Here is a 144,179-nt window from a genome sequence, read left to right as displayed (position 1 = left end):
AGGTGTGAACTGGTAGGAACCCACCTCTGACGTATACTATATCTAGAAATATCCATCAATTGGCATTATTTTACTTTTAGCAGAAAGAGTTGATAAAAGCAGCTGCCCATGCCAGTCTAACCAAGGGATAATGTGGATGTTGCTGAATCTTTCTATCTCAAATGATCTTGTTGGTCATTTTCATTTTTTCGCATGGTTTGGACTTTCAGGAAAGTCACAACACTAAATACAGTATAATGAACAAGAGATACTAGATACTAAAATCAATAAAGATTTTTCTACAAAATATATAAAAGCAATGGAAAACTATTTAGGAGACATTATATTTACTCCTGGCAAGGAAAGAATAAGTAAACTTTAAGTAGAAAAAATGGAAAATCTTTACTCCAAAAACATGTCTGTGGTGAAATGTCCAGAAGAAGCCAGGACAGCTAATAAATAATGCTGGTTGTGTTAGTGCAAAATACTTAGCTTGGTTACTAAATAAATCCATTATTTGAATTGCATACCCACAGCGGCTGTGTATGCATAACAAACACACTCATTACAAATCACAAAAAAAATCTTGAGCATTGAATGAAAATATTGAATTAATGTTAAACAGTGAAAAAGCCATCAATTGGTGTGTGTGTGTGTGTTTTAAAAAACTAGTGTTTTATATATTGTGCAAAATATCTGTTTCATTTTCAACTAAAAGAATTGAACCTATACTTCAGGAGAAAAGAAAATATAAAATACTATACGTTAATAAATAGAGCAGGACTGAGCAAGATGTTTTCTCTGTGGCTCATAGAGAGAAAGAGATCAAGATGGATAGGTGGGTGGGTGGATGCTTCCAAGAACTGGAGGTGGGACAGCTGATATTACATTGAATTATTGCAGTGTTTCTCAACCTTAGCTACTTTAAGATGTATGGACTTCAGTTCCTCAAATTCCCCAACCCCCATGCTATCTAGGGAATCCTAGGAGTTGAAGACCACGCATCTTAAAATGACCAAAGTTGAGAAACAGTGAACTAGTGGGATGTGTGTGTTTTTTCAAACAGTTCAGAGGAGGGAAATGCTTCATACTGAATGGACACTGCTGAATAGTGCCAAAGTAATTTGCCTCAGCCTTCTTCCAAAATGGTTTTTGTTTACTTCTTAGTTTAGCCAGTAATGCTGATACTCCCTGGTGCTTACCACTCAAGTACTAAACAAATCCAAGAGTGTTTGGCTTCCAAGCCCAGAAGTCAGCCAGCTGCTACACTTTAGCTTCCTTCTGTTTTGTCTGTAATCAAAATGTACAATGGCACGTAAATCAAATATCCAAATGATTGATATGTAAGAGGATTTTAAAACCAAATATAACCAAATGCCTATTATATCGCTATATATGTAGGAAAAGAAATATTGGTATGCAAAGTGAATTAAGAGAAAAGATAATGTAATAGAGTTGAAGTGGTGAAGAATCTAAACTTTTTGGATTAACATTGTCCTAACAGGCATTTATCTTTGATTCTGTATACTAGATGAGCAGTAAAATAATTTATTTTGGTGTTCTTTCACTCACTTTATATAATAGTGCCACCTAGTGGCTTTTCTCTCATTTTTAACTTTCAGCAAAGGTTTTATTTATAGACGTTTAAAGAAACCTTTATCCACATAAAAGCTTTGGGATCCTTGAATTCAAATGTAGAGTTTGATGAAAGGCTTTCAGGAAAGTCAATTTCATTTCATTTTTATACTTCTAAATGTCCTTGATGTTTAGCTGTGATACCTGTAAAACCCCATAGTTTCCTTTTGTATGCCACTTTAAATGATGTGATAATTCACATAACCATGCCATCTTTTAATGTATTATTATTATCTCTTTCATTCATTAAACATGAAACTCAGTCAACCAACTATTATTATGGTTGTTGTTGTTTGTTAGTTGTTGCTGTTTGTTAGTTGTTGTTGCTGTTTTGTTGTTTTTGTTGTTTGAAATCATGGTTTTTGGAAGTAAAATAAATGTATTAAGTATCTGATAGACTTACTGTAATTCACCTATAATATAGATGATCAATTTTAAAAGATCTGCAAAAGTTAAAAACCTGACAAAAAGCCTTCTTATGGAGACACTGAGATTTTTTTATCTCTTAAAATTAAATAAATGTCTAAATTGAAGAGCTCAAAACCACGCCAATTAAACATTACAGATCTGCTCTGAATAGAACTTCTAATAAGTTTAATACTTTACAGTACCTGTATCTTTTCTCATTTGGTCTTTATCAGCATAACCTCTCATCGTAACAAATGTCCATTAGAACTTCTGCTCAGGAAGAAACACAGTGTTTAATACATGTGGCCCTCACTACTCTTTTCATACAGTGGTGGGATTAAAAAAAATTACTACCGGTTCTGTGGGCGTGGCTTGGTGGGTCGTGGTGCAGCTTGGTGGACATGGCTTGGTGGGCGTGGCAGGGGAAGGATATTGCAAAACCTCATTCCCTCCCCACCCCACTAACCTGATTTCCAGCTCCCTTCTCCTATGCAGGGTAACAAAAGAAGACCCAGCTGACCAGCTGGGACTCAGGAGGCAGCAAATAGATCAGGGGCAGGGGCAGCCAGAGATGGTATTGGCCGGTTCTTTGAACTACTCAAAATTTGCCAAGCCACCGGATCTAGTCAGAACCGGCTGACTACCACCTCTGATTTCATAGCCCCACACACCTGTTAACTAACATTTGGTTTATTTAGCTGGACAGCTCAGTTGCTTAAGTTACCAGGAAAAAGAGTCAATGGTCTCTATCTTCTTGCCCTACAGTGAAAGATACATGGATGCTCACTTCATATTTAACTTCACTCTCTATCACATATATTGTGATATTTTCTCAAATAGGACTTACTGTGTTTAGAGTAAATATGGAAAAAGCAGATGTGGCAGAGAGGAAGGCAGCATGATGGATGTTGCAGTTTGCATGTGGTTCAGACTTTCCTTATTTTAACTTTACCTTTATTTACTTAGTATATTCAGAGGACAAGGTTGACTCAGCCTTCCATTCTTGGAGGTGGGTAAAATGAGGACCCAGATTATTGGGGGCAATATGCTGACTCTGTAAACCACTTAGAGAGGGCTATAAAGCACTGTAAAGCGATATATGAATCTAAATGCTATTGCTATTGGTATTACGATAAATTATAATACATAAAATAATAACTCCAGAATGCATGGATAAAGATTCAGGTCTACACCTAAATTTACATCTAAATTAAATAATATGAGTGCCAGGCAAGCCTTCAGTCAAGGATGTCCATGAGATAAAGGGAAAGTCAAAAAGTTAAGATAGCAAAAGCTTTGACACAGCCAAATATGTCCATGTGTGCAACCATGTTAATAAGTATGTTAACAACCATGTTGCTTATTATGATTCGTTAAAACCACCCCATAATCTTTGTGGACTTGGGTGCCATAGAAATAAATAGATGAATAAATAATAACTAACATGTCCCACTTCCATCACATACATATCACATTGTCCAACTACAATAGCTAAGCTTGGTGCTTCATTAACATGGAACTTTGGAATTTGCTTTAATTATTGAATTTTCTCTCTATTCCATAGACAGCAAAGTCTGGGAAATACTGGGTTTAAAAAAACGTTTCCTACTTAAATAACAAAACTGTGTGCATATATAGAGACATAGACACACATCAGCTCTTCAAAACAGTAGTGATATCCCAGAGAAGGAAGTGATAAATAATGGGGATTTTCTTGGTGTCATTTAAACAAGAACTTCTCTGACTATCCTCTTAACAAGTTTCAGGTGCAGTTGATTTTGGGCATCTGCCAGAGGAAGTGAAAGCTTTTAAGAGGCTTGAAGATGAAACATGTCAGAGCAGGGCAACAGATGTGTTCCTTTCTTGTGGCTACACTGGAAGAATCTATGCACATAAAGTGCAAAGATGAAGTAATGTTCACTGATTGGGTGGGATTTCCTAGTGTCTCACTCTTTGTACAATCCTGTTGCCCCACTTGAAAACATGATGAAACCAGAAGTTATACAACAGATAAAGTATGCAGGTTTGATCTTCAGCTCCACTGTTCTCCCAAGACACTCTTGGATTCCTAGGGTGACTTTCAAGGTTAGAACAGAACCATACACAGAAATGAAAGTGTGAGAATTGATTGATAATAAGCACTAGCACTGATGAAGGAAAGTGCAGGAAAGTCCAGGTCAGCATTGTTTCTTTCAGTGTGGAAGAGCATCTGTCATACTGCAGCCATTGATTTATGTAGACCATTAATCCTCAAACTACAACTCGCGGACCAGATACAGCCCACCAATGCAAGGTATCCAGCCCACAGAGTGGTGGGATTCAGCCCCACCCCTCACCCCGCCCCTCACCGTCAGCCTTATCTTCCAGCGAGCATCCACTCCAGCTCCACTTCTGGTTAGTTATTTCACCGGTTGAGCTGCACTTCTGATCACACCGCTACTGCCGAAGGTAAGGCCGAAGGGTGCAGGGGAGGATCAGCTGACTGAGGGGTAATCTCGCCAGTGCAGCCATGCGATCAAGGGCTGGTGGGTAAGTGGGGGAGGGGCTGCCACTGGCTTGAAAAGCAGCTCTGCTGCCAGCTTGCAAAGTAGTGCTTTAAAAGTCTTTAAAAACGCTTTAAAAGCAGCCTTTCAGGATGTTTTTCACTGCCATGTGATCCAGGGCCAGTGGGTGAGTAGGGGAGGGGCAAGTACAGCAAGGACAAAGGCAAAAGGGATTGCTAAATTGGCCATGCCCACCCAGTCACATGACCACCTAGCCACACCCAGCCAGCTGGTCTGGCCCCCACAACAGCGTAAGGGACTGTGACTTCCGGGGGGGGCGGAGCCTGTCGCCGAGGAGGGCTCAACCAAGCTCCTCTCAGAGATCTGGTCTGTATATCTAAATAAGATCATAGATATCACCCCTTTTTGGCTATAAAGGGGCAGGGAGTAGCTCTGTGTGCTAGGGTCTATTCGTAATTCACAGCCTTTCTCTTTTTTTTGGCTGTGGACAGAGATTAGATCCAGCGTGAGCGGAGCTTTTATCTCCAGCCAGTTCTTCTCAGCTGCTTTTTTTTGCAGCCCCAGACAGGCGATTCCCCCCCCCAGGACAAAGCAAAGTTGTTTGAAGCTAGGATTAATACGGGCGGGTCCCACTCCTGTGAGATTTATGCTTTTATTACTATCTTAAATACCAGCACCATTTGTCTTAGAGGCTTCTTTGTTTAAACGGACTTCAAAATGGTGATTTCTCTCCGTTGGTGACTGATAGGGGATGTACGTAGCCGGTTTTACCTTCCTGCAGACCGCTCCTTAACAAAATAATTTTTTTTTTTTTTTTGGAAACAGAGGGGAGCGAAAGCGCTGTTTATTTGTTTATTTATAATGGCACCCAGGTCAAAATCGAAGCGTCTCTCTACAAATGTGCCTAAAGAATCTATGAATGAACTTAAAGAATTTACACTGGAATCGCAGCCCTTGTCTCCTACGCCCTCTACTGGAGAATTCTTAACACAGGAATTTTTTTTTCAAATGTTTAATGATTTTAAACAAGAAATTAAGGAATTTGTATTGGAGCTATATGGTGATTTAAAGTCTAAAATTGACCAAATGAAGGCGAATACGTTTGCAGCCGTGTCTGCCCTGTCAGATTATACCGCTGAAATAGAGAATAAATTGGAAAGCTTGGAGGAGGCTAATTCTAATTTGACTACTAATATTCAAATATTACAACAAAAAATTAGAGACACTCAAGAACAGCTCGTTATGATAAACTTTAATAAGAAGGCATTCGCAATAAGAGTCAGAGGATTCCGCGAAAAGGAGCGAGAGAATCTGAAACAGACCTTTGTTGAAGCCCTCAGCCATGCGGTGGGAAGCCCGGGACTTAACTTTGATTGGCAGATTCGGAAAATCTATCGCCAGAATTCGTTGGTAGCAGAACAGCGACAGCTCCCGAGGGACATAATTATATATTTCTCCACAAAAGAATCCAGAAATGCGATCATGCAAAAATTTTACAATAATAGTTTGAGAGTTGATGGCCAGGACTTGATTGTCTTCAAAGAAATACCATTTCAGATGTTGAGAGCAAGAAGAGACTATGCTTTTTTAACTAAAGAGCTTAGAAATCATCAGATTCAATATAAATGGGAGGCCCCAGCCGGCATTACGGTCACATTTGAGAATCAAAGACTTCGTCTCAATTCTGTTTCGGAGGCTCGAGATTTCTATTACAAGACTTTGAAGGCGGGACTTCCTGATTCACTTGGAAAAGAGGAGAGACAAGCCGAAGGAGAAGGCAAGCAACAGACCACATGGCTGCAAGATGGAGGGGGTAGCTCCCCCTCCCTCGGAGAAGCAGAAAAGCGGAGTTTGAGGATTTAGACATTCTAAAATATTCGCCAAAGTTGTGGATTGAATGGGGGTTTGCGACCTCTCTCCGGTAGAAAAAGCGGAATTTATTGGTGGGGTGATACTGAATGTATATATGTAAAATGCATGCAGAATGATTTACGCTGTTTAAATCTTGTTAGAAGGGAAAGTTTGAAGAGATTATTTTAAAATAGAAGGTAAACTGATTCTTGTTGAAACTATTATTTGAATATGTGGAATGATCTATGCTATTTAATTTTTATTAGAAGGGAAAGCTTGGTGAAATTATTTTGAGCTATATTTTAAACTAATGTCTGCATAAATTTGATAGTGGCAAATATCAGAGAAGCAAGGGATGAGGGTAAAATGCATGCGGAATGATTTACGTATATTGGTGGGGTGATACTGAATGTATATATGTAAAATGAATGCAGAATGATTTATGTTGTTTAAATTCTGTTAGAAGGGAAACTGGATGAGATTACTTTAAAACAGAAGGTAAACTGATTCTTGTTGAAAGTATTATTTGAATATGTGGAATGATCTATGCTATTTAATTTTTATTAGAAGGGAAAGCTTGGTGAAATTATCTTGAGCTAAATTTTAAACTAATGTCTGCATAAATTTGATAGTGGTAAATATCAGAGAAGCAAGGGATGAGGGCAAAATGCATGCGGAATGATTTACGTTGTTTAAATCCTATTAGAAGGGAAAGTTGGTCGGGATCATCTTAAGATAGAATGCAAACTGATTTTTGTGTAAAGTAATACTTGATCCACGCTGCTTAAATTTTACTAAGAAGGGAAAGTTTGGTCAGATTATTTTGAATTACTGTTTGAAATTAAGGTTAAGAAAGATTATTTACGCTGTTTAAATCCTATTAGAAGGGAAAGTTTGATTATTCTTCTGTAAAGTAATATTTGAATATGTGGAATGATCCACGCTGCTTAAATTTTACTAGAAGGGATTATTTTTGAGCTAGATTGTATATTGATGTCTATACAAATTTGGATAAATGTTTATCTGAATACAAGGTTAAGGAAGAGGAATGGGAGAGTCTACAGGAGGCCGGGGTAAATAACAAAGAAGCAAGAGATGAGAATAAAATATAGATAGAATGACTTATACTATTTAAGCATAGATAAAGATGGGGGGCTGAGCTTAACACAAAGAGTTTCTTTTTTTTTTCTTTTTTCTGTGTTCTTTTCTCTTTTTTTGTTTTTTTTTCCCTTAATATATTACTTTTATTTTTAATCCATACGAACATAAGATACTTTAGATAGAAGGCAGTGCCAGGTGTGGGCCCTGGGAAGTCGGGAGGAGTAGGGATGGGGATTTATGGGGGGTGGGTGGGTGGGTGTTAACATAGTCTCAATAAGAACAAGAATGCACTTATATACGGTTGTTGTTGTTTTTTTCCTTTTTTTTTCTCTTTTCTTTCCTTATTTTTTTTCCCTTGGTTTATTTTACTTTTTATCAGATTATAATAAACAACACTTGAATAAAGGAATACACCAAGGAGGGAGGTAGAGGGAAAGAGGAGGGAGGAGTAAGGAAGGAGTAAGGGGAATGTAAGGAGGGCGTGTTGGGAGTAAGGGGAGAAGGAAGGTTTGAGGGGAAAGGGAAGTAGGAGGGGAGCGTTAGAGGGAGGAAAGGAAAGTTGGAGGGGGTAGATGGGCTGTATGGAGGATGGAAGTGTCAGGTGGGGTTGTGAATGATGAGTTGTGTTTTCTTTTTTAATTTTTTTTTTAATTTTTTTATTATTATTTTTTTCTTATAGCAAATACCCTGTATATAAGTGATTGTAAAATGGAATGTGAAAATGAATAAAATATATTAAAAAAAAAAAAAAAACAGCGTAAGGGACTGTGAATCGGCCCCCTGTTTAAAAAGTTTGAGGATCCCTGATGTAGACCATTGAAGGTACTAATTGCATCAGTTGCAGGAGCCACATGCTTCTGAATACCAAGAGGTAAAAAAGACAGAAATCTCACATTTGTTCAATTACCTCTGAACTAGCAAAGTAATCAAGAGGAATCTGATAGCACCTTTTCTAACTAACACGTTTTATTAAAACATATAAGCTGCAGCTCATGAAAGCATAAAGCCTTTAAATAAAATGTGTTAGTCAAAGAAGGTGCAACCAGACTCCTGAGCATGCACTAATATGACTTTTCTCCTACAATCTCTGAAACTGCAATATCCTACAACCACGAAATAAGGCAAAAATGTTAGGTTAAATCTAGGCCAAGAGAAACAAGAATCTGCTCCTGTTCCAAAACCAGATCAGCAATTTCTTAAAAAATGTCTTCCCCTTTGAAAGAAACTTTTTCCCACGCTTTATTTGATGTTCCTTGAGATTATTTTTCAATTTCTCTTTGCAACTTATTTCCCTGTTGGATATGCTTCACATATTACTGTTCTTGGTTAGACCTATTTATACATATTAAATAAATGGACACCTTTCTATCACTCTGTAGCGCTGATACTTTCAGGTCTGAAATATCCCCACAGAAGAAACCTGGAAGATTGCTGACGACCAGAGAAATGATTGTGCAATGAAAACAGTGCATCCAGATGGATCCTTTGACCTCCTCTTCCAAGTAACCAAATAAATACATCAATATCACATTCTGTTCAAGAGAATCTCATCAACATTTCTATCCACACATCAGTGGTGGGTTTCTGCCTGTTCACATTGGCTCGGGAGAAACGGATGGTGAAATTTACCAATCCGGTGAGAGGAGGTTCGACTGGTGGACCCGGAAGTAACTTCTGGAATGCCTGACCCAGCCCTGTCGCTCGCTGACTCATCCCCGCCCACCCGGAAGCCGCTCCATCGCTCACTCCCCCCCCGCCCATCCACACTATCCTAGCCCAATTTGGTGTCAAGTCCCTTACCTGGGAGTGGAAGTGGTGAACGGAGAAGCATGGAGAGGTCCAGCGGCACAATCCACCAGATAGCAGCAGCAAGTTCAGGAGTTTTCTCCTGGATTCCCATCTGTCCTGCCTCCTCCGATCTCCCAAAGTTCTTTCCCCAGCATGTAATAGCTTTCTACTGGATTCCCCTCTGCCCTGCCTCTCCAATTTCCCAAAGTCCTTTCTCCAGCATGTGATAGCTTTCTACTGGATTCCTCTCTATCCTGCCTTCTCCAATCTCCTTAATTTCGGCCCTTAATCCTCCAGTTGTCTATTTTGGGGAGGTTTTCCCCTCTCTTCCCTCCCCCCCCTTTCATAGGAGTCCCAAAAAAATTGCCACATGGCTTGGGGGTGGTGGTCATGTGACTGAGTATGCATGAGTGATGTCAAGTTGGCCATACCCGCCCGGTCACATGATTGCCAAGCCACGCCCACAAAATAGGCCACACCCACAGAATAGGTTCTAAAAAAAATTGAAGCCCACCACTGCAGCACATGAATGAGTTTTGAAGTTTCAACATATTGAATGATGAAAAAAATAATGTAGGATAGCTTTTTTTTCTGCAATACGCTACAAAATATACAACTGAAATGTAATGGGCTGTGAAAATAACTCTAAGGAATAGAAGGAAAAGACACAGCCAAGAAAATGAAGGATAAAAGAAATCTGAATCCAAAGTAGGAATGTAATTTGAGAAAACATCTTTAACTTGACCCTCTTTAGTTCTTTTTGGGATAAATGCAGGAAGGGAGAGATGCATTCAGAGTTGCAAAATTCAATTACTGTGACCCTATAATAACAATACTTTTAGTATTCATAACTTTGATACCCAGGTCCAGTATACAACAACATATATGGGAGATATCCTGATCCACTGCGATACCTTCCAATAACACAAAGTGCAGACCCTTGTAGATCCTTCTAGCACCATGATGGCACATGTGCCAGAGGTGGTGTCAGTCCTCAGGCTGCCATCCAGGGGGAAGCTGTCCATCACCATGCCTGCTCAGCCATGCTTCCATGCCACTGACGCTGCCAGGTTGATGTTGCCTCTCTGATGTCGATTGAGCCTGTTGCATGTGGCTCTTCTACTTGGGTGCAACTGCCTACTCTGATGTAACTCTTTTGCTCGGGTGCAACTATACCTACTCTGATGTAACTCTTTTGCTCGGATGCGGCTAACCAGGAAAGAGGTTATGATGACACTGAGTAGGGGTGTGGCTGAGGGTGTGGGTCATGGTGATTGGTGATGGTGGGTGGGTGTCATCTGGGTGGAGTTGTGGGTGGAGCTGGGTGGGGTAATGGTATATATATATATATATAGGTGTTGGTGTTACCTTGGTTAGAACTTTCTTGGATTTGATTACCTTTGTATCATTGTCTTTTAGTGCTGGTTATCACATAGTTTCTTAGCTAGAGATAAAAGTTTTTCACCAAACAAACTGAATCTCTGTTTGTATGCAATGTGAACACCGGAACATGACAGGTGGCACGTGTGCCAGAAGTGGCACGTAGAGCCCTCTCTGCTGGCACGCGGAGGTCAGATCTCCATGGCGTTTCTTTTGTGAGCTTCTGTTTCCCTGCTAACGATGAAACATAAGCTCACGAAAGAAAAAGACCTTGCTGCGCTGTCAGTGTTGGGATGCCCTGCCTCCTGCCAGCCAGCTGATCTTCGGGTCTCTGTTGCACATGCACACATGTCTGAGCATGCACACACATGTTCTTACATGCATTCATTCACTCATGCTTGTGCACCTTTCGGTTTGGGCATGCACACATGAGCAGTTTGGGCACTCAGTGTCCAAAAGGTTTGCCATCACTAGCATCTAGCATCAGCAAAAGTTTGAGCATCAGGTTCCATAATTATATATGTGCTTCCTATAATTATCCATTGCCAATGATTTAAACTGTGTTGGTTTATGGATGGATGGATGGATGGATGGATGGATGGATGGATGGATGGATGGATGGATGGATGGATGGTAGGTACTTCAGGATGCCCTCCAGCTAGTCAATCATTCTTTCTTTCAAAACAAGATTTTTTTTATTTTTTTAATTATGTCTCAACATGCGATTTGATCTGATATTATCCATCTTTATTGATTATTTGGGATGAGAACTTGATCCCTTAATTTTTTATTTTTTATATAGTATCTTCATGGCTATGTCTGCGTGTCTTATCTATCTTGCACATTCACTCTCACGTAAGCATAAATAAACAGACATCTACAAAACATGGTATTTGGTTCAAACAATCTACCTACCTACCAAATTAACATCCCGTTTTGGCTCTAGATCTAAACTCACTATTATAAAGACTTATTTTACTTTGGTTCAAAGAAAGCATTCATTTATTTTTATTTCTATCTGGTCTTTATGTTCAGAAGTCAATAGTGAAAGATATAATATGACCAATTTAAATAGAATAAAAAATTAAGTAAAATCAAATATTAAGTAATCCAAACTGTTGCAGGAAAACTGGCTAAAGAGGAGGGAACTCCTTTTCTATAATGAGAAAATTAAGAACTGAGTTTACCTAAAATTGATGAATGGCTGCAACATGGTAAAAGCCAAACTTGGTTAATGCAACACAAATCTTATGTTGAGTGAGCATGCTATATCTTAATGTTCTCACGTTAATTCACATAGGATTCTAACAAAAAGATTTCTTTTTATATCGCCTACTTTACAGTATTGTGTGAACTCAGCCAGTCAGATTTTACCCCGGCAACATTTTAAATGGAGCATCCTGATTCTTATGCTGCTCTTGATATTTTTTAAATCAGTGTTTGTTCATGCTTTTTTTAAATAAACAATGCATTGAATGCACAGGCATTCAATACTGAGTGTTCCATAAGTTTATGTAAACAAATCTTTTTTGTCCAGAATTTTTTTTGTTCTCTTACATATCATTTAAAGTATACATTCATATAACTGTTATTCTTCCTTACATTTATCATTCTTATACATTTATTATTTCATTTAATAGGTTATAATATACAGTTTGGTTGTTTTATTTATCATCTCTTCTGTCTGTTATCACACCACCTTGTTTTCCCTTTCTTTTCACCCACCCTCCCTTCTGTACTTTGTTCCTTCCTCCTCTCCTTCCTCTTCCTTCTTCCCTTACCTTTCTCCTACTCTTCCCCTTCCTACCCTCTCTCCTTCTCTTCCCCTCCCTTCCATCCTCCTCTCCTCACCTGTTTCTTCTTTCCCCCACCTTCCTTTCATTCTCTCCTCTTCTCTCTCTTTCTTTTCTATTATTGTAGGTGTCTCAGTTTATGTTTCCTTGGGATGGTATTTCCACAAACCCAAATATAATTTGATATCATTACTTATTTCCTTACCTTCGCTAATCTATCCTAACTATATTTTCCTCCCCTTTATCTCTCTAGCTTTTGGATATATACTTATATATTTAATATTTTCTTTTCTGTTTTCCCCTTTTTCCCCCCACCCTTTTCCATTTAACAGTGCATCGTCTGGATTCTATATCTTCTCCCTACTTTCTTTTCTAGGTAAAGAAGAAATCTTGCTGCTCAGAGATTTGCAAGGAGTCAAACACAAATGTAAAGATAGTAAAGAAAAAATGATTTCCAGCAATTGGTCGGCATTTGTCAGTTCAAGATACAGCCACTAGATAGCAGAAGATCTTCAACTTCATCTACATCTGATACTTTAAAAGTATGAAAATAACTCAAAGCAAATGAAAACAACTTTCAAACATTCCAGTGTGACAGGCATGCCAGCTTGTTCATTTTGTTGTTTGGAAATGCAATGGTGGGAAAATTCTTGCTTTAATCTTTTTAAATTCTTGAATTTTCTATTCAGTAATGTTAACACTAAAGTAACTTTTCTCAGTAAGGTAATATGTATAAACCATAGATTCAATTCTGTTCACGTCTAACGTAACACAAACTGCAAGATAAAAATGTCATATGAACAATTCTTGCACATTCCTCCTTTTTGTCATGGTTGCTAAAAGAGTCAGCCGTCTTTAAGTGACGCATGTGACCATAAAGCAAATCCTGCTTCTCCCATGGACGTTGTTCATTGGAAATTAGCTGGGAAAGTTTTAAATGTTGATCACATGACCCCGGAACACATCAACCCTCATAAATCCATGTCTGGTCCAAATTTTGATCCTGTGACTGCAGGGATGCTGCAAAGGTCATAAGAGTGAGGACTGGTCATAAGTCACTTGTTTTAGTGTTGTTGTAACTTTGAATGGCCACTAAATGAATTGTTGTAAGTCGAGGACTACTTGTACTAAGGAAAATACAGCAATTAATGCTTGCTTCCATCTCATGGCAGAATAAAAAAAACAAAGGAATCCAACAATTAGGAACCTTCATAGGTATAAACTGAGCAAAAAATCAGAGCATTGTCCTGATCAAAGTGGAGAAAAAGTTAAAATCTAGAAAAAGATCTTTTTAAACCAGCTTCATTTCTAGCTGGTTTATACACAAGAGAAACAGTTGGAAGCTAAAACATATAAAGCAAGGTTGCTGGAATTGGGTATGTCTAGTTTGATGAAAAGAAGGACTAGGGGTGAGATGATAGCAGTGTTCCAATATCTAGAGACTGCCACAAAGAAAAGGAAGTCAAGCTATTCTGCAAAGCACCTGAGGGTAGGACAAGTGGAAACAAATCAAGGAGAGAAACAACCTAGAACTAAGGAGAAATTTCCTGACAGTTAGAGCAATTAGTCAGTGGAACAACTTTCTTCCAGAAATTGTAAATGCTCCAACACTGTACGTTTTAAGAAGAGTTTGGATAACCATTTGTCTGAAATGATATAGGGTTTCCTGCCTGAGCAGGGGATTGGACTAAAGGACCTCCAAGGTCCTTTCTGTTATTCTATTCTAAGTCTACCACATGGAGGAGCCCAGTTGGAGAAAAGGGTTAATCCAGTTGCTTAATCATGTGATTTGATGGGGAAAGTTAACTTTATCTGACTCAATACTGTATACCAAAGAAAGGAAGCAAAGGAAACTGATGAAATCAAATGCACAACTTTGTTATCTCATTTAGAAACAGAACTGGCTCAGTTTCATGGGAAGGATGAAAATGATTTCGTGTTTCCTGCTTCACCAAATTCGTTGACAGCAGACAATGACTATCTATTCCTAGAAAATGGAATGAAGCTGCAAACTGTGCATTGATTATCAAACTACAGACTAAACAGAAGAGAATGTACAGTACATTCAGTGAATTCAACAGATTGTGCCAAATTCTAAAGACAAGCAGCTTCTTTTCATGTATTTTAAATTATTACTAAATCTGCATGTGACTATTTGCCCCTTTGCAAGTGAGACGTTAAAATACTCGGAATTTGCATAACACTTTAAGCTACATTAAAATAAATCTAGTGTATCTTCCTGAACCAGTCTGTGGGCCAAATTTTGATTAAAGCAGCATGACCAATCTATTTACTTTAAGCTGAGCGAGTAACTTCTGTCATCTGGACCCAAAAGGAAGGATTGACCTGAAATGACAATATTATTGTCATCATCCAGGATGACCACAAAATACAGTTGTTATTGTTTTATTATCTCCCATTGTCAATGGGTTGGGGGAAAGCCCTATGGAATAAGTAATTGGTTTTCTACCAAGAATCTTTGAAGAAAAAAAAACTAGAAGAAAGGTTATAGGAGAAAAAAGTATTTTCAAAAATCTGCAAAATTAAAAGCAAATTTTGTTTATACAGATTAACATTTCCAGATTAACAGTAATAATTGTTTATTTGTAAATACACAACCAGCACTCAGACTTTTGGCTCTTTCTTATTAGAAACCTCACACCTCCTAACCTAAATTTTATTCTGTTTGAGTATTTATTCCTCATTATAAACAACTGGTTCTTTCCTGGACTTCTGGCTGCTATTGCAGTGGGATCAGATGTGAAAAGTGAATCTCCATGCTCCCATGTTGAGTTCTCCCCATTAGAAGGCTCTGAAAGGAGCTAAAGCAACCCAGGAAGGGTAGTGAAGAGGGGTGCCTGGTAGGTCGTGGAAAGTCACAATCTCTCCTGCTTGATTCAGGGCTTTCTTCCCTCTCCCTCACGATGAGGAGGAGAAGAGACAGCCAAAAATGGCTGCCGTGAAGCTGGTAGAGCCGAGGCAACAAAGAAAACGCAGGCGCAATGTAAATGAACAGTGAATGTAACTGGATGAGATGATTCCTTTTTTACTTAAAACCTAATCCTAAAAAGAAAAAAAAGGTGGGTGGCAGAACTGGTTCTATCTTCCCTTTCTTATTCAGTAAGAGGGATCACATCACACCAGCTCCCTTTATTTGGGTATATCAAAAATCTAGAAATAGTAACATTCAGGGTTTCACAAATTTTAACTCTGAAGTGATAAGTAGAATGTTGGTCACCTCTGTCAGTATCTGGGGATTATTTAGCTCAATCATATTTTTTTACCCAAAGTAATTTCTATAATGTGAAAGCTTTTAGAACAACATGCTTATAGAATAGGGGTGTCAAACTCGATTTCATTGAGGGCCACATCAGGATTGTGTTTGGGTGCAGCCAGCTCAATGTCACTTGTGTCTGGGCACCTTTAGTGGGCCAGGTGGTTCTCCCCAGTGTCCATTTTTGGCTGGGACAGCCTGTTGCAGGGTTCTGCCAGCAAAAATAGGTGTGCAGCCCCGAGCTCCACTTTCACTGGCAGAGGGCTGCAGGAAGCTGTCACAGCCAAAAATAGAGTCCAGGAGAGCGCATGGAGCCTGCCCCCCGAGCTCCATTTTCACTGGCAGAGGCACCATGGGCCAGTCTTCCACTGCTTCCAGGGCAGCCCCGTGGGCCACATCAAAACACCCCATGGGCCTTGAGTTTGACACCACTGTTGTAGAAGTCACAGATTTCACAGCTGTAATATGAGGATAATTAAGGTAATTCTTAGTAGTATAACTTAGAATTTTGATTTCTTTGTACATTTACTCTTTCTGAATTGCTTGCTAGAAGATCATATAAATCTGGGAAACACTGCTGCTTTCTTTTATTCCTGCGTCAATCCTGACAATATGGAATTAAGAAGCATGTTACTGCTTCTGAACAAATGATTCTGAAATGAAACAAATAAAAAATAAAAACTTTATGGTATTTATGTGGTTATTTACCAAGCATATCTAAATTGTATTAAAGTAACCAAAATATGTCTACAATCCCTAAGGCATCCCCGTTTGGAAATTGAAAGTTGAAAAATTACCATACTCTAAATTTCACTATCCCTTTTGATCACCTAATTAAATGCTTACTTAGAATTCAAGGATATAATCCATGGAAGCATGCATTATGGAATTGTTTGCTTTTACTTTTATATTTTATGCACCAATATGCTGCAAATTAGGACTGGCTGTAAGTTTTATGCCAAGGTTAGAACTGTGGTCTATACCTGCCAACCTATGATTAGTTGTTCTAAGCTATACTTTGTGGAATGAATGGAAGGTGCTCTATTTAATAAAACTGAAGAAACATCTTCCTCTGGTAGAATTCAGTTCTCTTTGCTTTTTTCATTGGCTTATGGATAACAGGAAGTGGTTATATTGCAAGTGAAGTGATAAGTTTCTGCAAACACTACAAATATTTTTCTTGTGACTATAGTATAGTTAGCTGCTATGGTTCCCCAAGAATCACCTCATGATTATATTATTTAAGGAATGAATGCCAATAACTCTTGTAAAAATAGTCGTGTATGTAGTCTCTAGGTATATAGGAAATAATGTATAATACATAAATTGTCTATATTCATAAATGTAAGCCTCAGGTCTTTGTCTTTATAACTTTTCTGAAGTTTTGGAAAAAATATTGTTTTCTTATTTAGAGTAATGGTGTAACTCAATTAATTGCCTATAGCTGGGTTTTCCAGTAATTTTCCTGTCCAGTAAAACTCCAGCTTCTATTCGTTCTGGATTCTTCCTTGCCAGGTAAACAATCAGTTCCAATTCCATTAGTCACTGGTTAGGTTTACATTTCCTTGGAAAGAGAAAGGCTTAGAGTTAGCTGGTAAGGAATAATAACTAGCAATGTTGCCTTTATGGCCACGATGTGCATAACAAATTGACGCAACAGAAATCTTGCTGTCCCTGAAATGTGTTACAGAGACTGAGAGGGCTATAACTTCACTTCCATATATGGAGAATGCTAAGGGCAGAGCCGAGGATGATCAGTTCTTGGACTTTGACACAAAGAGCGGGACAGTAAATTCTGATAATTTCATTAAATTATTTCAGATTCTCTTGGGAAAGCAAGAGTAGAACGTTACTATTGGTTTAAGTTTATTTCACTCTCTCAACTTCCATCTCTTTTTTTTCTTTTAATATGGAAGGTTGCAGGTCTTAGCTTCATTTTCTTTTTTGCCTGCTATTAGAATGTTGCATTTCTCTGCTGGTTTTGCTAGTTTCACTGACAGCAGCTTCACTGATTGCTCGGAACTTTGAATACGGGCTCACAATTAGCCATTCTGATCCTGGATGAAACTTTACTTTTAAATTTGGCATGATTAGGAAGATTTATGATTTGACAAGAACCGAGAACAAGGCTAACTGAGAGAGGGACCGCCCAAATATTATTATTATTATTATTATTATTATTATTATTATTATTATTATTATTATTATTATTAAGTTTAAGGAATGGCAAAATTACAAAGGCTCTTGTCCTATTTCCTACCCTTTCTCTGTGGCCTGCTGTCTCTGGAACACTTTGTCCCACAAAGCCAGCCTCCTTCTACTGCTTTTGCTAACTAGGGTCAGCTAAGAAAAAGTAGTAGGAAATGCAGAATCCAAAATACTGATATAATCAAAATGGTGAAAAGATTATATTGTTTTAACAAGTTATTTCTGGCTCAGTTCAATATCAGTAATATTTATTTGGTCAATGGTCAGCAGAACTTAAATGAACAAAATAAATAAAAACACAATGAAGTAAATAAATATAATAATATACTAACAGCTAGCAAAATAAATTACACAATATAATCCTAAACATAACTCTGGCTCAGATCCAATTCTCCTGTTCAGCTGTAATATGGGTTGCAATAAAAGCCTGAAGGCAAGGTGTGGATCCTGAGCTCCATTTTTCTAATTCCCCCTGAAATATCTGTGACTCATTACTAACAATTCAAATGTTTTATGGCAGATGTAGTGAGGGAACTACATGAAAACAAGTGCAGGTACTGAACTTCAATGTTCTATCAAAGGAAGGAAAAAGAAATATGGAGCAACTCAGCCAAATGCCAAACATGGATTATTTAGATAATGTGGGGTCCAATTCTCAGAGACTGCATGGACAAGTCCCTGCATTTTTCCTGATGAGGATTTTCAGAAATGGTTTGCCATTACCTCCTTCCTAGGGCTGAGAGAAAATGACTGATCCAAATTCACTGGTAAGAAGGTCTAATGGCTGAATGGAGTTTCTCTACTTTGGAACCAAGAGCAAAATTTGAAATCCCTTAAAAGCGGTGGGTAGTGAGAGAAGGATGAGGGAGTGACTAGAATACCTGCTGGAGAGGTAGGGCTGGCTGGCTGGAAGTGTGTTGACAAATGAGCCTCTTTCTCCCTGGAGGGATGGGTAAAGTGACCAGACGTCCCGCTTTTGGCGGGACACCCCCGCTTTTTAATGCATTTTCCCGCGTCCCGCACGCTTTTTTAAAAAGCACACTTTTTTGGCGCTCGCAGCTCCCGCCCATCAGCTGCTAGCTTGCTGGGCTGGCTCATCGTTCTGTTCTATCTGCTACCTACAAATTTAAGCCAGCCCAGCCTGCCGCTCACTGATTTAATTGGCCAGGACTCCAGCCAATCAGTGAGCTGGCTGGGATGGAAAATTTTCCATCCCAACCAGCTCACTGATTGGCTGGACTCCTTAGCCTGAGGACGCCTGCGTGAGTCTCCATTTTCCTTTCGTCTTTTGGGGTTGCAGCTGCGCTTGTTGGTGAGTAATCTAATCTAATTCTAATCAGAGAATTTTCCGCTCGCCGCGGCAGGAGGAGAGGGTGGGGGCAGTGGCAGCCGCCCGCAGAGAACTTCCTCTCGCTTCCGGGGCTCCCGCCACCGGCAGAAGCCCCTGAAGCGCGTGGAAGTTCTGTGCGGGCGGCTGCCGCTGGCCCCACCTCTCCTCCTGCCTCTTCATGAATGGGATCGCCACCTCCGAGAGTGTGGGGGCAGCGGCAGCCGCCTGCAGAGAACTTCCTCTCGCTTCTGGGGCTCCCGCCGCCCGGCAGAAGCCCCTGAAGCACGTGGAAGTTCTGTGCGGCCGGCTGCCGCTACCCCCACACTCTCGTTCGTGCAGAGAATTAGCCTCGACTGCTGAAGGGATCGGGCCGCCACTTTAACTTTCTCCTCTTCCTCCTCCCGCCCTCAGCAAGAGAAACGGCAGCCCGCCCGGGGAACAGACACTTTGGCAGGGCTTGCACAGCGCTGTGGAAGCCCTGTCAAAACGCACGTTTCCCGCCTCGGCTGCTGAAGGGATCGGGTCACCACTTTAACTTTCTCCTACTCCTCCTCCCACCCTCAGCAAGAGAAACGGCAGCCCGCCCAGGAAACGGACACTTTGGCAGGGCTTGCACAGCGCTGTGGAAGCCCTGTCAAAACGCATGTTTCCCGCCTCGGCTGCTGAAGGGATCAGGTCGCCACTTTAACTTTCTCCTCCTCCTCCTCCCCTTCCGCCCTCAGCAAGAGAAACGGCAGCCGGGCTTCCGCCACGCCCCCGCGCCGCCGCTTTTTCTTCTTCCCCGGCCTTCCCAGTTAGCTTGCTTGAAGCTCCGAGGAGGCGGGAGGAGGGTCGCAGGAGTGGAAGTGGGGGGAGGTCTCCCCGGCGCGGGAACAGCTGAGAGGATGGAAGATGGAAAGAAGAAAGAGGGAAGGAGAGGAGGATGGAAAGGAGAGAAAGAGGGGGAGAGAGGGTAGAAAGGGGAAGAGGAAGAGCAGGAGTAGGAGAAAGGTAAGGGAAGAAGGAAGGGAAAGGAGAGCAGGAAGGAAGAAAGTAGAGAAGGGAGGAAGGGAGAAAAGAAAGGGAAAATAAGGTGGTGTTATAACAGGAGGAAGGGATGGTAAACAAAGCAACCCAAACTGTATATTATAACCTATTAAATGAAATAATAAATGTATAAGAATGATAAATGTTAAAACACTTGTAACCAAATGACATGCTATATGTGATGATGGGTTTTTTTCTTTTTGTTTTGTTTTGTTTTTATTGTTGTGGGTATGTGTCGTCTATGTAACAAAAAAAATATAAAAAGTTGATAGGCAAGAGGAAGGAGGAAGGAAGGAAAAAAGAAAAAGAGGGAGAGAGGAAAGAAGAAAAGATGGAACTAGAAAGGAAAGAAGGGAGGGAGGGAGGAAAGGGGAAGACAGGGAAAGAGCAGAAAGACAGAGAAGGTGAAGGTAGATAGGCAGAAGGAAGGAAGAAGGAAGAAATAGGAAAGGAGGGAAGGAGGAAGGAACAGAAGCGAAGAAATGGAAAGAGCAGAAAGACAGAGAAGGTAGATAGGCAAAAGAAATGAAGCTGAAAGAATGGAAGGAGGAAGGAAGAGAAAAAAGGAGGAAGGGAGTGAGTGAGGAAAGAAGAGAGGATGGAAGGAGAAAGGAAGGAAGAGAGGGAAAGAGCAGAAGACAGATAAGGTGAAGGTAGATAAGCAAGAGGAATGAAGGAAGGAGTGAGGAGTCTCGAGGAGGGGGAAAACATTTAGTGACCAAAGTTACAATGGCATTGAAAAAAGTGACTGATGACCATTTTTCACACTTAGCGACCGTTGCAACATCCTCATGGTCACGTGATCAAAATTTTGTTTGGCAACAGATTCGTATTTATGCTGGTTTCAGTGTCCTGGGGTGACCTTTTGACAAAAAAAAATTTTTTTAATCAAGCCCCCCCCCCCCCCGGTCAAGGGCGTCCCTCTTTTCCAATCTGAAAATCTGGTCACCTTAGGGATGGGGCCTTTGGGGACATACTTGGATGGAAAGCATGGGTGCAGTTTTCCTTGTGTTCCATGGCCCCCTTAGTTTCTTCTCCCCCTAGCAATGTAGGAGGAGGAGGAAAAGGAGGAGGAGGAGGAGGAGGAGAAGGAGGAGGAGGAGGAGGAGGAGGAGGAAGAAGAAAAAGAGGCTTCACCAAGGCTGTGTTGAAGTTTATGAAGTTAGTGCAAGTCTATATTATATGTGGAAAGACGGATGACCCAATGGTCACTGGTTGTCTAGTGTATTCCAAATGGAAAACAGTTCACTTGTTGGAATTATTGCAATGCAATCAATTTTGTAAAAGAGAACTCTGTAAAAAAATATGTTTGGAGAAGAATCATTTTCAGTTTAGACAGACAAAAAACTTTAATAAAAATTGGGAGAAAATAATCCTCCCACTGTATAAACTTCCCTTATATGTTCTCCAGTCACATAGCACATTAGAGAGTACAGGAAGTTTCCAGTTAAGAACCATAACCTTGACAACTTTAAGATGTGTGGACTTCAACTCCCAAAAACTTTCCCAGCCAGTTTTGCTGTCAACTATAGGATTGAATTCTAGGCTTCGTTTTGTGGCTGTTTTCTGACTGAACCACTGAATGCTGTTTTCCTGACGTTGCTGGACAGAAAGCACAGAGAAACTGTAGTGTATGCATAAACAGTCATGATACGGCTATACAAAGAAAATCTTCCATGCCCTTCCATACCAAAAGAGTATTTCCAGAATATTATACAATACGTTATTGTCATGAGCATGTGAACATTATGGTCCTGCATACATGCATCACACAGCCCAGCTTCTTTTGTATCATCATCACCCTGCTTAACACAATCCTCATCTCCTCCACAAATAAATCCAAATTAAGTATTCTTCCCAGCTCCAAAAGACTCCCCACCCCTGTTCCATGTTGATTGGAATCAGCTCACTACACAATAACTTTCTCAGAAAATCCTTGGGAAAAGATTATCATTTTCTAAGAGTTATTTCTCACTTCAAACGAATGTTAACTGTCCTTTAATATGCTTAACAGTCCCTGGGTAATTTTATTACATTAAAACCAACCCTGATCCAAAATCAACATATGGCTGGAACATACACACAATTCCAGTATCTGAGCTGATGATACAAGAAACAATATATTCTGACATTTTCTGACATTTCCCGTACTATTTTGGCACAATGCTACTTCCAAATTTCATACTTTCAAAACTCTTTGTGAACTGAGAAGGGGATATGTGTTTTTTTTTTTAAAGGATGCCGCTTTTCATAAACTGTTTGTTAAGCATAACCAAAAAACTGCATGTAGGAAATGTCCATGGAAAATGATACTTTTTCTTGCAGGACCATCTTGTATAGTTTATTATGTATAAATCTGGCCCAGTCAAAGAATGTAAAGGAATTCTTAGAAAACTCGTCTGGATTTATTCTATCTTTAATATAGTGAAAAGTAATTAAAGAGAATTTGATGACTGTCTAGCTTCCATCTGCTCCAATACAAGAACTGATTGTAACCAGGCGTGTTGATTCCCTCCAAATATTTCCCAGCCAAAGTCCTTCAGCTCCCACAGCATTTATTCTCATCAAATCAGCCAAGATTTCCACCCACGGTAGGACCTCTAAGGAGTAGATTCCTTCCCTTCTGTGGCAACCAGAAACAAAAAGAATTCCCACCTCAAATTGTAACTCTATTTTTTGCAGCTGTTACTTGTTAGGAAACACATACAGGATATGAACAGTTAGCCACAGGTACAATACAACTGTCAACAATACAAAGCTATTGAATGGAGTACATTTCCAAAACCCAGTACTTACTACACAAAGCCACATATCCTCCCTGCCCCCTCATTTCCCACTTTCACAACTGTGCTCACTGCATTTTATTCTGCCTTAGGGTCATGTGTAGTCTTTTTCTCCCCACCTCCATCTCTAAATGTAAGTTAGCTAACCATTATTACAAATACTGTAACAACAGATTCCAGCACTGGCCAGAGGATTAAACCATATGATCTCCAAAATTCCTTCTAATCTTTACATGTCATGAGTCTATGATAGTCATAGAAGTTTTTGCTTCTTCTGTGCTGGCTTGGCACTAAGAAAACTAAAATTCAATAGCCTCGTTATCACCTTATTGCCCTAGGAAAAAAAACATCCATCTTTTCTTCTTTTTTAAAAAAGGAAGTCCTTTGCATACTTGCTCTGTTTACATTGGCACTGAAATTATATCCACCTCCCGCTGCTTGTCACCAAGAATTAGCATTCAGAAATACTTCTCATGGTTTCCTCAACAAATGACAAAGCAATTGAGGTTCTGGATTATTTCACACAAGATGAGGTTTTAAAACTCATTTTAAAACTCAGTGGATAAGATGCTGAGCTTGTTGATCAGAAAGGTAAGCAGTTCAGCAGTTCAAATCCCTAGCGCCATGCAATGGAGTGAGCTCTTATTATTTGTCCCAGCTTCTGCCAACCTAGCAGTTCAAAAGCATGTCAAAATGCAAGTAGAAAAATAGGGACCACTTTTGATGGGAAGGTAACAGCGTTCTGCGCACCTTGAGCATTTAGTCATGCCAGCCATATGACCATGGAGATGTCTTTGGACAGCGTTGGCTCTTTGGCTTTGAAAGGAGATGAGCACTGCCCCCTAGAGTTAGGAATGATTAGCATATATATGCAAGGGGAATCTTTTTAGGGCTACAGTTTGATGAGTTGCTATTAACAAGAGGAAAATAAGACAGTTCATTTGCCTGTGCACCACCCATAAATAATCACTTCTGGTACTCTGTGGGCTTTTTAAGAAATCTCTCCTAAATTGCTTAACAAAACCAACATTTTAGAACTTACAACTATAAATAATAATAATAAAAAATTGTTCCTGGATCCTTCTTTTTCATGGTTATAGCCACCTAAGTGACTGTTTTCACACTAGAACTACGTAGAATTTATGGTTGAAGCAAAAAAGGTATTTATTTATTTATCTTTCAAATGAATTTTGTTTTTTATTATTCTGCCTTTATTCTCCTCTTCCTATCAAGCTCTCCTTGAACTAAATCTTTCTTTTATTACCAAGAGGAAGTGTGTTCTATGGTGGCCTATCTGTTTTAGTATCAAAACAAATCTCTTGTTATTTCTCTTTGTTTTGAGAACCCATTCATCATAATGGAGCATGAGTACCCATGTTCCTTAACTAATCCTTCATACACCTATGATTGCAGTCATTAAGTCCACTCTTCAAGCCTTAAAAGGCCAGTTTGAATGCACTTCAATGCTTTGCTGTAATCATTTTACAGGGCTTGCAGTGGGTATCAGAATAGCTATCAGGGGAATGAAGTCTGCTGATACAATGCTCCCATAAAACTGACATTTAGTTTCTATGAACTAAAAGCTTTTGGGAAATTCAGACAGCAGAAATGCTATATAACTAAGAGAAATGTGTATTGTATTCTTCAGCAGGAGTCTAATGCTATTTATTCCTTCACTTAAGTCCATTATCAAACTGTGACAGCAAGAATTCTCATCAAAGTTTTTTGCATGTGTTATAAAGCATCATTTATAGGGAGAGGAATTGAAGAATGTCAGAAGCCCATTGTTCTGTTCTGAGCTGAGATCATATTAGGGGGTCTTTCAAAGAATGGAAAGTCTGGCTCCTTGATGTGTCTTTGCCAGGAAAAAGAATAAATATTTCAGTATGTCCAGTTGAGAGACCATGCACTGGAGGGTGCAGATAGGCTGGCTTGCTCCATAGAAGCTGCTGGTGTAACTTGGCTCTAACAGTTGACTAGTGCAAAATTACATCACTAGCTGCTAAAACTGGCTTATGATTTTATGAAGGTTAACAGTGCTCAGAGAGAAAGGTACAATTAACCATAAAGTCTTCATAGGGCATGCCAGCACGTACAAACCCAGAGGTGGTATTCAGCAGGTTCTGACCAGTTCTGGAGGACCGGTAGCGGAAATTTTGAGTAGTTCAGAGAACCGGTAAATACCACCTCTGGCTGGCGCAGCCCCCATCTATTCTCTGCCTCCTGAGTCCCAGCTGATCAGGAGGGTATGGGGATTTTGCAGTAACCTTCCCCTGGAGTGGGAAAGGAATGGAGATTTTACAGTATCCTTCTCCTGGAGTGGGATGGGAATGGGAATTTTGCAGTAACCTTCCCCTGGAGTGGGGAAGGAATGGAGATTTTACAGTATCCTTCTCCTGGAGTGGGATGGGAATGGGGATTTTGCAGTAACCTTCCCCTGGAGTGGGAAAGGAATGGAGATTTTACAGTATCCTTCTCCTGGAGTGGGATGGGAATGGGGATTTTGCAGTAACCTTCCCCTGGAGTGGGAAAGGAATGGAGATTTTACAGTATCCTTCTCCTGGAGTGGGATGGGAATGGAGATTTTACAGTAACCTTCCCCTGGAGTGGGATGGGAATGGGGATTTTGCAGTAACCTTCCCCTGCCATGCCCACCAAGCCATGCCCACAGAACTGGTAGTAAAAAAATTTGAATCCCACCACTGCCCAAACCTCAGCAGCACTGCTAACAGCCACTTTTTGTATTATTGTTAAATTGTATGGAGGAGAAGGAAAAGATAAATGGCAACAGTTTCTTGACTCCTCCTACCAGTCTGGCCTACTAGCACTGAAAAGACTGAACAGGAGGAATAAAGTCTAATGCCGACCATCAACATCTATCAACTCCCAGAACACAGTGGAGAACACAGTGCAATGGTATCATAGTCTTGGTTCAGAGGTGGGTTGCTAATTTTTTTACTACCAATTCGGGCACTCTCCATGTATCTGGGCACGTGGGTGGAGCCTTCCGCCGCCACTGCTATCAGTTCGGCAGATCACCTCTGTCTTGGTTACAGAATCAGAATTGAGAACACAAAAATATAGAATATGCCCCAGACTGCATGGTACATGGGGAAAAAAGAAAAGAAAAAGTATCATGTAAAATAATAAACTGTGCCTTTTATATGAAAATGTGCATTAGTTCACAGTACATAGAAACCTCTTAGATAAATCTAACATTACAGAAAGTGTTTGAGATTCTACTAGGAATCTCAAGGTGGAATGTCTGCATTCTTTGCAATGGCAGAGTAGTACATTTTTCCAAATAAATTCAGTACCGATATGTCCTATAATGAAAAAGTATGAGCTGCAGTGGCACAGTGGTTAGAGTGCAGTACTGCAGTACAGCAGGCTACTTCTGCTGACTGCTGGCTGTCTGTAATTTGGCAGTTCGAGTCTCACCAAGCTCAAGGTTGACTCAGCCTTCCATCCTTCTGAGGTGGGTAAAATGAGGATCCAGATTGTTGGGGCCAATATGGTGACTCTGTAAACCACTTAGAGAGGACTGTAAAGGACTGTAAATCTGTATTTAAGTCTAAGTGTTATTGTTATAGAACGACCACGAAAGATAGGTTCTCTGTGGAAATTTTAGTTGCTGTTTGGAGTATCACTCTTTTGGGTTTTTTTAAAGAATCACAATAAATATTTTAAAAAATCTGAGAATTTTCTTTAACTTTCTGGAAGACAGTTTGCTCGGTTGAATTGGATACATTGCCATAATCTGCATAATCTGATTAAATTCTTATAATCATAAAATGTCCAAGCTAATCAAAATAAACATGAAGGTAAATTAAATAGAATTAAAACATAGATTCAGCAATGCAATTGCTAAAAATGCATAACATGAGCCTATTCTCCAAATGCTTTCTCTAAGACCTCCATTTTACTAAACCCCAGAAAGCTGTCAAAGAGGAGCTAATCTATCTTCTAGGACAGTTTTTCAGTAGTGGCATCTGTCCCAGTGGACAGATGCCACTACTGAAAAACAGCATCTCCAGGCATTATCTGTCTCTCACAAAAGGTGAAATCATCTTTCCTGCAAAAAATAACCAAAAAACAAATTGGATGGGTTGGTTTCTTTTGGAAAATGCAGCTGTGTAAGTATTATACTCACTATGATCTTCATGGACTTCCAAAGATTTATGAAAGAAACACTATAACTGGAGACATAAACATAATTATTTTACGGGGATTTTCCAGTCTTCTGGAGGTGATGTTGGATTATCTTGTATGGGACAGAGATATCAACTACCCAATTGTTCTGCCTTTTCAAAAGTTGGCCAGCTATGTTAGAATTTTGTTTTGCTGTTAAGATCTATTATATATTCAATGGCTTGACATGCCTGTTTTGTATCCTTTCTTGGCAGGCGAAAATCCAAAAGTAAAACAAAAACAAAATGGAGGAAACAGGAAAGGTCAGCTGAATTCTGGATATTTTTAAATACCAGAGTTCTACATTATAATTCATATGTCTTTCAGGGCATGTGGAACAATTTTTAAAAGTTGAATTTTATTTTGTGTTACATTATGAATAGTTTTTATGATGAAGTAAAATGGAAAGTAGCATAGCACTTCATTTTACAGCATATGAAACAAAATAATGAAATGTTGTGAAAGATGTCAGATAACCAGGGGTGGGTTTCAACTGGTTCGCGGCGGTCCCCGCGAACCAGTTGGTCGGCGAACCCAGAAGTAAGTAACTTCCAGGAACGGCGAAGGGCCCACCCGTCCGCCCGCGCTCCTTACCGGTCTTTGAAGGCTTCTGCGCTTCCACGCAGGTGCATGGCACATACAGCGCCTGCACAATTCTCTGAGAGCAGCTGGATGGCACATACAGCGCCTGCGTGAGTCTCTGCGAGCAGCTGGAGCATCGCGCAGGCGCTAAGACACATGCGTGAACTGTGCGCGTGCACGAGGACGCCGCCGGCCCCGTTCCAACCAAACCGGTTGGAACGGGATTAGCAACCCACCCCTGCAGATAACATAATCCAAAAATGGAGGAAGGAGTCTTTGCCATCTTGCAAATTTTTACTCCCATATCCCTGAATGCTCCTGCCCATAAGCTCCTGAATTTAAGAAAGCAACCTCCCATTAAAAAAATGAATTATCAGATAGTTCTCACCGTAGTTCAGCAAATTTATTGGTACATTACTTTCAGGTAAATATAATAATGTTGTTGCCTCTAATGGAGGTGAATCCCAATAAAGAAAGTGAGACATCAGGGAAAGGGCAGCCAAACTAATACCTCTAACTTCACCAGCCTGTGAAGCTAAGAGAAGCTTAGAAGCTTGGGGTGATACAGACACACCTAGCCAAATCAGTCCAGAAGCATAGTGACTAACAATTGGAGAAAAAGGAGACCAAGTGACCTGTAGGAGCAGGGCAGCTCTCAACTGCTGATTGTATCATTACTGAGGAAGTAAATGGCAAATACTGCATTAGGAAACAACTCTTGTCAACTAAAAATGAATTTAAATGGCCTTTGTTTTGAGATAAAGGCACAAGACAAAGAGCTCAGTTAGCTGGAGTTTATTTTGAAGTTTCATTTTATTTATGTATTCATTTTATATAGCTAAAAGTGACCCAGGTTGCATTCAACGAAGCTAAAACAATTTTAAAATACTACCCTGTTTTTCTGAAAATAAAACCTCCCCAAATAATAAGCTGAATCGCCCCCTCCTGCACCTCAAAAATAATAAGACCTCCCCGAAAATAAGGCCAAGTGCCTTATTTTCAAAAGAAAATAAGACCCTGTCTTATTTTTGGGGAAACATAGTAAAACAGTTATCAATGTTTTTTAAAACTATAAAAACTGCATTTAAGTGCCCCAATAAATCAGCCTAAAACAGCCTTTCTCATGCTTTTCAGACCCACAGTTGAGTAGTGCAATCCAACCTGTAGATATTCCCACCAGAGAGACATGTAGCTTAGTCTGCTGAGGTAGACCATCAGTCCCACCAAAAACAGCCCTTCCACCTTTCCTAAGACCTGCCTCGCCAACTCAGCTATGACCAGCTCAAACAAGTCCTCTCTGGTACAAAAAGGCCACAATCCTCTAATTATTTTGGCCAGAGTGGCTTTTCCCCATCTATTACCAAGGCCACCTGTTAAGCCACCTTTCCCCTCAGCCATAGTGCACTAGCCTAATCGGACTAGACCAGCGTGTCTTGCCTGGGTCTACACAAGCTGTTACCTATAGCTGTTTGGACAAAGGGGATGAAACCATGTCCCCACATCAACTCTGCTTGGATTCATGTCCTCCCACCAAAGTCCTTGGGATAAAAGGAAGGACTAGCTGGCAGGAAAGGAATGACTGAACAGGAGAAGCAAAGAGACGAATTCAGTGTGGATAAAGGAACTAGAACAAGAGAACTCACTGCTATTACACCAATGGGGCATGATTTAACTTAAAAAAATGTTTTTATTAAATATTGTATATGTAAAAAACCCTAAATCTAATAAAAAAGGGAGGAGGGAGGGAGGGAAGGAAGGAAAGGGCTAAGTTCTAAAGCAAAGGCCAAGAGAAATAGCTAATTGGCTAAGAGAATGGTGTGAATGACATTAAATTACAAGGGATCAGGGCCCTATATTTGAAAGATATATTAATCTAATAAATACCTGAAAAAGCAGCCATAAAAGTCTATTTGTGCTTGATTTCTTATTCCAAAACAACCATCACAGAAGACAATGTCATAAGGACATGTCAAGACATATTAATGAAAAGGGATTGCAGGCATCTTCATGGTAGGTTAGAGGACATGAAGATAGGTCTGAAGTCATCTAGCCAAAATTGAGGTACATCCAGGTGGATTGGCTTCACTTTTGTTGGAAGGCAGAATGAGATGCACTTCCAACTGGACTACCGAGGAATATAACTGCATTTTCTGCCCTCTCTGCTAAATAAATTGAAATGACAATAAAAATAAATAAATCTGAAGTTGAAGAAGTGGAACATTTTTACAAAACTAATCCAACCACTGTAACCAACCAGAGGCACACAGAAAACAACAATTTCGAAGAAACTGTATTTTTTTTTTAAGAAAAAGAACTTTTGACTCACTACTAAATGGATAGTTCTACTGTCACAAAATACATGCAATCATAAAACAAGAACAACTTTATTTGCTTGGAATTCTTTTATGCTTTTAATTTTTTTCTTGAAGGCTGTTTACCATCCATAGCCTGAAGGAAAGGAGAGGCATAGACATTCTAATCAATTAACTTATTTTTTTCCAGATGAAAACAACTGTATTTGGTAAAGAGAGCTTGGTCTTAACAACAAATATGAGTAACAAATTATTAGTAACTAAATATTACTGAAATGATTTATTATTAATTATACTAAGAATGGCTCTGGCATTCTTAAATGCAGAGTTTGTCAGAATTAAAGATGCATCTACCCTTATTAGATAGAATGTTTTTTCTCTACTCCAGGATTCATCTGCTTGTGGTTTTTTTTTACTATTGTGTATGAATTTGTACAAATTCAGGCTTTTAGTCGTGAAACAAGCAGTCAGAAAACTGGAGAGAAGAGGAGGAGACAATAATGCTATATTATCCATGTTATTTTAAACTATTCTTATTATTCTTAGTTTAATAACATTCTGTTGTTTTCTTTGGTTTTTCTGCAACCAATTGCTTGCTCATATTGGATTAATGCCAAGTAAATCCTGAATGATTTTGATAGTTGAGAATACGTTTCAATGTTTTTAGCTTGCCTTGATTAAGGAAGCATAGTGTAAAACTTTAAACAGGTTCAGAGTTTCAAAAAAGTATTAGTCTCATGTGTCTCCTACCATTACAGGGATGACAGAAAAATCTAGAGAACCTTCCTGGAATTCTTGGGATACAGAATCAAAAACAGCCACCCAAAAGCTAATATAGACAATTACAACTATAACTGGTGTTATTTACTGAGAAAAAGAAACTATAAGTAATTTATTTAGGAAAAAACACATACAAAAAAAAGACAATCTCTCTTTTATCACAAGATGAATTATAAACAAATCTAAATAGCCTTATTGAAAATGCAATATAATTATCACCACAGATGCTACTGATTGACTTGTAGGAGAAAGTATGTAAATCTTCTTTACTACCAGTCTGGATGGTACAGGTAGTTATATAATAACTGACTATAATATACTATGATGAACTAAATTAATGTTTACTTCAAAGGACTGTTTTTATTACCATTTCAATTAAGATTTAAAAACCCAGCCAGGGTGTTGGGGGGAATCACTCTCAACCAAATATTTTCATACAGTTCCTTTCAAGATCTGCTTCTACAATATTTTCCTCAAGTTCACAACATTTTGCAGTGCAATTGAAAAACAATACTTTTTATTTGACAAGACAAATAAAAATCTATGTCACAATATGTATAGGTTTTTCACTCTTTTTTCATTTTTCTTCTACAAGCTTTGCTGATTAGTGGGATGTCCATGTATCTTACTTTAAATGATAGGTAAAAAAAATCTAATCAAGCCTTCGCATTCTCAATTGATTTTTTTTCTATGAGTGTTGGAAAGAGAATATGCTTTTGTGGATGAAATGTGGTGTTCTCACACTTACAGTCACCATGGGATGCTTATGAATACTCTTCCTCAATATAAAATCATTTCTCTAGTACTTTGTACATTTCTTAAGTTTCAACACGAGAAGGGGGGGATCTTGCCATAGGGCTTTTTCAAATTGCAAAATATGGATGACAAGTATTCAGTGATGGAAAAATATGTGACAGATAACTCAATGCTTCATAGGGAAAAGGAGACCAAAGGAACACCTGCAGTTTACTATCAACAATGGATGTACAACCTGATGGATAAACTTGCTTGCATCTCTTTGGTTGGTATCACTTCTCCTTAAGGAGACAGTGCTTTGCCCTCTCCTCAAGAAACTATCACTAACAACACTGGCCAATTTCCAACTTTTGAAAATGTAGTTGTGCTGTAGATTCAGAGGGCTGTGAAGGAAGTTCTGGGAACTTTGGTCAAGGTTCAGTGCTAGATATTGTGTTGAGACAGAATTGAATATACTTGCTGATGATCTCTTGAAGGTCAAAATAGTAATACATCCATCCTAGCCCTTCTTGATTTGTCAGTGGTTTTTTATTCATAGTGTCTTCCAGAACCAACTCAGGGGATTGGGAGTCAGTAAAACTGTGCTACAGTGGTTCTTAAAACCACTGTTGGTTAAAACCAATTTTGTTGTATTTAAGTACAATGACAATAAAGATTATACTTATACTTTTCTTTCTCTCACAGTCAGTTTTAGTTAGCATTGATGGGGGTGGGATCTAGCTTTAAGCACCTATTTTGTGGGATTCCATTCTCTCTCTATCTTTGGGTATCATCTACATGAGCCTTCTGGGAAAAATCATCCAATGGTATGGGGTTAGATATTATCAGTATGCTGATAATATCCTAGGTCAAGCAAATATGGATGTCAAAGTTCTTAGAACAGACTTACAGTAGGTCTAGTCCTAGCAAGACTAAGTACATGTGGGTCAGTCCTAGCAAGACTTAATGGCTGTGGGTCCTGGAACCACTGGATCTAGTGATTTTTCATCTTGCTTCAGATGAAGTGAAAACAGATTTTAACACAGTATTGTCCAAGTTTAGTCCAAATCTCTTTAGTCTCTTGAGATTAAAAAGAAACTCTATGGAGTTTTCAAAATTGTTTATACCTGAATAACTTATTAAATAGTCACCTAATTCATCTTATCACAATCTTCCATTTTATAGTGAGACAGTTTGCTATGTATTACAATTATATTAAAATCATTACACTCCATATATCTGATGAAATAGATTTGTGGTTCGCAATGCTTATGCTTTTTAATAAAATATTTTTGTTTGCGAAAGTGCTACAGACTCATCCTGATTTCCCCCTAAATGTGTCAAGAGATATAATTGGCATATAAACATTTCATACATAGGACATATTCAAAATGGTGTTTTCAAGAAATATAGAACCCAGGAAAATTAAAGATAACTGTAATGATAGAATTTTATGAAAATCACTAAAACAAGCTGAAACCATCTATGTTAATCACGTCTCATTGCAACAATTAATGACAAATAGGAGAAGAGATGGATGGATGGATGGATGGATGGATGGATGGATGGATGGATGGATGGATGGATGGAGGATGGATGGATGGACTGATGGATGGACAGAGGATAAATTGATAATCTTAAGATAAAAATGTATAGTTTTTAAATACTGTGTTACATTTTCCTGTATTATATATGTCCAAAGGGTATTCTTTTGGTACATTATAATTTCCGGTTCCATCTGGCTTTAATATATAATATAGCAGATCATTAAATTTCAGGTAAGCAATTTAGAAATTCATTGTCAAAAGGAGCATTTGAAAAAATATCTAAACAGAAGTGTATTTTTTCAAAATACACTTTTATAAATCTGATCCAGAAGGAGAGGCTTGGAAAATTAAATAAAACAAAAGAAACTCTTCTTTTAGTATTGGTCAACCAGGCAATAAAATATGCCCCAATTGTTGGCCATCCATTATTTACCAGGTTTATATGCTGCTCCCATCACTAATGATAAACTGAACAGAAAGGCACTCAGTCTGAGAAAAACTGCTTTATATCACTCTGCTCTTCAGCTAAAAAGAATCTGAGAATGGTTAGCAAAATACCAGTACTAAGATAGCCTTGACTTTCAAACTTGCAATGTAAAAGTTGTGACATGCAAGGAAAATGGAATGGAAAGGGAAATTGAGAGTTCAATCAGTGATCCTTAAAAGTTTTGTTTTGTTTTTCATCACAACCAGCTGGAATGAAAGCAATTTTGATGTATCATTATAACAGCTTCCTGAGCTCCAAATGAAGAAAACAAGATGTGGCTGATAGAAATAGGGATTACACACGAGCTCTACTAGAACCTATGACTAGTTTGTTCCCATAATCCTGAACTAAAAGGGGCTTGGATGGTCTAAAAGGGATCAAGATTAGGCAGCAAGAATATAGAGTCCGCGCTTTTGCGGATGATTTGGTTATAATATTGGAACAACCGCAGGAATCCAGTATGGTTTTAATGAATATGATTAATCAATATGGTCAAGTGTCGGGCTTTAAAATAAACTTAGGAAAAACCAAAATATTAGCTATAAATATGAATATTAAACAAAAGGAAGAATTAGGAGTGATGCTAGGATGTGAGGTAGTTAAAAAAGTCAAATATCTTGGAGTTAACATTTTAACTTCAAATGGGAAATTATATAAGCATAATTATGAACCACTTTGGCATAGCATACAGACAGAGATGAAAAAATGGGAGAAATTGCACCTATCTTTGCTGGGTAGGATAGCGGCAGTGAAAATGAACATTCTACCAAAATTTTTATTTCTCTTCCAAATGTTACCTATACTAAAAAAAGATGCGAACCTTTTAGAATGGCAGAAGGGTATTAACAAATTTGTGTGGGCAGGAAAGAAGCCGAGGGTAAAGATGAAAATAATGCAAGATGCACGTGAGAGAGGAGGATTGAAACTACCTAATTTAAAACTATATTATGATGCAGTGGCATTATCTGTAATTAGTGATTGGATTCACTTAACCAATGATAGAATATTGAACATTGAGGGACACGATCTGCTATTTGGTTGGCATGCTTACCTGTTATTCAACAAAAAATTGGATAAGAACTTTAAAAGTCATATTTTAAGAAATGCTTTATTGCGGGTCTGGAAGAAATACCAATATAAATTAAATGACAAGATACCCATGTGGGCAATTCCTAGACACGCAATTGAAAATATGAATACAGCACAAAAACAGGACAGAATTACTTACAGACAGCTTCTTACCTCGGAAAGGGGGGTATTACAATTAAAATCTTTAGAGGTATTAAAAGAGGAGAAGGTAGTTCAAACATGGTTCCAGTATGGGCAATTACAGGCTAGGTGGAAAATAGATCAAAAAATTGGTTTTATTCAAGTTGAGGATAATCTGTTTAAACAAATAAGAGATCAAAGCTTAATGCATATAAAGAGGATATATAATGTATTAATACAGATGGATTCAGAAACAGAATTAGTTAAAGATTGTATGATAAAATGGGCTCAAAATATTGAGGAACCAATAATGTTGGATACATGGGAAAGAATCTGGGTAAGAAATGTGAAATTTACACAAGCTCAAAATCTGAGAGAAATTTTTACAAGATGTTCTATAGATGGCATTTAGATCCTAAAAAGTTGGCTTCTATGTATCCGAATGTACAGCCTAAATGTTGGAGGTGTGGTTCTCTCGATGCTACATATTATCATATATGGTGGACTTGCCAAAAGGTTAAGGCATTTTGGATAAAAATATGGTGGGTCATGCAAAATGTTTTTAAAAGAAGGATAAAGTTTAGTCCTCAGTTATTTTTACTAGGTATATGTACTGACTTTACAGTGGTAGAGACCAATTTGACTTTGCACCTGATAACTGCAGCAAGACTGTTGGTGGCGCAATATTGGAAGAAGGAAGACTTGCCTACAATCCAAGAATGGACATTGAAAGTAACAAACTTAGCTGAAATGGCTAAAATATCGGCATATCTCAAAGATCATTCAAATGAGAGATATAAACGAGACTGGAAAAAATGGATTGACTATATACAAAATAAATACGGGACTAAGAAATTCCAGTTAGCCTATGCTTAAGATCAGAAATGATTTAAACTGTTAAAAGTTAGTTCAGTAAGAAGAAGCTAAGGTCAATCTAGAATGTCATTAATTTCTTTATTTCCTTTTTCTCAATAGATTTTAGACTGTGTTAGTTAAAAATCCATACCGGGTACGGGTTCTGGGAAGTCGGGGGGGGGGGGAAGGAGGAGGGGGGGTGGGGGGGTGGAGGGAGGGAGGGGTACACACAACAAAAAAAAATTGTACTTCAATGTTTTAATGATTGACAAATGACATATTTGTGTTTTTTTTAAAGAAAAATAAAAAAGTTCTGTTAGAGTCAATCCTGAACTAAAATTTGTGTTGGGGAGGACTTCATTTTCTTTTCTATAAATAAAAGTTATTCTTCCATTCAGCCATTTGTCGGAAACCAAGGGTGGAAAACTGAGTCAGATTGGGAAAATTCAATAAATCCCTTCATTTAATATTCTGCATGTAGCATCCAGAATGCTAGTTTGTCATCTCTGGATTATAGGATCCTTCAGGCAATGTGAGAAAAAAAATCCCCCCAATCACTTCAAATTCAGTTTCCAGAAAATCTTTTTCTAACATGCTATCATAGAGGACGCAGTGGCTCAGTGGCTAAGACGCTGAGTTTGTCAATCAAAAAGATAAGCAGTTCGAATCCCTAGTGCCGCATAACTGAGTGAACTCCTGTTACTCGTCCCAGCTTCTGCCAACCTAGCAGTTTGAAAGCAAATAAAAAATTCAAGTAGAAAAACCTTTGGTGGGAAGGTAACGGCGTTCTGTGCACCCTCAGCATTTAGTCATGCCGGCCACATGATCATGGAAATGTCTTTGGACAGTGCTGGCTCTTTGGCTTTGAAAGGAGATGAGCACTGCCCCCTAGAGTTGGGAATGACTAGTACATATATGCAAGGGGAACCTTTTTAGAGCTACAGTTTGATGAGTTGCTATTAACAAGAGGAAAATAGATAACAGTGTTCCGTGAGCCTTTGGCATTTAGTCATGTCAGCCATATGAGCATGGAGACATCTTCGGACAGCGCTGGCTCTTCAGCTTTGAAACGGAGATGTTCACCGCCCCCTAGAGCTGAAAACAACTATCACACATGTGAGGGGGAAACTTTAACTTTACTTATCATTGGAAAAGGTGGGTTAGATGACTGCCTGTTTTCCCAAACTAAAACCCAGAGACCATAACTAGCCTTCCTCATGAAATCAGATGTCTGTCTTCTTTGGCTGCCAGATCCCAATTTTAACAAGTATACATTGCATTGCAATAACTGCCTGGAGTAGTTAGTAAGCTATGTCCTACACTTCTTGTTATCCCAGGATCATAAATATATTCATGCAAACTTTATATATCAAATACAATTTTATAGAAGTCCCATCCATTTTCTGTGCCCATTTCAATAAAAATGACATCCTGAATCTCAGGAAAAGGAAATGGCTGTTTTTCATGCTAAAACTTCCCCAAAGTTCACTAAAACTTATTTTGATTCAAAAGTAATACTGGAATGTTTTGACTTCCTTCACTAATCTTGTGTGTGAACAGTATCTGCTAGGAAATATTGTATATTTCCTGCTGCCTTATACATGAACTTTGTTGAAGAGTATCTCTGGCATGAGAATTCTCACCATAACACTCTTGTGGTAAATCTAAAACTAAAGGAAAATAGCATTCAATTTTTATTAAAGTAGTCTGCTTGCTCTATCAAAACGATGCATGACTTAATGACAGTAACAGACATAGTTCTAATAATAATTAGATAAAGGAAAGGGTATGTTACAATCACTGTACAGTCTTCCCCAATAGCTTTATTGAAGTTAACGATGGGCAGATTTCGCTGCGGAATGCCTTCCAGGTGTGTGGACTTCTGTTTATGCATTTATTTATGCAGTCCTTTGTATGTCACCTACTTGCAAGACTACAGATGGCTTGCAATTATAAAAAACATTGTAACAACAATCAGTTAAAACCACAATAGAAATCCTACCACTGTTTAATCAAACCTCTCCACATCAATGTTCCTGTGGAAGAAAACTGGTTTTACAACCTTTTTAAATATTAACAGTGTTGTGTGGGGCATCCTGACCTAAATGAGTAATCTGTTCTAGAATTGAGGAAGCTAATTCTAAGGAACCATTTTGCAGTGCTGCCTCCTGGTTAACATACATTTGGTAGGTAGATTCCACCTGAATTGCAAAGGTAGTGAGGACCTAAAGTGTAGAAAACTTGATAAGCAATTACCATTCCTTAAATTGGGCCCAGAAGCCTATGGGCAATCAATATTCCGGTAGCTTAAACTATGCATTATACTAGGGCTTATTCATTAGTACTGATGGTAGAGAGCTGCATACTGTGCCATCTGTAGTTTACAATCATTTTCAATGGCAGTCCCATGTAGACCAAATTATAGTAGTTTAATGAGGACATGAGTCACTGTCTTCAATTCAGGAAGGATCACAACTAGCAGACCTGCCCAAACCATCATAAGGCTTGGGTGGACATGACTTCCACCTTCAGGGCAAGCCATTACCGGGGAAGGAGGGCTCCCTATGTCAGAGGGATCCCTCTTTCCGGCCCTGTGAGTTCCACTCCAAGGCCAGATGGCGCGAGTAGTCAGGACCCTGGTCTCAGGTTGCTGTTGCTAAATGCCAGGTCTGTGGTTCACAAGGCTCCCCTCATCCAGGACCTAATTAAAGACGAGGGGGCAGACCTGGCATGTATTACTGAAACCTGGCTGGGCCCGGAGGGAGGAGTCCCCCTCACCGAAATGTGCCCAGAGGATTTTCAGGTGCTTCATCAACCACGGCCCCAGGGAAGGGGCGGAGGAGTGGCCATTGTTATCCGACTGTCCTTAGCTCCTCGTAGGATCCCTGCTCCGGAGCTTGTCGGGTGTGAGTCCTTGCTGGTGAAGATGGGCCTTGCGGGTCAAGTGGGCTTGTTGTTAACGTACCTGCCTCCCAACAGCATGACAACAGCCCTCCCCTTGCTCCTCGAGTCAGTAGCTGAGCTGGCAGTTGAGTTCCCTAGACTTATGATACTGGGGGACTTCAACCTGCCTTCGCTCGGTGAACACTCTGATGGAGCACAGGAGTTCATGGCTTCCATGACAGCCATGGGCTTGACCCAAGTAATCCAGTGTCCGACTCACTCGGCGGGTCACACACTCGACCTCGTATTTCTCTCGGAGCAGTGGAGTTGTGATCTTGGTCTGAGGAGTAGTGAGATCTTGCCCCTGTCACGGTCGGACCACTTCCTACTGAGGCTCGACTTTCGGAGACCAATCCCCCACTGTAGGGAGGAGGAACCGATTAGGTGGTTCCACCCCAGCCGTCTTATGGATCCCCAGGGTTTTCAGACGGCGCTTGGAGTTATGCCTGATACTCTCGCCCGCAGCTCAGTGGAGACCTTAGTCACTACTTGGAACTCGGTGGCGGCTGAGGCTCTCCACCGGATTGCGCCTTTACGGCCGATCCATGGCAGTGGATCCAGGAGGGCTCCTTGGTTTACCGAGGACCTCCGGGAGATGAAACGCCAAAAGAGATGCCTAGAGCGCCGCTGGAGGTCCAGCAAATCCGAGTCAGACCGAGCACTATGAAAAGCTTGCATCGGAGCATACCTCTCGGCAATACGGACAACCAAGAACAACTATATTGCCGCTCTGATAGCGTCCGCTGAGTCCCGCCCTGCTGCCCTGTTTAGGGTGACCCGCTCCCTCCTAAACACAAGGGTTGCGGATAACCCTTTACAGGGTAGAGCAGAGGAATATGTCCAGTTCCTGGCGGACAAAGTTGCTCAGCTTCAGATGGACCTGGACTCCAATTGCGCAGAGCCAGCCGGGGTACCGGGGGAAGGTCTTGAACGACATCTCTGGACTGACTTTCAACCTGTTGCCCCTGATGAAGTGGACAAGGCCATGGGAGCGGTGAGTGCTGCCACATGTATACTGGACCCGTGCCCCTCCTGGCTGGTCGCGAACAGCAAGGAGGTGACACGGAGCTGGATCCATGAGATGGTGAATGCCTCTCTTCGGGAGGGCTTCTTCCCACCGGCATTGAAGACTGTGGTGGTGAGACCCCTTCTGAAGAAGCCATCGCTGGATCCAGCCATTTTGAACAACTATCGTCCAGTCTCCAACCTTCCCTTTATTGGGAAGGTTGTTGAGAAAGTGGTGGCCTCTCAACTCCGATGGTCCTTGGATGAAGCCGATTATCTAGACTCCTTTCAGTTTGGATTCAGGCCTGGCTACAGCACGGAGACTGCTTTGGTCGCACTGACCGATGATCTCTGGAGAGCCAGGGATGGAGGTCATCCCTCTATCCTAGTGCTCCTTGACCTCTCAGCGGCCTTCGATACCATCGACCATGGTATCTTTCTGTGACGGTTGCGAGAGGTGGAGGTGGGAGGCACCGTTTTTTGGTGGTTCTCCTCCTACCTCTCGGACAGGTCGCAGTCGGTGTTGGTCGGGGGGCAGAGATCGACCCCTAGGCCCCTGAAATATGGGGTTCCTCAGGGTTCGGTCCTGTCCCCCCTCCTGTTTAACATCTACATGAAGCCACTGGGTGAGATCATTCGACGGCACGGGATAAAATACCATCAACATGCGGACGACACTCTGTTGTATCTGTCCGCCCCGTGCCAACTCAGTGAAGCAGTCAACGTGATGTGCCAGTGCCTGGAGGCTGTCAGGGTCTGGATGGGGGTTAACAAGGTTGTGCTCAATCCAGACAAGACCGAGTGGCTGTTGTGTTTCCCTCCCAAAAATTTGGTTAGTATTCCATCACTCAGGCTGGGGGGTGAAATTTTACGGCCCTCAGACAGGGCTCGCAACTTGGGAGTCCTCCTGGACCCACAGCTGACTTTAGAACATCATTTGTTGGCTGTGACCAGGGGGGCATTTGCCCAGGTTCGCCTGGTGCACCAGTTGCGTCCCTATCTGAACCAGGAGGCACTCGCAACACATCACTCACGCCCTCGTGACCTCAAGACTGGACTACTGCAATGCACTCTACATGGGGCAGCCCTTGAAGAGCATTCGGAGACTTCAACTGGTCCAGAACGTGGCCACGCGAGCAATTGTGGGTGTACCTCGATACACCCACGTTACACCTATCCTCCGCGAGCTGCACTGGCTTCCAATCGGTCTCCGGATATGCTTCAAGGTGCTAGTTATTACTTATAAAGCCCTTCATGGTATTGGATCTGGGTACTTGAGAGACCACCTGCTGCCAATTACCTCCCAAAGACCCATTAGATCGCACAGGGCCGGCCTCCTCCGGGTTCCATCCACCAGCCAATGCCATCTGGCTACGACCCGGGGGAGGGCCTTCTCTGTTGCAGCTCCGGCCCTTTGGAACGAACTCCCCGTGGAGATTTGGACCCTCACCTCTCTCCCTGCTTTCCGAAAAGCCGTTAAAACCTGGCTGTGTCGGCAGGCCTGGGGTTGATGAGCTCCCCTCCCCTCTCGACAGGTGTGGTTGTTGGTCATTCTAATATGTTTATTTTGTACTTGTATGTTTCCCCTTCCCATTTAAGTTGTTCGCGCCCTGAGTCCCTTTTAGGGAATAGGGCGGCATATAAATAAAATAAAACTTAAACTTAAACTGTTGTATTAAAAGGGGTTGTAAGATCCTGAGAATTCCCCAAATTCTACATTTCTCTTTCAAGAGAAACTCAATCCATAAGGAGCAGGTAGAACTCCTGTACAATGATTGTCTCCCCTCCCTCCCCATTCAGTTCCACACAGCTTCCAGGTCCTGAGTCAAGATTTCCAGTACATTTATGCTTCAGCCTGGGATGAAAATATATACATGTATCATTAGCATCCTGGTGATAATTTACCCAAAGTATGATTTCTCCCTGCATTTTCATGTAGATGATATCCAGGCAAAAGAGTTGACTCCTGAAGTACTACACAAGGGCATGAACTCTCCATCCTCCACCAACACCAGTTGGAACCACTCACCCACAATGGAAGAGAACCAATTGTCAGAATTCTTAGAACTGGCCATGTTTTGAGATTTGGGAGAATTGAAGATAACATACCTGGAAAGATCCAAGACAAGAAGAGGTGACAAGAAAGGAAGATGGGGGAAAGACGAAAGGGGTAAGGAGAGGAGGAAGGGAGAAAAGAGAAGGGAGGGAGGAAGAAAGGGAGAGAGGGTAGGAGGGGGAAGAGGAAGCAGTAGGAGAAAGGTAAGTGAAGAAAGGAGAAGGATAGGAAGAAGGAAGAGAGGGAAGAAGGGAGGGAAGAAGAAAAGGGCAAAAAGGAGGTGTTACAAAAGGAGGGAGGGATGGCAAATAAAGCGACCCAAACTGTACATTATAATCTATTAAATGGAATAATAAATGTGTAAGAATGATAAATGTAAAGAAGAAGAACAATTATGTGAATGTATACTTAAAGTGGTATGTAAGAGAATAAAAAAAACTTTGGAAAAAAAGAAGAGGCAACAAAAATAAATAATGTATTTATTTGAAATGAAGAAAATGGAGATAATGTTCTTCATACACTGGAAAGAATGGTGCACAGAAGAAGGTTATTCCAAAGCATAGGACATAAAATAATGGGTTTAAGTTACAGGAAGGAAGATTTTCGTTGAATGTTTAAAACCTTCCAAACAATGAGAATTATTTTACAGTGGAACTAATTGTGATATGGTGGATTCTCTTTTGCATTCTCTCACTCATCTCCCCATTCAATCAGATCGAATAGAGTCACCTTCCTTCAGGTCTTGTTTTTAGAAGACAGATGTCTGATGGGGCCTCAGAAACAGACTTTTCTTATTGCCACTCCCACACTTTGTAATTCCTTCCCTGTAGAGATTTTGACAGCAGTGTCCTCTTAAAGAGTTTTAGGAAAGTAGTCAAGACATACCTGTTCCATTTGACACTGGCGCAGAAGAGATTATGGCTGAAAGTGGAGGTTGTACATGACTTCCATATTTTAAGAGCCACGATGGCGCAATAGTTAGAGTGCAGTACTGCAGGCTACTTCTGTTGATTGACTGCTGACTGCAATTGGCAGGTCAAATCTTACCAGGCTCAAAGTTGACTCAGCCTTACATCCTTATGAGGTCCGTAAAATGAAGGCCTAGATTGTTGGGGCAATATGCTGATTCTGTAAACCACTTAGGGAGGGCTGTAAAGCACTGTGAAGCTATATATAAGTCTAAGTGGTATTGCTATTACACATATTTTAGTGTCATTTTTAATTGCAGGTGTTACTTCATATTCAGTGATAAGATTGTCAATTGCCCAGAGCCTTTGGAATCCATTGCATGGAAATAAAATAAAATGAACAAATAGTGGATCCTTCTGCTGAGCAGAGTTTGATCAGTGATCTCTCAGTGCTCCATTCCAACTCTCTAATCCTGTAGTTATTTCTCTGAAAGACAAGAATACCCTGAACAACAGTTTACACTGAAGAGAAGTGAATTATGTATTTCCTTCTTATTCCTTACACAGAAATAAACTTTGTGGATGTGAATAGTGAAATAGGCTGCCAATTTTAATTACGAAAATGTACGTCTCAACTATCAGAACACAGGAAAACAAAAGGTTATTATCTGTGATAACATGCGGAGTGAGACAACATCCCCACTTAACAATGCCACTTTTGAACTTATTTATTTCTTCATTACAAAAAGGCACAGCAGTCATACAGCCAAGCCTGCTTTAACTGCTAGTTCTTGGCTGTTATTTATTTTATTAGTCTTCCCCCTTGAAGTTCTTTTGTGCTATCCCAGCAGAATCAAGATCAAATAACCATACAGGCTTTCAGAAAATGGATAGAGGAAATTTCTGCAGAAGGATTTTTTTTTAAAAAAAATCAAAATTAATGCTTGACACCAGTTTTTGCTTTTTAGATAGATTGTAAATAGAGTACCCATGATCAATTTTCCTTGCCTTGGACTGATCTGACAATCATACATAAACATGTAGAAATATAGCATTTGTTCAATTTGTATTGCTTTGTTCATAAGATATTTTCTTTCCTTTCCTTTTTGGGAGGGGGGGGAATAAATTTCTTAAATTGTTACCTCTGCTATGTATGTATTTTCTCTCTATTAGTTTGATTAACTAAATAGATATGTTTTTATTACATTTTACAGATGTAGGGTATGAATTCTTGCATGCTGTTTGACACAGTGTTAAATATTATAATTTGCTGAAAATGGCCCCTTCTGAAATATAGAAAAAGTAGCTCAAATGTTCTCATAAAATCCAAGACAGAAATAGTAACCACAGTTAATTTGTGTTAGTGATCCTTAACAGATGCATTTTATTATCCTCAAAGGAACAAGAGGAAAATTCCATAAACTTTAAATTATTTGCCAAATTTCTAGCTCCAGAGCAGAAGGGTGTGGGCAAAGTTTATTCAAGCACTTGAGCTCCATCTGCTTTGCACTACATTTGTATGTACCATTATAGCAAGAAGTCATCTTAGCTCCCACTGTTTCACAAACAATAACATAACATACTAGTAAGATCAAAGGCACAACTGTAAGATCTAAGCTTTGGAAAGAAAGAGACTACAAAAAAATGGGAAGCAAAAAGTTCATCAAGAAACACAAAAAAATTGCAACCCAGGCACCTTACTTGCCAAAGCAAGCATGTCAATCATTCAGAATGTAAAACCTGCTAATGAGTCTAATTTAGATGAGGGGTCTCCAACCTTGGCAACTTTAAGACTTTTGGACGTCAACCCCCAGAGCTTTGCTGGGTGAGGAACTCTGGGAGTTGAAGTCCACAAGTCTTAAAATTGCCAAGGTTGGAGACTCCTGATCTAGATTATCCCAAAATTTGTTTACTAGTTGATTGGCATATTTTTCAAAGGAAGAAAACTGAAAGAACTCTTAAAGACATATATGAGATTTTGATTGGTGTTTTGCTGATGATTTAAAGCAAGAGGCCCACAACCTTTTGGGCATCAGGGACCAATTCTGTGGAGAGAGGTTTTTCCGCAGACCAGAGGGGGCGTGGTTTTGCATACTGCTTTCATCTCACGATGGGGCTTCACTTGTTTGCGCAACCGAGTTTCTGGCATGCCGCGACCCACTGCCAGTCCACATACCCCTGGGGACCCTGATTTAAAACACTTTAACAGTAACTGGGATGTGATAAATGGTGCAGAAGCTAGATTTCAAACATTTTGCCTAATGCTTTTCCAAATAGCTTTGGGACAGATTTTGTCATATTGTATAGTTGTCTCTTCAGGTGAAAGGCCAACAATTGTCTCTATTTCTAAAATGTCCAGATTATTTAAAGCTTCCTATTATTGTTTCATTTTGGCTCATACAGAAAGAGCATCTCTCCAAGAAAATAATATTCCATCTTAAATTTCTTTTCCATAATCCATACTTTCCTCAAAGATGAATATAACGGTAATTCTAGACTTTCCTCATACGTTAGCTCATTTGAATGAGGTAACATTGCAAATTTAGTGTATCATCTGTCTTCAAAGATTATGCATTACTTGTAAATATTTGCACACATAGGAAACAATTCCTACAATAGTCTGAAAATTGGTAGCTGGAGATAAAATCTGCAGATAACAACAGGCAATTCAGTTGCATAAAGGCAGCTGGGCCAGTCACTTTCTCTCAGCCCCACGATGGAGGCAATTGAAACAACCACTTCTGAAAAACCTTGTCAAGAAACCTGCATTGAGTTGTTAAGTTAGTCTCTGAAAATTGTACATGATTGAATGGAAGAGAAAAAATTCAGGTGAAGCTAGTTTACAGCTCTCTATCCTTTCTACTTTCCCACAGTAAGTAGAGACTTCTCTACACAGCATTCCAATTTACACAGGGATTCCAAGCTACCAAAAACATTAGTTCTCCAGCTATCATCAAAAACAGTAGAAGAAAAACTCTAATCATTTTAACATAACAGGCCAACTAATACCAGCTTCTAGTTCTGCAATGACAAAAAATGTTTATAAGCAGAATAAGTCTTTAGCAGCCCAATACAGTCAATCATTTCTTTGTTTCCCCAACAAATAAGGCACACTTAGAATTTACCACACAAGCAGTGGTAAATGGCCCCTGCTTCTTGTAACACAACACTAGGACTTTAGTTGTCCACAAATTTCATACAACATTTGCATCTGGGAAGCCTTTGCATGTATAGCTCTGTATGCAGGTGTTTAGCAACCTAACCCCTAATCTATCAGAGCTTGAATTCAGAAGATAATTCTGAATTGTGTGTACTAGAGCTTGACTTCTGTAAAAGTTCTGCACTGCAGATGGTTGAATTATACTTGTGAATGAGCTACTCACCAGTGCATGTGCAGAAGTAGGATGTGGCCATCCTACTTTTAAGTGGAATAATACAGATACTTCTTGACTTACAACTGGTTGCAAAAGTTGTAAGGGCTGCACGGATCTGGTGCAGGAAAACTAAGTGTCGGGCCTGTGGGGTCCCCTGAGGTATGGGAAACAGCATGGGGTGCTTTTGGGGAACAGGCCTTGGGAGGTCCAGGGCAGGTAAACTTGGGCCTGTACTAGACCTCCCAGGACCAACCCAAACCCTGAGGGACCCTATGCTCCTCTTAATGACATGGGGGAGAGCAAGGGTGGGGGTCATTAAATGAGATGATCACATGGACATCTGATGTAACAACCTTCCCAACTTGTAATTGTAATGGGTGAATTCCATTATGTTCATGTGTCACGGACTTTCTGTATGTTCATCAAAATATGTGATTTCACTATACTAGTTTATAAACAAATAACTCTTTCAACAAGCATGCCCTTCTTGTAAGTCTGACTTGATTGATATAAAATTTAGAAAACTGAGTGAAAAATTGGAGGGAAATAATCTCTTTGGATACTCACAAAATTCTTGCTGAATAAGTTCAGAATAGGAAAAAAATAAAAATCTAGAATATCTTCATTATTTAGTGTGTCATTTTATCTTGCCACCATTTTTTCCAACTATTGATTGATTAATTCAGAGTGAAAGGTAGTGACTGGATTGAGGACTGGATGAGAAGAGAAAATGAAGCAATTTATACTAGCCTGAAAATAAACTGTGGCAGCGTTTGTCAACCTTAGCAACTCGAAAATGTCCAGACTTCAACTCCCAGAATTGCCCAGCCAGCCTAGACTAAGGTCTACTCATCCTAACTACAAAGCACACCAAAACTGCAGTTATCACTCTGCAAAATTAGAGTCTTGAGAAAATATTCATGAAGTCAACCCCACCCACAACTCTTGCACAAAGACTTGCTTTAGGTTGAACAGGCATATTTTTAAAGTATGATGTAAGTGGAATAAAATTCAACCAACGAAGGGCAGTCTGACATTTGAATGCATCTTGAAGTTTTAACACACTTTATTCATATAATACAGCTTTGTTTTTTTGAGAAAAAGAACATTTAGAAATGCAATTAAAAAAATAATAATCTGGAGCCCAAAAAGGCAGGTCCCCAAAGTTCCTTTTAACTGTATTTGCAGAGGTTGCCTAGTAGCTAAAGATGCCCATTAATTATAAGCACGCAGATATCCCTTTAAGGTTTGCTTTGCTAGCCTGCAGAGTTTAGCCTAAACATTGGCTGTTAAATATCTGACTTTATTTGTACATGTCTCCTGACTTTGAGCTCTTGCTGCATGGGGGTTTCAAAGGCTCAGAGCTTACTTGGGACAACGGAAGGAGGGGGGCTTACTAGAGGAGGGAACCATTCATCTTCATGTGTTGGGGGGGTGCGACTTGGACAACAAACAGGAAATGCCTGCTTCAATTGCAGCGGCTGCTGATACAGAAGGGGACCAGAAGCAGCAGCAAAGTCTTGTGAGCAACAGGATTTCTATTCCAGTTTCGGCTTGTATTTCCCCATAAGGTTTCCCGTTATACTTTAACCATGGGATTTGGCTCCCTCACTGCCATCTGCAGCATCACACATGTCTTCTTCCCTTGTGTGGGAATAACAGGTATGTTCACCTTTTTCTAATTTATGAAGCTTTCACTGAAGCCAAGTTGTGAACAACCCTTTTTAAAGATTTTCCCAGAATTATGCAATTCAAGCTCTTACTTCTTTCTGCCTGTCTCTTTTGGAGTCAGTTTTTGCTCTGAGTTAAGCTGCCTTGCAACCTATATGCTTTTAATGCCACCACTTGTGATATCACACCAAAAAAAGTAATGGGGGGGGGGAGTTAAAAGAGAGAAGACTGATCTGCAAGTGAATGTTCTCTAGGCAGGTGAGATTACAGTGTGCATCAAGGTAAACTTGTTGATTTCAACTTTGGCTATTATTAAAGGGCCAAGCTAAAGGGAGGGATGAACTTATGCCTAGTTAAGTGCCCAGAAGTAAAATAGTGCATTGTCACTGGGTAAATTGCCAAGAAAACATGTGGTCTTCCCATTTACGGATGTTATGTTCTTGAGGATTTCTTAAAGCAAGCAGTGTGGTGAAATTCAAGTTGTAGCTGGAAGAGAGGAAATTAAAATAGTCCTAATTACTTAGAATGTTGTGGTCTAGAGTAGTTTTACTTAAATGCATGGGCAAAGCAGGCAAGGGGGTTTGGAGGGGTAGATGTTTCCAAAGGCAGAGAGTAACTTTCAAATTTCTTCCTAAAGTGTAAAGAACTTTTTGTTTTTTTTTCTCATATCCTTTATGATTTTTTTTCATAAACTTCTATATATTTTATTGATTTTACTGAGCTCATTATATAGTAAGCAGACTCTTTCAATTGTGTTCACTTGTGGAAGGTCTTTATTTCTGAATGAATATACAGCAGTTATGTTAATGCTTAATTACAGTAATTCAGCTTTCCCAAGTAATTATGATACTCTCCATGCATATATCGCACTATTCTAACTTTCAAAATTATACAGTGATGGTCCACCCTTGTTGGTATGGTAATTGTGGTAAAGTTGGTTTTATGTTATTATGGTTTTCCATTTCTGAACCCTTGGAAAATGTGATTTTGTACCACCCACGCTTAGTTGAATAAATTACTGTTAAACTTTAACTTGGAGAAAATAAGTACATACAAAAGCTGAAAGGATTGAATCTGCAAGAGTTCTTAATAAGTTCATTGTTCATTATCAGATACATCACCAAGTTCCTGAAAGAAAGATAGCAATAAGCAAAGCATGGAATATTCCACTTTTTCTGGATAGTTGCAATCCTCTCCTGTGTAGAATTCATGTAAGCTATTGCTATATATATATATAGTAGAGTGTAGACAGTGTATTAACAAGGAAGCTGCCTGATTTTATTGATCTCCAGTTGACTTACTGCATAGACCCCCATCTTCGTTCCCAGTGTGCTTGCAAATGCTGTCTTGGATGCCTCAATTCTCTCTCCCCCCCCCCTCTCTCTCTATCTATCTCTATCTATGTCTATCTATATACTGTATCTTTATCTAACTATTTACCATTATGTAGCATATTTATTTACAACAGGTTTCTGGACAACAAATGTTGTATAACTTATAAGAAAACTAGATATGGGTGGCTGCAGTTGAATGCTCTGCCTGGAAGAGTACCCACCCACCCAGACAGAAAACAAAAGTAAATTGGGGTGATTAGAGGATCACAAGGGACTTCAATTGAAGGGAATAACTTCAATGTTTGTCTCCTTAAAATGTTAGTTTTGTCAGTGAAGTGTGCCTACTGATCCCAAAGAGATTATGTATTCCTAATCCAAACTAACTTTTCAAGAAGCTGCATTTGACATGAGATGACATTATAAACATTTTAACTGGTGTATGATCTGGAATATTTCAGTCATTCCTAAAAAAAAACCTCACTATTTGAAGCTACAAGCATCAATTATGAATAAAATTGTGAATTATGAAGATTTGTTTTTATGTTTTCTCTTCCACTTACCCAGCCACTGTTTTGCCAAGGTTCATATATGGGCTTGACATGTATTACTTGGATTGTATTTAATACAATCTCTCTCTGCTTATTTCTACTAGAGTCATCCTGTAGTAAACCTTTTTTCTACATATCCTATATTAACTATGAGTCTGTTAGTCATAGTTAATGGTTAATAGTCTACTACATAGTAATACTAAATAGACATAATTAGTCAACTTTGTAGTCTGGAAATATTTTTTCCAGATTTAACTATTTTGTCAGTGGTTACATTCTGGGGTCACCTCTTTGGGTTACCCACCTTTACCAATGACATCCATCAGTAGACAATACTGTGATTGTCCCTTTGGACTACCAACCAACATTTAGCAGCTGGACTTGTCTTCAACTTTAGATACACCTCCTCCCAGATATTCTGCATTTATTTCTTTTTTTCCTTCTCACTCATCCATTGCACTTTCTCAAAATGAGCACTATGGTCAATAAACCTTGTTCTTTCTACACTGCTTTGCATAAACTGTGAACATAAAGATTAAGAATCAACCCAATTAAAGTTTCTTTTTTATTTGGATAAATGAGACACTGCCATTAAATACTGCAAAAAGCAAATTGTGGGTAGATAAGAGTGAAAGGAATCCAAGGTGGGCTGGACTTAGATCTCTTGTGGGTGGAAAGAACTCATGAGGGATGGTGCATTTGACTCCTCCCTTAGGCTCAGCCAGTCACCTTCTACTATAATGTCTTATTTCCATATTGTTCCAAATTATTCCATACTGTCATTTTTATATCCACTTTCAGAACAGTCTCGGGCATATCTGGAAAGCTTGTTCCTTTTCCATACCATCTTTTAAATCTATATTGACAGACACTTCTAACTCCTGGATTCATTGTTCACAAATATCCTTCACTATGCCCAAAGGTATTTTGCCCCATTCTTATTAGTAATGCAAGTGTTTTTTTCCCCTGGAATCTATAATTCTTTCTGGTTCCCTCTAGTGTCCAATCTTCAAAAACGTATGTTAATTTTTAAAAATAATTCATAACAATAGCATTTCCCATGTGAAGCATTCTTATAATTTCAAAATCTTAACTCCATCTGGACTCCTAGTCCATTTGTAACCTTCCAAAATCAGTAATATAATCACTCTCTTGCTGTTTATTAAAAAAAAAAAAATACGTGAAAGTCGTGTTAAAAATTATTTTAGGAATTGAAGGAAATTCATCCAGTGCTGTAAAAAAAATTTCTTGTTCCAAGTTCTTAATAGCTGAAAAGCAGTTAATAAGCTATTTCCAAAAATGATTAAGAAAGAAAGCATATGAACCATGTGTCCATAAAGACGCCAACTGCAGTTTAGGCAAAGGTGCCATTCTCTTGTCTCGAACGGCTCTAAACGCACTAGGGAGTTGTCTTGTGATCTCCTCACAAGGAGCAAATGTGTAGAGCATTTGTGGACAATCGTAAGTCTTCTCCTTGCAAGAGATGAATCCCGAAGAGCTGGAAGCAATGGTCCATCACTGTCTATTCATTCCACCACAATTATCAGCTCTCTTCTCAGGAAAGCTATTTTCAGTTGGCTGTTTCCTCCCCAGATGTCCAAAATCTTGATCCTGATGTGATTTCCTTAGAACAGGATGGGGCAAAGAAAAAGTCCAGTGTAGTATAAATATTTAGATCTGCTCTGGAGTTTGACATTCAAATTACTCTTGTTCAAGCAGATGTTTTAAAAAGTTGACAGTTCAAGACTATATATTAAGTTAACTTTATTAGATTTCCTGTTTTTATGTGACCAGGAGCAATAACTGGGAGGGGGGGTGTCCCCATGTAATTTGAGATTGTTGCTAGCATTTTTCATTTGTTGTTGTTGTTGTTTTGTTTTACTTAGGATGTTTACAGAACAATTTCTAATTGTAAGAATATGCTTATATACCCTAAGAAGCCTCCTTTTGCTAAAAATAATATATGCTATGATTAAAAAGCATTAGGAGTCATGCTAAAGCTTGTCCTATCTAGCTTTAGTCTAGCTAGCTCTAGCTTTTCAGAAACTCAGATTCCTTCCTCTCATGACCTGGACAGCTCCAACTCCTTCCCTTTCTCCCTATTCCATTCATATCCTGAAGATAACTAAATGCATCTTAAACCCCACACTCTAGATCAGGGGTGTCAAACTTGTGTCGTCATGACGGCGTCACGTGGCACATCAGCACTTTTTCCCCCCTTGCTAAATGAGTGGGGCCAGGGCCAGTATGTGATGCAACCACAGGCCGCGGGTTTGACACCCCTGCTCTAGGTGTTATTATTAAACCACATGTAGTCAACTGGAAAGAAATTTTTCACACCCACTTCAAGCAAGAAGGAAGGCAGGTGTGAGAACGAAAGCGAACACACCTGGAAGAGAAGGACCTAACACCTACCTGTCCATTCCTGTAACAATACACAAGGATCAACCACATTTGCTGTTGAGAAACAAGGAGTTCTTCTATTACAATGTAAGGCCAAGATACATACAATCTGAAGCTGGGGAACTGTTATGTAGAGACTTAAATGCTAAAGTCTGCAGGACTTTAGTCTGGTTTCCTTTCCAGGATTGTGCTAGAATCTCTGCCTAGTTCCAGTATTGATTTGGGTGAAGCATGATAACAGAACTGATTCTGCTACCAATGAAGCAAGGAAGATTTCAACAGAAATTGTATGGATAGAATCTTCTGCTTAGCTTGCATACATGTGTAAATCATTATTATATCATTGAAATACATTCTTTCTCCAATGATCTGCCTCCATGATAATGCCCATATAAATTGTGGAACTTCAGAAAAGTTGCAGTTCTCCAAAGAATGTTGCATTGATAATAACATTAATATAAAGAAAAGGTTAAAGTATTATTCAAGGAAATGTATTAAATGCAGTGGTACTAATTAAAAAAACACTAGAAAATAAAAAGAAACTATTTTTATGATATGTATTAACATATTTTCTTAATATTAATCAAAGTTCCAAACTCAGCACATTCCCATTTCTATGAAAAACTTTAGAACCTAACAAACAAGTATCTAAATGTAGTGACAGTCTCAAAAGGACCACTTTTGTATCTCAATAAAAATGAAGGTTTCCCTCGCACATATGTGTTAGTCGTTCCCGACTCTAGGGGGCGGTGCTCGTTTCCATTTCAAAGCCAAATAGCCAGCGCTGTCCAAAGACGTCTCTATGGTCATGTGCCCGACATGACTAAATGCTGAAGGAACACGGAACGTTGTTCCTTCCCACCAAAGGCGGTTCCTATTTTTTCTACTTGCATTTTTACATGCTTTCGAACTGCTAGGTTAGCAAAAGCTGGGACAAGTAACAGGAGTTCACTCCGTTATGTGGCACTAGGGATTCAAAACATTGAACTGCCGACCTTTCTGATTGACAAGCTCAGCATCTTAGCACTGAGCCACCGTGTCTCCTTTAGATCTCAATAACTTAGCATAATACATTGTTGTATATTGGTCAGTTAATGAGATAGGAAACCATATACATTTGCTAAATAAAATAATATAAATAAAAATAAACATTGTGCCAAGTAGCACCTTAAATATCCACAGCTTTAGAGTAGAAATGACTCGCTCGCAGCTCTTGGGCTGAAATCAACCTGTCTCAATGAATTTTACCATTCCTGCCAGATCTATTTCAAGCTATTTAGCTCTCATCACCTAGCCATACACGTTTGGGAATCGAACCTGTGCTCCATTGCCTCCCAGGCAGGGAGTTAACCATTTGAGCTACAGAGAACGACTCCTTATCAGCCAGCCAGGGTGGGAGGTATATACTTAAAGTCACAACCCCTGGTATGCCCAAGTATGGGAGGAAGGTCACACTTCCACTCTCTGTCATTAGGCTCGTCACAAGAGACCATCCAGACAGAAACCCAATATATATATTTGTTATATTTATGCTGATAAATAAATAAAGGGAGACTAGTATAGATCTATTTCAAGCTATTTAGCTCTCATCAGCTAGCCACACCCTTACTGGGAATCGAACCTGTGCTCTATTGCCTCTAAGGCAGATGTGTTAACCATTGAGCTACAGGGCTCGACTCCTTATCAGCGAGGCCAGGGTGAAAGGTATATATTTTAAAGTCACAACCCCTGGTATGCCCAAATATGGGAGGAAGGTCACACTTCCACTCTCTGTCTTCGGCTCGTCACAAGAGACCATCCAGACAGAAACCCAATATTTTTTACTGTTGCCTTTTTGTTATATTTGTTATATTTATGCTGATAAATAAATAAAGGGAGACTAGTATAGATCTATTTCAAGCTATTTAGCTCTCATCAGCTAGCCATACACATGTTTGGGAATCGAACCTGTGCTCCATTGCCTCCCAGGCAGGGAGTTAACCATTTGAGCTACAGAGAACGACTCCTTATCAGCCAGCCAGGGTGGGAGGTATATACTTAAAGTCACAACCCCTGGTATGCCCAAGTATGGGAGGAAGGTCACACTTCCACTTTCTGTCATTAGGCTCATCACAAGAGACCATCCAGACAGAAACCCAATATTTTTTACTGTTGCCTTTTTGTTACATTTGTTATATTTATGCTAATAAATAAATAAAGGGAGACTAGTATAGATCTATTTCAAGCTATTTAGCTCTCATCAGCTAGCCATACCCATGTTTGGGAATCGAACCTGTGCTCCATTGCCTCCCAGGCAGGGAGTTAACCATTTGAGCTACAGAGAACGACTCCTTATCAGCCAGCCAGGGTGGGAGGTATATACTTAAAGTCACAACCCCTGGTATGCCCAAGTATGGGAGGAAGGTCACACGTCCACTCTCTGTCATTAGGCTCGTCACAAGAGACCATCCAGACAGAAACCCAATATATATATTTGTTATATTTATGCTGATAAATAAATAAAGGGAGACTAGTATAGATCTATTTCAAGCTATTTAGCTCTCATCAGCTAGCCACACCCTTACTGGGAATCGAACCTGTGCTCTATTGCCTCTAAGGCAGATGTGTTAACCATTGAGCTACAGGGCTCGACTCCTTATCAGCGAGGCCAGGGTGAAAGGTATATATTTTAAAGTCACAACCCCTGGTATGCCCAAATATGGGAGGAAGGTCACACTTCCACTCTCTGTCTTCGGCTCGTCACAAGAGACCATCCAGACAGAAACCCAATATTTTTTACTGTTGCCTTTTTGTTATATTTGTTATATTTATGCTGATAAATAAATAAAGGGAGACTAGTATAGATCTATTTCAAGCTATTTAGCTCTCATCAGCTAGCCACACCCTTACTGGGAATCGAACCTGTGCTCTATTGCCTCTAAGGCAGATGTGTTAACCATTGAGCTACAGGGCTCGACTCCTTATCAGCGAGGCCAGGGTGAAAGGTATATATTTTAAAGTCACAACCCCTGGTATGCCCAAATATGGGAGGAAGGTCACACTTCCACTCTCTGTCTTCGGCTCGTCACAAGAGACCATCCAGACAGAAACCCAATATTTTTTACTGTTGCCTTTTTATTACATTTGTTATATTTATGCTCCCTTTATTTATTTATCAGCATAAATATAACATACATACATACATACATACATACATACATATATATGTTTGTGTGTGTGTGTGTGCATGTTATATACACACACATATATATATATACATATATATACATACATATATACATACATATACATATACATATATATATACATACATATATACATACATATACATATATATACATACATACATACATATATATATACATATACAAATAAAATATAAATATAAATATAAATATAAATATAAATATAAATATAAATATAAATATAAATATAAATATAAATATAAATATAAATATAAATATAAATATAAATATAAATATAAATATAAATATAAATATAAATATAAATATAAATATAAATATAAATAATATAAATATAAATATAAATATAAATATAAATATAAATAATATAAATATAAATATTGTTTATATTCCTTCCTACTTGGACCAAAAGGAGACTTCATCTCCTTATTTCACTTCATCACAACTATACCTCCTGCAGCCTCAAAGTCTGACTAGAATGAAGTGTAGTCCCAAACGAAAAATAGGTTGATCATCTTTTATGCAAAGGCTAAATATCTTTATCTAAATATTAAAATATTGTGCATCAAACCTGCAAAAAGATGCCAATCCATGCAAACCTTTCAATCCCAGAATATGAACATACATAAAAGCTAGATGGGCAACAAGAAAAAAACTTCGACAGTTACAAACAGCATCTTACAATATTCTAAGTATGTTCTAAACAAGGAGAAACCAGTTGTAAATCAGTTTCTCAAAGTGTGCAGCTAGCACACCACGCAGCTTCTGCAAATATACTCCTTGCCATTCTTGTCTCTGGAACCAAGGGTCAAGCATATTTGTAGAAAGCTGAATAAACAAGTTTAATGACCAAGTATAGGCCTGAAATATACCCTGCATTCCAAACTTTTCTTCCTCTAAACAATTGACTATAAATGTCAAGGATCAAATACTCTATCTTTTCCATTGCAACTTTTGAAGTAGCTTAAGACAAGACATTATGAAATGTTATCATATTCAGATCTGATTAAGCTAATAAGGTTGTATTAAACCTACATCTGTGACCAAATTCTGCTTCCAAGCATAATCCATTGTCATTTTTATAAGGTCAACATGATAGCAAAACTTTGTGCTGGCATTCCCAGGCATTCAAATTCTCTGAAGTTTTGTTTTACTCTAGAACAGGGGTGTCAAACTCGATTTCACTGAGGGCCACATCAGGGTTTTGTTTGACCTCAGGTGGCCAGAATGGATGTGTCCAGCTTGACGTCACTCATGTCGGAGGCGTCTGTGGTGGCTTAAGTGCTCTACCAGCGAAAACAGGCTCACGAACTCCGTTCTCGGCTGTGACAGCATCCTGCTGTCCTCTGCCATCGAAAATGGAAGTTTGTGGGCTGTGTGTGCACCCCCCAAACTCTTGTTTTCATTCACAGAGGGGGGCAGGATGCCTTCGCAGTTGAAAATGGAACCTGGGAGGACCGCACACAGCCTCCCTAGCTCAGTTTTTGCTGGCAGAGGCATTGCGGGCCAGTCCTTCACTGTTTCCAGGGCGGCCCCACGGGCCACATCTAAGCACCCCATGGGTTGGATCCAGCCTGCACACCCCTGCTGTAGACTTACCATCTCAAATAATACCTTTCGCAGAAGTTATTTGAAGAAGCAGCCTAATGGTCAATGCTCTCTACTGAAATAATATTTTTTTTTAAAAAAAATGCTGTAGTTAATATGTCTCAATGTGAACTACACTATGCATAACAGATTTCTATGAAATGCCACCATCTCTTCTAATCATGCTACTTAGAATAATTTTTCCCTATTAATAAATAATTTCTATTTCAATGCCAAGGTAAATAATAGCTTTGGACTTTGGGGGTATTACTCCCCCCAAAAGTCTATCTAAATTAACACCCAGTCTCTCTAGCAGCAGAAATAGAGAGCGTCCTCCAACTACATAATCAAATTTGGCCTTTCATATACTCCAAACGATAGTAGATTATAATTAGCTGGAGTATTTTTTATTGTTCTTGGAAACTAAGCTCAGTTAGTATTTTCTTAATGACTTTTTTTTTTACTATGTTAAGAATGAAAAATTATGGATTTGTATATGTAGAACCATCTTTCTGGTGGATTGCAAAAATATTAATCAAATAAAAGAAATGTATATATTTGGTGGTTTTGAGTCAATCTTGTTTCCAGGCAAGTGCCTGGACAAGTCCCTGCAGTTTCCTTAGCAAGGCTTTTCAGAAGTGGCTTGACATTGCCTTCTTCCTAAGGCTAAGAGAAAGTGAGTGACTCTCAGTTGGTGTTGTGTTTAAGGCGGCACTAGGACTCATGGTCCCTTGGTTTGTAGCCTGATGCCTTAATCACTGCATCCAACTGGCTCTCAAATTTACTATGAAATCTACCAAATCTATCAGAAATTTACTGGGGGGGTGGGGTGGGACTGTAGTATGTTAAAACAGCCAAAACTACCTTTATATTTTAGATATTTTAGTACATATTTCAAAGGTAATGGGGCAACAAGGAAGATGTTATTATAATAAAAAAATTCTCATAAATTGAAAATTGCAATATAACAATGATTTTAATATATTTTGTAATTAATTCTTTGCAAACCATTCTTTTTACATCTTTTTGCCCAACTGGGTGGTTCAGAAAACCGCAATTTGCATAAAATGATTTCCAGACTGTTTTCTGAACAGATTACAACATACTTGTTAAAAGAAAACAAATGCTGAATTATATAATCTAGATCACTGATATTTTACTTAAGTAGCCTCACTCTTTTCTCTTCGCTTAAACTAGTGGGCTTACAAATTTAGATGAATTTCAGTGGTCTTTGCCAAAGAAATGCTCTTAGGACAACCAATTTGAATAATAAATGAATGATACTTTACACTAGGATTCACAAACATTTATCAAATGCAATTAACAGTGACCCCAAATTCCGAGAATGCAAGATATGATGTGATGTGCATTTGCAGACTTTTTCATTCCAACACAATGGGAGGTAGGAATATCTGAAATTTCAAAAATATGTTCTAAAGAATCATCGATAAACATTCACTGAAAAGAAAGCAATCTTTGAAAGTTGTTTCCAGCACCCAGTCTAGCCTCCAGAATGCACTTTATTTTTCTGAGCTTTTATGTGATTTTTTTTCTTATTCTAAATCACTAGGTTACTGCCATTCGTTATTTCTATATTCTCAAAAGGCTTTTAGAATATATGTAGGGTCCAGAAACATTCAAATGTTTCTGGGCCCTACAAAAAGGCAGGAAACCATGTTATGAAATGATGTACCACAATTGCACTAGTGCCAATTGGCACCATATGCCCATTTCAGAATCCAATATGTAAAGACACCCCATAAAGACAAATTGCATGGTTAGTAGTAAAAGTATTAATATTAATCTAAATGCTTACTTGTGACAAATGCACAGCACATAAAAAGAGATCATGCCAGAGTTCAAGAATATTTAGTAACAGCTAATGCTCTAGGGGTTTTCAACCACAGGCATGATTTGGTACCATGCACAGCAATACTGATCTTAACTCTGCTTCCTCAAAGTATTATATAATAGAAATTCTGGCTGCTTTTCTCTCTTTTCCTCTTCATACAAACAGACTCAAATCACACCTTTCCTCTGTATCCATAACTTCCTGAACAATTGAGTTATCCCACAGAAGAATAACAAGGCTTGTAGCTTTCTAACAAAAAACACAAGTGCTTTCTTCCTGTAATATGCAATCTGATTTCAGGAGTTGAATGCTTGTTCTTGGACGTTTTCAATTTCCTGCTTCAAGAGACTAAGTAGGAATTCATGTATATTTCTTGTTTGTGACTGTTCTGAAGTAATCCAACAGAAACGTAGCAAGACGAAGCAACCAATGAAAAGTCTAAGTTCCCAATGATAGCAAAAGTAATTCTAAACACCACTGTCATTATGTATCATTCGGATGAGACTTTTGATAAATAAAGTCACAGAAATAATGCCCAGTACGTTTCCCGTAATATACAGTCTTGGTTTTCAATAAACCCTGGTATCGTAAATCATCTTTGGAATATTAGAACTATGTAAGGAATCAAGGTCAACAAGCTAGGTACATTTATGGAATCATAATCCAACACATTCTGGTTGCTACACAATGCCCGTGTAAGGCTTTCCAGAGTGAAGGCTTGTAGAAAAAGCACTAAACGCGTTGGTAGCAACTGGCCAAAGTAATAAGAACAGCATTTAGTTGATTTCATATAATGTACTGCCCTTACTGCTAAAACAACTTTTTCAAATATTAGGTAAATATTAAAAATGTAACAACAGAACACTTCAAATAACTTTCTGACCAGATGGGGGGAAAAAACATTTACTGTCATGAAATATCCTGAAAGTACGGAATGCTATAAGATTTTGTTGGCACCATCCTTTTATACAAAACTAGTAAAAACTGAACCTAAAAATGTGTATATAACTACTAGTGATTGATATGAAAACCAAATTCAAAGGTTTTCAAGATTCATTCATCTTAACAAAGTTACATGAAAATGTAAGTGCAAACAGTATTTATATATATTTAATATATTTCTTTTTCATATATTTCTATACTCAATTATCATGCTCTCGTCCTAGAGATTACCTCATATTGTATTACTGAAAAATATATACATTGCAATGGCATGGACACTATTAATTATAGGTTTTAATTATGGATCCTGCTCTGTTACATAAAGGGGAAGGGCAATGAATCACCATTAATTTCTTCTGGAAGTCAGAAGCCACAACCAACAGAACCACATAAAAGCAATGTATGAATAATTGGAAATTGAAGGCATTCCATTATTCGAATGGCATAAAGGCCTTTTTTCCCCTCTTAAATTAAAAACATGGTGGATCGGTTTCCTCTGTAATGACTTTTCTTCCTGTACATACATAAGGAATAATGTTGAATATCAGTGAGCCATTTATAGAAAATCCATGCTTACTTTCCGTGACTAGTTTCCAGTTTAAAACAACTAACACATAAAAAATGCACCACCCTTGTGCTGTGGTAGAGAAGATGACTTTCAATTTCCATCTGAGCATAGCAGGAGAGTTAAGAGTTATGTGACTGACGGGATGTCTGATTAGTTTAAAAATATTTTCTTAGAAATATGCTCCTTCCAATGAATACCAACCACCAACTTCCATTTGGGCCTTAACCAGTACTGCACCCTAATAAGGAAATAAGCTTTATTATTAAACTAAGTTCCACAAGCAATTAAATGATCATTTAATCCAGTGGTGAAATTTAATTTTTTTACTACCGGCTTTGTAGGCAAGGTGTAGCTTTGTGGGCATGGCTTGGTGGGTGTGGCAGGAGAAGGATACTGCAAAATATCCATTTCCTCCCCACTCTGGGGTCAGCTAGATGTGGGGTTTGCCAGTTCTCCAAACTACTCAATATTTCCGCTACTGGTTCTCCAGAAGCTGCTGGATTTCACTCCTGATTTAATCCCACACCTATCCAACATTTCTCACTGAATCCCATCCCAACATGTATATTGCCCCTCAAAGCACTTGAGCCCCGTTAATAAAAACGGGTGAGGAAAGAGTGAGGCTTCGAATATTGAAATAATTCTATGTTGCATTTTAAAAGATTGTTTTTATTGCACTGAGCCTCTCCACGCATTGGCCAGCTGGTCTTTAAAACGGAAATGAACCTCGGTGCATAAAATGCCTGAAACCCTGGCCCAGTATAAGCTGTTCACGGATCTCGCCAACTCCCAACCTGGCTAAGTACCCCTTAAAGAAGCCTGTTACCGTATGAGCCGAAGCGAGCCCTGGAAAATGGGGGGGGGGGGGCAGTTAAATAAACGAGGCTTAAGCTTTTTGGGGATTAAAACAGACTCATTTGCTTATCTTTACGTCCCCAAAGCCTCTTTTTGCTTTCAAATCAAACGCTTGCAGAGACAATGAGGCGCAAGGTCCACGTTACAACGCGCCGCCGAGGCCCCAACCTCTCTCTCTCCCTAACGGAACCCGGCTTAATCACGTCAGCGGGCGAAGGGAAGCCCTTCCCTTCCGCAGCTCTCGCGGCCAGAGAGCAGCGGCGGGCAGCCAACCAGCCTTTGCCTTGTGTCCCGCCACTCCCCTCTCCAGGACTCGTGTCACATTTACGCTACGCCTGGGGCCGGCCCTGGCCTGTTCCTCCTCCTCCTGCTTCCTTCAGCAATGGCGTCTCTCCGCGCCAGCCATTCAATGAAGGGCTGAGAGGAGCCGCGCCTGAGCGTCCACAAAGCAATCCAAGGCCGTCGCTGGGCCAAGCGCCTCCGTGGCTTTGTTAGAGCTCCGGGGGCCGGCCGCATTGCCCGCCCCGGGGCGGTCGTTGCGGAGTCTTCGAGGCTGGTCCCTAGATCGGTCGGTCGCCGGCTGAGTGGAGGCGGCGGCGTCCTTTTTGGTTGATCCCGGGCTGCCCGCCGCCGCCGCCACGATGAAGCTGGTGCGGAAGGACATCGAGAAGGATAACGCCGGGCAAGTGACGCTCATCCCCGAGGACCCCGAGGATATGTGGCATGCCTACAATCTGCTGCAGGTGGGCGACAGCCTGCGGGCCTCCACCATCCGAAAGGTGCAGACGGAGTCGTCCACGGGCAGCGTGGGCAGCAACCGCATCCGCACCACGCTCACCCTCTGCGTGGAGACCATCGACTTCGACTCGCAGGCCTGCCAGCTGCGCGTCAAAGGCACCAACATCCAGGAGAACGAATACGTCAAGATGGGCGCCTATCACACCATCGAGCTGGAACCCAACCGGCAGTTCACGCTGGCCAAAAAACAGTGGGACAGCGTGGTGCTGGAGCGGATCGAGCAGGCCTGCGACCCGGCCTGGAGTGCTGACCTGGCCGCCGTGGTGATGCAGGAAGGGCTGGCCCACGTCTGCCTGGTCACCCCCAGTATGACGCTGACCCGGGCCAAGATCGAGGTGAACATCCCTCGAAAACGCCGCGGCAACTGCTCCCAGCACGACCGGGCCTTGGAGAGGTTTTACGAGCAAGTGATGCAGGCCATTCAGCGGCACCTTAATTTTGACGTGGTCAAGTGTGTCCTGGTGGCCAGTCCGGGTTTCGTGAGAGAGCAGTTCTGCGACTACATGTTCCAGCAGGCTGTCAAGACGGATAACAAGTTGTTGCTGGAGAATCGCTCCAAATTCTTACAGGTAAATTCAGTAGTTTAGGTGCTTCATACCACCAGCTTAAGTGATCTTTAACCATGCACTGGAGTTGTATACTTTTGGAAAAGTATATTTTCTAAAACTAGCCAATAACACCACTTTTTTTAGTAGCATCATAAAATTATATATCAATGGAAAGATAATTTAATCAAAAATGTAATGCAATAGCTTTTATGAAGGATTTTCTATTACAATAGCAGTTATAAAGAAGAAAAGTAAAATGAGATATTACAAAAATTATGTCAGTTAATACTTAGTTGGGTAACCTTTAGTGTGAATTACAGCCTTACAATGTCTTCCCATGGAGTGAACCAAGTCTTTTTGTTCTGCAGCTGTTATAATGTGAAACCAAGATTGAATGATTGCTTCTATTAATTGGGTTTTATTGCTGGGTCGCTTCTGACTGATAAGTTCCTTTAGTCAGCTCCATAGATTTTCAATTGGGTTAAGGTCTGGTCTATTCCCAGGCCATTCCAGCAGTGGAATATGATTATCGTGAAACTCCAAAATAAAAGTGGTGTTATTAGCCATCAAACCTCAAAAACACACTTTTCCCAAAAGGCTTCCACAATTTTGGCCACTACTGTGGAAATGGGAGGTGGCCTAACCATGTAATTAAAAAAAAATCCTATTTAATTTTAATGACATAAAATACTGAAATTTGGATCACATAAATCTGCCTATAATTTGCTTATGAACTAAAAAAAAACTTTTAGAAAGATGAATGGACCTATAAATAATATTGCAGTCAGGTTTATGAAATCCATCTATGAGAGACCTAGCTGTGTTTATTTCTGATTACTTTTTTACTGAAAAGGAGAGGTGTTGCTGTCTCTCTTAGGTCATAATCCTCAATCTTTAAAGACATAGATTTATGAAAACAATGGGCTAATATTTAAACTAACTAGAACAATTTTACAATGAAACCCCAATATGTAGGTTTAATTAAATGTGTTTACTCGAATTTAAACTATATAATTTACGGGTGGTCCTCAGATTACAACTACAATTGAGCCCAAAATTTGTGTTGCTAAATTAAACATTTAAGTGAGTTTTGCCCCATTTTATGACTTTTCTTGCTACAATTGTTAAGTGAATCCTTATTGTTGTTAAGATAGTAACATGGTGGTTAAGTGATCTTTGTTTCCCTACTGACTTTGCTTGTCAGAGGTCGCATGACCCCGGGACACCGCAACCGTCATCAATGTAAGTCAGTTGTCAAGCATCTGAATTTTGATCACATGACCATGGGGTTCCACCACAAAACCGCGGTCGACTAAAGCGCGCTCGACGAAACCACGTACCTGACGTCATCACAGCGCGACGGAAAAAGCACGCTGTGAGCGGTAAAGCTAAAATTAACGCGTAAACCTACACCTAACCCCCCCAAACCTAACCCTAAACCTAACCCTTAACCTAACGCTAAACCTAACGCTAACCCTTAACCTAACCCTAACGCTTAACGTAACCCTAAACCTAACCCTAACCCTTAACCTAACCCTAAACCTAACCCTTACCTTTACGTGAATCGGCTTGCTTTAAAAGCGCTTTTTAAAGCGCCCTTTTTTCTCCACGGTCGTTGTCGCGCTGCTGATGACGTCAGCGACGCGCTTTAATTGGGCGCGCTTTAGTGGACCGCGGTTTTGTCTTGCCACGGACCATGGGGATGCTGCAGTAATCGTAAGTGTGGAAAATGGTCATAAGTCACTTTTTCAGTCGTAAGTTTGAACGGTCACTAAATGTACTGTTGTAAGTCGAGGACTACCTGTACATTCAATCTTAGCTCCTTTATAGATGTCCATTCCTATTTTTCTGCTTGAGACTTTTTTTCAAGATAAGCTGTTTAATGAGAGCATGATTCATTGTTCTACTAGTTTATTATAAAGCAAATAAAAACTGGTTTGAGATGAATATAGTTTATGAAGGAATAGGGAAATGGCATCTATTAAGTTCAACGAGGACATATTTCCCAGTAAATATAATTATTACAATACTCCTGGCTGACAAAATCCGAATAGGACATTCTATTCTTGTAGTTTTCAGCAGTTGAATATACAGGTAGTTCTCAATGTACAGCTATTCATTTAGTGAATGTTTGAAGTTACAATGGCAATGAAAAACAGACTTACAACCATTTTTCACACTTACAACCATTACAGCAACCCAATGATCAGGTGATCAAAATTAGGATGCTTGACAACTGGCATGTATTTATGATGGTTGAAATGTCCTATTGGCACGTGATCATCTTTTACAATCTTCTGATAACCAAAATCAATGGGGAAGCCAGATTCACTTAACAACCATGTTACTAACTTGACAAGTCCAGGGATTCACTTAACAACTGCGGCAAGAAAGATCATAAAATGGGGCAAAACTCATTTGCTTACTTAGCAATGGAAATTTTGGGCTCAATTGTGGTTGTAAGCAGAGGACTAGCTGGATTGTCTTTTTGGATGAGGGTTTTTTTTTCCGGATTGATAAATTTTTCAACCCAGATAAGATATAAGAATGTTTTCCGTGTATTTTAACTTTACAAGTAATCTTCGATTTATAACCACAATTGGCACCAAAATTTCCATTGCTAAGCAACACAGTTTTTAAATGAGTCATGAACAGGTTATGACCTTTTTTGCCACAGTTGTTAAAGCAAATCCCTGAAATTATTAAGTGAATCAGGTGATGGTTAAGTGAATCTGACTTCCCCCATTGACTTTGCTTATTGGAAGCTGGCTGGGAAATTTGGGTGTTTGGCAACTGGCAGGTATTTACGGTGGTTACAGCATTGGGGTTATGTGTAAATACCTGCCAGTTGCCAAACACCTAAATTTTGATCATGTGCCCAATGGGGATCCTGTGATAGTCGTAAGTGCAAGGATTCGTAGCAAGTCACTTTTTTTCAGTGCCATTGTAACTTTGAATGATTACTAAATGATTGGTTGTAAGTAAATTTGTTCCTGTACTTGTTCCTGGGAAATTCAGTTTCCAAAAGAAACTAATCATTATTATAGTAGATAATACATGTTTTCTGTTATTTTTCATACTCTAGGTGCATTCATCATCTGGACATAAATATGCCCTGAAAGAAGCTCTTTGTGATCCAGCTGTGACTAGTCGACTTGCTGATACCAAAGCAGCTGCTGAAGTCAAAGCTTTAGATGATTTCTACAAAATGCTGCAACATGAGCCTGATCGGGCCTTTTATGGTCTCAAACATGTGGAAAAGGCTAATGAAGCTATGGCTATTGATACTCTGTTGATCAGCGATGAACTTTTTAGGCATCAGGATGTGGCTACTCGTAGTCGATATGTCCGGCTCGTAGATAGTGTACGTGAGAACATGGGCACAGTTCGAATCTTCTCTAGCCTTCATGTATCTGGGGAACAACTTGGACAACTGACAGGTGTAGCTGCTATTCTGCGTTTTCCTGTTGCAGAACTTTCTGACCAGGAAGATGATTCTAGTTCTGAAGATGATTGATGATGGAGAATAATTTCACCCTTATCTTATTGTATAATGAGACTGCTTCCTTTATAATATTTGTCCCCAATAGTAAATACCAAACAAAAATAGAGAACAATATTTTTTTAAAACAACTGGCCAAGTTGTCATTTTGTGAACTTGATATTTATGCATTTGTGTTGCTGTGATGATAGTGCTAACAGATTTCCCCTATCAAAACTGGGGTGACCTAACTAATTGGCAAACAGGTCTGATGCTTTGTGGAACATGCAAAAATAATAAACTTATCAGGCAAGAAGGATAATGTGTTTATTTGTGTGTGAAAAGAAGTAGTGTTGCCATCTTTTCCTGGTCCTTTTGCCCTCAAGGACTATGTTGAAAAGAGAAAATATATAGTCAGTAAGAGTAGTCAGAAAACATGTGGCAAGTTTAAATCTGTCTTACTTTTTACTCTGAAAGTTGCTAATTTATATACTTCTATCAGATGTTTTCATTTTAGCAATTGACTATTCAAACATTTTCTTTTATTATAAATGAAATTTTAATTTCATGGTTTTAATTAAAACTTTATTGATATAACTAATGGGCTAAAAATAATATAAAATCTAATAATATATTACTAAATAACTGAAGTAAGCATTTTTAAGAGTTGAGGGAAGATTCAATTGCAATGAAAATATTTGTTAACTCCTTTGGCAAACCTAACAAACCAGCTCATTTCCAGTTTAACGTAAACACTATGCCTGATTATTTATCCTTACATACTGAAGGATTGCAGCTATGAGGGGTTTACATATTCAAACCACAGAACTGCTATAGATTTAGTTAACTTATAAGACATACTATATTTTGTAGCTAATAGAATAAAACTAGGGAAATGGAATTCTCCATCTTTGGGAAACAGAAACGTCTAAAATCAGTCAGAAGTAGAATCTTTCTCTAATGTGCCTTTCTCTTCCACATACCCACACACTGATCACCAGGGCAAACTTCATCCAGATGCAGTTCCTAAACTTCCTTTGATTATGCTTTGATAGTAAGGCAAGCATATATAAATTGTGCGCTTTCCCAAAAGTTACAAAAATTCTTGCCTATGTACATTAGCACTTTATTCATGGTTTTTCCAAAATATTAAGTGTGTGCCTCAGTCACCAAAAGATTGTCCATTTCTGTTGTAGCTTAAAGGCTCATTTATACTTCCTAAGAATGGGGATGCCTTGCTACAGGCCTGTCAAACTGGTGGCTTGTGGGGTGGATGCGTCATGTGCAGGCCACACCCATCCTGGCTCCGCAAAGGCAAAAAAAGTCATGATACTTCACGACATGTTACATAATGTGATCGAGTTTGACATCCATGCCTTACTCTGTAGTGGTTTAGGTTTTCCTGGAATTTCCTGTGAATAGAAGAGGAACCCTTACATTTGGTAAGAAGAATAAAAGAACTGTTGGGAAGGAAGGAACAGGTATAGGTGAAACACCTGTGAAGATATCCCTGTATCCTCTTGTTTGATAGGGACTGCCTACCTGGTGAATTTAACCTTTTTCTGTCATGCGCACACAAGTCTTCTCTCTTTTCTTTCCATCTCCAGTCAGTTATTTCTTTCCACAATCTCATCACCATCAGATTTGCCCTTCTTTTTCTCTCTTCATCCTTTCCCAGGGCAGCTATTCTTTTACCTCACCGATCCCATTTCCTGATTATCTTTTTTCTTGTTATTTCTGTGAGAAACAGTGAGGAAGTTGCAATCCCTGATTTTGGAGGCATTTGTTTTATTATGCTATTAATTCAATTAAATATGAATTTATTCTTGTCCTCATCCTACCTTTTAAAGAACATACAGCTTCTGGCTTCTTTAAGGTATCTATACACACATGCATATATTAATGTATTATGAGTGCACATTTATTGCAGAGGGGAAAGAAATACTCAGAATTAGTTTCAACTGGAGTTGGGAAAGGATGGAAATTGGGATTATACAGAAAATTTGCCATCTGTGTGTGTGTGTGTATCTGTGTTTATACATATATATACACATTTGCAAGATACTATTTGGGTGGGAATATTATTTTAAATTTGTCTACCATTTGCCTACATATGGTAAATAGATGCTGGAAATTCATTACACATTCCATTTACAAGAAATTGTAAGGAAACAGGTAGAATGAATAAACACACATAACATGCAGATAAAAAAAGAAAGCATATTGGCCTCACTTTGCTATATTGTCTGGAATCAGATCAACCCTCATTTAAAACAAGATATTCCCAGAGATTCCTCAGCTTTATCCACTTGGAAAGATAATTTTCACTTATTTGTCCATTTAAATGCAGTCTGAATAAATTACTTTTCATGTATAAATTACTGTGAAGAGACAATCTTACATGCTAGATTATAACAGTCTACTATTGCATCTAAAGAAGCATTGATTGTGTGACTTAAGCCTTTTGCGAAATATGTAATTGTGTTTTACTTGTTGCCTACATTTAACAGAACTGTATTTTTAATGTATTTATTGTTGATGAGTAATAGTTGAAAATGTCAATTTCTTCTTTGGTTAAAGGTTAAAGATGTAGACAGAAAAGCTAGAAGAGAAGTTAAACAAAAGTTCTTTTATGGTTTATCAGAATAAATAGACATGTTTGTATTCTTCACTGATAAATAGAAAGCTTTGTGTAAGGTTTTATCAGAAATACTGATTTTTAGCCAAGTGTGAAATTAATAGCAATATACATTCTGATGTGGCCTTTAAATAGTCCAGATTAAAGTCAGTTAATAGGGCATGAGGAAAATTCCACAGTGAATGCCAGCAAGCATACTTTTCAGATGGCAGAGCATTCTAAGTACACTAGCTTTATAATACTGAAATAGCCTGAGAGCAAAAATCTGGAAGAAAATTAGAAGCATTTAATAGAAGATCATTGAAAACAAGATAAAGTGTTTTTTCTGTTTAACTTTTACCAGAAGGCTGCAAACTATGGCTGGCATTCTAATAACTTTGATTCAAAGAGAGGACGAGAAAAATAGTATTTACTATATATTTAATATTAGTGCAAAACAGGTAGTCTTTGTGAATTTTATTCATAAAATGTGCACTAACTATACAAGTATATGCTAATGACATGATGCTGCTTTTCCTTCTATATTCATTGATTTGAACAATTCATTTAATCTTGCAAATATTTTAACTGTACAGTGCCATTTATCCTTACTATTAAGTATTTAGCATTAAACATTAAGTATTAGGACTTGCATAATTCTTGCACTCTATTTCTTGATTGTTTTAGATCTGTGTTTTTCAAACTTGTAACTTTTAAGATGTGTGAACTTCAACTCCCAGAATTTCCCAACCAACATACCGAGGTCCCTTCATCTTAAAGTTGCCAAGTTGAGGTCCATACATTATAAAAGTTGCCAAATTTGAAAAACACTGCCTTAGGTAAAGAGCACAAAAGCATGCTTGGATCCAATGGGACTTGCAACTCACAACATCCTCTTCCTTTGCTCCATTGTCTTGTTTCTCACTTTTCAAATTTTCCCCCTCTCAACATTTAGTTAAGAGTTTGGGCCCTTGAGAATGCCAGCTTTGCTGTGTGGTGTTTTCTGTCCTTGACTTAAAACCACAATTGGAATCAGAATTTCCATTGCTAAGCAAGGTGATTGTTAAGTGGGTCACGTCCCATTTTATGAACTTTTTTGTCGCAGTTGTTAAGCAAATCATTGCAGTTAAGTGAATCATGCGGACACTATCCAGCGTCCTCCAATTGACTTTGCTTGTCCAAAGCCAGCTGGGAAGATTGCAAATGGTGATTACATGATCCTGTTGTGGCCCGCCAGTGGCCAGCAGATCTGGCAGCAGATATGGACAGTGAGGAGCTTAGGGAGGAACATGGGCCAGTCCTGGAGTCTGGGGAAGGTTCTGATGAGGGCTCTGTGTCGGAGGCAGAGAGGGGGCCAGAGCCGTATGCCATTTATCAGCTGCCTTCAGAGTCAGACATCAGTGAGACAGATGAACAGCTGGAGCCAGTGTGTGCATGTGCAGAGTTGCCAGACAAAGGGAACAGCTAAAGAACGGGTCGACTTGGGAGTAAGGCCACAGGTGGACAATGAATAGCCCCTCCCAGAGAAAATAAAACAGGAGTGAGAGGGGAGTGGAATTTGTAGGAGACAATCAGTTTGCTTAATTGCCTCATGACTCCGAGACTCCTTGCCAAGTTTTGCAGATATTGGCCTGGCAACTCTCTATGCCAGATAAGGTCTGTGACTGTACATCCTCCCTTGAAAGACTTTGCTGTATGTGAATGAGCAGAATTCATAGTAAATTAATAAAAGGGTTTTGTCGGGACAAGGAATTTGTTTCATGTTCTTGGAAAGCCTAGGTCAGAACAGATCCCGGGACGCTGTAACCCTCATAAATGCATGCTGCTTGCCTAATACCTGAATCTTGATCACATTGTGGGATGCTTATTATAAGTGTGAGGACTGGTTATAAGTCATTGCTTTTTAACTAATTTCAAATGGTTGCAAAATGAATGATTCTAAATCAACAATGACCTGTGTTTAAAATAGGCCTACAACATCTGACTAAAAATTCAAAAGAGCGCTAGAGGGCATCAGAGATAATTTTTTCTGTCTCTTTGCTGCCCACTAGCAGTCGTCTAGACATTTGCAACCGAGATACATAGGTGTATTTTTAAAAAGGGGGTTGAACTACTGCAAATCTTAGAAAATCCCTGGTTATTGTAAACCCTTTCGAGTCTGTATGGTACTGTAGATATATCAAAATCTCTGATCATATTGGGAAGAGGGGAATAAAGTGGACAGATACAGAAGAGACATCTCCACATTACTTCCATTAAATAGCAATTGTTCGTGTACTGTGGTGGAATTCAGCCAGTTCGCACCACTTCGGAAGAACCGGTTGATAGGTTTCTGAGCAGTTTGGTGAACTGGTTGTTGGAAGAAATCATTAGGGCAGAAAACCGGTTATTAATTTATTTGAATCCCACCACTTCGTGTATACAAGTTTTGGATTATCCTTCCTGCTTGTAGTAGGCTAGGGTTCCTATTAAAACTTCTCTGCATACTTTTCATAACAGGAAAGCCAAAAAAGTGCTGCTTTTTTATCTTCTCTGACTATCCATGGTTTTTGTTTTAAAACTATTTTCCCTCAGCAGTATTTGCTATTTTCTCATGAGTCCAAAGAATACTAATGGGAGCGGCAACATTTTTCTTCCATTTTTTTTCAACCTCTATTACTATAAAAGGCCCTGAACAATTTGACGGGGCACTCATAAAAGGCATGATGAATCCTAGCATCACTTAAACATCAACAACTTCTTACAGTGTTTTATGAGCACATAATCCACAAGAAACGTCTTCACTGCCAAAGATGTTAAAATGCACAAAAAATCACTGTGTTCTCTTTCCAACTGACATAGGATTGAACACACTCAATTGCCCCAGCAGAGCTCTTTTAAGTGCCTGTGATTTAAAATCTAATAGCGAAGCCATTTGTAGTTGTCACATTTACTATGCTTCATTATGTTGTGACCTGAAAGAGGGCATTCATAGAACCTGGAATGCCTTCCTAGTTCATTTGTGGTTAGAACTGAAATTATAACTTTCAGCACCAAGTTAAACAACATCTACTCATGTAAACTTTTAGCTTAAATTTGGAGTTTTTTTTCCTTTCTGTTTTGTTTTGCCATTAATGTTCTGCATTATGGAACTTTATGGATTTAAACATAGAGATGTTTTACTGTGAAAGTATGAAAACATTAGAGGTGGTATTCAATCGGTTCTCTCCTGTTTGGGCGAACCAGTAGCAGTGGCTGCGGGAGGCTCTGCCCACCCACCCCGATGTTATGCGTGAGCACTGCACATGCTCACATTTGCAAACCGGTAGGGAAGGGAAGTGATTCTCACGGCTGGAAAATGTGCATATTTTTTGAAAAATCTAAATTTTATTTTCGTTTGTGTGCAGCAATTTTAAATCAGCTGTAGTCTTATTTTGAAATTATTTCTAACAATGAAAATATCAGATAGAATATTACTTAAAATAGATACCAAAATGAGATGGATGTCCAACCTTTTTCAAGCTGAGGTTGAAAGACTTCCTTTTAAGTAGCCTGACAGAGGTTTTTCTGTGTGAAGTGGACAGGACCATGGCAAAATAGAATAGAATAACAAAGTTGGAAGGGACCTTGGAGGTCTTCTAGTCCAACCCCCTGCTCAGGCAGGAAACCCTATACCATTTCAGATAAATGGTTGTCCAATCTCTTCTTAAAAACTTCCAGTGTTGGAATTCACAAATTCTGGAGGCAAGTTGTCCCACTAGTTAATTGTTCCGACTGTCAGGAAATTTCTCCTTAGTTCTAAGTTGCTTCTCTCCTTGATTAATTTCCACCCATTGCTTCTTTTCCTACCCTCAGGGGTTTTGGAGAATAGCTTGACTTCCTCTTCTTTATGGCAACTCCTGATATATCAGAACACTGCGGTCATGATGTCACCACTAGTCCTTCTTTTCATTAAACTAAACTAAATTAAATTAACTAAATTAAATTTAGAGTTTAGAGTTTAGAGTTTAGAGTTTAGAGTAATTTATTTATATGCTGCCCTTTTCCCTGGGGGGACTCAGGGCGGCTTACAACTCGAAGGGGGGGGGGACAAACAATTAACACATAAGACAGTACATCATTAAAAGCACAACATTCATACTATTCGGGTGGGTTACAGTCTTTAACCCCAGGCCTGACGGGATAGCCAGATTTTGAGGGCTGTGCGGAAGGTCTGGAGGGTGGTGAGGGTACGAATCTCCACGGGGAGATCGTTCCATAGGGTCGGAGCTGCCACCGAGAAGGCTCTCCTCCGCGTAGTTGCCAGTCAACATTGACTGGCAGATGGGACTCGGAGGAGGCCTAATCTATGGGATCTAATTGGTCGGGTGGAGGTAATTGGCAGTAGGCAGTCTCTCAAGTACCCAGATCCACTACCATGAAGGGCTTTGTAGGTGACAAGTAGCACCTTGAAGTGTACCCGGAGATCGACCGGTCACAAGGTCACGAGTGACTGTTGTGAGAGCCTCCCGGTTCAGGTAGGGGCGCAACTGGTGCACCAGGCGAACCTGGGCAAATGCCCCCCTGGTCACAGCTGACAGATGGTGTTCAAAAGTCAGCTGTGGGTCCAGGAGGACTCCCAAGTTGCGGACCCTGTCTGAGGGGCGTAATATTTGACCCCCCAGCCTGAGAGATGGAATATTTGCCGAATTAGTGGGAGGGAAACACAACAGCCACTCGGTCTTATCTGGGTTGAGCACAAGCTTGTTAGCCCTCATCCAGTCCCTAACAGCTTCAAGGCCCTGGTTCATCACGTCCACCGCTTCATTGAGTTGGCACGGGGCGGACAGATACAACTGAGTATCGTCCGCATACTGATGGTATTTTATCCCGTGCCGCCGAATGATCTCACCCAGCGGTTTCATGTAGATGTTAAAAAGTAGGGGAGACAAGACCGAACCCTGCGGCACCCCATATGTTAGGGGCCTAGGGGTCGATCTCTGCCCTCCAACTAACACCGACTGCGACCTGTCCGAGAGGTAAGAGGAGAACCACCGCAAAACAGTGCCTCCCACCCCCACCTCCCGCAGTCGTCGCAGAAGGATACCATGGTCGATGGTATCGAAAGCCGCTGAGAGGTCAAGGAGAACCAGGATGGAGGCGTGGCCTCCGTCCCTGGCTCTCCAGAGGTCATCGGTCAATGCGACCAAAGCGGTTTCTGTGCTGTAGCCAGGCTGGAAGGGGTCAAGATAACTAATTTATTAAACTAAACATAACTGCATTTAATTTAAGAGTATTACATGACCATTTTTTATTTTTAATAACTTTCCCTTGATATCACATTAAACATTACTGTTCAATACAGGAAGATGTAGCTATACTCAATACTTCCAAGAGTCACAGTATGCACTCCAAAAAAAAAGGTTATTGAGTCTCAAAATATTCAAGGAACGACATTTAGAAAGCATAATAACATGGGTGTTTCTAACACTGTGCTGAAATCCAACTTCCAATTTCTTTTAAAAACATTTCTTCTGCAAAAGAGGTTTTGTTCTTAAAATACTTTAATCCTTCTCTATTTCTATTGTGTTTTGCATCTTCTCTGATGATGTTAAGCTAAAGAGCTCATGGAAAGATTGACATCCTTTCCTAGAAAGAAGGTTGTTTTGTTCATAATCACTATGACTACAAGAATCCTTATCCCTCACTACCAGAATTTTACCATGTTTTCTTCTCTTTGACAAAGCCACTTCTTCCCCATCACATTGACTGAATCTTAAGGGACAAAATTAGAAAATAAACCTTCCACATAGGTCCAAAACTCTCCTTACTGAACACCAGTGCACCCTAGAAGAAGATCCACTTTTGGATGGTTGGGTGGTTGGATGATTGGATGATTGGTTGGTTGGATGAGCTTACCTGGGTTATCTGGGTTTTGAAACTAAGCAGAGTTTGACCTGATTAATCCTTGAATAGGAGACACTCAGAAATTCCAAGCCTGTAAGCTAAGATAGGAAGTAACACTAAACTAAAAAAAAATATCCTGGAATATGGCAAGGATAATCCACTTTGAAGGAAAGTGCCTAATTTCCTTGCAATTGTCAGGAACCAAGTTCAGTTTTCTATTTTCCCTTATCAAAACATATCAGGCACAATGCTGTGAAATATTAATTCCTGAACTTTGCTGTCATATATTTAATGTGCAATCCTGGTGTTTTGGTCAGGTTTATTTCCCTTACATTAAAACAAAATGTGTTTGATAATAAATCAAACTAAATCACTTAAGAAAAAGAAAAATAATACTAGGAGTCAGCAACACAACCAAGTATGTGATATTTAGATACCGTGTTTCCCCGAAAATAAGTCAGGGCCTTATTTTCTTTTGACCTCCAAAATAAGCTCTTGGCCTTATTTCTTATCTTATTATTTTTGAGGTGCAGGAGGTGGCGAGCGTGATCACCTCATGGCTGCTGCTGTGTTACAATTTTTTCAGGGAGGGCTTATTTTCAGGGGAACGCTTATTTTAGCACATGTGCTCAAAAGCCCGATTGGGCTAATTATCTGGGGAGGTCTTATTTTCGGAGAAACAGGGTAACAATCTTGAATGCCTTTGGTGAGAGGTTATACTAAAGACAAAACAGTCTACCCTTTAGAAAACAATGCTTTGAATTCTTTTCTTCATCATATAGTGCAAGGATATGATCTTTTCATGGTATTGCTCTCTTTCTGTTTCCTTTCCTCCATCATAGTTAGCGACAACATGACAAATTGTACTACAGCTGAGGAAAGATATGAATCTGGTTTTGCCAATCATCAAAACCTAAGCAGTACCCTGCTTGATCATACCCTTGGCCCATCTAGTCCAGCTGTCTGCTTTCACAGCGGCCAACCAACTGCAAAAGAAAGCCCAGTAATCTTCCAGCAGCTGATGGCTTTCAGATCAAATCCCATATTCCATCTTCTATATTCGATCCCAATAAAAACTTTATCCATTACACAGAACTGAGCAGATGCTGTTGTGACAACAGAATATTTGATTCCAAAGAAGCTTTACTATTTAACAGTCCACTGAAGTAGCAAATTTAACACACAACAGTCTAATAGGAAGCCTTCAACATATCTGTTATCATATGCTGTCATGTGTCTCCCAGATCACTGTTGCTGAGAATGTATTTCAATTTCAAATTTCTGATGGCTTTTAGCTAGCATGTAAACTTTTTAGGTACCATGTAAACTTTCCCAGCCTAATGCTGGGAAAGATTGAGGGCAAAAGAAGAAGGGGATGACAGAGAATGACTATCATGGCTGAATGGAGTCACCGATACAGAAAACATGAGCTTAAATGGACTCCAGGGGATGCTAGAGGACAAGAAGGCCTGGAGGAACATGGTCCATGGGTTCATAATGTGTCAGACATGACTTCACAACTAACAATAACAACAACATCAAAGCTTTGTCATTGAGACCAGCTCAATCCTCTCCATTGTTTTCTTTTTAAAAAACAAAAAACAGTTCTGCTGCATCTTTCTTTGTCATCCAACGTTGATGTGAAAGATACGATGACTTTTAGTGGTCCTGTGGAAGACATGTTTGGATACAGTGTGCAGCAATTTGAAAATGAAGAGGGAAAATGGTGAGATTATTAATTAGTTAATTATTATCTCCCCCTTCCTCCCCCTTCCCATACCTCTGTAACTCAATAGGTCCGTAGTCATTTAGAATTGTATAGGTTATAATGAACACCTTGTGGTGTTTTTAAACAAAGAATAAATTAGAGAAATTTATCTACCTTGCCACTCCTATCTGCTATTATAAACGGATTTTTACTCCGCTAGCTTTTTTGCATGCAAATTATCAAATTATACTAGATAGCAAATTGGTACTAATGTATTGCATTGACTATATATATAAAATTAATTTATTATTATTATTATTATTATTATTATTATTATTATTATTATTATTATTATTATTATTATTATTATTCTGCAGGGTTCTTATTGGTTCTCCTTTGGCTGGTCAGCCCCAAAAGAAAACAGGTGATGTCTATAAATGCCCTGTAGGACAGGGTAATGGTTTGCCATGTGTAAAATTAAATCTGCCAGGTAAGAAAGTCAATGAAAGAAATTGCAAATTGACCTACCCTGACAAAACCAAGTTAGAAGCCAAAACATGTTTAAGTAAGAGACCAGAGGTAACATGCATCATAATCAAAGGACACTCACTAAACAGGCTAAGTGATAAAAAGAAATTAAAGTCCTCTCTGCAAAGAAAAGGAGGGTGCTATAATACAGTTTTTAATATAAATAGTTGTCAACTTACAATCACAATTGTAACTGCATTTCTGATCATAATTGAAGAACCCACAAGACAGACCCTATTTTACAAGATTTCCATGGCTGTTGTTAAACAAATCTGCAGATTCATTCTGCAAAACTCCAAATTCATTTTTCCAGCAAAAAATGCCAAAAACAGACAAAAAACATAGCAAATCATGGTCATGTGACTGCAGAAACTGCTACCAATTGTAGCCAATTGCCAAACACCCAAAATGCAATTACATGACTGGGATGTGTATGGTATGACATGTTACAATGGCCATAAGTGTTTTACACGCCATAAAACACTTGTTCTGGGCTGGTTGTAATTTCAGACATTCATTAAGTGCCTGGTCGTAAGTTAAAGACCATCTGTAAATTCCAATATTCTCTTTCCACTCATTTCCCCACTCATTGTATGGGTGTGCAATGGGTCTTTTAACTATATTTGTTACTTCTCAGAATCTTTTACCAAAGGTCCAGAAACTTCCTCCAAAGTCAATTATATAGTTTTTACTAACAGAGGAACTAGTGTGAGATCTATTACACTGCCGTTCCCATAACCTTTATTGCCCACTGAAATATTATGTATGCAGTTGATAATTTACTGATCCAACAGTGGAGCTATACAGAAAATGAAAAGTTTATTTGTTCCTAATTTTCAACTTTAAATGGATGCATATCTTCTAGTGTCACCCTGTTGCTATTTTGACATTCTCCTTGAGGTTCAAGAAAACTATGTGAAGCATTAGCCCAGACAAAGATTCTGGGATGAAAGCCAGGCATTTGACTTGTATTTCATAGTTTTAACCAAGAGGGAACAGGGAGAAAAAAGGAAAAGAAGCCAAGAAGATCCATGTTTTACATACAAATTTGGCATTTTAAACAAGCCAGGATATGATTTAATGTCTTGTTTGCATATATCCCCATATCTAACTTTATTTTCAATCTATCTATAGCCGACACTTCAATTCCTCAAGTTACAGAAGTAAAGGAGAATATGACTCTTGGGTCAACTTTAGTGACAAATCCCAAAGGAGGATTTTTGGTGAGTAAATATATCTTGAGGAAAATAAAAAACAATATCCATATTTACTATAACCAATACTATAATATTTACCATGAAAGCTTCCACATGTAGAAGATTTTGTCCCCCATTTATAGAAGGAATACAAAACTTGCAAAGGAAAGCAAAAATCACAAAACTCCATCTCACTTATTTTGACCATGTCATGCATGGGAAAGCAGCAATTATGTTTGAAAGTTAGTAGTAAAAGGAAATCAGATGACAAAAGAACATGGCGGCTGGACACCATCAAGGCTGATACCAGCCAGAGCAATGAGGAACTCAAGGATATAGTGCAGGATTAGAAAACGTTGAGTGACCTGGCCGATATAATCACCAAGAGTTGGACACAACTGAATAGATAGCATCATCAACATGATGTTGAGTATGGTGGCGCAGTGGTTAGAAGGCAGTACTGCAGGCTTCTTCTGCTGACTCCTGGTTGCCTGCAATTTGGCAGTTCAAATCTCACCAAGCTCAAGGTTGACTCAGCCTTCCATCCTTCCGAGGTGGGTAAAATGAGGGTCCAGATTGTTGACTCTGTAAAACCACTTAGAGAGGGCTATAAAAATCACTATGAAGTTGTATATAAGTCTAAGTGGTATTGCTATCATCCATGTAAGACACTAGATGCAGCACTGATTCTACAGATGGAAATGAGGAGAGCTACTTTTAGTCAGTGCCGTCATCTTTCTCCCATTCCTTCTAACACTTCTCATAGTATGCTTAGGGATGCTCTAAAGCAGTGGTCCCCAACCCCCGGTCCGCGGACCGGTGCCGGGCCGTGGAGTACCTGGCACCGGTCCGCGGAAGCCGGGTGTTCGCTGTCCCAGGCGGCCCCGCTGCGGGGAAACGGAAGCCCCGAGAACAAAACAGGCGTCAACGCAGAGAACGGGAGCCTCGCAGAAACAGCCCTTCGGGCGCTTCCTCTGCAGCCGGAAGCTTCAGCGGCCAAGGCGGCTCCACTTGAAGAGGCTCTTCGAAGCTTTTTCCGGCTCCGAGAGGAGGGCTAACCCGCCCTCTCTAGCCAGGGCTCCGGCTTCGCCACATGCGATGCTCGGCGCATCCCCCGCTGCTGCTCGGCCTGCGAACCCCGGCAGCTCCGCTTTCCGGCTGCAGCGAAAGCGGCAAGGCACCTGCCGAGCGCCCCAGCCCCGTTGGCAGCGGGCATACGGTCCCAGCCCAGCTAGCCTCATCGCAGCGAGGGGCTCTCGGGGAAGCCGCCTTGCTCGCCCCCCCGACTGGCTAATTTGCAGGGCGAGGCTTCCCCGGATGCAGTCCCGGCGACTTCCCTTCGGCTCGTCGGAGCTGCCCCGCGGCCAAGAAGTAGCCGGGAGGGCGGCCGCGGCTCCCCTGGGCGAGGCCTGACTGTGTCTCGGGAGGCGCCCACGCGAGCACGGCTCAGCCGGCAGCCGGGCGGGCCTCCGGAAGCGCCGGCGTCCCTCTTCAGTGGGATCGCCGAGAGGCCGAGGGCAGAGCCGCTCCCTTCCTCCCTATGGAGCCCACCGTGGGGAGGGGGCGAGGAGGGAACCGCCACCCGTCCCGACAGGTGGGGGCGGCGGTTCACCGGGGAGACGATCCGGAGGTAAGCACGGCTGACGACCACGCCCGCCCACCCACCTCCTTGCGGGCCACTTTGGCCTCGGCGTGCCGGAACTTGAACACCCTGAACAGGCTCATGCACCTTTCCCCACACCTCTGAAGGACGCCAACCAATGACCGCCCTCTGGGCTAGTGCCCAGAACCGCTTCGCGGGAGCCCTGTGGGCGGAGGGGGTGGGCAGGCAGGGGCGCAGGGTCACGAACAACGCCCCCCCACCCCTGCGCGCGCTCAGCGGGCCACGGTAAAATTATCAAAGGCTGACTGGTCCGCGGCGATAAAAAGGTTGGGGACCACTGCTCTAAAGCAGTATTTTCAGCCTTACAACATGAAAACATGTGGACCAACTCCAGAATTACCAGCCAGCATGGCTACAAATGTTCAGATAGTACAGAGAATTGTAGGATTAGTGGGAACCAAGATCTCTAAAATCCATGAACAGAATTCTGCTTCTGAATACTGGATTCAACCCAGTGTTAAAGAGAAAGAGAAATGCCTCTCGGATACATAGATAACCAGCACAGATTCTTTGGACTACCAAGAAGTACTTTATATTTCATGCCAAGGAGTAATTATTGAAGGAGGAGAACTGCATTAGCTTACAACATCAAAATCAGACTTTGGTACCGTGTTTCCCCAAAAATACGACATGTCCTCATAATACAGCCATGACCCACACACACACATAAGCCCCCTGTACCAACCCCCACCTCTAGCCAGGCAGAGCGTCGCTCACCAACCTAGCAATTACCCGAAGGTGCCAAGCAGCGGGAACCTGGGGGGAAGCAAAGGTGATCGCATTGCTTGGCGCCTTCGGGATACTCCTAGGTTGGTGAGCAGCACTGTGCCCAGCTGAAGAGGGGGGTTGCCGGGCAGCTGCTCTCTTGGGGGTGGGCTCCCAAAGAGCCAGGCACAGCCTCATGGACGAATGGCTGTGTTGTGCTGTCACAGCAGTGCAACACAACAGCCATGAAGTGACCACGCTCACAAGCAGACACTCAGCAAACCCCCTTTGCAGCCGGGCACAGCACCATTCACTGATCTAGGGATATCGCCAAGCCATGTCAGCGCCTGTTCGCTGCCGCCTGGATCCCGCAGCTTGGCGCCTTCCAAATGCCAGTGAATGGCAGTCTGCATGGCTGGAGAGGGGGGTTGCATGAGCGCTGTTCCGTTCTCACTCACCCACCTCCCAATGCATGGCCCAGCTCTCATTACAGAGCCAGGGCACCTCCACTGCCGCTGCCATTCCAGCCTGGCTTTTTCTGCAGCTTCCAACCTGAGTCTTTCGGCAGTGGCCGCTCTGGGCACACACTCTATGGTTGTATGCTCTGCAGGCAGCTGGCCCACAATCATAGAGCGTGAGCCCAGAGTGGCCACTGCTGAAAGACTCAGGTTGGAAGCTGCAGAAAAAGCCAGGCTGGGATGGCATCAGCAGCGGCGGAGGTGCCCTGGCTCCGTAATGAGAGCTGGGCCATGCATCGTGAGGCTGGGAGGCGGGTGAGCGAGAGCAGAACAGCCGCTCGCACAACCCCCTCTCCAGCCGTGCAGAGCGCCATTCACTAGTATTTGGAAGGTGCCAAGCCACGGGAGCTGGGCGGCGGCAAACAGGCGCTCACACGGCTTGACAATACCCCTAGGTCAGTGAATGGCACTGTGCTCAGCTGCAAAGGGGATTTGCCGGGTGGCTGCTCGTGAGCATGGTCACTTCATGGCTGTTGTGTTGCGCTGCTGTGACAGCGCAACACTGCCATTCACCCATGAGGTTGGCCAGCTCTTTGGGAGCCGACTCACAAGAGAGCAGCCACCCGGCAACCCCAAAACAATAAGCCCTCCCCTCATAATAAAGCCCAAGCCATATTATGTAGGTAAAAAGAAAATAAGACCCTGTCATATTTTCGGGGAAACACGGTAGCATATTTTCAAATAAATTAATTAATATGGTTTAAGCTTTCATGAACCAGAACTCCTATCCTCAGATACTTGAACTAGCAAAACTGATATAAGATTTAAATTGGGATGAGTTGGGAGGAAAGAGGGGGTGGTTATGGAGATGCTGGTTGCACCGAGACAGATTTACAAGTGGTTCTAATAATAATTATAAGGTCCTAAGAAACGCTTGTCAGTGCTGAGATTTTCTGAAATATCATGAATCCCTGTGATGTGTGTGAATTCAGCAATATTTCCCTGAGTTCTGCTGATAAAGTTACTTTTTTTCCCAAAATGCCTACTTTGAGATCTGTAGTGGAGTTTCATGGGACTTAAATGCTGTTATATTAGTTTTGCTCTAAAGCCATATTCACTTAACAACTGTGTGACTAACTTAACCCCTGCGATGGTTCACTTAACAACTGTGGCAAGAAAGGTCGTAAAATGGGGGAAAACCCACTTAACAAATGTTTCACTGAACAACAGAAATTTTGGGCTCAGTTGTGATCATAAGTCGAGGAGTACTTGTATTGGAATAACCTAGGAAAATGGGACATAATTTAGAATTACATATACCTGTTTATTTCATAACTGTGTATTTATCAGTGTATTTAACATTGTATTAAACAGTGTGTTTATTTTATAAAGGTGTATGTATCAGATATACATTTATCAGATATATTCAGAGCAATACTTTTGTTACTATGGTAGAGAATAAATGCAGCTCAGAGTTGAATTGCTGGGTTCCTGGGGTTCTCTAGACTTCCTTGTTTAACACCCAAATATAATAAGGATAAGTTTCTACTGCACAGAATTCCAAAACTGGATCAGATCCCTTTGGTAATTTCAGTTGTCGCTGTGCCATCATATTGCTGTTGCAATGATTTATAGTTTTACTTAGGAATTCAGTAAGCATATTTCCAACCATTGTGGATATCAAAATAGCTGCTATACAATATGGTGAATTATTTAAACATTAAAGAACAATTATTTGTCTCTTTATCATAGGCATGTGGACCTCTTTATGCTTATAAATGTGGACATTCCTATTACACCACTGGTATCTGCTCCAACGTTAGTTCCAATTTTGAGGTTGTAAATTCCATTGCTCCATTGCGAGGTATGCATACATAAAAAATGTTTTTGTATGTGTTGAACGTAGGTAGATCTTGAAAAAAAGTCTAATATATACACAGAGTCACATCAGAAATATAAACTAATTTTCAAGGCAACTGGTATGACCAAATTAGGAAAACGTTATATCTGTTTGTATATTACCTAAATGCTTACTGCTCCTGGAATTTATTTTCAGAATAAACAAGTTCATAGTATTAGTCACAAATGAAAATCAGTCTAATAATAATCTTCAGGCCACCACAGAAAGCTAAATGCCTCTTTAATTCAAGAAGACAAATACTTGTCCTTGTATTGGTTTTTATGAGATACAAGGCTCCATTCTGTGTGCTGATTCCCAGAAACAGTAATTAAATTGCTTAATCATATTAAAAATGTTCTTTTCAAAAATACTTTTGGAAGCCTTCTTGGAGGATATGATTGCTACCCTACCATCTTCCTTCTTCTTCCTTTCTTTACATTGCTCCTTGGTTGAGGACAATTGAGGACAATTACAATAAATGTCCTTTCCCTTTACTTTTAGTCTTCTTTTCTATTCAAGGTCACTGCAGTTGTTTCTTTTTTATATAGACAAATGATGCTATACAACCATCCCTACACATGGTAGTAATATAATTCCAGATCTATTCCAGCAAACTATTGACGTAATTAGACTTCAAGAGTCCTAAATATTGGAGGCTTCTGTGATTTCTTCAAGACAATCACTATAATGTTTGGCAAGTTGCATGAATAACTTGTTTCTGTAATTATGCATTTTGAAATAGTTAAAATGGCTAGGGATGGTCACAAAACACACACCAAAGAAACATTTGAAGTACAATATGTCTTAAGTAAAATTCCTGTACAGCAATCTTAATAAAACTGTATATATTTTAGAACCACATTTAAACATAGTTATGAATAACTTTTTAAAAATTGAAAATGCTCTTTATTCTTGAGATATTTCTTGATCTCCATGTAGGATGCAAAGGCCTAGTATTCATGAAATAACCATTAACTAAACCATGCTCTCTCTTGTCCATAAAGCTACTCTATGCCATCTCAGATCACCACTTTCAGAACATCTCAAGATGCTACTAGAAGCTCTTTAATCTGAAACCTTCCAGACTGGAGTAATAGCTCCATCTTCTATACTGATGTGTTAGCATCATCTAGTTACAACAAGCTCCAGAACCATAGAACCAGTATATCAGTGCTAGAAGTCAGTCCAACATTTGCTCCAGAGTGGAGGTGGATTGCTACCAGTTCAGCCCGGATCAGCCGAACCGCTAATAGCAGTGCTGGGAGCTCTGGCGACCCACCTGGACACTTCTGCTCATGCGCAGAAGCATCATGTACACACACAAGCGAACCGGTAGTAAAAATAATAGGAACCCAACACTGTTCCAGAGGCAAAATAGGCTGAGTTTCAGGCTGGGCAGAGAGAGAATGACTGGTCCAAAATAGCCCAATGAATTCCATAATACCATAGAAGATGAACCTCCATTTCCCTTCACCAGGCAGAACTTTATTATGCACATTATCCAGAGGCACTGATTCAAATTCTAGCAACTCAAAAACTTCATCCTTCATCTTCTGCTTGGATGTGTTCCATTGTGTAAGTCTCTACCGTATAAACTATACTAGAAAAATAGATAGTACAATGGAATGTAGAAACTCAGAGCACTTAATCTTGCATATAAGTTATATCTGAGATGTATCATATCTCTTATGGGTCACTTAAAAGTAATTTATTTTGAAATTAAAGGAGTAGCAGGATTTCAATTTAACAGAAAAACCACTACGTGCTTTGAATATTTTCTTATTTTATGTTTCCTGTTGCAGAATGCAAGTCCCGGTTGGATATTGTCTTTGTTCTTGATGGATCTAACAGTATTTTTGAATGGAAAGATGTCACCAATTTTTTGAAGCGAATACTGCAAAATATGAGTATAGGCCCCCATGATACACAGGTACACTAAAGCAAATGTGTTATATTTGATTTGATCTGATCTATAGCATAGCTATACAATCAGGGATAGCTTCAATAATATAAACTTTTCTAATTTACCAATCCTAGGGAGTGGTTCTGCAATAGGCAAGAAATCTTTTATAGTTTCTTACATATGTCAATTAATTCATAGATATCAAAGGGAATGTTTAATGGTACCAGATCATCTGGAAAAAACTGTATTCAGCGGTGGGATTTACTTACCTTCCCTACCGGTTCACAAATGTGAGCACATGCACCGCGTCAACACATGCACACTGCCTTCTGCGCATGTGCCATGCTCACGCATTATGTTGGGGCGGGTGGGCGGAGCCTCCCACAGCCACCGCTACCAGTTCACCCAAACCGGAGAGAACCGCTTGAATACCACCTCTGACTGTATTACAAATAACCAGCTTGTCAGAGGTGAAGTCAGATATTCATCTCAGCCACCAAGAGAAGAAGGAGAAACTCTTCACGCATGATGCAAAGCTAAGAAACATTTATAGTGCCAATGAAAAAGTTGTGAGCCAATCATATTGCAAAGGAACATGGGCATTTTAGAAATAGGAAATGTAAATAAGTAAATAATAGATAAATAAATATATGCATTTGGATATCAAAGACACATGCATATTTGCATAAAACTCAGACATGGCAATGAAAAAACACTGTGTTAAAATACTACTGCTATGGGGAAAAGTCATATTGGTTCTGTATGAGTCTACAGAGAAACCCCTTCTTACACTTATTTCATTGCTTTGTATATGACCAGTGCAAAGCTATAAAATGTTGGAATCGTATTTGAAGTAATATATACCACTGCCTTGTTCCACAATGTTTTTCTCCTACTGTCCAATGCAGCCTCCAGTACTGCTGTTTCCTGAAAGTTTTCTTTCAAAGTACTGTATGTATCAGAAGCAATTCTGCTAAGCCTCCAAGACAAAACAAATTCTTCCAGGTGCTGCCATCTGCTGAGACACTTTAATAGTTTCAAGAGATTTTTCAAATTCCCAGTCCATAGGCTCATAGGCATTTTTGCTGGGTGTATGCTCTTTGTCTGCTTCCTATTCTTCTATTGTACTGACAGTTGCACTTTGTACTATACAACTGGATGGAGACAATGGCACAACGATAACGTGCTTCTGCCTGTGGCTGCATGCAGTAGGAGTTGGGTGATTAAGAAGTATGTGTGGTAAAAGCAGAAGAGATAAGATCAAGAGTGGGTGGGTGATCAAAAGTATATCACCCTTTTGGATAAAATAAGTTTATTGCGGTAACTTGGTCAGAAATGCAGAATGGGTTAGGGCTAAGTCATAAAAGAACTATATGAACTGAGAGGAAGAGGAAGACTAAGAAAGTTGTAGAAGCTTATGAGATCTTAGAAACAGAGAGGTGAGAAGTTCAAAGGCCAAAAAACAATGTATGAATCAGCATGGGGATATACTAAAAGCATAGATGGTTTGCAAGGATAGAAAAATATAGTGAATTGGGGAGTTGTAAACTAGGCGTAGTTATATTTCCTTTTGCTTTCTCCTGTCTCATAGCTTCGCTTCTTTGTATTTAGGTATTTTACATAATATTGCTTACCTTAAAAAAATAGCATGATGGAAATATAGAGCATGTGTACATGGGAGATAGGACATAGAGAAAGAAAATGTGCTTAAAGAACAATTGAAAAGCTATACTGAAATAACTTGAAGTTAGGATTAGTATAGAATGACAAAAAACCATTTCTTTGGTTACCCAGAATTGATGTTCAGCCATAGAAAACTTTTAAATAAATAAAGAACACAAATCAATTTATAGAGAGAGAATGCATATAGGCACTGACTCCACTTTAAAGTGATATATGAGAGCAATAAACTATTTGTAGAAAAACATCAGAGATGAACTGACTGAACTATTGAAAGCTTTCAGAAAAGAAACATCTAAAGTACAAACAGCTGCATGTCAACAAATATGAAACAACACCATGGCACAGAGATTGAAAAATTGGTGTATATTCACACACTGTCAAAATATTACACTCATTCCTTATACAAACGAAGGATTGCTTAAGATCTTAGAAGAAGAATACAGCTATATATGGTCAGAAAAATGTCAGGAAGTTTTCGGAAAAGGCAGAGAATATGTATGATCAGATAATGAATACAAAATGGTATTGGAGAGAACATTAAGGTTTTTAAGACAGCAGATCTGGCACTTTCAGAATACATAACAACTGCAGTCCAAATTGGAGGTCAAACCAGGAACAGTTTAAAATATGAAGACCACACCATTCTGTTAAACAAAGGTAAAAAGCCTTAGGAAAACTACAAATGGAAAGTTAAAAAAATGCATTAATCTTAAATATTAAGAACAGAAAGATAAAATGAACCAGCAAACTTTGTGAATTCACAGTTGAGTTGAAGAAGTATAGAGGAAGTTTTGTTGTTTTAGGATACAGAATAGATAAAAGTGGAAAATGTACTCAAGAATTAAAAAGGGAGATTGATCATTTGAGGGAAGGTAATTGCGTATATAGATGACATCATGAAGATCAAGGCTATTTCTGTGACAGTAATGATTGGAATATTTAAAGCAATCATTTTCCTCATGATAATGTATGGCGGTTAATGTTGGATATTGAGAAAGAGGCAGGAGCACCCAAAGCAGTCTTTTTTAAGCTTTAAAATAGCATGTGCAAACAATATTGAAACTTCACCCTATTTTATATGCTTGCAAAGCATCTGAGACATGTTTAAAAGGGCTAGGGCTTTATCACCCGATCACATCCATCATTTGGAAGCCAATGATTATTTATGCATATTCTGAGAAATTAAATCTTCAAATTACCAAGTTGGAGAAGTTATCGGTAAGAGTACCACGAATTGCAAGAACAGCCAATCAATCAATCAAATAACACAATGTATAACATGAGTGGACATGATCATGGAAATCATATACTACATACCACAGTCACATTTCTTGAATGGCATGGCCTAGGCAAGCATGAAATGAGTTAAATAAATACATATTATTGGAATGTCCATGGAAGAAATGTAGACCGTCATCAAGAATTGGATTGCTATGCTATCCATTTCTGTAGTCGTAGGTTCAAAAACAAGAAAGTCATACATTTGTTTCAACTTCCTATTATTTCCTCTGATAGAACTCTATGGAATTTCCAAGAAGCTGACATGATATTAGTTCTTTCTGTGTGAATATGGGTGTCTTGTCCTCATTTCCAGATCATCTGCTAAGAATAGGAACCCTACTTTGGGATGCCATCACTATAAAGCATATTTCCCTAAAACTACCTGTCAGCACAAACTTTGCAAGGGGAACATTATATATTGTACAAGCATGAGAGAGATCTATACAATCTACGCAGAACAAAATCTTCTCAAGTAGAAGATCAGTAGAATCAGATATATTAAATCTATTTAGTAAATTTAAGAACTGAAAATAGAATGTTCTTGGAACAGACCTGAAGTCCATTACAATTTCCAGAATGATAAACTAGCACCAACTGCAGTAGGGGTGGGTTTCTCGCCCCGTTCCAACCGGTTCGGTTGGAACGGGGCCGGCGGCGTCCTCGTGCACGCATGCATACTAGCGTCTGTGCGATGCTCCAGCTGCTCCTGGAGGATCGCGCAGGCGCTGTATGCGTCCTGCACATGCGTGGAAGCGCAGAACTCATCAAAACCGGGTAAGAAACACGGGCGGGTGGACACTTCGACGTTCCCGGAAGTTACTTACTTCCGGGTTCGCCGACCAACCGGTTTGCGGGGACTGCCGCGAACCGCCTGAAACCCACCCCTGAACTGCAGGGAATCCATAGACAAGCAACCATGTTTTTCATTATTGTTCTCAGCAACTGGAATTTGGTGCAAATGTATCATCAGAAATTTGAAGAACATTCTTCTTTTGCTCATTTTGTAAAACGCATATTCTTTATGTATTTTACTCATTACTGAAACTTTGTAAGACATTTTTATATAATGTTTATAAGTGGTTTACAAAGTATCAAAAAATGAACAACTGAGATACAGTAAAATATACACTGGACTGGTAGAAAATAGACTGATTGGATTTCACTAATATTCACTTCCTGTATTGCATAGAACAACCTCCCTCCCAACTTAGGAAAAAATATTTTAATAGTTTACATATAAGCATCTCCGTCTCCAAAAACTTAGTGGAAAGGCCAGGTCTTAATCAGTTTCTTAACTCTTAATGACCCTTACATTCCTCAGTTTAATTACATCAAAGACATCCAGTAAATAAAGATGTTTGTACTAAAAGGAATGAACTATAAAAAAGATCGAGAAGCACATCTGAAAACTGAAAGCTAGAATGTAAACTGATCCAGCTATAAAAGGATATGTCTAGGTAGATTGTTTTAATGTTCAGTCTTTTAATAGTAGAGTTTTATTAATGGATGAATAAGAGGTAAATATGCCAAGTCAGAGTATATTAGCATTGAATGGCTGGACTAAGCAGCATATTCAAAATTCAATGCAGAGCATACATTTAAAATATACTAGTAGAATATCGCTTAGTTCACATTTAGACTAAACCTTCTTATAAAATTAAGCAGATGAAAATGAAGGAAAGGATATTTGGAAAAGGCACTATTATTTTGTTACATACCATCTTTCTTTTCTAAAGTAAATCGATTGTCAATTATAGGAATCCACCTGTTGGCTATTGCCCCCCCCCCAAAAAAAAGCAGTGATACCTATAGATAGGGAGTACTCAAAAACCAACCTGACTATATTATTACTACAAAGTGGCAGAGCAGCTCAATTATAACAGGAAAGATATTCGGGACCTGTTGTGCAACAGATCATGTGCAAGTTGCAGGTCAAGCTGAAGCGAAATAAAAAGCCAACATATTTCCACAATATAATTTTGATTATTTTGATTTCCATCATTTTCACGGACATCAGGAATTACTTCGAAGTTCCAAACTCATTGGTGAAAAAAATCAGAGGAACTGTAGAATGAAATCAAACACATTGTTAAAGCTAAGTATGGAAAGAGAACGTCAAAACTAAGAAATAGAAGAAAGCACTGTGTCATTAATATGTTGGAAGGCTATAGGAATTGAAGGACATTTATAGAGAAGGAATCAGTAGAAGATCCAACCAAATCTGTAGCAAATCTGTAGAACAGCCAATATATTGAAGGGTATCTACAGAGTGATATCAAAGAAAGGAGATTTAACAGAGTATGCAGTCTATTGTAGTTTCACACATTAACAAAATCATCATCCAATGCAGATTAGAGTCCTACATAGAAATGGTAGATGTTTTGGCTGCTTTAGAAAAGACTGAGCAACATAAATTATTGCTAATGCCATTAAATAATTGAGAAAGCCATCAACATGTGTTTCATTGATTCTGGAAAGACCTTCAATTGAATTGATTGGTTTTATCTGTGAAATATTCTGAAGAAGCTGAGAATACCAAAAGATCTTATAGGTTTATAGGTTTCATGTTCTCAGAAACCTGTACAAAAACAAGAAGAAACAGGCCGGATGGAACATGATGAAACAGACAGGCCCCAAGTCTGCAAAGGAGTGAAAAGAAGGCTGTACATGATCTATTTAGATGCGTCGGGTGGCAGGAAGAATCAAGTCTGTGTAACTGAACTCTGTCCAACAGCCTAATGCTTATTCTTAGTAAACCGCATTTCTGCTTTACCATATAAAACAAAAAACGTTCTCATGATGTGGGTGGTCTTCTGCCTTTAACTGAAAGGTAAATTCTTCAGTTGCTCTCTTGTGAGTGTTGGCATCATTGTGAAAATTTCCTCAGCAGATGATTTTGTATTCCAGGTTGGGATCGTTCAATATGGTGAAAATGTAACCCATGAATTTTATCTCAATGCATATTCAACCACAGAAGAGGTACTTGAAGCAGCAGGCAAAATTAAGCAGAGAGAAGGATTTGAGACCATGACAGCTCTTGGCATTGAGACGGCAAGGTAGGTGCCTTACAGCCTTATAAACAAGTATCAACCTATATAAAGAACTATACTGATCTTCCACAGGCTTGCCCATGTACAACTTGACTTTAAGGATAGAAAGGGAGCCCTGAAGATTCCAACCAAAGGCCTATGGAGTCACCCACTATGCCATTTTTTAAAAAAATTTCCTACTGATGTTGATATTTATGTTTTGTCCTTGTCCTTATCTGCAGATTTACAGGTTTTCACTCTCATTTTAGGAATGAAGCATTTACAAAAGCTCATGGGGCCCGCCCAGGGGTTCAAAAAGTCATGGTAGTTGTGACTGATGGAGAATCTCATGACAATTACCGATTACAAAAAGTGATTGATGATTGTGAAAAAGACAACATACAGAGATTTTCTATTGCTGTAAGTGATGCTTACTAGAAAAACTGTGCTATATATCTAGAAATGATTCTTCCCCTTTTCCTCAATTTGCCTTGAAGAAAGAATCTTTTCTTTTTGATGAGTTAGTGCTCTTCCAATATTAGCTACATGCTAATTTTTGTTCATTACTCATTGGGTCCATATTTTTCTTTAAAGTACACATTGACTCTATTTTTAATATTAATGATGTGTTCTTCCATTTTTCTTCAACTGCTGAGGATAAACAATGGACAATTGTTGCCACAAGATCACTGTTTTTCATTGTCATTGTTTCACACAAGTATTTTTAATTAGATGTATATCCCACTTTTTCTATGGTAGCTCAAGATACATATATATGTATCTTGAATATGGTATATAGTGGACATTCTCCTATCTTCTTGCTTAACAACAATTCTCTGAAATAGATTAAGGTAAGAGAAAGCAACTGGTCCAAAGTCATCCTATGTGTTTCCATGGGTCTAGGTAGATTAGACTCTGAGACTTCCCAGTCCAAAATCTTAATGCTTGTTCTTAAAAATAATATTTTTAGATTACTATGTTATAGCTACATATAATTGAATCAATGTGTTTGTGGGATTGATTTTTCAAACATGGTGATATTCCACCAGGCAATAATAATTCCATGATTAATCTATATAGAGCTGGTCATGGTTAGCTTTTGCATTTTTTTTCATAATATGGATGATGTTCAATGCACACGGACACTTCCAAATCAACAATTCTTATTCTGGGGAAATTTTGAGTCTTAACACAAAGGCAGCATGTTAGGGAAGGTCATCCTAGATTATTCTTATGGTGGGAAACTTCTGATTAGCAGATGCTTGGTCTACATCGGAATGCTGTTAATTTGGGTTAGTCACTACTACTGCATTTATTCTAGAGACTGAAGACTATGACAGACTTGCTGACTGTGCCATTTTATGCTTCTTACACATGTACTAATTGTAAACTATTGGAGATTGTGTGTGTGTGTGTGTGTGTGTGTGTGTATGTATGTATGTATGTATGTATGTATGTATGTATCACTACTTTTTAAAATTGCTTCTTCATTTTTCCCCCTGCATGCCACAGATTCTTGGCTCCTATAACAGAGGGAATCGAAACCCTGAGAAATTAGTGGAGGAAATCAAATCCATTGCAAGCAAACCAACTGAAAAGCATTTCTTCAATGTCTCAAATGAAGTAGCTCTCCTTACAATTGTTGAAGCTCTTGGAGAAAGAATATTTGCTTTGGAAGGTATGCGTTCCTCCACCCCACACCCACCCCCTTCTGTTTTGTTGGTTTTATTAATGTATTTGATTTGTTGTTGTTGTTATCAAATAATAATTGGTATAATAGATGACTAAATAGATACCTAGTCCATTTATAGAATAATCCTAACTCAATGGTTAGAGGAGTTAAGATTGGAGTGGAGAAGTACTTTATTACAGGAAGTTCTGGGTATTGTATTTTTGTGTTGGTAATTTTAATTTGTAGCAGCTGTGCACTGAGCAGAATTAGCAAGATAGCCAAAAAAAATGCTTCTCCTTTTTTCCCAAAATTACAGCCTGAAAGTAGAGTCTGGTAGTGAGCCAATGCTAGTCTTCTAGATCACAAATAGGTTCTTAACTGGAATGGTCTGTGTGACAACAGAAAGGATGATGTTATGTGAGAAAGACCTTGAGAAAAGGGTTGAAGTGATGCTGCCTAGGGAGCAGTCAATTAAGAGAGAGAACCCTCATTACAGAAAATGTGATGGGATTGCACAGGCAGGATTTCTATTAATGGGGAGGATTGTTTAATCTTCTGTGTAGATAAATATGCAGATTAGAGTCTTGAGCTAGTTACTTGTTATTGTGTTTAAATCTTTTTCAGCTATAAAAACATTCTTATCCTCTGTATATATGGTTGAAGATCAGATATTAAATCCTCTAGGGTTCATGCACATTTGGGGATTCTAGGAGTTGCAATCCTAATCAGGAAGAGTCAGTGATGAAATTCAAATATTCTTACTACCAGTTCTGTGGGCATGGCTTGGTGGGCGTGGCAGGGGAAGGATACTGCAAAATTCCCATTCCCTCCCCACTCCCGGGGAACAGATATTGCAAAATCTCCATTCCCACCTGACTCTGGGGCCAGCCAGAGGTGGCATTTGCCAGTTCTCCGAACTACTGAAACTTTCCGCTACCGGTTCTCCAGAACCTGTCAGAACCTGCTGAATTTCACCCCTGGGAAGGTTGCTATGCTAGGAAAGAATGAGTCCCTTATCTTAAACTCTGTCTTCATCCTCTGTCTCATTGAGAATCACCTGCCTTTATTACCTCTCAGATGATGACAAATCTGACCCTGGATGATGTCTTTCCATGCACTTGGTTCACTTTCCTTCCATGCTGCTCTGTGTCACAATTAGGGCCAAACTGTACCATTTATATCTCAGATTCAAGAAAAAAAAAACATGTAACATAAATGCCCCCAATCATACCAATTCATAAATGAGAATTGATGGATTGTACCTTCCTCCCGCCCTCCCTCCCTTTTTCTGGAATCATAAGTTTACAAAACTGAACTGATGTCTTTTCCTCTGACATTCTGAATTTGTTGTCACTTAAACTGTGATATGTTCCATATTAGTCAATTTCCTACAGTTGGTTGTCCTTAATCCTTTACAATCCCTATCCATATCCTGTACTTCATTTATAAACTATCTTGGCAGCAAGGAGATTGCTTCCGTTCTTCTCTGCAGTGCTTAATGCACTACTAATGCTATAAAATGTTAGGCAGCAATCCAAGTAATGTGTAAGTGATTATATTCCCTAGCAAGGAAAACATCTGTGTATACTTCACGTTTATACTTTATGTCCATCTTTTTGGAATAATCAAACTAAGCTTCTTTATGAATAACACAACCATGTGTGCCAGGAAGACAATAAATATAAAATGCACTCATTAAAATATATGAATTGCCATTTTATTACTAATATTAGGTTATGAACCTTATTCAAATAGTACAGTTTTTATGAAAACCATGTTTGAATCTAAGGGCTTCCAGTGTTGTAGTTTATCTCAATTAACAGATATATACAGTATTGCTTCTGTTTTATGGAAAAGTAATCACTGTTTTGCTTATAAACATGGGCTGCATTCCCAGGAAGCTATATATGCACAAAAGGGAAAGCAACACATGTAGCCCCAGTTTTCCTTGCAATATCTATACTGTGTGAAGAGAAAGAAAATTCATGTTTAAATGAAGTGTGGTATGATTTTTTAAGCAGTATGAAATAATGACATGGGACTTTCCACATACTTTACGGGGGGGTGTACCAGCTTGCATGATACCCTGTTTTCCCGAAAATAAGACCTCCCTGGATAATAAGCCCAATCGGGCATTTGAGCGCATGTGCTAAAATAAGCCCTCCTCTGAAAATAAACCTTCCCTTAAAATACTTAAATGCATGCGCAGCTGGTCCCCACCACTTTCTGGGGGGGAAGGAGGGAACATACCTCACACACCTCACATGCTCATGGAGGCCAGTCCTGCAAACCCTTCTCTTAGTGGCGGCCACAAAAACAGCGAAAGGCCCAGCAACGCTAGGACTGGCAAGAGTGTGCCAGAAACAGAGACAGACCTTCCCACCCTCTCTGGATCAGTTGATCTGTGAGTCATGGGCTGAGGTTAAGGAGCCTCCTGCACCTCAAAAATAATAAGACCTCCCCGAAAATAAGACCAAGTGCTTATTTTGGGGGTCAAAAGAAAATAAGACCCTGACTTATTTTTGGGGAAACAGGGTAATAAATGCTCAACTAGAAAAGTTGAAACAGAGTCAGAGAAGGATATACAAACTCAGTTTAAATAGAGTTTCATGAGACCTCTTCCCACACTATTGCTTTTCCAAACCCGGGGCAGAAGTGATGACGCAGCTAGAAGCAGCCAGGAGAATGGCTTCCTCCAAGGAGCCACCAGACAGGGATGATTCCTCAGACATGGAGGATGGCACCTCATCTGGCAATAGGAGAAGAAATGGCCAAACCTGTGGGTGGAGTGAAAAGAGGGATCAGCATAGAATCTCTACGTAGCCACAAGAGAACTAAGTCCAACTCCCCTTGAGTGCCATTAACCCTTATCTACTCTAAGCAGGTGTTGACCTTTCATTGAAGAGATTCACCTACGTAGGCTTTTATTAATCAATCAGTTTTATTGGACCTTTACATGTGGACCTGGTCTTTCATGCCTGACACTGGCACACCTACTGGTTGCAGAGCACTCTGTCCCACCTGTTGCAAATGTTGCCCAATGGTTGCTTGTAAATTTTCAATCGGTGTGTCAACTTTTTAATGATGTCATAGCAGTGTGTCTGCTAGCTTCTGCAAAGAACTTGGTGCTTCATGCAGGTTTGTCACCATTCTCAAGATTTTCCTTCTTTTTAGGAGTACAAAGTTTGGCAACATTAATGTTAGGCCTAAGGAACCAAGAACGACACCTGGAGTTTTTTCTGACTAATTCATTTATTATATTTGTCTATTGACAGAAATCTTGCCAGTCATCTAATAACTGTCCCAAAGGTGCTTTTTCAAGAGGCAACTGGGTCTCCTGGTTTTTCTTTGAAGATGTTTCACTTCTTATCCAAGAAGCTTCTTCAGCTCTGACTGAATGGATGAGAAGTGAAACATCTTCAAAGAAAAACCAGAAAGTCCAGTTGCCTTTTGAAAAAGCACCTTTGGGACAACCATGAACTGGATGACTAAGAATTTCCATGCAGATCTGCATAACTCTTAAATATACTCTGTGAATTGCTAAGGAGTTTCCAACATTTCCTTTTTCCTGCATACCAAAGATTCCAAGTTTTGCTGTATTTTGGTCTCTGAGAAACGGCCTTTCCCCCTGCTATTCCTCCTAGAGACATAATTATATGATATTTTTACATGTGCATTTTTCACATTCCAGTAATTAGAATTTAACTGGAATTCTTTGAAAAAAATGTTGAACCAAAGCATGAATCTACTCCTTGAGATTCTTAATTTCCAAAAGAAGCCTGAGGCAGAACTGGTCTTAGATTAAAACTATATTGAACTCCATCTAAAACAAATGTTTCGAAGTTAATTCAGAGTATTTCAAGGATGGTAAAACTTGTTACACATTGCAACAAGTGAAAAATTGGGTGTAAATTTGTGCTTTTCTGAATAATTAAATGTTATATCTACTGTAACCAGTGCGCATGTGGAAAATTGTGGCCTCAAAACTAGATGTGACCCTGGCCATCTCTATGGTAACTATGAACTCAAGATACCACACTGACTTCTCCAGAGAAATATCTAAATATTTAATTCATTGGTCAGCCTGGACATTCCTAAACCTTAATTTAGTCTTTTTTTGTTTCCATTTCCTTAGTCATTTTTAGCATTTTCAATCAACTATGCTAAAACAATGAATATTTCCTGTTTTATAGCTACCAATGATCAACAGGCAGCTTCTTTTGAAATGGAAATGTCTCAAGTTGGCTTCAGTGCCCATTATTCTCAGGTAAAGTGACTAGATTCAATTACAAAGAAAAGAAACGGGGTATATTATACTTTCTCCACAGAGAGAAACATTACAATAAGTTTTGCTAATGAATTAAAAAATAATCTTTGTTGAATCACAAGAACTTTTGACTTATTTATTGAAAATACCTTGCTCCTTTTGATATTGTCCATCAGTTGGGTTTTGGGTTTTTGACAAGGATACTGAAGTGGGTTGCCATTTGGTCCATGGGGTTGTGAAGACTCAGTCACAACTTAGCAACTAAACAACAACAACAATAAAACATGCCCCTATTGAGTTCATTGGATATCACAACAATTCAAAATATTCAACAGGAATATGCAGGTGTTGGAAACTGGGGCTGTCAGGATGACTCTTGCTGATTTGAAATTGCAATAAAATTATGATTCCATATATTAGGATTAATTTGAACAGGATGAATGAAATAGGATGATATCTGAGATGCTAACCTAATCTAGCATAGATGAGATACAACGTAGAACTAAGAAAAAATTTTCTAAGAGGGAGGTAATTAATCAGCTCACCTTCAGAATTGTGAGTCCTCAATCATTGGAGGTATTCAAGTCACCAATTGTCCAGAATGATATAAGGCAGGGGTGTCAAACTCGATTTCAATGAGGGTGGCATCAGGGTTGTGTTTGACCTCAGGGGGCTGTGGTGGGCATGGCCATCTTGACATCACTTGTGTGGTAGGGTGCCTGTGGTGGCCGAGTGCTCTGCCAGCAAAAATGGACTCCTGAGCTCCATTTTTGACTGAGGTGGCCTCCTGCAACTGTTTGCCAATGAAAATGTGTGTGGCCCTCTCGAGCTCTGTATGTCTTCACTGGCAGAGGTATCACGGGCAGGTCCTTCACTGTTTCCAAGATGGCCCTGTGAACCAGATCTAAGCAACCTGAGGGCCGGATCTGGTCTACGGGCCTTGAGTTTGACACCCCTGGTATAGGGTCTCTTGCATGAGCAAGGGGTTGAACTAGAAGATCATATTCTATGTTTTATGCTTATTTATCAGATTAAATTAAAACAGGAAAACTTAGAAATGTCTCATATATACCAAAACATATTGAGGGATTTCCATTTAAAGACGCTGATTATGAATCTAACTAAACGCCTGGAACAAATACATGCTAGTGTACCAATTCTGAATTTATATATTTTTCTGTTTTATGTTATGCTTATATATCAAATACTGATACATGACTGAATTGCTCTACGTTAGCCACTCATAAGATGGTTGCCCAGCATAGTCCCTTTTTTTTGGGTTTATGCCACAGGATAAATCTCCCTGAGAATATAGTAATGCAATGATTTTTCTGCTATGTTTGTAAAGGACTGGATCATGCTTGGAGCAGTTGGGGCATATGACTGGAACGGGACGGTTGTCATGTTAAAGGACGACAATTTTCTAACACCAGCAAGTAACGCATTTGATGATAGCTTTTCAGAAAGAAACGAAAGCCTTGCAGCATACTTAGGTGAGCAAAATTGACTGCTGGTTGTCCTACTCTTATAATAATCTATGCCAGTCCAAAGTCTTTTAATCAGGGGAGACATTCCCAACCAGATATCAATGGTTGTACTGTGCATTAGATTCAGGAAACTGAAGAGCTTCTACTAGAAGACACTTTCTTCTTTTTATTTTTATGAATCAAATTAAATTTAGGAAATCCTATTTAAAAATTAAATTCAAGAGGCCTCTGGCCATTTCATGCCAACATATTGTACTTTAGATATGTTATAGGGTATCTAGGCCAGTCGATGGACTTCTTACTTTATAAAAGTTTACTTTCCAGATTAATCCTTTCTAAAACAAGCCACCCTAATATATTGGCTTTGAAGACACTCTCCCTCTCTCCCTCCCTCTCTCTCTTTTGCAAAGAAGCTGAATGAATTATTTGTGGCTGTATTTTACAGCCCTGTGGATACCATGTTTAATTTGGAGGAAGAAAATGAGTGTTAATGCCTGCCCTATGGATTAAACCAGATCAGAAAATGAATGTCACTGGAACACTACAATTATATATATTGAGATAGGCTATAATAACAACAAGCCCTATTGTTCTTTACCTCTCCTCCCTTTTATTTCTCACTGAACCATGGAGAAGCCTGTCTGGGTCTCTTCAAATACAATCTCCTTTCCCAGAATTTAAGGAATGCTTCAGCCCTCTTTGTTTATATGACAGTACTTGCCTATTTCCTTCAAGGTCACCCTTCAGATTCCATGTCCCAAATAATAAGAAGATATAAAATCTTAAATTTTCCCACAAATTGAAAGCAAAAAAAATGACTTTATATGTTCTTCAACTAGGAGTTATTAAATAACATAAATGTGAAATTTACTGGTATGTTCAATTAATGAATGACCACATGTTCTTCAGCTAGGAGTTCTTAAATAACATAAATGTGAAATTCACTGGTGTCTTTAATTAATGACCTTGAAACACCAAAAGTATTCAGAACAACCTGATTCCAGGGGAAGCTATTTCAGAAAACAGAGACAACTCAAACACTTTTTAGTGAATAGGCACAAATTATTGGGAGAATTTAAATGATCCTATGATCAGCTTCTGAATCAGATAATTAAAATGTGAATAATACAAGTTTCTGCAATCTAAATTTCAACTCTCAGAAACCACCAGCTAGCTTGGAATGAAAACTAGAAGCTGATATTCATATATTTGGAAGGCACTCATATTAGGGAAAGTTGGCATAACAGGAATTCTTAAATAGATTTCCTTGGGAAACCCAGAAATACCTGTTCTTTATAAGTCGATGGAAACTATTTCTACAGATAGGCACAAAAACAGGAGACATGTTGCCAAAGAAGAATCAATATTTTTTAACAAATCCCTTTCAGAGTTTGTGGGGTAGAATGGGGGTTCAAAAAAATGTGGGTACATAGGCAATTTGCCCTAAGAAAAATGTATGTGTGTAAAGTAAAATTAACTATTAAATACTATGAGTATAATGAGTGCATATTATCTAATTCCTTAGGTTATACAGTCAATTCAGCTTCTGTACCTGGAGATCTACTATACATTGCAGGGCAACCTCGTTATAATCACACCGGGCAAGTTATCATATATAGAATGAAGGACACTGAAATAGAAATACTTCAGAAATTAAGTGGTGAACAGGTAATTATGTTTTATGACACTAATCTACTTCCTAGTTGTTCACCTGGGGTAAAAAAAACATCAATAAGCACATCCTCACTACATTTCCATTTTTAATGTTAGTGATGACAAAAGTTAATAGTATTTATAATAATGAAGTTATGTGCACCGCACATTTACTCCAGGAAAGAAATACAAGCCAAGGTGGCACGGTGGTTAAATGCAGCACTGCAGGCTGACTGCTAGATCAGCAGTTCAGCGGTTCAAATCTCACCGGCTCAGGGTTGACTCAGCCTTCCATCCTTCCGAGGTGGGTAAAATGAGGACCCGGATTGTTGTTGGGGGCAATATGCTGACTCTGTAAACCGCTTAGAGAGGGCTGAAAGCCCTATGAAGCGGTATATAAGTCTACTGTTATTGTTATTTCATTCAAAACTATTGCACCAATTGTCAATGAATGTACCAGGGGTGGGTTTCAGCAAGTACGCACTGGTATGGGTGTACCGATTGGTGAAATTTAGTGTGCCTTCCCATACCCCTTCTTCTGGAGGCCCTGTACCGGAACTCTGCTTCCCCTTGGCCTGCCCTCCCTGCTCGCCGCCCCGCCCCGCCACTCACCATCCACTTTCTCGCTTGCAATGCTCATCCACACCATGCTTGTCCCACCCATCCACTTCCTTTGCCCACCCAGCTGAAGCTCCGAGGCTGCAGGCCAAATGAGGAGAAAACTATCACACACTAGGGAAAGCAATTGGGTTGACTGGAGAAGGTAGGACAATAAGGAATCCAGTAGAAAACTATAACATGCTGGGGAAAACAACTGGGTTGATCGGAGAAGGCAGGACAGAGAGGAATCCAGGAGAAAGCTCTCCCAAAGTTCTTTACGCAGCGTGTGATAGTTTTCTCCTGGATTCCTCTCTGTCCTGCCTTCTCTGATCAACCCAATTGCTTTCCCCAGCATGCAATTTCGGCCCTAAATCCTTCAGCAGTCCATATTTGGGAGTTTTCCCCCTCTCTTCCCCCCCTTCCCTTCATCGGAGTCACAGATTTTTTTGCCACCATGGGCATAGCTTGGTTGGCGGGGTCATGTGACTGAGTGTGCATGAGTGATGTCAAGTTGGCCATGCCCACCCAGTCACATGGCTGCGAAGCCACTGCCACCCGGTCACATGACTGCCAACCCACTCCCACAAAACAGGTGACACCTACAGAATAGGTTCTAAAAAATTTTGAAACCCACCACTGAAATGTACCGTATATTTATTTTAACAGTTACTAATATACAGTACATGCTTTAAGTTCCTTTGTAGGAATATTTGGAAATTTTAGTTTATCTTAATTCTTTAAAAAACTGAATTTATTTGCACTTTCTAACTACCCTTTTATGATGTAAATTCTCAGTTCAAAATGTCCGTATTAAAAATGTCCATACTAAGATATAATATAATGACAATTATATAATAATTAGCAGAAAAATAATAAAATTAATAATAAATATTAATAATAACATTAAGCAATGAGTAATTAGATAATGAAAGAATATATTTTAATATATGCATGTGCATTCAAAGTAGAATTACATGGATTAGATGAATGGAAGGAATATGAATAGATCTGCCCTATATGTTTAAATGATATTGTGATTGATATTAGAATTATATATTGAAATACTGAACAATGAAAGAATGAAGGATGAAACTTTAATATAAACAGATATGAAGAATTAAATAAGGAAAATGTGAATAATAAAGCAGGTGAAAGATGGAAGACAGAAAAGAAACATGTTTGAATACAACGGTGACATGAATAAAAGTTAGAATAGAATTAGAAATTAGAGGGGAGCAACAGTACATATATTTTAACATAACAAGATATATGTAATAATAAGAGGGAGGTTCATAAATTGAATGTAGTATTAGATATGTTTAAACAATATGAAATGAAAATGAACTGTAATAAGTGAGTAATAATATTATGTTTATGTGTACTTAAATGTATGATACCAGGTATCACACTGTTCAGGCATTGATATATATAAAATAAAATAAAAAACTTGGGGGAAATGTCTATACTAAAGAAAGTTTCACCTAGTGCATAGTAAAACTTGCATGTACAACTAAATCAGGATGAAGGTTTGTTCTCCGAGATTGTGGGTTGGTTTCTAAATGTTTTGTTAGCAGGCCAGGTAACATCCAGCAGAGCTTAGGGGATGTCAATGTCCGTGTGGGTGTATCAAGGGAGGCTTGTGATGGGGTCTTGTAATGGGTCAAGTGAGAGTCATCAATGAGTCTTGTAATGAGAAGGTTACATCAGGTCAGAGTCATCGGGAGGTGAACTACTATGGGGGGGGCTTTCATGGGTTGGTTGAGGGTCAGTGCTGTCTCTGGTTGGCTGTGTGGTTGTTTTGGATTCTGAGGGGTTCATAGGCTGGTTGTAGGTCAATGTGTCTGTTGATGGAGTTGCTTGTGGAGTCCCAAGCATCAATGAACTCACAAGTGTGATGGGTGGTAGTGTGACCAATTACTTTTGTATTTCTCCAATCAAACTGATGCTGTTTGGTGTCGGTGTGGGTAGAGAGTAAGGATTAGGGATCATGGTGTTTGACTGCCAATCAGTGTTCATGGATCCTGGTTTTTAATTGACGTAATGTTTGTCCCATGTAGAATTCTCTAAACATCCCCTAAACTCCATTAAGATGTTACTTGGCCTGGTAACAAAACATTCAGTAACCAACCCACAAATTCAGAGAACAAACCTTCACCCTGATCCTACACCCAAGCTACAGATATTCATCTCTATTGTAAACACAATTATCCAGCAGCAACTTGAAACACAACAAATTACAGAATACAGTGGTTGCTGACTGTAATCCATTCCAGGACTTTGGTCGGCACCCAATTTGGGCGTGACCACAAGCAAGACTGACTGTGCATGCGCGCACACACACACACACACACAAAATGGCACAGAAGGGGAAATTGCCACAGCTGTGTTTATTTGGTACCTGAGGATGTGTTTGTGACATGAGTGAAACATTTAGCGGATTTTTCGGTCAGCACCCAAATTATTCGTGGTCTGAGCCATTCCCACTGTATCATGTTTGAAGGAAGGTATTTTATGAAAGGGCAGCTGCACTGAAACAAGAATATGTACAGACTGAAGATCTGCACATGTAATTGATAGATTATGCTTTTGTATCTCTCTCTTAATATTCTGGTTTTAGTAACAGTCAACCTTTGCTTGGGTGCTAAAACAGAGGCATCCACACAGCTTAGTTTCTTTATGTTATCAAGCATATACCTCTTAGAACAGAATAACTTTATGTCTTAGTGTTTATGCTTATATGTTCTAAGTTATATTATTAAATTACAAAGCAAGGGCCTTAGACTACTTTATCTGTTCCTCACTCCCACTCCCAGTTCACATTCAGATATTTTGCAATATTAAAAGTTATACACAAACCATACAAAGTTATGAATTACATTACCTAGCAAAGTGAGGGGAAAGGGATTACAGAATGCAGAATTTTTCTTTTTTTTTGTTGGCCCCTTGATTTTATTTCCTCAAACTGAAATAAGTTCACTTTCTTTTTTTTCCTGTGTGCATCTACACACACACAACACTCTGCAAAACTAAGTAAGTTCAGTCTTACCATTGAAAAAAAAAAGGATGGTTTAAATTTGTTTGTTTAATTCCTACCCAATCTTAATCCAAATGAAATCATTAGTTTATTCACTGGTAGGGGAAATCACAAAACAAGTATTTATCATTTTCAGGCTCATGATACCATGATGTTCGAGGACCTGTGACTTACCTAATGCCAATGTTGTTACATATTAACATGTTGCTATTTTTGAAATCACAGATTGGATCGTATTATGGAAGTGTTATCACAACAATTGATATTGACAAGGATACATATACAGATCTTCTTCTGGTGGGAGCACCTATGTACATGGGGACCGAGAAAGAAGAACAAGGCAAGGTGTACATTTATTCTTTAAACAAGGTAATGATTGTTTTAAAAAATCATATGGATTGGGGATTCAAGTGAGAGTTTAACACCAACTGATTGCATGTCTAGGTTATCAAAAGAATTTGTAATAAAAAAAACCAGACGGCTCTTTTTGATAATTATTTCTCTCTTAACAGAAAACCTTTGAATATCAGATGGCACTTGAGCCTGTGAAACAGACTTGCTGTTTGGTGCACAAAGAGAAGGATTGCACAAATCACAACAAAAATGAGCCATGTGGAGCTCGTTTTGGGACATCAATTGCTCCCGTAAAGGATCTCAATCTTGATGGTTTCAATGATATTGTCATAGGTGCTCCTCTAGAAGATGATCATCGAGGGGCTGTGTATGTTTATCATGGAAATGGGAAGAGCATAAAGAAAGAATATGCCCAGGTATGGCTCAGACTCAACTGCTTCATTTGTCTGAAATGGCCTAAGCAGGGTTGGGCTAGAAGACATCCAGGTCCCTTCAAATTCTGTTATTCTATTCTAACTGAGCTTCATTCCAAAACCAAGAGTAGTTTAATTATGGAATTCTTCGCCTCTGGAAAGTTTATCATTTTACAGAAAAGGAAAAATAGTATAAAATACAACATAGTTGTTCTGTACAAGTATATATGCTTATTTTATAAGTAATGTATACATTAATCAATGTCAGAAGTTGATAGGCATTCTCCAGGGATTTTTAACAAATGATTTTATTGAAAGTTTTAGTAAACATAGTAAAAACTAATACAAACTAAACAAAGAGAAAAAAAGAAAAGAAAATTTTAGAAATTTTTGGGAAAAGTGGAAAAAAAGTAGAAGAAAAAAATTAAAAGAAAAAGAAATAAAGACAATAATAAAAAGTGACTTCCACCCTTTATCAACCTAAGTATATGCTAATATATTAATTTTCACCCACTTTTAAAATCACAAATAAAAAGTTTTTCCCCATAGCTTTTTCATCTATGCACAATCCAAAAATTGTCACTTTTTAGTCCTGCTTCATTCCATTAGGAATTATCAGAAGTATCAAATACTTTATTCCCAATCAGTCCAACTTTATATTACTTCTTGCTCTTCACAATGTTTCATCATTTTTTGGCATTCAAGAAGAATTTAAAGCACTCCCCAGTCTCCTTTGTAAATCCCATGTAGAAGCATCATCCAGGTACCTTTCTGGGATTTAGGTAGGACATCATTCCTACATAAATGTCAATGTTTATTCAACATCACATATTTTCTGCAGTGGTAGGGATTTGGGAGAGTTATAAAGGAGCAAGGTCTGGAATCACAAACAATTATCTATTTGTAATACACTCAAGTATATTTTATGGTTGGATGTAATAAAACTGTGCTTCTTTAAAGCGTATTGCTTCTGGTGGAGATGGGGAAAAGATGAAATTTTTTGGACAGTCAATACATGGTGAAATGGATTTAAATGGAGATGGTCTTACAGATGTTACTATTGGAGGCTTAGGAGGAGCAGCCCTTTTCTGGTAGGTGTATTCAAATTTAGGCTTGAAATTCCACCTTGTTATCAGTAATATAACAGTTATATTCCCTAACTGAATTTGTTGTCATATGTGAATGTAACTGAGGGAATAATATCAATTCATAAGGAAGGGTTGAAGTTACGGCATGGTTGGAGAACTTGGCATGATTTTCAGAAGTATTGAAAACCCTAAAGCAGCTGATTGCATTTTGCATGAAATGTTGAATGACTGAATTAAGGACGAGCCTTTAAAACTGGAATACACAATCTAGGAAAATAACATGACTGGGTGGCAGGCTGGCATCTTGAGCAAAAATATGTCACATTGTAGACACAAAAATGGACTCTTTTTTTAGAAACATCAGGAAGTAATGTTAAGTAGGGAGAGAAAATGAAGTTCATTAGGACTGTACAATGTTATTTAAAATGTTTTGGGCTTTACACAAGCATAGGACCTCTCTTATAGTGATGAAAATGTTAAGAAAGTTACTGAGACAATTTCCAGCTTAGTTTTCCCTCTGCATATTCTCAGCTAATTCAGATATCCAGCTCAGATCAAGCACACATGGCGCTAAATATTACAAATGTTGAACATTCTGTAATATTCCTTAATTGTTTTCTTGAATGGTTTTAGGTCTCGAGATGTTGCCCAAGTAAATGCTTCCATGAAATTCATGCCCAACAAAATTGATATTCAGAAGCTCAGTAGTGACATGCAAAAACAAAAGGTGTATATTAACTCCACAATTTGTTTTCAAGTCAGATTAAAGTCGAAAGACACCACAATTAATGAAACAGGTAGGTGGACATCCAGATTTCTGAACTCTGTATAGATGTTTTCTACCGGGAATGTCTACTAGGAGGAGGAGGTGTCAAATATCAAGATGGTGACCCCTAAATTCCATGTCTTTTCTTTTTATGTGTGTCACACATATAACACACATTTTTTTAAAAAGCTTCTATCTTGATTGTTTTGATCCCTTTCCTGAGGATGCTCCTGTATTTATTGTTCAAACCACAGCTGCAATCAAAAATATACTTCTGAACGGTTCTTCAGTAGGCTGCAGAGAGATTTAAATTCTAAGCCATTACTTTGGACATCACTTTGCTGCATAAAAATAAAATAGAACTAATGTTTTAAATGATTTTATAACATTGTATTTCGTATTAGCTAGAAGCTGAAGTAGAGATTCAACGATCCCATTACTTAGAACTTTAATAATGAGGGGGGAAGGGAACAAATAAGTAACCAGTTCAAATGACCTAAAGAAACAAAAGATTCATTAATGATTCAAGTTTCCCTTTTCAAATCCCGTGAGCCTTAACTGCATCATTCAAGATTCAAGAGATAATTTTAGCTATTTATTCTATACAGAATATAGAATACTAAAAAAAAACCTAGTGATGACCTCCAGTGATTTGTCCTAGAACTGAGAAAGAAATAGAGACTAAACTCTATTTAAGAGCACAATAAATAATTGTTTCAGTGTATGTGACACTGTTGCCTCACAATTAGATACACATTCAGTCTATGGCCAAATAATATTTTTTGCACAAATGGTAGGATAGGAAATGTATATTCTTTGTTTAACTTTTGGCCCATTGCCTTTAATTTCACTGAACTGGCCTGCTTCAGCAGATAGCAGCCCTGACTTAATCTGGATTTGGAAGCTAAGAAATATCAGGTCTGGTTAGGACTTAGATGGAGGATCTTCAGAAATTTAAAGTGACTTTCAAAGAATTGAAACATATCCTGGAACAAGCACTAGGAAGCTGTTGCCATGCTCCTACCAAGAAAGCTACATGACCAATTAATGCAAAGGTCTTCAACCCCAAAGCCCAACTTACAGAATTCCCACAATGGAACATAACAACTCTAAGCTACACATACTATATCTGATACCCTCACATTGTATTAATACAGTCTTTAAAACTGGTAGAATTAATGAGCAGCTTTCATACAAAGCTACTATAGAAACTTTTTACATATGAAATTAATTGCTCCTATTTTTGTTCCTAGATATACAGTACTGGCTTACACTTGATTCACAAAGAAAGGTGTCTCGAACACTTTTTGCTGAAACAAATGAACGGAGGATTCAAAAAAACATCACAGTTAGAGGTTCAGAATGCATTAAGCACAACTTCTACATGTTGGCAAGTAAATCATATAAAGTGGCTGTCTCCTTTGTCTATTGCTATAATTGACTTTATCTCAAAGGCAGGGGGTTGGACTAGAAGACCTCCAATGTCCCTTCCAACTCTGCTATTGTATTATTGTATTAAGTCCAAAAGCTCGGAAGACAAAATCTCTGCTCCCAGTGACTGACCCAGATCAGATCGTAGCTTGTTTCTATTGTATTGGTCTATTATAGGGAGCTAATATTGATCTTATTGGGGACAATAGCCCTGTAACTCAATGTTTTCCCACCTACTATTAAATTAAAAATGTAAATTATTATATATGTACTTCCATTATCACAGGCTGTTCAGGATGATTGGTGGCATACTGATATGTGCATGGAGGAAATACCTTAAACATATACAATTTAAATATATATAATCATATGAATCTCTTCCCCTTCTGACTTTCTTTTTCCATTTTCCATTTGCATTATTTTTCCATTTTCCATATGTATTTATAGAAAATTAAATATGGTGGATGGCTGAAGGTCAGAACTTTGGAAATGCAGTATGTGTCATATGTTGAGATGGTAGACCGCCAATTGATGGGCTGAATTGTGGGGGACAAGTTTCTAGCAAATGGATGATTTTTCTGGCCATGTCCTCTATATCGTTTACTTCCAACATACCTGAAAGGGTGGCAGCACTTAATTAACCATGGCTAGTTTTGTAATAATTCTAGAAAAGATCATGAGCACTTCCATATTTTGCCAAGACAGCAACATATATGTCTCAAAGAATTTGATTTGATTCAAGGGAATCTACCTTTACATAGTTTTTTCACCCATTTCCTACTGCAAATAACTTCCTTCTTGAAACAGATGCAATTAAAGAATAATCAATTAGACCTGTATTTAATGAAAGGCCATTGCCAACACAGAAAATTAACACATGAAATTTTGTGTATGCATAAATGTTTGTGGTTTCCAGGTTTACAAGACACAACAATATCTCATTAGTTACAAATAAAAACTTGGAAAGGAAATATTTTAATTTTTCCCAAGCAACAAGATTTAAACTTAGGCGTGTCAAATTCACATCATCATGGTGGTGTCACGTGATATATTGGGACTTTCCCCCCTTTCCTAAACCGGGTGTGGTTTGCAGCGTGAGATGCATCCGGCCCGCAGGCTGGCAGTTTGATAGCCCTGAGCTAAATAATTCCTTCTGCTGTCACTGTTGTCATCAATATCTTCTTCATCATCACCACCATTGTTTTTGAATGCTTATTAGCTAATGATGGGTAGGACTGCTAAGGCTTGAAAGCATTAATTTTTAGTGAAACTTGTAACTTGTGAGAAAAAAGTAATTGTTGGGTGTTAACCTCTTAATACGAAAATTATACTAGTTGGCTTATTTTCTTCCATCCAGACAGTCGATCTCATACCATTCAGAGGGCCCTTCTATTATGGAACCCAGATCTCTGCATTCAAATCAATATTAATCCATGCTATGTCTACTTTGCTTTTGATATTGCTTGCCCTCAATGTCTTTTAATCCTTAGCTATTATATATCACAGAATTATATATCACACTATTATCTTATGCAAATAAATATCTCTCAGTTATGTCAGTTCTAATAATCAGTTTCTCTATGGTTTTCTTTAATCCACCTTATGTCACTGTCAATTCTTCTTGCATCAGCCTTCACAGCTCAAATTTATAATCCACTAGATGTCATCCTCTCCTCAGTATCACTTTCCATTCCATCAATCACAATCAGTAATCACAGCAGACCCAGGGGCAAAGACAGAACAAAGTGGTGGTGGGGGGGGGGGGATAAGAGAATTTTCCAACCACTCCAAAACAGTTCTTTTTCTACTGTTCCCTGTCCAGTTCCAACTCCTGAGGAGAGCAAGTACTGTATAGTAGAATATCCCTCCCCCCCACCCAAAAAAAACTTGAGCTCTTCGTTACCTGGATTTATTGTTCACGATTGAGACTCTGTTCAAAGTTCAGCTATTCTTTGAAAAGAAAAAAGAGCAGAAAAAAAGAGCAAAAAGGAGGAAAAAAATGACCAGCCCGACACTTATACAATCTTTTATGTGCTTTTCAGGTCTTCTCAACAGCTCCAATTGTAAATGCCAGCTTTTGGTGCTTTGTCCTGACTTCCCTATCGGGTTTCCCTCTATAGCCACTTCCCTTCTAATTATTCACGCTGCAGCTTTCAGGTCTCTGCCTCAGCTCTCACTGCTTTTCGGCAAGAATCTGAATTGTAAAAACAGTCTTCACCACAGAGCCTTTTTCTTTCTAGCTCACCCACTCCATCAGTTTCATGTTGTCCTCCTTTTTTGGGTTGTCAATGATAACAAATGCCTCAATTTCAACTGCTTTCTCTATTCGCTTCCCACATATGCGGTCACCATCGCTCCAGTCCTGTCCAAGTGACAGGATAGATCCTTGTCCATTTAGTGGGTTTCTCTTACCCACTGGGGGGGGGGGGTTGCATCACCACCCCAGTATCTTCAGAGTTTCCACCTGAATCTGCCGATCCCTTCAGGTTCCGCAGTGCTCAAAAATGAGCCCAAACGAAGAAGTTTGGGTTACAGGTTATGGGAGTTCCTCAACCCCAGCATGATGACGTCACTGCAGGAAGTCCTTTCACCATACTTTCTAGACATTCTTGGCCCAGGCCAAAATGGAAAACGTTTTTCTCTGCCAATTTTCAGGAACTATATCTTTAAAGTCTATTGTTTATGACAACCAAATCTGCCTAGCAACACATGCAATTGTGAGGGACATATTCCATGCTTACTAGATAATTTTCAGTTTTGAGATAGATTTCATTGTTATAAATATATATTTCTTTTTCTTTCTTTTCTTTCTGTATTTATATATTTATGCAGTTTTAATTATAGACTAGGTGGAGGTCCCTTCCTTCATATATCACCCTGTATTTATATGAAAAATAAAGAGGAATCCTGATTAGAATGGAGCCTTATTAAATGTAGAGATTCAGATTGTCCGTTTCTTGTTCTTGAAAAAAGAGAAAATTCTAATGCCTGATTTGCTTTGCATTTTCTTCCAGGGCAAGCCTGACTTTCGTGACCCTATAAAGGTTTTGTTGGAGTTTAATTTTTCTGACCCCGAGAGCGGACCCATCCTTGACAGTGAGCTACCCAATTCAGTAGCTGAATATGTAAGTCACTACAATGTGGAAAAAATTAACTTCTGTGTTACCCTATAGAGTTACATAGTGTATTAAGGATGACATTTGATCTTCTACATGTGAGTTGACTCACTCCATCTACCCTCACTCATTTCAGTCCTCTCTTCAAGCCAACTTATTCCAAAGATGAGAAGGGCCATAGCAGAAATGCAACATTCAAACATCAGGATAGACTAGAGAGGTCACTTAGAGCTGGTCACTCTAGAGGTCACCCCTAGAGAGGTCGCTCGATCTACCCCCACTCATTTCAGTCCTCTCTTCAAGCCAACTTGTTCCAAAGATGAGAAGGGCCATAGCAGAAATGCAACATTCAAAAATCAGTATAGACTAGAGAGGTCACTTAATTTTTCCCAAAATAAAGAAGTAAATGGTATTGTTATGTTGGGTCCTGTATTGGTAAAATAAAACATGCTTGACTAAATATGGCCATTTGCCTATTCTATAATAAATTTCTATTTGCTTTCTCCATTCTTGAACACAACCAATGCCTTTCTGTGGTAGGAGAAGAAGATATTTCAGCCACATTCTTCCTCAGTATTCTCTTGATGGGGTTATGGCTATGCAAGCATGTATACATACCTTGGGCTTGCTATCAGAAATTTTATGGAAATCTTGGAGCACAGCTCTTCTACAAATTCATATTAGGAATTCGATGACACTATTAAAAACTAGTCAGGACGTTCCAGAATTCAGGACAATGACCAGAAGGGAAAGGGAGATGGGTTTGAATAATGTGTAGTCTTTTCATTGCTGATCAAGAATTCCTTGCAGATCCATTTCACAAAAGATTGTGGAAACAAGAACAAATGTATCACTGATCTACAGCTGACTGCTAACGCAACCATTGGAGGAAGCAGGTAAGTCAAATGAAACACAAACTCTATCTCTATCTCTCCGTTTCTCTGCTTCTCTCTATTTTCTAATTGAATGTTCTGTTTAAAATATGATTTAAAGAGTTAGGTAATGCTAAAGGTAAAGGTTTACCCTCGCACATATGTGCTAGTCATTCCTGACTCGGGGGGGGGGGGCAGTGCTCATCTTTGTTTCAAAGCCGAAGAGCCAGTGCTGTCCGAAGATGTCTCCGTGGTCATGTGGCCGGCATGACTAAATGCCGAAGGCATACAGAACGCTGCTACCTTCCCACCAAAGGTGGTCCCTATTTTTAAACTTGCATTTTTACATGCTTTCGAACTCCTAGGTTGGAAGAAGCTGGGACAAGTAACGGGAGCTCACTCTGTTATGCGGTAGGGATTCAAACTGCCGAACTGCCAACCTTTCTGATCACAAGCTCAGCATCTTAGCCACTGAGCCAACATGTCCCCAATTTTAAAGAGTTAAATATAACCAAAATAGAAATAAAAGCAATGGTAGGTCATTATCCTGATCAATGCATAAAAATTATTAAAAATCTAAAGTAGACTAAAGTAGACATGGAAAATGCTTGATAGTTGGCCAACATAGCAGCCCCTTATTTTTTCCTTGTATCACTGGGCTGATAAGTCACATGAGCACTCTGAGCCTCCAAAATAAATGATGCGGGGAGAGGGGAAGAGACAGAAAGGGAAACAGTTGGGATGACACTTACCATATAGGCTATATACTCTTGCAAGGTCATTAGGGGACTGTAGACTAACATATATAAAGAACGGTTAAAAGAATTGAGTATATCTAGTTTAACGAAAAGAAGGATTATGAGTGACATGATCACAGTGTTCCAATATTCTAAGGGGTTTCCCCAGAGAAATTGCAGTCAATGTATTCTCTAAAGCAGCTGAAGGCAGGACAAGAAGCAATGGATGGAAACTAATCAAGGAGAGAAGTAACCTAGAACTAAGATAAATTTTCTGATAGTTAGAACAATTAATCAGTAGAATGACTTGCCTCCAGAGGTTATGGTCTCCAACACTGGAAATTTTTAAGAATATGTTGGATAACCATTTGTCTGAAGTGGTGTAGAGTTTCCTGCCTAAGCAAGGGGTTGGACTAGAAGACCTCCAAGGTCCCTTCCAACTCTCTTATTTTGTCACTTGGAGTTTTGGTCTTTCTTACCATTATTTGCAGCTCCTTAACTGTCAAGAATTATTTACAGGCTGCTGGAGGGGACCATATTCCTATTTTAGAAGACGGGTGCACTTTTCAATGAGAAGGTACAGCGAAAGCAAAACATAAGCAGAAACATATCTAAAGGTCTCTATGTGTTCCTGGGCATGCATTCAAAATTAAGAGTTCTCCATGCTATCATTGAGAAAGACAGACTGTTGTAGCAGGAACACCCATTTTTTTGAAATATGGAATTGCTTTTGATAACAAACATAATTTCATGGATCTAAACATGGGGTCATTCGTGGGGCAATATTAAAGAATTCCTTCTAGCTATCTCCTTCTTGGGAAAAGATAAAAATTCTCTTCTCTCCAACAGTATTTCTGTGTAATTAGGATGCAATTAGGAATGTTGTGACATTAGGGAGGTTATGTTTCCTCCCATCCCATCATTCCATTCATAATTTTCATATTTGGGCCACTAATGGATTGCAGATGCATGCCAAAATCTGGGTCTCTCACAATGTGGCAAAGCAACAGTAATTGCCTGGAAATGTAAATATCAGAAATATGTACAAAATGCATTTCCCTCTTACTTGCAATCACATAATAAAAGTGCATAAGGAGAATAGAAGCCAGTGTTTATGACAACTTTTTTGTGACAAATGAATAGGTTTTTAAATTGTTTTTCAATCTTGTTTTTTAATCTTGTTTTTACTTTTAAGTCAGTTTGTTTAGTGGTTTCTGTATATTCTTGATTATTACTATGTATGCCATCCAGATGGGCTGCATTTAATGTGATTAAATAAATCAACATGATTTATGTTTGGGAAAAGGTAAATTCAGCCAAACTGAATAGGACAGGAGTGTTCACACTTAGTTGCTGATTGATCATCTGAATTGTGACAAGGAATGGGCAGCAGTAGCTCTAAATACTGTGTAATCACAAAGAACATCTGAGTGTTTTAAAATTGTTTTTCAATCTTGTTTTTTAATCTTGTTTTTACTTTTAAGTCAGTTTGTTTAGTGGTTTCTGTATATTCTTGATTATTACTATGTATGCCATCTATGTATGTGATCTGCAAGACATGGGTTAACTACACATAATCTTAAGAAGTTATTGTCTGTGGAGATTCTCAATCATCCAGTTCATAGTTGTCTCAAAGCAGGGGTGGGCTTCAAAAATTTCAGCAATGGTTTCTCTGCCCCGTTGCTGGGTGGGCGTGACCATGGTGGGCGTGGTCTATTCGGCCTTCCACACTATGGAAGGGGGCATTTTCATCTTCCCCAGGCTCCTGAAGCTTTCCTTGAGCCTCTGGGAGGGTGAAAACTGCTTCCCCCTGGCTCCAAAAGTCCTCTGGAGGCCAGAAACAGGATTGTTTCCAGCCTTCCGGAACTTCCAGGAGGCCCATTTTTCCCCCTCCCCAAGTTTCTGCGTGGGCCCTGCACTTACCTTGCATCCAAAACGGGCCACGTGGAGACTCCTGGGAGGGGAGGGTGGGCGGGACCAGCCAGGGATAGGATTTGGAAGTTCTCCGAACCAGCCATAACATTAGCTACGGGTTCTCCCAAACCTGGGTGAACCCGTAACAGCCCATCCCTGCTCAAAGGTGCTTTTTTCTTCAAAAGGCAACTGGACTGTTTTTTCCTGGAGGAAGAGGAGGAGGAAGAAGAAAATGTTTTGGTTCTCATTCAAGAAACTTCACCATTGCACTGCAAATTTCCCTACTCCATTTATGGTTGAGTGTTTGTAGAAAAGGGGGAAATCATAGTATGTGGTGTCACATCACAGTTATTTTGCAAAACTAAACATTACTTGGGAGAAAGTTAAAATAGTAAGCTGTTGTTTTTAGCAATGTAATGTAATGTCAAGCTTACACTTTTTCTTTTTTAATTCTAGAATGATTAAGTAATAAAATTTTATCCCATTTCTAACAGTAAATAGATATTATAACAATCCATTTTAAGGCTCCACAATCCATGTGACTCTGCAACTGTCCAAAAAATGTCCACCTAATTTTCTGAGGGGGTTTTCCACTTTATTATATGCTGCTGACTTAATATAAGATATAGTTTAAGATGTAAAAAGCAAGAGCTGTGTTACACTTGTTTATGATCTGTGCTCTTTATCTTTTTTTTACATTTTTCAGTTTATCTCCATTCATCATCAAACAGAATAATTTGAAATTCTGGGTCCAAATGTTGGTCAGAAATAAAAAAGATAGCGCTTACAATACGAGAGTCTATGTGCAACATTCTCCAAATATTATTTTTTCTGGACTTGAGGTAAATATTTTTAAATTATCATCTTCTTGTGAGGGGAGAAAAGTAATGCAAATCTATTTGCTTAGGATAGCTTTAGAGAAATTAGGATTAGTTCCTGTGATGTTCATAATTGATTTTCCTACATTCCAGCTTTACACTGATGTTTATTTATTATATACTACTTCATAACCTGGCATTGCCCAGGTATTTATTTATAGGGGGGAAATGTCCAGACCAAATGTAATTTCTAATGTTGGATTTTCCCCGTTACCAAAGGGAGCCCCCTTGTGGAGTACTGTGAAGCCATTACCATGGCAACTCCACTGCGCTGCACAGTAGAAACCATTTTACGGCAGTACAGTAAAAGCTGTTTTAAGGCACAACAGGCTGTATCATAGCAGAATACATACCCCGAGGGGTTTTATGGATGTCTGACCCACACAATATTTGTTTCCAGAGAGTAAGTCATCTGTGTACCAAGTTTAGTTGAAATTGCTGGAGGTGTTCCAGAGTTATGCTGGAACATACACATCAGGGGTGGGTTCCTGCCAGTTCTAACCTCTTCTATAGAAGAGGTTCCACAAATCTACAGTGGTGTTTAGAACCGGTTCCAGCTCCCTCCCCCCGCCCGTCCGCACATCATCAAGATGAAGAGCAAGAGGAGGAATTCTGGGAGTTGAAGTCCACAAGTCTTAAAGCTGTCAAGTTTGAACACCCCTGGGGTTTTTTTTTTCTAAAGGTTTAGGGATGCAAGGGTCTTGTAACTTGACAGCTTTAAGACTTGCTTACATCAAATGCCAGAGTTTCTGAGCCAACATTTTGGTTGCTAAGCAAGAACGTTGTTAAGTGAGTTTCATCACATTTTACAAGTTGGCCATGCCCACCCAGCCACATGACTGCCAAGCCACTCCCACCCAGTCACATGGCTGGCAAGCCACTCGCACCCAGTCACATGGCTGGCAAGCCACTCCCACCTGGTCACATGGCCGGCAAGCCACTCCCACAAAGCAGGCTACACCTGCAGAAGAGGTTCTAAAAAAATTTGAAACCCACCACTGAGACAGAAACACAGACACACACACACCACCACCACCACCATTTAGATATATATATATAGAGAGAGATTTTCTTATGAAGCCCTAGAAGGCATATGGGGTCCAATCTCTTATATATATATATATTTCCACAAAAAAACCCCATTCTATGAGGAATATTTATTATAATACTGTGCTTACATAATATGACAATATATTGTTCCCATGCAAACAATCCTGTGGAGATTTCAAAGATGGGTAACCATTATCATGAGAGGAAAATGTTGATTAAAAATAATAATTGATCTAAGCCACAGTGCTAGGAATGCTAGCAGACCCTGTTTAATCCAGTGACACTTAGTTTTGAGCGGATATACGAAGCAATTGTACAACCTGTAGCCAGAAAGCCTTGGATTTGAATCCACATTGCTTCTCATAGTTTAATGTTATGAAGAGGAAAATTATAGAATGCAGTAAATAGAGAAGCTATCCTGTTAATTGTATTTCATTAATATAATTTAGTTTTCTCTCCCATTTTTTGTCACTTTCTGCATACTTTTCAGGGGAAAATGTGCCTGTCTGGTGTATAAGACTGCACTGAATCTCATGGATGATTTTATTTCCTTTAAAATTGCATCAAATGCCTTATTGAGATTAAGAGTTAATCAAGACCTGCATGTTAAATGTGTGAATGTTTGTATTTCTATTTAAGAATAAGGAACATGAGGATTAAATCCATATCAGGGCCATAGCAGATGGAGAGAGAACTTCAAACTTTTCCTCTTGAATCCTAATTAAAATCATCCCCAGCTGTTACTCTTCCAATAAGGAAGCTCTCGTTAGTGTTGATGAAAGTTTCAAGAATAAATAGCACTTTTAGAAATGGTGAGTTTTGAGGAGGATAGAGCCAGAGATATGGAGGAATGTGGATTAGTAGGTGGGGTTTGATTAGACCCTAAAAGAATTTCAGTTCTTGCTCAGACATGAAGCTGCTCAGGGAGATCAATTATTCTTCATCAGTTCTAGTTCTCAAAGTTTTGTGACTATGTAACAATAAGACTTATATATGGATTTACAGTGTTTTACAGCCCTTTCTAAGCACTTTACAGAGTTAGCATATTGTCCCCAACAATCTGAGTCCTCATTTTACTGACCTTGGAAGGATGGAAGGCTGAGTCAACCTTGAGCCTGCTGAGATTCGAACTGCCAACCTGCAGGCAGCCGGAAGTCAACAGAAATAGCCTGCATTCTAACTTCATTCTAATCATTGTGCTACCACGGCTCTTAGGATGGGATTAATGTGTAAATATGTTTTGGGATATTGCTTTTCCCCCCTATTATTACTATTTATAAATAATTGATTTCTTATCATTTTAAATACAGAAAATACCAAAAGACAGCTGTGATACAGGGCAGAACATCACTTGTAAAGTAGGCTATCCCTTCCTGTCTCCCAAGGAGGAGGTAAGATGATGAGTAAATCAGTGGGGATGACATGTGTATAACATATTTAAATATGTTGTTAGTTGCAAAGTCGTGTCTGACCCATCGCGACGCCCTGGACAATGTTCCTCCAGGCATTCCTGTCCTCTACCATCCTCTGGAGTTCATTTAAGCTCACACCTACTGCTTCCATGACTCCATCCAGCCACATCATTCTCTGTCATCCCATTCTTCTTTTGCCCACAATTGTTCCCAGCATTAGGCTTTCCTCCAATGAGTCCTTTCTTCTCATTAGCTGGCCAAAGTATTTGAATTTCATCTTCAGGATCAGGCCTTCTAAAGAGCAGTCAGGGTTGATCTCCTCTAGGACTGACCGATTCGATCACCTTGCAGTCCAAGAGACTTGCAGGAGTCTTCTCCAGTTTAAATATAAACAAATACAAATAATGTTTGAAAATATCTGTTCTCCTCCCACCACATTTTTTTTCCAGGTGGCAAAACCTTGAACAAAAAGTTTGTCCATTTGTATATCCAAGGTATCATCTTTTTCTATGCATTCTTGTAGCTTGTCATTTTTTAGATCCACATTCAGATCAGTTGCAGTCTTACCTGGTAAAACCTATTCCTCTTCCATAGCATCTTTTAAACATAGTTTATCTACAATGGCAGACACACTTAAAATTAACTTCCAAGTCTGCTGTTCACAAATATCTTTCAATATGTCCAGTGCTCCACTATAAGGCTCCATTCTGCGTTAGTAAGTCAAATTAAAGTCTTCTTCTCTTTTAATAGTATTATTTGGATCATTCTGCTTCCCTCTAGTGTTCAAGGTTCAAAGTTCCATACTATCATTTTTTAAAGAAATCATAGTATGCATGAATTTGTGTATGCGTAGATATATCCATGCATGTCTGTGTGTCTGAATTAAAAGCGTATATTTCAACATTTCTCCAATTGGTATCCTACAATCAACAGAGGTTACCAGTTGGCAGAAAGTTAATATATCTCATGTTTACAATTCAAACCTACAGGAAACAAAACAAGAATGAAACGCAAACTAAAAGTAAAGAAGAAATAAATAGAGAAGCAGCAAATGGAATTCATATTTAGAACTTTGTCCTCAAGCGCCTTCTCAAATGATGAATATTCTTAATTAGTTTGGCTAATTAAGAACATTCCACATTTAAGAATCCAACCTTATTGTGCACTTAACTATGATGCAATGAGATATAGTCAGATTGATGAAGTTGTTGCTTTCTTATTTAGTTTCTATACGTGGGATGGGAAGAATGATGTTTGTCCAGATGTTATCATAAGACAAATTCGAGATAAATATCAATAAAAGTAGCAGGAAAACAACAGTTCAGAGTTGAGGGGACTTTAGACTGGATCTTGAAAAGAGCAGAAAGTTGGCCTTGAAATATACTTAACCACCTAACTCAGTGATGGCTAACTTTTTTGCCAATGTGTGCCAAAAGCAGGGGGAGCACAGGTGGATCATGTCCGTGTGTGCCCACACCCATAATTTGATGTGCCCGTGCATGTTCACGCGACCCCCACACAGCCCCCACTTTTGACACATGATGGCACAGTGGACCCGTTTTTCTCCCTCCCCAGGTTCCAGACGCTTTCTAGGAGCCTGGGAAGGGTGAAAAAGGCCTTCCCCATATCCCACCTGGAGGCCTTCCAGAGGCTGAAAAGAGCCCATTTATGGACTTCCGGTTGGACCGGAAGATCTGTTTTTTGCTCTCCCCAGACTCCAGAGCCTTCCTAGGAGCCTGGGGAAGGCGAAAACAGCCTTTCCCATCCCCCGGAGGCCCACTGGAGGCCGAAAACACCCTGTTTGCTGACTTCTGGTGGGCCCAGAAGGCCCAAAAATCAGCTGGATGGTGCACGCATGAGTTTGTGTGCCCACCGATATGGCTCTGCGTGCTATAAGTTTGCCATCATCGACCTAGCTGGTTCATTTGCACAACAATATAACTTTCGTTAGATTACTTGTTGCTTAGAGAATATTGTGCAAACTTAGGGCCTATGTGAATTCAGCAAGCAAGTAAAGATGCCAATTCCACAAGAAATTCCATATGAAATTTCAATTACCAATTTATCTTTAATCATAAACTGATAAAAGAGGAAAGTTTTTTTTAAAAAAAACAATTGGTTGAATTTCAGAACATTTAAAAGGGTGGGAAGTCTGTGCATTTCAGGTGCCACTATAATACACTAGAACACCCCACTTTTGGCTATTTTCTTTATGAAAATTCAAAAAATTCGCATTCTTGGATGGTTTAAATACACAAACATTCCAGGAAACCTCTTTCCAACACCACCAAATGGAATGCACAGGGTTTGTCTTATGTGAATTCTGAAAATCATAGAAGTAGACTAGAATCCATATGGGAACATAAACAATAAGAGGTCAAAGTAACAACAAGCTGCATTTTGTGGGTAATATGTATTTGTATATTACTAACCCCCAGATGCAAAATGGACCTGGTTGCAGAAAACAGGGAAGCCTTAATGGCTTTGTGATCATAAGAACAATTTCTTCCTTAGAGCTCGTGACCAAAGAGACGTTTATCTTCAGTTAGACAAAGTTCAGGCAACCAGACTCTTGATTCAGATCTTCCTTTGAGAATTGAAGCTTATGTGACAGGATATGTGAGAGGCCTGGCCTCTGGCCTATGTATGAGATCATGTGAATTTCCTATAAATATTCTATTTCCTTAAGGGAAAAACAGGAGAGTGGAATAGCCAAGTAATATATATATAGTATACTCGGTAAAAAAAAGAAAGAAAAATTTAAACAGTATACCAATCAATATATACTGAATTTTTATAATATATTATTTCAATTTTATACCACTTACCCATATTTTTCAGAGTATAAGATGCACCAGAGTATAAGATACACCAAGATTTTGAAGAGGCAAATTAAAAAAAAAGTTTTTGCACTCTGCAGACATCCCAAAAATGGGCCATTGTTTTGTGAAAACGAGCCCTTTTCTTGTCAAAAAAAGGGCATGCACAGCCTTTAGGAGGTTTATAGAGGGGGGGGGAATTGAGCAAAAAATGGACCATTTTTGCTCATTTCTGCCCTCCCCAGCCCCCAGGAGCACTCTATTAGCCTCCTAAAGGCTATGCACGGCCATTTTTGTGAAGGGGGCAGGGTTTCGGGAGGCAAAAAAATGCTGTATTCAGTCTATAAGACACACCCAGATTTTCAGCCTCTGTTTTACGGAGAAAAGGTGCATCTTATACGCCGAAAAATACGGTACTTCAAATATCCTAGAGATGAAACCAATAAAAGAAAACTTTTGTTGAACATTTGAAATGTTGGTGATCTCTGAGCTTGCTTGTTTTCTTGCAGATGTTTCATTATGGAAACTAGGTAACATCATGACTAGAACTGATGATGTTACCCAGCTTAGATAATGAAATGTCTGCTGGAAAACAAGCAAGCTCAGAGAGCATCAAGGATCACTCTAGAGATGTCCTGGTGCTCTGGAACAGACATCCTTTTTGACTGGATGCCACCAAATGAATGAGTTGGAGTTCCACTAGTTATGCTTTAGACAAAGGAAGGCCAAAAACAGCTGAAACCTTTTAGGTTGATGGAATGAAATCCTTCATGTTAAAATATACTTCTTGCCTTCACTCACATTGACCAGTGAAGACAAAACAGCTGTTCTGGTAGCATCCAGCCATCCTTCTCAGTCTTTCTGTATGACTGAGACTTTATAGAGAATAATTTATGTGGAATTCTGTTATTTTTACCAGATTGTCATATTCTGTCATCTGGCTCAGTTGTCTTGACAGGAACTTGGCTAAAAATGAACTTTCCCACAATATCTTCTCCAGTGCCTTATAAGCAAAATACCTTTACTACTTGCAGCTTTTTTGCTACATTGTTCTTGAAATATATTTATACAAAGCAGCTTTTCTGTTTAGTGCAATATAAACCCTCTTTTTTTAAAAAAAGCTAAAAACCTGCTAGTGAAACTCAATGGAATTGGAACAGAGAAACAATTGGTTTGCTTGGTGTTAAAGCAATAGAGGAAAATTAATTCAGTAGTCTAGAGAGAAAGAAACATAAGCTTGTTAGAACTATACAAGAGCTGGCAAAAGGGGAGTGAAACATTATTTAAATTAACAGTAATAAGGTAACATTTGGAAGTTGCTCAGACAGATTCCATCTTTATCCACGGAAGTCATCTTCCTTACTCTTTAAAATATTTCCTGCAGATTTCACATCTCTCTCTACTCAAGTTTCAGGAACCCCCTCTAATCCATATTATGCCACCTGGGAAAGTTAAGGGAAGTCATCAAAACCATAAAAAAGCGAAAGTTAGAATATTTTGGACATGTGATGTGACACCCAGAAAAATGTGGCATACTTCACTTAATCCTCCAGGGAAAAAATTGAAGGCAAATGAGGTCCAGGCAGAAAAAGAACATCATGGCTTCAAAATTAAGGGACTGGTTTGGACAAAACTCAGCAGTACTTTTTCATGCGGCTGTTGATAAAAATAAATAACAACATAATCGCCAATGTCCAATGATGGATGTGGCACAAGAAGAAGTTATTTAAAAGGAGATGTATCTCTACCATTTCAGCGGAATATTGAAAAAAGAGTTTCGTCTCAATAGCCCACCTGCAAAGTGATTTTTTTAAAAAATGCAACAACATGATTTAATTCAAATCCTTACATTTCTACATTTCTATCAGCAGTTGTCAATCCATAACGGTATTACCACATTACTCATGACTATTGGTTACATTATTTTAAGGCTACGAACTGAACATTAATAACATCTATGTGACGGGCATTATAAAAATATTTTAAGCAACAATTTTCAAATGTTAAGTCCATGTTCATACCTGCATATTATATTTCTAAATTAAAACATAAATTTCAAATAAATTGTAGCACTATAATTATTTTGTCATTCACAGTCTTTTTGCCTTTCTTTTTCATATGTACACACTTTATATAGACTTTAGATAAATCTATCTATATGTACATAGACTCATTAGTCCAAATGTGCATGAGAACTTCATAACATATGTGTGTGTCTGCGTTCGTGTGTGCGTTCGTGTGTGTGTATACACTAGGGACCTCCTCCAGACTTTATATCCTCATCTTCATTTTATTGCTCAGTGTCCAAAAAAAGAAAACATTTCTTTTAGTAAGGGGAAATGTAATGATGAATTGTATTCAATTTTTAGCAATAGAGGTAGAACTTAGACTTATATACTGCTTCACAGTGCTTTTACAGCCGTCTCTAAGCGATTTACAGAGTCAGCATATTGCCCCCAACAATCTGGGTCCTCATTTTACTCATCTCAGAAGGATGGAATCTTGAGCCTGGTGAGATTTGAACTGCCAAATTGCAGGCAACCAGCATTGGCAGAAGTATCCTGCAGTACTGCACTCTAACCACTGTGCCACCTTGGCTTTTTTGTTGAAAATATAATTGCAGTTTTATTTTATTTAATTATAAACACTGACATTTTATGCACTTTCTTTTCATTTAGATTTACTTCGAAATAGCAGTCCAGTTCAATGTGTCGCATCTCCTGGAAAATACAACAATTCACTTTTCTGTTACAAGGTTGGTACCAGTAATATCTACACAATTTTAGATTGAATTGGGATCCACTCTCTTATTTTGGCTTCCCCCATTGAAATTATGGGAAAGTTTTCATTGAATCAAGATTGCACAAAACTACATTAGTCTATAATTTATTGGAATAAAAGGCTAAATGGTGATTTATAAAAAGAGTGAAATCAAATAATAAATTTCATTGAATGATTAAGATGTAATAAAAGAATCAATGGCAATATAGTAAAATAATACCTAAAGCAATAAGTAAGTGGTTAAAAGGATTAATAAAGGGTAAATTTTAAACTATTCAAAGCTTAACCAATGGCAAATCTTATATTAATTCAAATCAGAAAAACTGAATGGAGTTCCAACACTTGTAGGTTCCATTTATAGCGTAAGCATATTTAAGCATCCAAACTATTAAATCCTAAAACAGATTCATTATCTACTCCTTTACTGGAAGGTTTAATGATCTTATTTGATTTTAAGCTTTGGGTAGAATTAAGAAAACTTAATAAAGAAAGAAAATATAAAGAAATCAAAGGGTAGAATACTCTGTCCATTTATAGTGGAATAAAAGTTTAAAGATCTTGAACTGAGTGGGGGGGGGGGATCCTGACAGCATGTTGGTAGTGGTGCAATGGTTACAATGCAATATTGCAGACTAACTCTGCCCACAGCCTGACCAGTTCAAGGTTGATTCATCCTTCCATCCTTCCAAGTTTGGTAAAATGAAGACCCAGATTGTTGAGGGCAATATGCTGACAGTGCAAACTGCTCAAAGAGTGCTATGAAGCACTATGGAGCAGTATAAATCTCTACTGATGTTAGTGCTACTGCTCTAACATCATAAAATATTTCCTTGCTTCTTTACATGAGTTAATGTTTTATTGATACAGTATTTTGCAGTGACCTTATGATTTGATTGGCTGTTGGCATTCTTAGGTTACCATAAAATTTCATTAGTCTCTACTTCTGAATTCACAATAGTTGCTGATTACATGTACAAATCTTGATAAACCAGCATAGATATTAATTAATTGTTGTAATTAATTAACATTTCTTTTGAATTCCATACTTAATTGGCTATTTTAAATCTGGACTTTCTTCTCCAGAAATTAAGTTGACGCTAAGCTAGTTACACATTTTTCCACTTCAAGTTTCTTTACAAATAAAAATGAAATAATTTTATAATATAGCAATAAAGCAAAACATGGGTTGGTGTTTTGATCATAATAGCTTGTTGGTTAAAATTGCTTGTTGTCTAAAGCAACTTTTGAAATATATTTTGTTTTAGTGATAGTGATGAACTTGATGAGACTCTTGGAGACAACAGAGGGACAATTTCGTTTCCAGTAAAATATGAAAGTGGATTAATATTTAAAAGGTATATCTCGCTTTTATCTGTATTTTATACTGATCATCCAGGGTTTTTTTCTGTGATAGAAAGTCCCGTCCTCCCCAAAACAAGAGAGTGATGTGGTAGCACAGTTTCCTAATTTGTTCCTTAGTTCCCTTGACCACTAATGGCTCTTGGTTCTGACTGAGGCTGAACCTCAACCCATGGTATCATTCTGGTAGTGCACATAGTCTTTTAGTTCAAGCCTGATTTTATATGGAATCCTTCAATATAACAAGCAAACCAGGGGTGGGCAGCTGGGGGTTCACAGGGGTTCAGGAAAACCTCTATCTAAGATTCTGTGCAAGTTGGAGAACCCTCAAATACCAAACTTGGCTGGCCCCGCCCACCCCTCCCCTCCCAAGAGTCCCCACGTTTCCCATTTTGGATGCAGGTAGCTCAGGGTGGGCAAAAAATGGGCCTAATGAAAGTTTGGGAAGGCCAGAAACAGGCCCATTTCTGGCCTCCAGAGGACCTCTGGAGCCTGGGGAGGTCATTTTTGTCTTTCCGGAGGCTCGAGGAAAGCCTCCAGAGCCAGGAGAGGGCACAAACGCTCCTCCTCCTGCCGCCGTGGTGTAGGAGGCCGACTAGGCCACGCCCACCATGGCCACACCCACCCAGCAACCAGGCAGAGAACCCCCTGCTAAAAAATTTTAAGATCACCCCAACACACACACAGAGAGAGACTATTGTTTCTGATAATTCATGTCCAAACCATGGTGCTAAAGTTGACTTGTTTTTTTTATCCTTTGAAAGATCTTGAAATATAGCATTGCTATTTTTCAGATTCTTTCACAGAAAAAAAAGATAGAAGAATCTTCACTGCGGATGATAACCAGTCCATAGAACACCTTACATATGTTATAATGATTAATCAATCCAAAGTAAATAGAGCAACTAAACTGTTGCAACCAATTATAAGTAAACAGAGCACCCAAACTCTTCCATTTATTATATATGATAAATATTTCATACTATATTATCTGGCTTGTTCCATCACTGAAAACATAGTCAATTAATCAATGTTTTACCTCTTATTAATCTGGGGGGAAAAAGAATGAAATTAGACTGCTGCGTTTGACTGGGTGGTTTAAACTGGATTAACAATTTCATACTGTATAAATTGGATGGCAAAAAGTATGCATTATTTAGAAAAAAAAATCAGGTTTATTAAATTCATATTTTTTTGAACAAGAATAACACATATTGTTTCATTTCATTTCATTTTGTATGGATAACTGAAATGAACATATGACTACTTTGTGATTCTCAATCACTGAACATTATTTTATTTCTTTTTAAGAGAATCTAGTCCACATCACATCATCATCGCTGCAAATGACACAATACCTGCAGTCATTAATTCTACTGACAATATTGGAGAAGAAATTAATATAAACTACTTGGTAAGAGATGATGCCATTTTTTCTGGTTGTGAACTTTGAAAAATAACATTTATGTGTTGTATTTTTTTTAATCAGGTAAACTTTAATTAAGCTAGTTTGTAATATTTTCTATGAACTAGATATAACTTTCTGCAAATGGAACTTCAGGTCACATCACCTGCACATTTCCAAATTCTGCTGCAAAGGATAACCAGATTTTTAGTACAAATTTGAGGGGGGTGTATTCCTATACAGAGGATCAAAACAAATTCACACTTCTGGCAGGAGCACGGTGACAGTGGTTGATACATCTAGAATTCATCTGTTCAATTATAGCAGGAGTGTCAAACTCGATTTCATAGAAGGCCGCATCAGGGTTGTGTTTGACCTTGGGGGCCAGGGGTGGGGGTGGCCAGGTTGGGCACAGCCAGCTCAGCATCACTCGTTGAGGCTCCGCTTTTGGCTGCGACAGCCTCCTATAACCCTCTGCCAGCGAAAACACAGCCCGTGCATGTCCTCCCCAACAGGGGTGAGTTCTGGCAATCACTACTGCCAGTTCACTCATGGCCGCATGAATAAAAAAGCAAAAATTGCTCTGCACATGCGCAGAAGCAAAAAAAACCCAAGATGGTAGCACCTATGGCGCCTCCCGGAGGACCAATTCAGAAGCGTGGCAGGCCTGGTTCGCTGCTGGTTCCCGTGACCCAGGCTGCCAACCACTACCAGTTTGGCTGAACCGATCTGAACATGTAGGAACCCACCACTGCTGCCCAAGCTCCATTTTCGCTGGCAGAAGGTTGCAGGAGGCCATTGCAGCAAAAAATGAGGCTCAAGAGGGCCGTGTAGAAGTCCCATGGGCTGGTTCTTCGCTGTTTCCAGGAAAGCCCCATGAGCCAGATCTAAGCACCCTGTGGACCAGATCTGGCCCGCGGGCCTTGAGTTTTACACCCCTGAATTATAGACTTTTGCCAATTATAGACACTTTTCTGAAAAATAAATGCCACTTATTCTTCTTGCTTCATCTTTTTCCTTGGACACATAATTAGCAAGCAATTAATAAGAAACTTAAATATATTTACAACAAACCACAGACAGAACAAGTCATTGTGTCAGTGAAGTATAACATGGCCACTAGTAATATACCACAGATTATTTATTTTATTTCCCTTAGAGATATGTTCTAATTTAATTTATAGTCTTTTGATTTTTAAGATAATATTTAAATAATTATTTTCCATGCATGCAAATTTAGTAAGGTGGAAATCTACTGCTATGAAATAAAATTGTACACTGTGTTATTTGTTTAGTAGTGACTATAGCACTTGTTAACAATGGGGAAACATTTTTTTTTATTTTAATTAGCCTTTCATTCATCTTTATAGATTGAGAAGGGAGAACATTTCTTACAGCCACAGCTTGCATTGCAAATCTCATTTCCAAAGAATATTTCAGTTGAAAATCAAATCCTTTACTTCACCAGGATATCATACTCAGAGGTAAATCTGCAATATATAAACTAACGCTGCTCTGAAGTTCAAAATTAGATTTCAATTTCTACAACATGGGTCCTTGAATGAGTCAATGTTCCATCTGTTTCTTTCCATAAAGGAGAAAATGGAGTCTACTTGGGTATCATAATAAATAAAATAAAGATACTTAAAACATTACATTTTTTCTTCTTGTGATAGAATGCAAAATGCCAATCCAGCCACCCAAGTGATTTGTTAAAGATTGATATGGGCAAACCATTCAAAACATCAAAGATACAAGAACCTCTAAAGGATCCCAATATAGTATGTATACCTCATTTTATATGGAGTTTTTTTTTGGGGGGGACACAGGGAGTTAATAATTCATTTTAGTGTACAATATTAAGTTGGGTTTGCATTGTGTTTCAAGGCCTGGGTATTGGGAGCCTAGGGTTGATTAAATTAATGTTTCTCAACTTCATCAACAAAGTTTAAGATGTGTGGAGTTCAACTGTTGTAATTCCTTGGCCAACATGAGGAATCACAAACATCTTAAGATTGTTAAGGTTGAGAAACAATGGGTTAGATCAGGGGTGTCAAACTGGTGGCCCATGGCCCGGATGCTTCATGCACAGGCCATGCCCATTCCAGCTCCATGAAGAGAAAAATATTGTGATACATCATGTGACAGCAACTTGACCACTCAAATTTGACACCTGTGGGTTAGATGGTCCATTGAATGTTGTTTGTTACTTGTTTTGGTTGGCTTTATCCTCAGCGACCATTGTAGTTTTCTTCTTTGCTGATATTTCTTCTTATTGTTTTGAAATGTTGCAAGTGGCACCCAAAGGCACATTCACTAGATGTGCAGCCATATAAATTGATTAAACAAATAACATTAGTAGAATGATCCTTATCAGGTTTTGAAACAGATTTTTATTTTATTTATTATAGCTTGCAGTCAGGGCCTTCCTGAAAGCAAAATGATGGGCAATCTGAATGAATGAACTTTACTGGTATCACCATTGTTATTAACAGTACTTATTTCAGCATGATATGGAGAATGTGTCCGGTTATCTAATAATTTTGCTATACTGGGCAGTCATAGTTTCCAAATATATTAATGATGAATGTCTATGGTCTTTTCTACAGAATTGTGATGGATATGATTGTGCATCCATTAATTGCACTATAGCACCTTCGAATATAACTCACGTGAATATTTCATTCAGACTCTGGAAGCCTACTTTCATAACGGTAAGTGAGCAATCATGTTTATTAACAATTTAAAATGATATGTTGTCAGCGGTGTAATCCTCTGAAGTATGCTACCAGTTCGGTGAGTCTGCTACTGAGTGCGCCCATGCGCGCCTGAGGTGCACCTGCACAGTGCTAAAAAGGAACCATTTGAAGCCTTCCAAGTCTGCAAAGGTAAGTAGAACGGGGGGGGGGGGGAAATCCGCTGTGCCACACAATTTAGATTAGCTAGAAAGCAGGAAATCCGACGATTTTAGCGAATATAAATCGCGTGTCACAGCTGATTGTTGCCCAGCTGATCATCGGAAATACCAGTTCACCCAAACCAGTAGCATTTTTTTACTACCAGTTCAAGCGAACCGGTCCAAACCGGTAGCATTTCACTACATCTTGTCAAAATCACATTCATATTATAGATACATGCATCGTGCTACTTACTTCCTCTTTATTAGTATTGGCTGGGAAGCTTCTACAGAAAGAAGTGTTATGCTGTATTATTAATATATAATTTGTTCAGGGGGCAGGTTTTTATCGTGATTCACCTGTTTTTACAGTTACTTCTTATATTTATTATTGAAAATTTTAGGAAAAAAAGTTTTACAAATATATACCTCCCCTGCCCCCCAAGCCCAACTCCCCCCACCCCCCACCCCAACCTCCCAGAACAAAACAGAGTATAAACATTAACATCCATATTCTAAAATAAGCTAACAGACTTTAGCATCATCCCTCACTTGTACTTTAACTCCCCTTTTGTAAAGCTAACTTTAAGCAAATTGTATCCTTGCTTGCGCATTCATTCATAAGCTATCTGGAATTTCTTAGTCCCGTATTTATTCTGAATATAATCAATCCATCTTCTCCATTCCAGCTTGTATTTCTCATCTGAATGGTCCTTAAGATATGCTGATATTTTAGCCATCTCTGCTAAGTTTGTTACTTTTAGTGTCTATTCTTGAATAGTAGGTAATTCTTCCTTCTTCCAGTACTGCGCCACAGTTACTTCTTGATATATATTTAATTTAATGCAATTTTTACTGCTATTGTATTTGCCGTAAGTCAAATTTGATCGAAGCACATAGGTACAAATTTTGAGGCATTGATGGAGCTATTGATTTTTATTCATGCTCAGAATTCCCAGATGTTAGCCATATTCGGACTATGAAAATTCTAGCTCAATAACTCTTGATGGTGATAGGTAGAACTATAAACTATACTGAATTTCATTATTAGAGTATATAATTACAGATAGTACTCAACTTACAACAGTTCATTTAGTGACCATTTGAAGTTAAAATGGCACTGAAGAAAATGACTTATGAGTATTTTTCACATTTATGCTCGTTGCATTATCTCCATGGTCACATGATCAAAATTTGTACTATTTATCAAAATTTGTCATATTTATGACTGTTGCAGTGTCATCTGATTTCCTTTTGGGACTTTCTGACAAGCCAGGTCAATGGGGAAGACTTAACAACTGCAATCATTCACTTAGCAACTGTGGCAAGAAAAGTCATAAAATGGGCAAAATTCACTTAACAACTGTCTTGCTTAGCAACAGAAATTGTGGATTCAATTGAGGTTGTAAGGCAAGGATTACCTGTATACTATTATGACAAAAGAATATAAGAAAAAAAATGTGATAAGTCTCCTCTTATTTCTTTGATTCTTCATGCTAAAGCAATGAGCACCATAAACTGTTAACATCTACATATGTTTGAGGCAGTGTTGGGTTCCGGATCCCATTCTAACCAGTACGGTTGGAACGGACCCGGCATCGCCCACATGGACGTGCGTGATGCACGTGCACATGTGTGCAGCCGTGGCACGACAAAGCCGCACTACGCAAAATAGCGGAGATTAAATCGCGTCGCTAAAGTCGCGACGTCATCACCGCGGGTCATCACCGCGGGGACAACAGCGCGGCGACAGAAGGGCGTTCTTTGCCTCCAAAGGTAGCCCTCCTCCTCCAGCTGACAGCGGCAGCGGGCACGGGGCAAAGCGGGCTGCCCAGCAGCAGCAGCAGCCTGCGGGAAGGGTCCAGCACAGCCACGGGGGGCAGCAGGAAGCCCACGGGGGGCCCGAGCAGGGCCGCCGATGCTGGCGGCGGAGGAGGACACAGCAGCGGCGGCGGCTGAGGCTCTCCCGGGGCCGGCGAAGCGGGCTTGCCCGGCAGAGGCAGGCCGCCCTCTTCTTCCTCAACAACATCTCCTTGGATGGGCGGCCGCCGCCACCGGGCAAGCCCGCTTCGCCGGCCCCGGGAGAGCCTCAGCCGCCGCCGCTGCCCGCCCTGCCTCTTCCTCCGGGGGAGGCGCCGGTGGTGGAGGCTGCCCGTCCAAGGAGATGTTGTTGAGGAAGAAGAGGGCAGCCTACCTCCGCCGGGCAAGCCCGCTTCGCCGGCCCGGGAGAGCCTCAGCCGCCGCCGCTGCCACGTCCTCCTCCGCTTCCTGCTGCCCCCCGCGGCTGAGCTGGACCCTTCCCGTGGGCTGCTGCTGCTGGGCAGCCCGCTTTGCCCCGTGCCCGCTGCCGCTGTCAGCTGGAGGAGGAGGGCTACCTTTGGAGGCAAAGAACGAAGCATGTAGAACGCCCTTCTGTCACCGCGCTGTTGTCGCGGCGGTAGGGTCGTTTTTTTCTTAGCGCTTCGGACACCGCGGATTTGCCTCCGCACTTATGTCGGAGCGGATAAGGGCATCACGGGTTTGTGGTGGAACCGTGTGCGGCACGCACATGCATCATAGCTGCCAGCAACGCTTCCGCAAGTCTTTGCGATGCTCCAGCTGCTCAGCAGAGCATCGAGCAGGCGCTGTATACTTCATGCGCCTGCGCGGAAGCACCAAAGGCTTTAAAGAACAGATAAGGAGCTTGTATGGGCAGGTGGGCCCTCCGGAACACCGTACTGGAACGGTACCTGGTGCTCTGGGCAGGCTCCGGTAAACCCGTACCGGGGCGTACCACCTGCAACCCACCACTGGTTTGAGGCAAAATTAAACATTATAGTATAGAACTGTAATGTTGTAAAACAATAACCTGCAGTCTTTTCTTTCTGCTGCATGCCATAATAATTTATTTTCATTAAGACGAAGTGTCGAGTGAAAAGAAGAATTACCTTCTTTCTTCTAAAAAGAAAATATTGATAGAACTTAACAGTTTTCATGGATGTTGGTAGGTTCTTGGTTTTGAAACCAGAGCAAAATTGTCTTTATAAAATGATGGCTAGATAGATGCTGTTTACTATTTTTCAATAGAGGATATTGTTGTTAATATTCAAAGAAAGCAAAGACTGGCCTAAACAGAAATGCAGCCATTTGTTCCATCATGGCTCGGATTTCCCATTTTACCATAAGGGGCTGTCAGTAAGAGCTGAAGAAGCTTCTTGGATGAGAAGCAAAACATCTTCAAAAGAAAAAAAACAAGAAAGTTCCGTTGCTTCTTGAAAAAGCACCTTTGGAACAACCAGGACCTGGATGACTGAGGATCTCCATAGACATCATATGCCAGACATCTCCCAGCAGGGCCAAGAGGAGATATAAAATGAGAGTACTGATTCATCAGGGAAATGTTCCAGGTCAGAGGTCTCCAACCTTGACAACTTTAAGTCTGGCGGACTTCAGCTCCCAGAATTCCTCAGCCAGTTGGCTGGGAAATTCCGGGAGTTGATGTCCACTAGGCTTAAAATTGTCAAGGTTGGAGACCCGTGTTCCAGGTAACTAAAGCTACAAAGAGAAAATACCATTGAAAAGAGGTAATGTTGCCTCAGTATCCAGGCATGCGATAGGACTAAAAATCAAAGAACAGGGTGAAAAAAAAAGCCTGAAATTACATATAAAGAAGACCAAAGTTTGACAGCAGGTACATAAATTAATAATGAATACATTGAAGTGCTAGAAAGCTTCTGCTGTTTGGGATCAACCATCAACAATTAAAAAAAAACAAGCAGCTAAGACTACTATTTGATAGAACAGCCATGAAGGTCTTGGAAAAAATATTGAAATGCTCTAATGTGTCTATACTCGTAATGGTGAACCTAGAGCACACATGCCAAAGGTGGCACGCAGAGCCCTCTCTGCTGGCACGCACATCAGATCTGTGTGGCGTTTCTTTCATGAGCTCCTGTTTCCCTGCAAATGACGAAACAGACACTCACAAAAGAAAAAGATCTTACCTCTTGCTGCGCTGCTGGTGTTGGAATGCCACACTTCCCGCCATCCAGTTTGTCTTTGGGTCTCTGCTGATCATGCACACATGCCTGCGCAGGAGTGTGTTTGCACCTTTCAGTTTGGGCATGTGTGCATGCAGTTTGGTCACTCGGTGTCTAAAGGGTTTGCCATCTCTGGTCTATACTTACAAAGACAATTATGCAAGCCATGGTATTCCATGTGACATCAAGGAAGTGAAAGTTGGACTTTAAAGAAGCAGGACAGAAAAAATACTGAGGCCTTTGAACTTTGAGGTCAGAAAAGACTCCTGAGAATACCAAGCGAATGGATCTTTAAACAAATCAACCCCTAGTGCTCATTCAAGGCACAAATGACCAGGCTCAAATTATCCTATTTTGGACACATTAGGTGAAGATCCAGTTCTCTGAAAAAAGTTCTAATTCTGGATAAGTAAGAAAGAAAGAGAAGAAAGGCAGCAGCAAAGGAGATGGACTCAGTTACGAGATCCTGAATATTCTGTTGGGAGACGTGGAAGAATAGGTTAGGGACAGATCCTCTTGCAGAGAAATCTATATGGTTGCTAGGAGTTGAAAATAGTTTGATGGCACATAATCAATTTTTTTATTATGCAGCTCTATAAACCATATGTTTCTGGTTTCCTGTAAGCCTTTTTACAACAAAGATATTGCCTTAGAAAAAGAATTAGAAAGAAAAAATAATCTCACCATGTTCTAGTATTGGCTTCAACTTGCAAGCATTTTTTTTTGTTCTTTGGTCCAAAGATTGATCTCATGAGATTGTAGGAGAAGAACAACTGAAAACATTGGACAATAAGTGAGTCCAGATGGTAAGCAACATTTGTGTAGAGTCCAGATTATTGTTTCTCAACTCTGGCATGCCTTGAGGAGGAGTATGATGGAGTTTGAGACGAACTGAAACTGCAGTGTCCACTAAGCGATACAAATATTTGGTGCCAATAGTTTTTCCTTTGGCCCTTCTTGTGTCAACCTCCAGAAGAAAAGGTTTAAATAAAATCCTAAATTTTAAATTATCCTTTAAATCCTAAAGTTTAAATTATCTTAAATAAGCCAAAATGCTGCTTATTTTCCCTGTGAAGGTCATTAAGTGAGTGTAATAGTAAATTGTTCTGTCATCATAGCAAATTCCTTTATGTGCACTTCTACTGACATTTCTTATAAGCAATAAGCAGCATTTTCCTCTCTGGGTCTTCTTTTGAATTTGGAACCAACCATGTAAGAATAAGCATTATAACTTCCATTTTATTCCAGGCAAAAATTCACAGCATAGAACTCATTGTGAAAGCAAGTCTAAGGAGTGAAAACTCATTAATGATCTTGAAGAAAGAAAACGAAAAAATAGAGGTGAGTTCCAGCAGTTTATTTAGCATATCATGAATTCAACTGGCAAGCCAGTTTAGCCAGAAAAATTATCTGCCTGTAATTAGGTGGAAAAACCCTAATAAATATAGAAAAAAAATACTTATAAATAACCATTCAGGCTATTAGCTATATATTTGCTTGCAACTCCATTGCTTTTTTAAATTTGAACCTTAATACAGCTGTTGGCATTTTACAAATTAATAAATATTTGTGAGTGTCCTTGTAACAATAATATTTAGATATGTATAACTGGTATAATTAAGGTGACCAGACGTCCCGCTTTCAGCGTGACAGGCACACTTTTGTACAATTTGTCCCGCGCCCTGCCCAGTTTTCAAAAAGTCCCGCTCCCCAGCCCATCAGCTGTCACTCGCTCCCCTGCCCATCCACATGCTTTCAGTGGGGTGCATGCTGGGAGGAATCTCTCCTGTCCTCCCAGCTCCCTTTCGCCCGCAGCAGAGATCGGGTGGGCCAGAGGAAGCACTTTAATCAATGGGATGCGTGCAGGGAGGAGAGGAGATATTCGTCCCTGCGCGCAGCCCACTGATTAAAATACTTGCTGTCACTCGCCCGAGCTCTGATGCCAGCGAAAGAAAAGTCCTTTCCGCCTGAATCCCGCCCGAGCTCTGATGCGGGCATCAGTGGGGTGCGTGCAGGGAGGAGAAGAGAGATTCCTCCCAGCACGCACCCCACTGATTAAAGCGCTTTCAGTGGGATGCGTGCAGGGAGGAATCCCTCCTGTCCTCCCAGCTCCCTTTCGCCCACAGCAGAGATCGGGTGGGCCAGAGGAAGCACTTTAATCAGTGGGATGCGTGCAGGGAGGAGAGGAGATATTTGTCCCTGCATGAAGCCCACTGATTAAAATACTTGCTGTTGCTCGTCTGAGCTCTGATGCCAGCGAAAGAAAAGTCCTTTCTGCCTGAATCCCACCCGAGCTCTGATGCAGGGAGGAGAGGAGAGATTCCTTTCTGCACAAGCCCCCCCCTCTTCTTTAGAAGAGCTGGAAGCATTAGGGGAGGGGGCTTTGCGCATCCCCCCTCCCCCGAAGCCCCGCACCTGCTTACAGCAGCCCCAGATCACCAGTGGCATCGGACTCCAGCTCCCATCCCAGCCCTCTGCACAAGGTGACGCTTGCAAAGGAGAGATGCGAGAGGCGCTGGGATTTGTTAGAATCGGATGAAGCTTGGCTTTGGAAATGTTGGGGGGGGGGAAGCGAAAGTGAAAGCCCCATAGAGTGATGCCACCAAGAAGAGTTTTGCAGTGTTCCACGGCCCTCCCCCCTCGGGAAAGGAGGGTTGGGATCACAGGCACCTGACTCTATTCGCTTTGGGTGTGCATCATAATGTTGTAAGCCGCCCGGTGTTACCTGTGTGTGAGGTGGGCTGCCCTATGCATTCGCGTGTGTGCGTGGGAGAGAGAGAGAGTGAAAAAGAGAGGGAGAAATAATTATATTAATTAGATAGATCAGTGTTTCTCCACCTTGGAGACTTGAAAGTGTGTGGACTTCAATGAGATAAATGATAATGAGATGAGCGAGGGAGAGGGAGAGAGGGAGAAAGAGAGAGAGAGAGAGAGAGATACCATAGCTACATAGACAGATAGGCAGGCAGATAGATGGATGGATAGAGAGAAAGAGAGAGAGATAGGTAGGCAGGGAGATAGACGTACGGAGAGAGAGAGAGAGAGAGAGGGAGAGGGATACCATAACTAGATAGACAGATAGGCAGGCAGAGAGACAGACAGAAGGAGAGAGAGAGACAAAGAGATACCATAACTAGATAGACAGATAGGCAGGCAGATAGACAGACAGACGGATGGATGGATAAAGAGAGAGAGGATATGTATAATTAAGGTGACCAGACGTCCCTAGCGAGGCCGCAGGCTGGCACTAACCGCCGTGGCCTAGCTTCCTCCTCCCCCCCCCCCATCAATGGTGTCCCTCTTTACCAATCTGAAAATCTGGTCACCTTAGGTATAATGCATAAGTTGAACAATGTAAAATGTCAGCACATATCTTACAGTTGTCAGTTTAGCTAATTGGACAACTGAGGCTCCATCTTTCATGTATATGTTATGTATGTGATGCCTCATATTAAATAGGACTGGGATATAATTGTCTTGCTCAACCGTGAAATGGTGGCATATAAATTTAATCCATCAGTCATACAATAAAACCTATATTTATTTGGAAAATATCTAAATCCTATATTAGGATTAAGAGTTACAGTAGGTATCAACCAGGGACGTGCAGTCAGGGGAGGCAGGGGAAACAGGGCCTTACCACTGTCATCATGAAAAGAAAAGAAAAATTAAAAGGAAAAAGGCTGAGGTAGTTGCTGCCAGAGTCACAGTGGATGACTCTGCTTAGTGCTTAACTGTTTAAAAAAGTCTCTAAAAAAGTGCCCTCTACAGGGAGTGGCAGGAGAACGAGGTGCCTCATTTAGTCTGACTTTATGATCACTCGAGCAGAGCTAAGCAAGGGTTAAAAGCCGAAAAATTCCTTATGTAGATGAGGCACGTGGTTCTCTCGCCTCCTGTAGAGGGTGTTTTTAAAAGGCTTTTTAGAGGCTCTGGGATCAACTAGCTCAGTCTGACCTCAGAGTTCATGCCTTTCTCCTTTTTACATTTTTTTTCTTTTCATGAGGGCAGGCAAGAGCAGAGTTGAAATCCTCTCTGAAACAGCTGGAAAAGGTTTGTGTTTGTTTGAGAGAGAGTGAGTGAGAGAGGGATCCAACTTCTCTGTGTGCGTGTGTCTGTTTGAGAGAGAGGGGAGGGAGGGAGAGAGGGAGGAAGGAGGGAGAGGGAGCGGGAAAATGCTGTCGCTTTAAATCGGAACTGAGCATGCCTGGCCGTGGAATTCTGGGAGTTGAAGTCCACAAGTCTAAAAAAAATTGAAACCCCTGTGTCAGTGCCTCTCCAGCTATAAACCTCACCGCACGTCACTGGTATCAACTTGCAAATCAGTAGGTATAGAAATGTAGTTTTAATGTAGGTGTAGACTTGGAGCTTTAATATTCTGAAATGATGTACAGTGTATGACTTATCACATTTTTCTTTCCAAGGTGCAAGTATTTATTTATAGAATAGAACACATTGCAGAAGAAACAAAACATTTGCACTTATAGAACTATCCCATAAGAGAAGAGGAGAGACTCAAAGTTCAAATTTTCTAACACTAGCATTTGCACACTCCCATTTACATTTTTAATTGATCCCTAAACAGTTTTATTCATTAAAAAAAAACTAGGTTGGAGTCAGAGTTAAAATCTACACTTCCAGTTGTTGTTTCCCATCCAACATCTGTAGAAGATTTTGAAGACAAGTGGAAAGTTGTTGGGATAAAAATAATTAGTCCTGTCTCACTAAAGAGAACCTTTGAATCAATCCCAAGTTGTATTCGATAACAAAAGAATGGGTTTCTAATGAATAAAAAAGTAAAAAAGTATTTTCTATTCAACTTGATTCCCCAGTTTCTATTTTAGAGAAATCATGAATGCTTGTTTTGATTTAATGTATTTCAGACAATAATTCAAATCTCAAAGGAGCTTCTTCCTGGCCATGTGCCATTATGGGTCATTCTACTGAGTGTTTTTGCTGGACTCCTGATTCTTACCTTGCTTATATTTGCATTATGGAAGGTAAGATTCATTTTTTACATTTTTTTCCTGAAACCTTGGTGAGTTGGCAAAGGCAAGAAGGGGAAAATCTTTCTGACTACCTGCTTAAGCAAAGCCACTTAACTGATGACCCATCCATGAATTTAAAAGAAAATCAATGTTTTCTATCTTGCAATGTTACAAATAAAAAAAAGTGGTTCAGGAATCAGATTTTGTATGACATAACTTTGAAAGTTGGTGTGTATATTATTATTATTATTATTATTATTATTATTATTATTATTATTATTATTAAATGGTTGTTAATTAATATTTATATAATCAGATTCTAAATGTCATTAAAAAGTGCAAAATATTTTGGAGAAGGTTAGTGGCTGTTCACATTGGTGTTGTTATCTGGTTGGATGGAAATATAATCCAAATGAGAAAAACAGTGCTCTAAATTAGATATATACCAGTATAAACTTGCACTTCCTTATAAGCTTGGCTTTTCCTAAATCTTATTTCTCACATGTGTCTTTTTTCATGTTTTTATAACTATTTAGTTTTCAGTTCTCAATTTGTAAATATATATTTACAAATTTCTACTGGAAATTATTTTCATTCTTCCCAGTGTTCCATATAAAAATACTTTATTGTTCTCATATTAATAACTTTATCTCATCAGGTTTGAAATAGGGTTGCACTTTTTTTTGTAATATAATCTAATAGTTAAAAAACATCTGTTATTATTCATTTGGCCATAAGTTGGCAGTCTTGTCAAAGCTAAGAAAATAAGGTCTTTACAACTTGAAACAATTTTTAGTGCCTTAAGAGACACTAGTTTCATTAATTGTTTCAATTATTATTAGTGTTACCACAAAGTGACCCATAAAACAACAACAATGTGTAATAGTGATACCCATTGTCATCGGAGCACTTGGTACCATGTCCTAGAATTTTATAAGATACATCAACAAATTGCAACTTCCTGCAATAACACCAGCAGAACTGCAAAAAACTGTGCCAGAACATCTTATATTTTAAGAAGGTACTTGGTTGATACCTAGGATGCTGACAGCAGCCCGTTCCAACCATTAGCACCAGTCAATGGTATTTGTGATGCATTTTTGAATGTTCAGTTGACTGAACATGTTTAATGAATAAAGTTAATAATAATAATAATACAGAGAATCAACTTTGCATCAATAAAATAAAATGGAGAGAAAGAGAAACTTAAGTTAGTGTCTTAGTAATAGACCAGTGGAGGATACAGAATATTAAATTATATTAGAAATAAACGATAGAGGATAGCAGAAATCCCAAGGTGCAAAAATAAATGGCATTAGTCAACTATGAAAAGTAATGCTTTTAATTCCAAGCAGTATGCATGTCATTCTATATATTTCCCTCAGAGTAAATCTAGTTCATATTACCAAATTAACTGATGGGTCTTTCACAATTTATATTTATCCTAATATGGTTTTATGACTTTTGTTCCTTTTCGTGTTTCATCTGAAGAAATTTTATTTTTTCCATATGGGGATGGGGAAGGGAGTATTGGAACGATTGACACTCAAGAAAAAGTGTCACTTGGAATCTGTCATTAGCTCATAGTCTACACTTAGACATGTTGCACATGTCAGATTTTGTATTTATCTCCTTTGTGTCTAATGCAGTAATTTTTAATCTGAGGGTTTGTTTGTTTTTATTTTCCTTGCAGGCTGGGTTTTTCAACAGGCCCTTAAGAAAGAAAATGGAGAAATGAGAAGAAACTCCAGAAAAAGAAAAAAAAAAACTCTTAACAGTTCTTCAATGAACTGTCCTTTGGTCGACTTCTGACATATGACTATAAATCCAATCCTTGGTTCAATGTAAGAAAAGAAGTTTTTCACAGAAGTTTTATTTCAAACAACACTTTATGCTGAGCAATAAAGGAAACAAAAAGAAGAAGAAAACCAACAAACCATAGATAGAAAAGATAATTCTGGAGTGAAAGCTTCTCTTTTCTTTTCTTTTTCTTTTTTTTATAGGTGAGCAGGACTGAAAAATCTGTGCAACTTGTTCTGAACTTGGAACTTTTTCTCAGATATCTTTATTGATATACAAGCAACTTTGAAGTCAATGTGTATTCAAAACTAGGGACAGAGCATGAGACAATTTACTCCTCAGATTCTATCCTTATTTTTAATATCGTCACTTATTTTTTAGAGCACAACCCACAGTTTTTTTTTATCTCAAATGTATGCACAGGGACATATATCCTGCTGAATTGAATCTGAAGATTTCAAACAGTGTCTGATATGCATAAACATCTGCAACTTTGATTTATCACCATTCTTACATGGCCAAGAAGCCCATATTCAAAGCTGAGTATGCTACTGATTTGGGAAACATTTATTCAGGAGGAAAAACACCGTTCAGAAATTAGCAACGGCACCATAAAACTTCACAGAGGTGTTATCTATCACGCATCAGATGGAATTCCCCGCCTTGTGTATAACTCTAGAAAAATTATTACTTCATGGCTAAGATCATATTTGTAATCGGAGAACCTCAAGTACAATCCTTGATATTTACAATTTCAGAGGGGAAAAATGTGGATCCAAAAAACTGAAAACTTGCTATATATCGCTAACGCTAAGATATCAGAAAAGATATCAGAAAAGTTATATTTCTCATAAATTAAAAGTGTGTGGGTCCTATAAGTTAGTTTACATCTAGAAATAGAAACTTTTAACCATTTTGTGCAGTTAAAAAAAATGAAGAAGGGACTTTTTTCACACCGAAGGGGTGAATTTGAAAGCAGATGCCATTCCTTCACATAGCTTCCCCTTATGACTGAAATAAATCATAAGACTACATTAGAATCATGCATCACTGAACCATTTTATTTCTCCAAGGTGTATATCCTCAGTAATGTTTTCAGGTACGGTATGTATTGACCACCAGGAGGCAGTACAATGCTGGTTTTCTAATAAAGATAAAATCAACAGCACACTGCCTCCTGGTGATCAATGTAATAAAATAAGAATAGCTATCTGCACAGATGATTACTGCTTTCTCATTATTAATGATGAATCCTTGAAAAATCATTTGCTTTATATTTAGTGGAAAATGTGAAAAAATGATTTTTTTTCCTGAAAATGTTAAATCATAGTTCTTTAATTTATTACAGACAGAATATGGATCTTCATGCAAATCACTAATGCTTGAAAATTGCTTGATTGTTAGCAGAAAAATAAGATTTTTTTGCCTTCAAATCAGTGACTACATGGAGAAGTCCAAGCAGTTTTCCAGACAGAAGTTTATGGCCTTCTTCCCAAGGCTGAGAGGGGGTGACTAGCAGGTCCCAGGCAAAATTAGAATTCAAATTTCCCTGCTCAATTTTTTTCTCACCAGCAGACCACTGTAATGTGATACACTATAATAAGGCAGTATAGCAAATGCTTTTGACAAAAAATTCAACATGACATGACCATCATAGATGCTATGAGTGCATTTACCTAATGATTTATTTTCATTATTTTCTTCAGATGCTTTTTGTTGCTGTTTTAGCCACCGTGTTTTTCCTCACTGAAAGGGTTGATTGGTATCAACCCTTTTCAAATATTACACAAATGTTTGAACTTTATACTGGTGCTCATAAATTCTGTAATTCTATTGTGAATTGTACAATCTTCCCATATCCATCTGCCACTATATGTAATTTAAATATTTGTTCAAATAGACTTTTAGAATAGCTACAGTTATTTATGTTAAATATTAACATTTTATCAATCCACTGGAATTTTTTAAAATGTTATGCTGAACAATTGTTGTACATAAACAGACTATTATGATTATTTTTTTAAAAAATCAAAATCTGAAAAAATCTGAAGACTTATTATTGGAGGATTACACAGCAATGGCAATAAAAAATGACCCATATTGGGAATGATGCGAATCATGAAAATGATAGAATAGGATTTCCTCACAAGTACAGTTTCATTTGGATGGATATTGGAGCTTCTGGAGCTTTTATTTCAAATATTTCAATATTTCAAATATCCAATTTTAAATGCATTATAAGCAATAAGAATCCAGATTGGGATTGAAATAAAGCAAGGTATCCTGTAGGACAATTTTCAGCTGCATGGACTTCAATTCCCAGAACTCTCCAGCCAGCAAGGGAACTGTTTTAGTTTCATCTACAATAGATCCCTTACCTGTTAGGAACCAGGTGACACAATTGGAGGCGAGTGGCGAGCAAGTGAGCAAAACCAAAACCATCCTCCCCCTCCCCCCAGTCTGTGGAAAATTTGTCTTCCATTAAACCAGTCCCTTGTGCCAAAAGGGTTGATACATACAAAGTGTTTGCACTGTTTTCCCTACTGAAAAGATAAACAACATTGTATTTCCCTTTTCAAGAATTGTTGTTGTTAATTGCAAAGTTATGTCCGACCTGTTGTGACACCATGGCCTTCCTGTTCTCTACCATCCTCTGTCCATTTAAGCTCACACCTTCTGCTTCAGTGACTCCATCCAGCCACCTCATTCTCTGCCATCCCCTTCTTCTTTTGCCCTCAATCTTTCCCAGAATTAGGCTCTTCTCCAGTGAGTCCTTCCTTCTCATTAGGTGGCCAAAGTATTTGAGTTTCATCTTCAGGATTTGGCCTTCTAAAGAGCAGTCAGGGTTGATCTCCTCTAGGACTTACCGGTTTGATCGCCTAACAGTCCAAGGGACTCCAGCACCATAGTTCAAAGGCCTCAATTCTTTGGCACTCAGTCTTGTTTATGGTCCATCTTTCACAGCCATACATTGCAAATGGGAAAACCATAGCCTTGATGTCTATCTATATTACTATATAGTAATATATTAGTAGGGTGAAGTTTCTGGTTTTTAGTATGCTGTCTAGATTTGCCAAAGCTTTCCTCCCAGGAGCAAGCGTCTTTTAATTTCTTGGCTGCAGTCCCCATCTGTGGTGATCTTGGAACGCAGGAAAATAAAATCTGTCACTACCTCCATTTCTTCCCCTTCTATTTGCCAGGAACTGAGAAGGCCGGATTCCATGATCTTAGTTAGAATTACAGGGATGTTTGTATTTCATATTGATGCCCTTAAATTTTGTGACTTTATTGTGAGTTGTACAGTCTTCCCATTTGAAGGCTGGCTGGGAAGTTCTGGGAGTTGAAGTCCACTGTTCTTAAAATTGCAAGGTTGAGACACACTGCTATAAATAAATGTACTTTAATTTTCTACTTATAAATTGAGGAGTTATTTAAGTGACTAAATTTAAGGTCTCAAATACTAATTCATACCATACATTGTACAGCATATAGATAAAGTATCATGGAATAGATAAAATATTGTAAGCAGTTTAAAACACTAATAACACTACTGAACACTATGGTCTAAATCTACTTGAACTTAACCAAGGGTCACAAAGTCCAATTTAAAGCACTAGCAAATATTATTGGCATAGCTAATTTGTAGGTACGGCTGACTTTATCTAGATAGTGATTACAAGGTGTAGCCACTGTACTTATTTTAATGGAATTTAGTTTCAAATATTGATAGGAACATGAAAATAGAAGCAATTGCATTCAGTAATTTTAAATTTTCTAGTTAAATATTGTTGAAATGCCCTAGAGAAAGTAGGTCATAAATTGGAGTACAATGCTACGTAATGTGAAAAATAACTTTTCTCCCATTTGTGTCTCTTTTTGTGTATTATAAACTGTTTTTGTCATACACTTGTCATTTCAAGAGCAGCATGTTGATAAATGCATATTTTTAAAATAGAAGTTTATTATTTATTTCACTATCTAATTTTCTTTTCATGTGGAATGTTCCACCTATGTCTCTATAGTTATTCTACCCACACACATCAAGGATCTCTGATCTACAATATTTAGTTTTGAACTGGGATTCTAAATTTTCTCCTGACGTATTAAAACTAATTTGCAGTGGCAAATGATGGGAATCCATTTTGCCCCATTACCAGCAGTCAAACCGGGAAACTGTGTTCGACATAGAAGTGTCCACAAGGCATAGTTTAAAAAATTCAAGATGGTGGACAATACAATACAATCAAAACTTTTTTTTCATATAAACAGGTAGAGTTTCCTTGCAGCTGCCAACTTGACTTTTAACCTGTCTAGAGCTGCTTTGAGTCCAAAACATTCACCAAAATCATTTTCTTCCTGAGTATTTACAAAAAGGAGTCATCATCAAATTGTTTGGGGAAAAAAAGGTGAAATGCCATTTTATATGGAGGTTAAAAACATTGTGTCCATTGTATTATGTTGAGGTAAAGGCCTGACTCATGCCTTGCAGCATCAATTGAAGTAACATGCCATGTATTCATTTCTATTTTTTCTGTAAATAGTATTTGTGTGGGTGAGATTATGTGAATGTCTATGTGTGTTACTAATATAATTACACAATCTTGTCTAAAATTGTGAATAAAACTCTTTGCTTAGTCATTATAATTTAGCAGACACTGCATTAAGATTTACAACTTGAGATCTATGAATAATTATGACTGTAGGTGACCAATATTTGAAAAAGTCCCTCAGGATAGGCTGATTTAACACATACTACTTTCTATTAATTCTGTCCATGTATGGACAGGATCACAGAGAAACCTTAATTTCCTTCCTGTACAGTTTGAAATCTTATATTAGACCGAGATTTGTATGTTTATGAGAGGTATTAATCTTATTCTGTGCTAAATAAAGAACAAGTGAACTGTGATTTAACTTTACTGATAACATAGCAAGGCTCTTGTGGGATGGCAAGCTGTTATGTGGTTTGTTTTTGGCTGGTGAGCCCACTAACAGATATCA

The 144,179-nt window shown here is 39.2% G+C and overlaps 2 protein-coding genes across 2 annotated transcripts; both read left to right on the top strand.

Moving 5' to 3' along the window:
- The first annotated feature begins 47,432 nt into the window (after positions 1-47,432).
- On the top strand, positions 47,433-139,950 carry ITGA1 (integrin subunit alpha 1). Its single transcript, XM_032213140.1, has 30 exons — positions 47,433-47,706; positions 75,922-76,042; positions 76,402-76,514; positions 77,687-77,775; positions 82,327-82,438; positions 84,277-84,404; positions 90,249-90,397; positions 90,640-90,790; positions 91,883-92,048; positions 96,236-96,309; positions 97,658-97,802; positions 99,322-99,464; positions 103,309-103,452; positions 103,596-103,853; positions 104,811-104,941; positions 105,572-105,735; positions 106,958-107,094; positions 110,150-110,260; positions 111,062-111,147; positions 114,481-114,616; positions 117,013-117,093; positions 122,612-122,688; positions 123,980-124,069; positions 125,385-125,487; positions 126,849-126,962; positions 127,155-127,259; positions 128,088-128,192; positions 133,642-133,734; positions 137,274-137,390; positions 139,072-139,950. Exons 1-30 carry the CDS (start codon positions 47,637-47,639, stop codon positions 139,114-139,116), a joined length of 3,558 nt encoding a protein of 1,185 aa, XP_032069031.1. The 5' UTR covers positions 47,433-47,636; the 3' UTR covers positions 139,117-139,950.
- PELO (pelota mRNA surveillance and ribosome rescue factor) lies at positions 60,631-68,850 on the top strand. Its single transcript, XM_032213141.1, has 2 exons — positions 60,631-62,374; positions 65,439-68,850. Exons 1-2 carry the CDS (start codon positions 61,649-61,651, stop codon positions 65,868-65,870), a joined length of 1,158 nt encoding a protein of 385 aa, XP_032069032.1. The 5' UTR covers positions 60,631-61,648; the 3' UTR covers positions 65,871-68,850.
- Positions 139,951-144,179: the final 4,229 nt, after the last annotated feature.

The sequence above is a fragment of the Thamnophis elegans genome, chromosome 3 (assembly GCF_009769535.1).
Source record: "Thamnophis elegans isolate rThaEle1 chromosome 3, rThaEle1.pri, whole genome shotgun sequence".
NCBI lineage: Eukaryota > Metazoa > Chordata > Lepidosauria > Squamata > Colubridae > Thamnophis > Thamnophis elegans.
Note: the sequence above shows the minus strand (reverse complement) of the source record. Positions and strands in the feature narration are given on the sequence as shown.

Bases quoted from the DNA above. Each gene is read 5' to 3' on its own strand.
- ITGA1 (XM_032213140.1), top strand. From the start codon at position 47,637: ATGGGATTTGGCTCCCTCACTGCCATCTGCAGCATCACACATGTCTTC. The intron at 99,465-103,308 runs GTAATTATGTTT...TTGAAATCACAG, and splicing joins AGAAATTAAGTGGTGAACAG to ATTGGATCGTATTATGGAAG. The intron at 133,735-137,273 runs GTGAGTTCCAGC...AATGTATTTCAG, and splicing joins AAGAAAACGAAAAAATAGAG to ACAATAATTCAAATCTCAAA.
- PELO (XM_032213141.1), top strand. From the start codon at position 61,649: ATGAAGCTGGTGCGGAAGGACATCGAGAAGGATAACGCCGGGCAAGTG. The intron at 62,375-65,438 runs GTAAATTCAGTA...TTCATACTCTAG, and splicing joins ATCGCTCCAAATTCTTACAG to GTGCATTCATCATCTGGACA.